The sequence below is a fragment of the Ambystoma mexicanum genome, chromosome 3q (genome assembly GCF_040938575.1).
Source record: "Ambystoma mexicanum isolate Mex_15411 chromosome 3q, UKY_AmexF1_1, whole genome shotgun sequence".
In the NCBI taxonomy this organism is placed as follows: domain Eukaryota; kingdom Metazoa; phylum Chordata; class Amphibia; order Caudata; family Ambystomatidae; genus Ambystoma; species Ambystoma mexicanum.
In genome coordinates, this window is record NC_090926.1 from 306,736,577 (window position 1) to 306,880,755 (window position 144,179).

The 144,179-nt window shown below is 46.8% G+C and overlaps 1 protein-coding gene across 1 annotated transcript; it reads right to left on the reverse strand.

The window, feature by feature from the left end:
* Positions 1–798: 798 nt before the first annotated feature.
* On the reverse strand, positions 799–104,281 carry WNT1 (Wnt family member 1). Its single transcript, XM_069653843.1, has 4 exons — positions 103,705–104,281; positions 46,239–46,492; positions 18,296–18,561; positions 799–2,704 (listed from the first exon to the last, which is right to left on the reverse strand). Exons 1-4 carry the CDS (start codon positions 103,803–103,805, stop codon positions 2,216–2,218), a joined length of 1,110 nt encoding a protein of 369 aa, XP_069509944.1. The 5' UTR covers positions 103,806–104,281; the 3' UTR covers positions 799–2,215.
* Between the last annotated feature and the right edge of the window lie 39,898 nt (positions 104,282–144,179).

A 144,179-nucleotide genomic window follows, 5' to 3' on the forward strand; every position in this document is an offset into this window, starting at 1 on the left:
AGGCCATGGAAAACTAATTTATTAAAAATATTCTGGGATTGCCTAAAAGTACTCCCATAATACAACTCCATGAAGAATTGGGCCTGAATTACATTGGTCGCGAAGTCGCGATCATACCATTTTTGTACTGGGTCTGTCTATGGAGTTCACATTTGCCCTAGAAATATAGAGATGCCCTCTTTGATGTTGTGAGTCAAGTTGGTGGTCGTAGCTTGCCATGGTGTTGCCATGTTAAATTATTATTGTCTAATTTAGGCTTTGAAAATTACTGGACCTCCCCAGATTCCATTAACAATCAGTCTAAAACATTAATTTTATCTGATATTCGGAATAGAGCAATTAAGGATATTATTGTCCAGAGTCTTAACTATCCGACTTCTATCTCCTATTGGGACTGCAAGCTATCAAAGGTTTATGAAACATATTTGGACTATGTTAAAGGGAAAGCTGTGCGTACACTTTAAAAAAAAGACTAAGATCCAGCATTCTGCCGGTAGCCAGTCGCATGTTTAAATGGGGCCTTACGCCGACAGATTCCTGCCCATATTGTATTGGCACCAGTGAAACTGAATTCCATTTCTTATTGCTCTGCCCTATCTGCCAAAAGCTGCAAATGTAATACTTAAATCCTAGGTTAAATGCAGCAAGTATTCACAACGATAACATAGCAGTAGCTGAGTGCAAAAGAACGGATAAAGTAGCATTTGTACATGCAGTGGCAACATATGTACATGCAGTGGCAACATATGTATTTCAGGCATGCATCATAAGAAATACATCGAATAATTAGGCCTTCTAATGAATTTAATTCTTTAATACATATGTTAACTACATTTTGTGACTGATTTTGTAACAATTTCCAGCAAATTATATCACTTTCTTTGATTAATGTGAACATTGTATGGCATAATTCTCTATGATGAAATGTCTTTCTATTTTGTTGTTTTAATAGAACAAATAAGGCATTATCAGCCAGAACTAACATTTCTTTTGCTATTGTGTATTCAATTGAACCCAATATAAGACTTGGATGTTTGCTTACTTTCATGGCTTATTGCTGAATAAAGTACAAAGAAAGGAAGGGACTACTTACAAAGCTCTGAACACATCTATTTCCATGTTAAAAAACAATCATAATAAATAGATTTTATTTACAAAACACCATAATTTCATCCATCCAGTGCATTTTATCTACATAAGAAGATACTAAAATAGGTTTTTTTATTTAAAAAAATATCCATAAACGCTGCCAAAATAAAGAAATTATTTGAAAATAAAATAAAAGCCAAATATATCGCAGTAATTTCAGAAGGGCATTCAGTTGAGGGAACCATGTTCACAACGGCTGCTAAAGTTGCTTTGGTGAATGTCGAAGTGATTTGTGGGGTGCTTCGCCCACTATCCTGGGAACAGAAGGATATTTAAGGAATGTTAGAAATGTACACTGTGGGGGGCTAGTGTGTATACCCATGGAGTGGTGGGTTCCCCTTGAAGAGTGTTTGAAGTTAAATATAGTAGAATTAGGGAACTACAACCATGATGGTTGGAGGGACATTGAGGATTCGAGGTGCACTTTGAGTAGGGTTAGGTGTACCTTTGGGGGCGAGGGGTTTACTTGAGGTGTGATTTGGCGCTGCATCTTAGAGAAGGCTGGAGATGCAAGGAAGAGAAGGGTTAAAACTATGGCTTGGACGCACTGTTGAAAATGTCAGAAAGTACTGCTTCTTTAAACTCCAAACAATAATGTAGTACTGATAATGTGAATCTGGCTCCACCATACTTATGATCAATGAGCTACGAGTGACATCACCAGGTCCTGTGTCATGCCCAGTCCTTTCTGGGCACTTACTTATTAATCAGGTCAACTGCCCTCCTTTTTGGCAGCACGTCTACTCGCCGTCTTGTTTCTTTGTGTAGTTTACCAATAAAAATGTAATATACAGTCACACATTGCATGATGAAACGTTGCATTCAATACAAGGGCGTCATGGTTGGAAGGGTCCAGCCCACATAGCCCTACATGTGCCCATTGTGGGAACTCTTGGCCACATAGTTGAATTCAGTTGGGCTCTTTGTGATTTGGGAATGGTAGTACAAAAGGAATGTACCCATCTTCAGGAAGCCAGGCCTGGGGCCTTACAAGTCATCAGGAGTCTCTGGAGAGCAACCTTTCCCTCCAGCTAGTGCGGGGGCAGTTTAACCCTGACCTCCAGCCTCATAAGCACTCGTGCAAAACCTGTGTATTGGTGCAGTTCAGGCAGCTCACATGACAGCACCAATGAAATGTGCAGTGACATCTTTCCGTGACCCTTTGAGTTTTTGTCCTGTAGCCCCGGCCACAGCAGAGTAGTTCGCAGCCATCCAAGCCGAGTGAGGAGCTGTTGCACACGCGCCCCGAGGTCCCACTTGTGCCAGTCTTGCCATTGTACGTGCAGAAGTTTGGGGACTTCTCAAAGTACACCAGGTCCTGGGGTGAGGGTGGCTTGTGCGTGGGGTTCTCGGGTTCAAGATGATGAGTCTGGACTCGGGACGCTCGATTGCTGCCTTTGTTGCCGTAGATTACCCTGGACGCCCCATCGAAACGATCTTTCAGGAAGTCGCCCACTGCACGGAAGGTGGGAAGTCGCATCCAGCATGTCCTTACTGCACATGACCCCGACATACCGTGACATTTGCACTCTTGCCTCATCTCGGAAAACACCGTCTGAAACAGAGAGCACAGAAATCATTAGAATTGTGAAAAGTGGTGTGGTGCTGGGGGCAATGGAAAGGGTTGCATGCGTAGAGATGTTCTAATCTCTTAATTCTAAACAGTGGCCCTCAGCAGTACACCTTCTCTGAAGGGTATAATCCCACTAGCACTGCTCCATTTGTGCTCAAGGCCTGTGACTGCAGCAAGGATTTTGTTGTCACCGAAAATGGCGATGCCACTGGCCTACATCATTCACAGTGCCCCCCTCCCAAACGCATCCCTTATTATCTTGCCTTGTGCTCGTTTCACCCCATTTTGTTTTAGCTATTTTAGCTATAGCCAGCATGAGCATCTCCCAGCAATACCCTCTTAGGCCTCGATTCTGCTCATAATGGCGGGGTTGAGGGCAGGCATACCAAAAAGCAGTACAGCCAAGATTTGCTTTACTTTGTGCGCGTGCGGCATATTTTGTTAATAGGCGAAACGTACCATTCTTTTTTTCGCAAGGGTTCTGGTATCCCGGATGTTATCCATAGCAACAACCTAAGCACCTTCATGACTCCGAGAAACACACTGCTGGGAATAGAGAAACTGTGTGCTTCATTTTGAAGTGCGTGGCACCAAAACGCATTTCATGACAGGCATTAAACGATACCTCAGAGGTTACACCAATGTACTTGTATGTCCGATAGCGGTGTGTGGAGAGTTTATACATTACAGGGATTGCTTTTGAAGTTGTGTATTGTTTTGTGAGTAAACCGCCAGTGTTTTGTGACTAGTTTAGCGGTATTCGTTGCTGTTACAGCTGCAGCACTTGCTGTTTGCTATGGGGACTGTTTGAACATTGTACTTTGTTTTATCTTGGGCACTGGTCTTTGCTAGAATGTGCGTCTGTGATTTGAGAGGTTGCTAGCAGAATGGTCGCCTGGTAAGCAGGTCATTTGTGTGGCTTCCGGGCTAGTCTAACTAGCCACCTATTCTGCCATTGATGAGACTATGACGCACTCCTCACTCTCTTACCGGATATCCTTTTTTAAAAAAATGTTTTACTGGATTGATTTGGTTTGTTTTGCACATTCCCCATCTCCTTCCCGCCCCATCCACATCTTTTCTGTTCCGTATTTTTGCATTGGATTGACTTGTTTTTCCCTGCAATGCAAGGCCGAGGGCCGCGTGCTCTGGCTGAAGCACAGTGGTGGTGCTCGGCTCTGCTTTTCGCCCCCCGCCCCCCTCATAGCCGGTTCAGAGGTGAGAGATACTTGGGACTCTTTGGGCTCTATCCATACATTGCATACTGCGGCCATTGCAGTTTGTAGGCAAAATAGTACGTAACGTAGGGCAATGGCACGTAGGGCAAACGACAACATGCCCCCACAGCCGTGTGGAGTTCACTTTCACACTGTAAACTCTTGTCGCTGCACTGGCACTACAGAACCTAGTTTATATTTTTCACCACTGTCTCCATCTCTCTGTTGGAGTTTGCTTCCTGCTTTCCTTCTTTCCTTTCTATTTCATCTGCCAACTATCACTCACTCAATATCACCTCAATATTGTTCTTCTAGAGCACCCTCAGACCCTCCTTTCTCTACATATTTCCTTCCCTTCAACTTTCTCTTATTAGCTGTCTACTTCCGGCTCTTTCCTGGGCTCCTACTATACTTTATTTCACATTTGCACATTCTGCAGCATCCCCTTGCTCTCTCTTAATTTGTTTTTCTTTATCCCACTCTCTTTTGTTTTTGTTCAATCCCCTGCTTTTATCACCCTCTCCTACTTTCTTTCATAGAACACATTCTTCACACCCTCTTATTATCTGTCTCTCTTTTTTCCTTTATTCCTTTTTCTTTCATTCTCGCATTTTCATGCACATTTTTTCTTTTTCCATGTTTTCTCCTTGTCTTCTGATATCTAGCCTCATCCTTTCTTTCATGCCCCTTTTTCCTTACTATCCTCCTTCTGCCCGTCTCCTCCCGGCCTTTCTAATTTTGCATTCTCTTTACTCTTATTTGTCTTTTGTTGCTATTACCTCCCCCATTTGGCTTTTTTGGGCCTCCTTACTCCACCCCCTCAACCCTGGCACGTCTCTTCTTGGTGGGAGGGCCTAATGGCCACACCTGGTGCCTTGAAAGTACATTTACACAATGTTTGTGATGTACATGAACAAAGGCTGTGCTATGCTTCCTCTGCATGTGGGGGGTGGGCGGGTGAGGAGGTATTGAAACAGGCAGGCCAGAGAAGGCTTCTGTCCTTTGCCACTGCTTGATTAAAATGTTAATTGGCTCAAACATGAGTCCAGGACTGATGCGCTCCTGCCTTTGCAGTGTCACTTCCCATTCTACCTCTCGGCTCTGCCTATGGCCTACACAGACAGGATCTGTCAGGGCAAGGACTTTGGACCCATCAGTAGCGTACCACTATGGGCAGCTTGCCCCCACAAAGGCTTCACAGTGGACAGATTCAGGACATTTTGGAGCAGTCCCGGAACGTTTCCCCTGCTACCACCTCTGTGAGAGACGTCGGGAGAGCCCTGTGGCTTGTGGAAAGTGTCTTGGCCACTTATCTCGCTGGTTTCCTGAGGGTCAAATGCTGCATACTTGTCTTTGTTTCCATTAATGCTGTGATAATGGACAGACGTTTAAATAATGTCTACAACATCCCCATCCCCAATTCTGGGCCTTTCTGAAGGGACCTGCTCACCTTCAGACCTGTCATGAGTGGGACAAAGCACAGATGATAAACACCATCCCACGATATTAACAACGACCATGCAATTACTTTTGTAAAACTTTTATTTTATAATCACCAGTGCCTTCCTTTGTGTCAATGTGTAGGCAATTGACACTGTGATGGTACGTTACAAACTAAAAGACCCCACAGGACTCCAGTTACCTAAGAAATATGTTTCTGCTTTCAAGACAGTTAAAGTAACACAATAAACCTCTCTTTTGAAGATTAATTTGCATCGATAATGTCCACTAGTTTAACATGCAAAAAAGGGTTTGCTTTTATCTGGATATTCAAAGCTGTTAACATTAGGTGACCCTATCACAAACATATATTTTAGTGTGTGTCTTAAAGTGCTGAAAGTACAGTGGTAAAACAGATTATGTTTCTATAATGATGTATATGTTGTCAGGTTGATTAACTGTGGTTTGTGTATTTTGCAAGTAAAACACTATACAACAGTATTATTGCATTTCTTCAAAGTGAAAACATACATAATTGAACTAAGTAAAGTTTTGAAAGTATGTGGCCAAGTGACTAAATTCCAAAGTGGGTTAAAATACTGAATTAAAAAAAATCGAATCATTTGGTTATATTGCACGTCATGCGGGAGTGCAGCCTCCCGCAAAACCAGGTTTCAAACTCATGCTACTCCGCATTGTTTGTTTGTTTTGTTATTTATAATGCGCGCCAGACCCGCATGTGTAGGGGCGCAGAAAGAAACAAGAATATTTTCAGCTTGGTTACAGTGCTTTACAGGTACATACAGTGGTTTTACAGGTAAGTACAGTAGGAATAAGGTCAGCAGGTTAAAAATAAAAATTTAAGATTTTTATGGTCAAAATACTGTCACCTTTGCTCTTCTGCACTGCAGGCTGGACAGGAAAATGCTTCTCCAAAAGAGGATGCTGTAACTTTAGTAGGTTTGGAAGGGGCCTACCTGTGTGTCACCAACCGTCCCCTCCCAGTTCCTGTTTTTAGATCTGGGCTTCTGCATGCATATCACTTTATTGGGCAAGAATGTTTCTCTCTTTTGCAGTCTCTACCCCTACAAGGGCTTATTTTCTGATTTGATTGGCTATTAAACACATTTCATCTAAAAGTGGCAAATTGGGAAATATTCTGTTCCACCGTCACTCGAAATTGGAGGCGAATTTCACCAACATCGTTTTGCTGGCAGTAATTTCGCCCCCCCCTAGCAGTAAGCACTTCTCCGTGGCCATCCTTCACAGAGCCGGGACTTGGCCATTCTGAATGTCAGCCACTTTCCTTGGATCAGGTGAAATACCATCTTCCTAAAATATGTTACCGGAAAACTCCAACTTTTTTTGTAAAAACACAGACTTTTCTTTGTGGCGTGTCAGTCCAAGCGACTGCACTCTTTCCAGCACTTTTTCAGTTTTCACATATACCAGAATGTCATCACTTATGTTGATGCCGCTCTGTATGTATGTCAGCCAGAGCCCCTCTAATAGCTTTCTGAAAGACCTCTGCTGCTGAGGACACACCAAAGCATAAATCTTATACCGATACATTGCCTTGTGTATTGTGAACATAGTTTTGTATCTGGACTCCGGGTGGAGAACTAGTTGATGGTACTAGTACAATTTTGAAAAGAATGCCAATTACCAACTTGAATTTTTTGCTTAAAATCTTGGATGAGGTGGCCACTAGCCAATTAAAGGCGCACCTGGAATTTTCATCTTTGTTTCATTGTAAACAATCCGGTTTTAGAGGCGATAATAGCACAGAAATGGCCCTGATTGACTTACAAACCAACATGCTTGAGACAGTGGACAAGGGGAAAACATGTTTACTGGTCCTCCTCAACTTATCTGCAGCTTTTGATCTGCTGGATCTGCTGGATCATGACTGCCTGATCTATACTCTTTCTGATCTGGCGAATTGCTCCCCCCAATCCACTGGTTCGATAACATCTTTTCTCACTGATTGAAAATGTTCAGTATGTTGGGAAAATGCCTCTTCTAAATGAACTCCCATTACCTGTGGTGTCTCACAGGGGTCCGACATCTCGCCCACACTTTTCAATCTATATGTCAGACCTCTTTGCAATCTGCTAGAGACCATTGGGATCTCTTTTACAAACTATGCAGATGACCCCCAACTGATTTTGGAAGTCAGTGGGGATCATAACATTGACTCAAGAAATCTGAACCCCATTCATGGGATTATTGAGCACTGGATGGCAGAGAACTGCCTTTGTTTAAATGGAGTAAACACAGAACTTCTGCTTCTCGGCAATCCCGCCACAAGATCCAAACTAGGGAAGAAGTACTCCTGCTTTAGGATCAAGGATTTCCCCATCCCAGTAGTGCATAAAGTTAAAACCCTGGTGTATTTGACTCATCCCTCAGTGTAGATAGACAGACCAATTATGCTTCCAAGAACTGCTATTATTATCTGAAGCTCCTGAGAAACCTTAGGCCTTTTATCTCAGAAGCTAACTGTTCTTCAATTGCTCGAGCTGTCATCCTCTCACGCCTTGATTACTGCAATGCCTTACTGGTGGGGGCCAGTAAAAAATACATGAAATAACTTCGGATCCTGCAGAATGACGCAGTACTTGTTATCAAAAACATACCTAGACGCGAGCACATTTCCTTCAGTAGACAAACACCAAATTGGCTTTTCATCTTCGACCAGATTCATTTCAAGACTGCCATCCTGGTACACAAATGCCTGTATGGGAAGGCACCAGTGTACCTGAAAGAGCGTATCTCATTGTACGCACTTAATTGCGCTCTTCGTTCCGCCAACCAAGGACTGATTAAGTCCTTCAAAAGGAAGAGGTCTTAGGAAGGGCCTTCCCGGTACTGGCAGCACAGGTCTGGAACGCACTGCCAAGTACCCTACGGCTGGACCAAAATGTTAGGACTTTCCGCACAGCCCAGAAAACTAGAATGTCCACTTAGCCCAAAAACTAGACTAGTTTCCTAGAATGCTCTCTTTTTCCCATAGCCTCTGGCCTTGAACCCAGGTCCATGTGGATGTTGTCCTGTTACACATGTATGTGTCCCTGTGTTTTTTTGCACCCTGATGCTTGCTGATTAACGGCGCAGAATAAACAAATAAATACAAAATAAATGCTGCCCCTTGCAGATCTGAGATGACGGCATCGATCGTTGCGCGATGTGTCTTTTGCATTTAATTGCCTTATTTGGTAGACGCATATCCATACACATTCTCACTAAATCAGGTTGTTTTGGTTTGTGTGTGACAACAATCAGGAATAGAAAAAAGTTGTGTGTTGTGAAACTCACATATCACACAGTTGTTAGGGTGAATGCAGGAACGCGATCTACTCCGCTGTCGGATGGCTGCTACCGGGCTACCTTCCAGTGGCCAAGCAGCATTTTGAAGACAACACAGGCTATTGCTACTGTCTGACGGTCTCTGATTAACGAGCCTTTCAGGGGACGGAGCAGCCATCCTACCCTGTGCCCCTACTACCTGGGCATGGACGTAAGATGTCTTACCGCTAAATTGATTAATCAGTCCTGAAGAAGATGTTTGGAATGACATTATCCCATCGAAACCAGTCGACCTTTCCAGTCATCGGCGGACCCATGACCTCTTTCAGATATCCCCAATAACAAGGGGTGATATCCTAAAAGAAATTTACCACTAACTGTTTTACTCACAACCTGTGAGTTTTTTAGAGAACACTATATTCAGTAGGCATCACTAACACCACACCTTGATGCCTGCCCCTTTTTAAGTCCCTTTAAAGTCTTTAAGTTTTTATCCAGACCTACTACTCCACATGAGATTTGACTAAATTGCCTATGGGTGAATAAAACATGGTATGAAATTCCCATGGTCATTTTAGCACTCATGTAAACTACCTTTAGCCGAGAACGACAGTAATCTAATACCTAGATCTGCCACTCCTAGACATATATGAGTAGTGGTCTTTTGCTCAGCTGCTCCCTTTAGACACAGCTTTTTCATTTTTCCTAAATAAAAACTAATGCAGGTTGGTGGTACCTATACATTTGGTTATTGGAGGGACAGTTTTTCTCCCACTCTATCCCTATTAGATAGGCGGTGCACCACACGCTGCCTAGGGATAGGTACCCTGTTGTATGGACAGGGTGTTCTTCCAGCAGGGCCAGATAGCTACACTCTGCATGTTGGTCCACCTTCCTGCATTCACCCTAACAACTGTGTGATATGTGAGTTTCACACCACACAACTTTTTTCTCTTTGAAATCGTTCTTAATGTGATATAATATTGTTGGCATAACGATTATGGAATGTAATAATTTCTATTTTGAGCTTTGAATTTAACAATCAGGAATACCCACGGGATAGGACCATCAACCCATTCAATTCAAACTCCACCAAATGTCAAACTCCACCAACTTTATGATTTCTTCTTCCTCATTTTCCCTAAGATGAAATGGAACCCTCCTATGCTTTAGGGCCACAGGCTGGGCAGTCTCATTGATGTGTACATGAATCGGATCAGCCTTCGTGCATCAAATACCTGTGAAAATCAAAGGAGGTGATGGCTGGAAGGTTTGGAGTTAATCCTAACCTCTGGTATTGCTCTGGTCAACCCTCCAGACCATGGTTCTTCACTGCCAAGCCACTACAAAAGGGGAAAGACCATGTGTAAATCAGGCTTGGTCCCATTCCAAAAGTGGCAGTCCAGTCTGAACAGCTTGGTCACATCTCTTCTGCATAAGACCACAAGCACCCCCAAACATGTTTCGGCCTTGTTGGATATGCCCAGACTTGGGCCCTGTGCCTACTGAGCCTATAAACCCAAGCTACTCCTCACTGATGAGGCCTAACTAGGCAAGAACATGTTTGGGGATGCTTGTGCTTGACACTTTCTACATAGAAGAGGCCACCAGAAAAGACTAACCGACATAAAGATCAACACTTTTGAGGTGCTGCTGTTTTTGCTGTTAGGGGGATTCAGGACTCTGTGCAAAGCAGTGTAGGAGTTGGGCCGGAACAGAGCCATGGTAAAGTTTGTTTTGCTGGAGTACCGCCCTGTCCCAACACTCAGGACCTAGCAAAGGAAACTCCCAAATGCCAAATGCCAAATCTCTTCCCAAGGTGAGTCTTATGCAGAAGCAGCACGCACTTCAGATGACTCGGCACACGAGACAGAATGCAGAAATAGCCAAAGCCTTGCATCTTGCTCAGAAACTCTCAAAATGTTATATGTGTCTTGCAATTTACAGAATTGTTTGAGTTAGGTTGAGTATTTCACGCCGCTCGGTCCCAAGCCCTTCTCCCAAGGAGAAGAGGGTTGCCAGAGTCCATTTTTTCAATTTCCAGCACTGATGCAAAGCGTTTCTCTAATTACCAAAGAAATCATCATATGGTAATTAGGGAAATGTCACTGGAGTGCACATTCTTTTGGCGCAATGGCAAGAGCTGCAAAAGGGGTTAAATGTTAAGAAATTCACATTTACAAAATGATGCGCACATGACACGTGCGTCAGCTCCCATAGCTTATTAACATGTGGCCGCTGATTAGTAAGTGCACTGGGGAGGGCTGTCCAGAGCTCCATGCCCATGTTGCAGAATAATCGGAAGCTTAACAGGGTCACAAGCTCGGGTTTGATTATTCGGATTGACCTTTGCATTGATGGCGGAACAATCAGAATTCATGCTGGCGCTGACGTGGCTGTGCCGATAGGGTCTGCATTTGAATTTGATATATCTTCTTTGAAGGCTCTCTTGCCTATGTCATCACACTGCCGGGGCTTATTGTTTTACTCTGGCCGTTCCCCGCACAGTTGAGTTTGCTTAGAACCACCAATGCAATCACCAGCTACCTTCCCACCCTCACTAATTGTCGCATAGCCCTTAAACTGCTGTTCCTTCCTTCACCATTGTTTGGATTTACATATCTGAGAGAAAGGTGGGCCTGTCTGGTTATAGGTGTTGACTCTTGTCGGGAAGCATGGGTGCATGCCACAAAGTTTTCCGAGGGCATTCTCAACAAGGTTTTAGACCCGCCCTCCAATGGAAAAGATCTTTTTCACACGTCCACAGATGAGCTCATAAAGAGGAAAGCAAGTACTGTGACTGCTAAGTCTTTGTCATTACTCACAAAACCTGCTGCTCATTATCACCCTTTACTCAGTGGTCTGCATTTCCATCCATCTCCTTTGTGGGTTTTTGTGGATTTCAAGATCATAAAAGCCTGGCTCCAGGTCGCTCCCCAAGCGTACAGTACAGAAAGCAACAAAGAACAGCTGGTAGAGACTTCTTTTCACATTCCTCCTTCTCCACTACCTCTAATGAGAGAACCACAAAGTGATGGTTAGGGCTGCTCCATTGGATCGCCAGTTGGAGGACTTATTCTCAACCACCTGGATTCATGGAGGGACCATCACCTCAGAGGCATGGTTCCTTTCAGTTGCCCTCAGAGGCTTCCGTCTTCCTCTCCCTCCTATTCTTCCTTGCCTTCCATCTCTTTCCCAGAACGGCTCCACAGCTCTTCTGACGGAAGTAGAGAAACCTCTCTCTATCAAAACAATAGAGGAAGTCCCACTGAGAGAGAAGGGCGAGGGATTTTGTTCTGGTCTTTTTACAGTGCCAAAACTCAACTAAACCGGTCTGCGCCAAAATGAGACCGCTGGATTCCAACCATCCGCAGGAAAACTTCAAGATGATCTCCCTGCTCAGATCCAATCTACTCTTCCGCAGGGAGATTGGCTCTGCGCAGTGGACCTGAAAGATGCACATCTCCACATGTATTTGTATTTCCATCAGAGAAGCCCATTATAAGTACTGAGTCCTCCCTCTTGAGTTTAGCTTGGCTTCACAAGTTTTTACCAAGATGATGTTGGCGGCCTACCTTGGACCTCAGGGAGTCCTTGTATATCCATACCTGGACGATTGGCTCCTGAGGTCCTACCGTCCGTGCCCAGCAGTTCTCTTTCACTTGCTTTTTCGGCTAGACCTTTCTGGGAACAGGGTGAAATCCTCAATGACAGTCTCTCAGGACCTGAACTTTATAGGATTCTTTTGGAAATGTGCTCCCTTTTTCTACAATGTACTCACATGACTGCCTGGTGGTTCCAGAGGCTGTTAGGGCTAATGGCATCCGGAGAAGTATGTGCCTCTAGAGGTGGATATAGTAATAGCTGGAGAGCAGATAAAAGCACTGGCAGATTCAGGTTCACCATACACGATTATATTGAATAGAACAATACTAGATGATTTGGCAGGGGAAGAGACATACCTTACTTGAGCACGGCATAAGACCCAAAGCATATGGAGGGGGGGAGGATTGACGTGATGGGTTTTTTGAGAGACACCATTGCTTATTGCACAGAAAGTATACATGCAAAGATTTATATTGCATCTAAAGGTGATTGTCTGCTTGGACAGAGGCATTAAGGGGGATTGGGATTGGAGTTACACTCCGGAAAGGAATATGTTAGAAATGTGGATGGGAACAGGTCTAATGAGTTTGCGCAGCAAATGGCGATCAAGTATAAAAGTGCATTTCGGAAAGGCATAGGTTATTGTCACAAGATAAGGTTGACGGCACAGGCATTACTGTGTACATAAAGTTTGATCATTGCCGTTGGGTGTAAGAGAGAAAGTGAAGTTGGAGTCACTGAGTTTGTGGGGATAATCGAGCCGATCGAGTGCAGTGAGTGGTTGTCCCCAATAATTGTTATGCAGTGGCCTGATGGTCACATAGGGTTGTGTTCATCTCAGATATCTGAACGGAGCATATGAGTGCATAGGTTCCCGTTACCAAAAGTAAACAAAATGCTAATGACTATGGCTGAAGCGGAGTGGTATAGCACATTGGAGCGCTCCTCTGAATACCACCAGGTGGACTTGCATCCATTGTCACGTGCATTGTCACATGCATTGACAGCTTTTATCACTCCGTTGGGAGCATATGAGTACATCAGCCTCATCTGTGTTTCATAGGATGATGGAGGATTTGTTGAGGGATGTTCCTGGTATCAAATGTTTCCAGGATGATATACTGGTGGGGGTGAGGAGTGAGGCTGAGCATGATCCAAAGGTAGACAAGGTTTTGTGGAGATTAGAGAGGGCAGGTTTGACAGTAAAAAGAGAAAAACGCCAGTTTCAAGTACATCGGGTATCTTATTTGGGACATGTGTTGACAAAGGAAGGATTGGAGACCTAGTCGGAAATGGTGGATGCTATTCTTAAGGTGAAAGCTCTGAAGAATAAAGATGAATTGTGATCGTTTCTGGGGTTGAGCGAATAATATGCAAAATGTGTTGAACATTTTGAAGCCAAGAGTGCCGTATTGCAAGACCTACTCAAGGCAAGGAAGGGATTTGTTAATTGCCACAGCTCAGTAATGTCCCATTACTGGTAGACCTGAAGGAGCTGTGCATTGTCAGAGAAAATTGGATGATTCATTGCTTAGACTGTGCACATCACCAGTCAGGAAAGTCAAGTATGGTGAGAGTTAAATGAATGTCTGACTATTCAGATAGAGGTGTACACTACAAGTCATCTCTGAAGCATACTGTGAGAGCTCTGAATGTGTCTCGGTACTGGCAAAATGGTTCTGGGCAGGACAGAGGCACATTTTAAAATTGCAGCCTTTTCCTAGTACTGTTATATCAGTGGATACTGTAATTACGCCTAGTAGTCCATTTGGATGACACAGTACTGCGATACTAGGGTGTACCCGAATTCAAGGTATTGGCATGAATGAACCCTTTCATGCTTTATTTCTGGGATGTAAGGGCATGCTTCATGTCAGGTAAGAGGTGCATTATGAGAGCGCTGTGGAAGTATTAGTACTTGGTAACCAAGCACCAAAATTAAGACAGTTGTGTATTTTAAGAGCACTCTGGATGTCTCAAGATTGTGATACTAGTAAACACTCCAGGTCAGGGAAGAGGTGCATTGCAGGACCTTTGTGATTGTCTTAACATTGGAAAACCAACGTCCGCCTGAAATCAGTCTAGACGTGCCTTTTCAGAGCTCACTGGATCATCTACCAGTACTGGCATACAAGTGCATACGCCAGGTCAGGAAAGAAGTAGTATTAAGAGCCCTGTGGCTGTTTCATTACGTGGGCCCAGTACATGGTCTACGCTTGGCTGGAGTTGCACTCTGAGAGCTCTGTTGTCTTAGTACTGGAATAACAGTGGCGAGCAGGTCAGTATAAAGGTCGATTGTGAGGGTTCAGTGGATGTCCCAGTACTAAGATTGAGATACACTGTAAGAATTCTAACTCCAAAAATACTAACTTACTGGCGTAAATATTATTAAAAAAGGACACTCAGTACATAGAAAATACATTTCTTTTTTCAAAATACTAAACGTGTGAAGTCATCGCACAGATTTATCTGCAAATGTACGTTGCTTCATTTTACCATACCAAACGTGCATACTGCCATTCCTATTGGCGGAGCTATGCAAAATAATGTCATTTTGGGGCAGTGGCGAGAAAGGGGCACTGGTAGCAAATGGGTAGGATACTCTCCCATATAGAGCTTAGGGTGCGGCATATATATTTCTAGCCGCTGATATTTGGAGATTTCTACAGTTCAAAGGGCTGTAGTCATCAATGTTTGACGTGCCCAGTGTGAGAATAATAATATGACATTTGTATTTAGTTCCTCACGTCGGATTCCTCCATTGTTCAAGTTCTGCAATAATAGGAACTGTTATTAACAGTGGAGGCTAGCGAATTTAAAAAGTGGTGGGTGCTTAAATTGCTGCGAGCTTTGTTTGCAAGGGAAAACCCACATCTTGTTTTTCAGGTGGTTCTGTTTTTTAATTATGGATGGTTAGTTATGGATAATTTTGTTATGAAGTGGCAAAACGCCATTTCGATGGTATTGTGTCCTCCGACGTATTCCGTATCTTGATAGATTACATCCCAGCTTGCTGGCCTCAGAAATTTTTTCAGTAGAACATCCCTTGTAGTTGCTTACGCTCCTTCAAGATCATTAACCAGTTCATGCACAGCTAATTTCAAGCTTCAAAACGGAACTGAGAAATGGGAAGCTGTGCAGGCGAGCCAGGTAAGGGGATAATGTGATCAGTGTAACTTAGTTTGAAAAGAATGCAAACGGCAGTGTGTAAAGTTGATTAAAGACGAAGAATTTGAATATTTAGGAATACCAAAATTAAAAGAAAAACAATAGTTCAACAGAGAAAGTACCAGTTAATCAAGAATGTGGGAGCCCCTCTACTGAGAACGAACATGGGTCAAGTACCATGTTTTGTGGAATTTCTTCCACTCAGGAGGGTCTACAACCTCTTTTTTTTTAGCTCACTGCACCCGTCACAGAGGAGAAATACCCCTTTGCTTATCAGTCTTTGTCCCACCCACAAGGGCAGTCCAGCACAGAAATGCCATGGCAATTCTCCTCTGAACAAGAGTACCTTCAGAAACTCCAGACACGTGTTTTGGCCTTGTTGGGCCTCCTTAGTCAGGTGAAGCTGAGCCTCTCTAAGGCACAGCAAGCAAGGGGTCTGTGTCTGAATTACCCTGGGTCACTTAGTGTGAAACAGCCATTAAAGTTATGTTAGGGTGGCCAAGACCCTGCTAGTCACCCATGTCTGAATGGAGTGTGTATGAGTGCAGCGGAGGTATGCTCTGAACTAAAGGGGGAGGATTGTGTTTATGGAGATAGAAAGCTATGTGCGAAGCTACAGTTAAAATATTTGTCATTAATATGTCCCTTGCATGAACCATCTCGGTTGGATCCCCATTTTCTTAACTTCGGGAAGGACTGCCTTTTCCTATATAGGCAATTCCATTGTCACTATCCCGCTCCAGCCCTTTGCTCATGTCACTGCATTCCATACTTTGATTGCAGGCTGCTCTGGCTGTGGCAGCTTCAATTTTGGTGGGCTCCCGTACAACACTTGTATGGGGATAGAGAGGGGATCCCCCATCAATTCTCGTCCCATATCCTTGTTGTCACACCACCACTCATTTACTGTCAACAACTGGGATGCCCAATCATATTTTTGAATGTATGGGAGTCCGAGGCCCCCCTCCACACCTATCTTGTCATAGTTTTTAATGCTATTTTCGGAGCTCCCTGTCCCCATATAATTTCTCTTTGTATGTTTTCTATGTTTTGAAACACCCTCTGCGGGATTTTTGCTGTATTTTTGTTTAGGACATAGAGTAGTGTTGGCAAGGCCATCATTTGCAAAAGCATTCTCTTCCTCGCATAGAGATCGGATGGCTTCCCTAGTGTTTGGCATCTTCCTGCAGGCGAGCTAGTATTAGGTACAAATTATTTCAGAAGAAACCAGCCCCACCAGTTACTACTATTGGTATGCGCAGATATCTAATGGCATTCCTAGCTATGGTGAGAGGACAGTTCTCTGGGATCACGTCCGATTCCACTTTTACCGGATAGAGCTTGGGTTTTTCCCAATTAATTTTGAGGCAGCTATGTTCCCTGAATCTCCCCACCGCCTCCACCACTCCCAGCCTGCATTATTTGGGGTCTCCTAGGTATACCAAGACATCATCAGCATATAATGATATACTTTCCTCTCCCCCACTCGGCCGTCTAAATCCTTTAATTTGTGGATCTTTCCTCACCATCTGCTCCAATGGTTCGTTTTCCAACAGGAATAAGAAGGGTGATACTGGGCACTCTTGTCTAGCCCCACTTTGTAATCGGAATAATCTTGATATGTGACTATTGATCTTTTCCCTTGCCATCAGGCTGGCATACAATCATTTTACCCATGCGAGGTATTTTGGGGTGAACTCCACCTTCTCCATTACTGCCCACAGATATTCCTAACAGACTGAGTCAAAGGCCTTCTCAGAGTCAAGGGCCATGAGGGCATGCAGACCTTTCAGAAAATGTGTGCGCTCCTGCCCAGTGAATTGTTCACTTTTCTAAGGTTCATTCTGGAGGACATTTGTAAAGTTAAATTAGACAAAGCAGTTCGTATAAAGTATGAGGCTCTCATTCAATCCCAGAATAGGGAACATTATCATACCTAGCTGCAAGTCCTGACAAGAGCCCAGTCACAGGGGAGAGAAGGAACCACTACCCCATGCAGGGAGAATATTCGTGTGGGAGCTTGGAGTACTGTAGCAGTGAGTGAAGGTGCAGGAGTAGTTTCAGGTGTAGGAGGACGAGGAAAGCAAGAGAGGTTGGAGAAGGTGAACAGCCAGGAGGAGAGAAGGAAGTGAAACAGATTGAAAATAGAAAAGTGGAAGGCAGAGAGGCTGGAAGGATAGGTAGCTAGATGAGAGGAGAAGACGCAGGAACGGAGAGAGGGAGACTGTGGAAATTCCTGTTTGTTGTCCGGTAGAAGTCGGGTGATGAGTGAAAATGTGGCAGAACATGGAAAAAGTCAGATGCCAGCCAACACAAAGCCTAGAGATGAGGTCCAGCAACATACATGCCCATGGGAATAAGTGAGTGGTGAGGAGGGGAGAAAGGCGGGTGGGGTGATCATACACACCAGCATTATTTGTCACAACAAGGCTGGGTCCTTAAGTGCCGGCTGCGGTACCCTGGGGGCTACCTCCTGTGGACAACGGATAGGCTCCTGCTTTCCTGCCAGGAGTGTGAGGCAGCCATGCACACGTCTTTTGTTTCGGGACCTCTTTGGTAACGTCTCAAGTATGCTAAAAAAAAAGTACCCTTCAGCTCTGAGGCTTTCCCACTATAATTCAACCTTCTCTTAAACTGGGCTGGTGGCAGCCTTTTTAAAAATCAAAATTGAAATAGTCGTGTTTATTTGACTTAGTGTACAGTTATTTCAATGTGTAATTGATTGCGTTTGTGTATGGAATTGTGTCGAGTATGCGTTGGAAAGTGTTGACAAACTGGGTGGGTTGCCTTCCCTCCTGCCTACATAAGGCTATATGCAGCTGCAGTAGCTCACCATTCTGCCTGCCTCGTTGTTGTGCCGATTCATCAGATATCTTAGGTCTCGGCCCCTCTCGCTGGAATCCACAAACTCACGGCCAAAGACCCTTCCAAAGTCAATGTTATCGCTGCAACCACCCCAGTGCCAGTCTGTTCCTCCTGGGCCCCTCCTTCTGTAGTCGCAGGTGCAGGATTCTATCGACCCCTCAGAACAGGATCTGGCTACGGAGTGTGTCACGCCAGCACTGGTGATTGCAAAGATGAAGGCAGTTTCCCGGCAGCCTGAAAGATTCCAAAGTGAAATGCATATAAAAGTTGGCTCTTGTGAATAAGACAAGAATACAATTTTCAACTTTTCCTACAACTGCAGTGCCCATAACTATTCGAATACTGAGTACCAAGATCCACTAAAACAGCACATGCATGTTTCTGAAGAAAGCTGGATGCCATGGAGCAGATGCCTAATACTTTACCAGTTTTTAAATAATGAGTCCTAAAGAAGCGCCAATGTGGAGTGCAAGAAAAGTTGATTCGGTGCAAGCATAGCACTTTAAAAGACTGCCCACACACATGACTACTCTTTCCATGTGTGTCCACCACATTCACCTTGCACACAGTCGACTCTAGGCTCTGTCACTTTTCTTTTTTTAATTGGTGCGTCAACCCCAGGTTTCTCTCTCTGGGGTCTTTCAGCTTACAATAACACCCAATGGACATAAATGCTCCACACTTCAAGAGTAGGCAGCAACACATCTCAAGCCATCACACAACCACTCACTGGCAAATTTCTGTAAAAATTACCCAAACGGATATACACTTAATCGCAGAAGCATTAACCATTTGCCCTTTTCTGAATAGCAGTGTGCTTTGATAACTCTACACCGACTGTACGGACTATCAAACTATCACAATCCCCATTCATACCCTTCCTTTCCTTTCTTAACTGTACCCATTTCAATATGCGTTTATCCTTTGTACCCATTTGTCCTTTTTCCCCTCTTCTGATGCCCTTTTTCTATTCTGGCACAGACCAAGATCTTGATGCCCTTGGCCGGGAGCACAATACCACACTCTCCAGACAAGCCTCTGTACTGTTAGAACTTCTGCATTATTAGACCACTATGATGGTGACTGGCAGAGTATTATAAAATTCCTAACACAACATCGCTGATACACTTCCTCTCTGTCCTGTAAAAGCCATCCCCACACAAGTAAACTATACCTCCTACATTTATTGACATATCTATAGACATTTGTGGAAGACTAAGTTTGAAGGTGTGTTTTTTTCTTGAGCTTTACATCGTACTTTTGATATAATTGCGTGACATTAAAGAGATAATCCCAAACATTAATCCAACACAGCACTTTGCCCATTTGTAGCATATAAATATTATTTTGCCCCCACGATTCAGTGTTCCAATGGTTTAAGAGCTCCAGTAGCCCCACCTCTGGCAGTCATCACATACTTTTCTTTATCTTTGTTCAGAGAAGGCTCCTGGACTTCGCCACTGCTTGTGACACAAACAAACATCATTTGGAAAACCTATTTTTTCAGGGATAACATTATCTGTATCATTGTCTGTTTATCGTTTATAACGTGTTCGTATTTCCCTGCAGTTCTAGCCTGCCCATTAAAACCTTCAAACTTAAAATGAAAAATATATAACATTTCAAGTGGACAGAGTACTGTTCTTCTGAAATATCCCACTTGAAGCAGTTGGCACCGGAAAACTTTCTCACATCCACCAGGTGGCGCCCGTCAGCTCCGACCTTGAACCCTTCATCTCATTGGCGCCATCACACGTAGAGACAAGTTCATTGGCATTTGTGTACAGAGCATTTGGTGCCTTTTTGCTACGTTCCTTTTTTCCACTGCAAGCAGATATGTCAGCAACAGATCCGCACTCCTCTTGACTTTTCTATCTCGGGAAAGATCATGATATAAACGAGGTCAGATCCTGTCAGACGATGACACCCAAAAGTGTCAAGGAACGGATAGCGAGGTTCTTCATGGCCCCGTGGAGGATGACTCAGGAAAATCAAAAGGCTTCACATTTAAGAAGACTGAGTTCCCTATTCTCTGATCAACATTTTAGGTCAGATTGTATAAAATGGAAACGAAGAAGGAGAAAAAGAATCACTACTAATGGATTGGCTCTTCCTCTTCCAGGACACGCTGATCGTCCTCGCCTAGGAAAACATAAGAGGTACCATTCCAGATACAAAGAGTCCGATTAAAAAGCCTGAGTTTCCCACATCCTCTCCCACCCAGGAGAATAGGAGACATTTAGAGCCTGAATCTTAAACATCTTTGAACAGACTCCAGAAAATGTAACAAAATCTCTTCCATCTGGAGACAAAGCCAAGAGCCAACGCTGCTCCCACGCGCATGTGAGCTTGGACCCCAGTGACAGTGAAAACGAAATAGGCAAAGTCCTCTAAAGTGTCAGTGTCTCTGATGCTATTAGCCTTGGAGCCGACACCAATGAAGCATATGAGGCTAATAGAGGAGCCTGTGTCAGATCCGTTAGAGCCCAACTGTTCTTTTTTCAAATCTTGTGAGAGGTTGGGTCAGTTTAGAGCATTGAGGGGAAGATGCAGGAGGAGGATCCACTGTCTGATATTCGTAGAGAATCTTGACCAGAGAAACGATTGTAGACCCAGTTAATTGACTCTCTTCTACAATTCCAAAAAGATGTGCAAGAAACAAGTTGCTTGCACACGTCCCCAGAATCCGAGATTGGGTTGGCCAACTATTTTAGCCCTGGGTTAAAAATGTGGATCTTTCAGGTCTGTGGTGGCTAGAGCCATAGGCACTGTGGGGCTCATTTTGGAGCCCCACCCCCCGAAGTGTAAATGGAGGGCAGGCAAGGGCAGGCATAACTTTCACACTGCAGGGGGTTTTCATTGTTTTTGAAAGCAAAGGGTGGGGGCAAAACGGGAGTTACATTGCCTGCTCCACTTTGTCTTACGCCTTCAAAAACATCTTGGTTTCACAACAGCATAAGATTTTCATGCTGGTGTGAAACCAATGATTTCCTATTGCACCAGCAAAAAGCAGGCGGTTTCCATAGGAAATCATTGTAACTGTACACACATGGCAGGCAGCGTTTACTTTAGTTGCAATGCAGAGTGCAAATATAGAAGTGAAAAGAGGCTTCCCTCTTCCCTTTACACGTCTCATTCGCAAATGACAAAAATTGGCCAGAGGGGAACTGCTTGCACGTAAACTGTCCCCTCCGGGCAGTTTATATTTGTATAAAAAATGAGCTCCTCTGAACTTAGTTTCTTCCTCAGAAGTGGTGGTAACACATGACTGACATTTTAATGCATAAACAACCAAAGGTACAAATTATAGCTTTGATTGGTGCTTTAGTGGGCACACACTAACCAGTATGGACAAACCGGCGTCCACTGCTATTGTGGACAAGGACATAGCTCAGAAACATAGGGCAGGGCCAGGGGAGCCTCCATTTTTAACCCTTCATCCATCAGCTGACATTCATGCATCAACTGCAGGCTCTAAATCAACAGCTTTCCTTCAGACCTCCTGAAACAGAGTTTAAAAAACTAGACGTGTGGGGTCATGAGATCTTTGCTTCAGGAAGTCTAGCACTTATAACAGTTAATGCAACGTGGCCTCTGGTGAGATATACGCATTCATTCTGGTAGCCAGCGGAATATGCCGGAGCTCACCTTCCTGATTTATGCAGTTAATCTGAGATGACAAGAACAAGGACAGGAACATTCTGGAGGTCGGACTTGGCACTACTGAATTTGTGGGGAGGTATTATTTAAAAAACAAAGTTTATTAGTACATTTGTTGGGAGTGCACAAAGCCCATGGGCATTTAGGCGCTAGTTACAGACAGGAGACGGTGCTAAGAGTCAGTGTCTGTTGAAGAGATAGGTTTTAAGTCTTTTCCTAAAAGTGGCAGCCATGCTCTTCACCCTAGGCGCCTCGTAGTGCGGATGGGGGAGGCCAGATAATTCCATGCAGGTCGATCGATTTGGGCACAGCTATGTTCCTCGGTAGACATTCATTGATGAGGTTAACTGATTTCACACAAGATGTTCAGTCTAAGATTCTTGATAGGCTGTTGACAGTTCTGATTTATTATTTGAGCCTGCAGACATTTAAGGAATTCTGTAAGGCTGCTAGGTTGTTGGGTCTAAAATTATCAACTTCTACTAATGCTTTTGGGCAGGGGATATTTAGCTCCTACTCCTGTCCACCAAAGGTGGACGTCATCAACAACTGAAAAAAAGGCCTTTCGTTAGACATTTGAGAGGTAGTGGTGTCCTGAAGCAAAACTACTTTAGCCTCATCACTTCAATTCTTCAGGCTGCCTGTGGGGTAGAGTTGCGGGGGTAAGGGGGGGGCAATCCATCAACCAGGTCTATTCACACTTGGCACTGGTGAAAATCTGAGAGAATGGCCCATTGTTTTTCTCCATCAGCACAGTTTTGGAGTGCTTTCTGTTTCTGCCCAAATTAAGCCTAGATGTAAATACTGTAAAGTGTTACTTGGTGGCTCTATTTATTTACAAGCGGATGCCTGAACATTGTGTTTTACCACTGTACCCATGGTCCTTCAATTCTTAAAAGGTTTCATGAATACGTTCATACACAAACCATTTGTGGTTCCGGTTTGGGATTTGAGCCTGGTCTTAACTTTTTTGTTGTCAGCTCCATTTCAGTCATTACACACATGCTCTTGCAAACTCCTTTCTTTGAAAGTTGCCTTCATATTCGTCTTGTCCAGTTCTCTGGAATTATTTCAGTTTGTAAAGAAAATGTAACTAAGGATAAAACCCTAATTTTCGGCTGAAAGTGGTAACAGACATCAACTTGTGCCCGAAAATTAATCTGACGGTAATGTTTCCACCTCCTCACCCTTCTAACGCTGAGGAGAGAGTACACAGACTAGACCACATGAGGACATTGATATTCTATCTGTCAAGAGCTAAAGCTGTCAGAATAGAGGACTAGTTATTTAGACATTAGTCTGAGAACCAAAAAAGCGAAGGCCATAACAAAAAGAACAGTCTCGCACTGAGTGATTATCTGCATCACTTTGTTCTGTGGTTTAGTTAATAAAGAAGTGTTTTAGGGTATTAGAGCTCACTCTACCAGGAATGTGGGAGCGATGTCCACTCTGCAAAGGGGCTTGCCATTTGGGGCCATCTGCCTAGCAGCAAATTGGGCTTTGCTGCATTCTTTTTGAAATCATTACTTTCTCGATTCAATTTTTAAGGGTGCTGCTTCAGTGGAAAAATCAGTAATTCCCAACTTGTTACTCTATGTATATAGTTCCATACCCACCTACTTATGTGAACCACAAAACAGTTTTGAGAATCTTTCGGAAGATGAGGAATATGTGGGAGGAATGTCCATTAGAAGAACAAATTGCGTATCTTTAGTAATGTTCTTTCTGATGGACACTTTAATCCATCCCACAGATTCTTCATCACCCTCCCTCTTACCCCAATAATGGAACTCTCCTTCATGGGTAAAGAGATATCATAATTGACGAGTGACCATGTTGTTCTTAGTCTCTGATGTTCCTTTGCCTTGCTGGTGAGGAAAAAGGCGGAACTGAGGAACATGGTGCAGACGGCTCCATATATACATGTCTATGATGTTGTTTGAGAAGGATAAAACAGTCGAGGTTGGAGCCAAATGGTGCTGCATGGTGGCTGTGAAAAAGGTTTCCCGTGCGGACTCCATCGAGTGGGATATTCCAGAAGATGAGGAATCTGTGGGAGGAATGAATGTGTCTACCTCAAAGAATATTAATGAAGATAAGTAATGTGTGCTTTTATCTTTAAGAAATACATGTAGAATACATTGATGTGAAACTGGGACTACACGCAGTAGGGCTAACAGAAAAGTAACAGAGCTTCCATAAACCCATGCTATACCGCAGCCACTGCAGTTATTATTTGTACTTACTGTGAGAGGATCCTAGAAAACCCTTAACAATTTGTTTTGGGTCGTTTCTCATTCTCTCCTAAATGGATTTTATTCAAGGTTTCTTTACTTTTGCTGCGGTTTTAAAAGCTTTTCCTCTGCTGCAGCTGTCGTGGGACTTAATTGTTCCTAGTTTACTTTAGCAGTGTACAAGTTGTGACCGAATCTTGTCAGAATACAGAACCCTGTGCCCAGCTATTCTCATGAGTCATAGTACCACTCTTCAAGAATTCCTCCACATTTTGTGGTAGTATAGGAACATCCAATGGGCACTCCGAGCACAGCATGACATGGATCAGATTCCTCACTAGTGGAGGTTTGGTGCAGGACCCGGAAAGAGATACACAGGCTAGGCTGATCCACTTTAAACTTGGCATTCTGGAATATTCTTGGCCTCGATCAGGAGGAGCTAAAAGGAGATAAAACATCTAATTGCCCTTCTTCTAAGAAGTGGATTTAACATTGGTATAACAACCTAAGTAGGATTGGACTCAAATCTGACACTCTAAGTGCCCCTCGTGTGTACCTTCTTCTTTTCCGTCTCATCCCCATTCCTCTGTGGTACCAAAATTGTGCTCCTGATCAATATGGAGATGTTCTACAATGTGAGGGGGGCTCAGCATTAAGAACGAAGAACAAGAAGTTTTAACTAGTTGAAAGTCTCATGGTGCTGGATCAGTCAAAGTCGAGACGCCACTCATCTTTTGAGGCATCACTCAGTATCAAGGACAATATTGTTTTGGGAAAGGTACTGACATTGTGCTCTTTGTCACTAAAAGAATATCTCTCTAAAAGAGACTGGGCCTCATTACACGGTAGGCGGTAGGGGATTACCGGCACAAGTAAGGGCAACGGTGCCGGTAATCCCCTACCGCCCTACTACGAGGTCCCTCAGCGGGTCCCGTCCTTAACGTGTGGTCAGGCCACACGTTGAGGAAGGGATGCTCTGAGGGACTTCAGAGCAAATAACGGTACCGCTAATAGCCGTACCGCTATTAGCTCTTTCCCCATTCCCATTGAGCCCTATGGGGGCTCGAATGGGAATGGGGAATGCAAATTGGCATAGGGATTTACCGGGTCCTCAAGGGTCTGAATGACCCGGTAAGTCCCCATACCGCCTACCCGGACCCAGACGGCGGTAGGGGGTAGCCATGGCGCTAATTGAGCCATTGTTACCTCCTAGCGTGTAATGAGGCCCATTGTCTCCTTGGAGTTCTCTCATGAGACAGTAATGCTTTTTTCTTTTTGATCAGGCATTTGCTCTTATAGAGTATAATGCTCGTTTTGTCAGCTCAGTTTATGCTGCTTGTCTAACATGGAGTGGAGCGACTAAGCTTTGGCCTGGTCCCTATTACATGATCATTTTTGCACCAGGGCAAAATGTAGCAACAGGACAGTGTCCATTTGTGCTGTTCGAATGTGGCGATTGGAGAATGGAGTAAACTATGGTTTCTCTGACCCTATTTCTCAAGCTTTTACACCAATATTGAGAAAACTAACTTTCACTTAGGCACCGAAGAAACACAAAATAAGTATTCTTCCATATTTTTTTTTTTTTTTTTTTAAACTTCTTTTTATTATAAGCGTGGCAGCAAAACACAGGCGAACAGCGCCAGGCGAAACATTGTAAAAGAACAGTATACATAGCGTAGATATACAGAAGTTACTACACATATTGAACAGTCGAAGAGCAAAATGCAGTGAGATCGTGAAGAAGGGTATCAGGGAACTATGACTGAGCTAAGGACCCAAGCTGGCTAGGGGAAACCGGAGAGGAAGGGGAGGTCTGAGTCTCGACTAGGTCAGAGATATAAGAGCGGAATCGGAGCCAAATATTTCTCGGTCTGGAACGTGTGGGTTGTAGGTGGGACCAGGTTTCTTCCGTGTCAGAGGCCCACGTGACCGCTTTCAACCATTGGGCATGTGTAGGAGGGAAGGGGCGAAGCCAACAGAGCAGGATAGAGCGCACCGCGAGGAGGAGGCAAAGACCAGCTAATTTCTTGGAGTCTCGGGGGAGGCCTGGGAGATCGTGAAAGAGGCATACCAGCGGGGAGAGAGCAATGGGGTGGTCTGTCACAGTAGACACAGTCGAGCAGACGGCCTCCCAGAACTGGGCCAGGCGAGGGCAGGACCAGATCATGTGGATATAGTCAGCCCCATCCCGACCGCATCTGGGGCAGCTGGTAGGATAGTCGGCCGACATACGATGTAGTCTGATCGGGGTATGGTGGAATCTGTGAAGAACTTTGAATTGAATAAGTTTGAACCGAGAATTGAAAGAGACCCGCTGCGTGCGGTCGCATAGATGGGTCCAACGATCCTCGGACATCTCCACACCAAGGTCCGCCTCCCAGGCGAGTTTCAGTTTGGTAAAGTCTGGGACCGATCTGGACTGCAGCATGGTGTATAGCCTAGAGATCTTGCCCCTCCTAGGGGTGGGAGAAGTGAGCTCCTCAATTGCGGGGTCATCAGGCGGTAATGCAGGGAATGTTTGGTAATGTCGTTTAAGGGTCTTTCGAAGGGATGCGTATTGGAGCCATACGCTCCGGTCCCTTCTCAGGGATAAGGGGAGGTCAGGCCACTCGACAAATATACCCTGGTCGAACACGTCGCGTAGCAGCTCGAAGCCCAAGTCCGCCCATCGGCGCACTGCTACCAATGGGACCCGCGGGACCCCGGGGAGAAAATTCCAAAGTGGAAGATTGCCATGGAAGGCATAGGCGGTCCCCAACAGACTCCACGTTTTTGCTAGTGCAACGGCTGTGCAGGCAACCGGGTTCTGCGAGTTCCGAGTCAAGGGGGCGGGTTGTAGCACCAGGGAGCGGATGTCTCGATCAGCTACTGCGAGCCTCTCAAGTCGGACATGCGGGGCTGGATCCGCGGTATCAAACCAATAGGAGGTATATTGGATTTGTGACGCCATCCAGTATTTAAGAAAGTTAGGGGCACCGAAGCCCCCGTAAGACATGGGGGTGGAGAGGGTCCCGATTTTAAGACGAACCGCACCCGAGTGCCAGAGAAAAGAGTTCACGGTGCAGTCCAATTCGCGGAAAAAGCCCGCCCCCGGCCATAAGGGAACATTAGCGAACCTATAGAGCAGCTGGGGTAATACCACCATCTTCAACAGGCCAATTCTGCCAGCCAGAGATATTGGGAGCTTGTCCCAGACCTGAGTCTTGGCTGTCAAGTGCGTAAGATATTTCTGGTAGTTTTCGTGGAATGTCCGCTCATATTGGCGAGTCACCACCGTCCCAAGGTAAATAAGTATGTCTTGAGCCCATGTGAAACCAAAGGTATCAGGGAGGTGAGAGGTGCATTCCGTCAGCGGAAAGAGGGTAGATTTCGAACAGTTCACTTTAAGGCCAGAGATCTGGCCGAAACGGCTAATGTCTGCAAGTACAGGGGGTAAGTTGGCCGAGGGAGAGCGCACAAATAGCAACGCGTCATCTGCATAGAGGGACACTATATCTGTGTATCCTGCGGAGCGGAGACCCTTGTCTGCATGGCGTTGGCGGAGCATGTCGGCAAACGGCTCGATTGCTATCGCAAAGACCAGGGGAGAGAAGGGACATCCCTGTCTCGTTCCCCTGGCGATCTTGAAAAGGGGAGAATAGCGGTCCCCCGTACTGACCCTGGCAACCGGTTCAGAGTAAAGCAGTCTGATCCAGGAGATAAAAGAGGGGCCGAATTTACAGCTCTCAAGGACTCGCCATAAATACTTCCATGAGACCGAGTCGAATGCCTTTTGCATGTCGAGGGCAACAGCCGCAGCGTGTGTGTCGGGGCTGATTCTATCAATAATGTTGAATAGCCGCCTCAAGTTCAGAGAAGTGGAGCGACCTGGGATAAAACCGGCCTGGTCTGGATGGACTATAGATGGCAGAAGGGGAGCCAGCCGGAGAGCCAGAGCCTTGGCAAATATTTTGACATCGCAGTTTATGAGAGACAATGGGCGATACGAGCCGCACTGTGAAGGGGGTTTGCCGGGCTTAAGTAGCACTGCGATCGTGGCTTCACGGAGAGAAGGAGGAAGCACCCCAGCCTCAACAGACTCCTCCCAGAGAGCCAGCAAATGAGGGAGCAGTTGTGACTTGAAGCGTTTATAGAACTCGACTGGGATACCGTCCGAGCCAGGTGTGCGGCCCGAGGATAGGGAGTCAATTGCGGTCGAGAGCTCCTCCCGTGTGAGTGGGGAGTCAAGGGAGCCCGCGGCCTCCGGGGACAGAGTAGATAGAGGGAGGGTATCGAGAAAGGAGTCAATCTCCGCCAACGAGACCTCATCGGCATTGGAATACAAGGATTTGTAGAAGGTGAAGAATTCCCTATTGATCTCTTGTGAAGAGACCGCCATGGAACCATCAGATCTCTCAACCCCGAGAATGTGCGGGGGCCCCGTCTCATGCCGGATCAACCTAGCTAGGAAGCGGCTGGGGCGTTCCCCCTCTCCGTACCTCCTAGCCACACCAGGGTTATCGAGGAACCTCTGCTCGCGGTCCGCAAGAAAACGGAAGTTATCCAGTTCCTCCCCAATATTAGCGAGGTTACCTGGAGTAGAGTGTAGTGAGCATGTGGCTTCCAGAGATGAAAGTCTAGATTCGCTGGCGGCGAGGTCCCTGCGGATTGACTTAAGGGCCCAGCTTTCCTTAGACAGCGCAATCCCTCTAGTGTAAGCCTTGAATGATTCCCATAAGGTGGCGTGGGACGTTACCGAGCCCGTATTGGTCTCGAAGTACTCCTCAATCGACAGTTCAAGTTCGGAGCAAAACTCTGGGTCCAGCAGGGAAAGGGGTTTCAATTTCCAGTGTCGAGAGCGGGCGGGATCGGGGCCCCAGTCTACTGTAATGGTGACAGGAGAGTGGTCAGAGAGGGTTCTCGGGAGGATCATTAGTTGTGTTACATTCTTGACTAGTATGTTAGAGATCACCCACCTATCAATACGAGAATAGGAGTCGTGAACCGAGGAGTAAAAGGAGTAGATGCGGGAGTCCGGGTAGAAGAACCTCCACGCGTCCACCATGGCCAGGCGGGGAAGGGAGGAAAGTGCCGCATAAGCCGCCCTGGAGAGGTGACGGGGCCTGGAGCCCGATCTATCCAGGGCTATATCGAAGATCGTGTTAAAGTCCCCTCCCCAGAGGATTGGAACAAGGGGGAAGCCATCGAGAAGGGAGGTGACCTGCACGTAAAATTCCGGGTCATCAAGGTTAGGGCCATAGATATTCAGGAGGATCACTTCCTTATGGTGCAGCATGGCGTGAAGAAGTACATATCTACCCTGGGGGTCAATTTTCGAGGAGATGAGGGAAAAGTGGAGGCTCCTGTGAATGAGGGTCATGACTCCTCGGCTCTGGGAAGAATAATCAGTGAAAAACCGGTGAGGACCCCAGGACTTGGCAAAGCGCATGCAGTGTATAGAACGAGCATGAGTCTCCTGAAGGAAGAGAATCTTGGATCGGTGGCGCTCGGCCTGCAGCTGGAGCTGTCTCATCTTCCTATAGTTCCCCAGACCTCGCACATTCCAGCTCATAAAGGTCAGGGCACTCTCAGTCACAGCATGGCGGTATTAGGAATAAAGCAGAATGTCGGGGACCGAGAGGTCAAATTAACAGTTCCACGGGAGCATATCCCAAATGCCTCAGCACAGTTCGCCTTCGCTGCCATCGCCACTTTTCCAATAACAAAAACCCAAACAACCCCAACATAGCCGACCCCCACCCACACCCCCCTCCCAATCAGAGGGATGACCAGCCCATCCCTTAGTAAACAAAACCAAAGCAGAGGCATCGTCGCCTGGGGGTCTGAAGGCCCGACTGGCCGTAACGCTCCGGGTTGCAGCAGAGCAAATAGTGCATGGGAAGCCCGTGACGGACGAGAAATGCAGATTAGACAAAGTTCTCGCCAAGGGAACAGCGGGCGAGCACCAAGGTCGAGCTGAACAAGCAGGTTGCGGGAAAAAGGATTGACATGGTCCCAGTTCCGGGGGGGCGAGAGGACCCATACGCCTCCCATCGGGGACCAAGGATCACCGCTGTGCCGAGATCAGGGGAAGGGGATCAGCCAGGGAAGTGTTCATCGATGAATTTGGAGGCCTCTTCCGGAATCGTGAAGAACAACACCTGATTGGAGTACTCTATACGAAGCTTGGCAGGATAAAGCATAGCATATTTTATGGAGTGGTCTCGCAACCTGCGTTTCACCGCCTGGAAGGTTTTGCGTTCCCGCTGGACCGCAGTCGAGAAGTCGGGATAGAGGTGGATCCTCGCGCCGCCCAGGAGTAGCTCACCCTTGAGTCTCGCAGCCCTGAGGAGGGCGTCGCGGTCGCGGTAGTTTAGTACGCGGGCTATGATGGGTCGAGGAGGGGCACCAGGTCTTGGTTTCGCCACCAGGGCGCGATGGGCCCGTTCAATTGCGAAGTGTGGAGAGAGCTCAGGCTCGTCAAGCAGCGACAGAAGTGTGCGTTGAACAAAGTCTTCCATTGGCTCATGGATTTCATCCTCAGGGACCCCGATGATGCGGAGGTTATTGCGCCTCGAGCGGGATTCCAAATCCTCGTTTTTCTTTTCCACCTCCGTGACTCGGCTGGAGAGAGCGACGACCTCGGCGCAAAGGGCCCCCAGCGCATCCTCCGCAGAGCCCACCCGTGTCTCGACCTCCAATACACGGCCGTCTGTCCTCTCAATGTGGGCCTTAATAGAGGATATGGTGCCGGTCATGTCGTCAAGTTTGGAGTGGAGAGCGGTGAACCCCTCACGCATAAGATCAATCATATTTCGGGAGTCCGGGGATGTGTCGAGGGGGGCATCGGAGGCCGACTCGGAGGCTTCCTCAGGTGGCCTCGCCGCAGCTCTCGCAAACATATTGATGGAGCTCTGTTTCCTTGCACCTCCCCTGGTCATCCTGGCTTATGGGTATATCAGGTAGAGAGAAGAGGGAGAGATGAGAGCTAGAAATTAGTGCCAAGGAGCGTCCTCCGGGATATAGGGGCCAATGCGTGTCCCGGGGTGATGTAGGCACAGAGCAGCAAGCGAGCACACCCCGAGTCCGGAGTAGAGGTTGTGGCCCCTCTAGGGCAGGAGAGTAGATGTCGCCGTGATAGGCCCAGGCGCGCACCGGTGAAGCGGCGCACAGTGGCCGGAGCGCGGTTCAGGGAGTCCAGTGGAGGCAGCTACAAGGTATGTTCGCCAGCGCCTCAGCCCCAGGGCGCGTGCAGCCCGGGGGGAGATGGAGCACAGTCCAGCGGGTCACAGTGGCTGGGTAGACGCAGCAGGAGTTAGCGGCGTAGAGAGAGACGCAGGGGGGCGGGAGGGGACAGCAGCGCCGGCACCAGGGAGGCACCCGCAGGGTATGGTAGGTGCGGGCGGACCCGCCAGAGTCACAGCAGTCAGGCGCAGTCCCCTCCCCGCGCTCCCCCTACCTCTAAGCCGCCACGAAGTTGAAGTGGCCCCTCGGGGCCCGGACCAATGGCACGGGGCTGGTCGGCTCCCGCGCCAGTCAGGAGAGGAGGCAGTCGGTCCAAGAGGTCGCGGCTGATCGGTCCACAGGATCGAGGAGAGGCCCGGCCGGCCACAGCAATCCGGCGCCCCTCGCCGGGCGGGTGCCCCTCCCCCAAGCGGCCCGCAGCGCCGCGGCCTCAGGTCGGAAGAGGGCCGACGCTGTCGGAGCCGCGGGTCGGGGAGGGCGGAAGGCTGCAGCCGCAGGGCAGGAAAGAGGGCGCAGCCCCGTCCACGGGGCACGCAGCGGCTCCAAACCGCGTCCGGTCGCGGTAGTAGTGCTCCCGAAGGATCGGGTGTAGGAGGCAGGTCCGCAGATGGCGTCGGGCAGAGAAGAGCAGGATCGAACGCTCTGCTGGCCCGGAGCACGGCGTTTAGGCGGCCATCTTGATTGCCGCGCAACAGCGCCCCCCCTTCCATATTTTAAATGTGAAAGATTGATCAAAGTTTGAGGAAACTTAATTTTTTGCATTTCATACTAGAAAAATGTTATGAAGAAATCTTTCTGTAATATGATTTGGAGCAGAACCCATTTGTCCCTTCCCTATTTCAGAAGAAGTCAATCTGGTGCAAACTGGATTTCCTGTTTCTCAAGAAACCATTAACAGAAATACACAAGCATTGGTAAGCTGCTGTGCTATAGAGAATCACTGTAGTTTTCTACTCACTGGCGTGTGAAGACCAATCTGAAAGTGATCCCGGGGATGACTTGGTTTTCCCCTCACACTTTCTGCATGGACTGGATGCAACAAATGAATGTTGCATCTCGGCACTGTCAACAAGTCTGTCAAACTCATGCTTTTGTCAGCAAAGTTACTGTGGTAGCCAGGGATTCCGAGTGCACGGGAAAAAGTCACTACACTTTAAATGGGTTTTTCTTTTCCGTCTACAGACACCCCCTTGGGAAAAACTGAAGTCAGTGCCCCTGGTGGTAGCCATGACACAATCCGTCGTGGTTGCCACTCTGAGTGAGATTCCAGCTAAATATCACCATTCGTGGATGTGTTCTTGCCATTGGAAGTAAAGACCCTACATCTTCACTGCCTCTGCGATTGACTGATTCCTTGATCGAACCCTGTTACCTAATAAGATTCCACACTGACAAATCTACTCCTTGCAAAGTTAAGTAGAAAACGTTCTGAAGACTCGTGTACGTATTCCTGCAGATGGAGTTCATTCAAACTTCTACCTCACCTGTCGGGGCCGCAATCTTTTTTGTAAAGAAGAAATCTGGAGAGCTCTGGCTTTGCATTGGGCAAGAACAGGTGTCTGTTCTCGCTGCTCATCCAATGCCTCATGTAAATTCAAGTTGCCTCCTAGTCCATAAGGGTGTATTTATAAAGAGTGTAGACTCTGAGACTAGTGGAACTCCACATTCAAGACCAAGTACGGCCTCTTCCAGTATAATGGCATGCCTTTAGACCACTGTAACCCCCCTGCTGTCTTTCTAAACGTTATCACCAATGCTTTTGATATTATATGCAGATTCTGTAGCTCTGATTTTGGATGAAATACTCATCTACTTTACAACAGACAAGGGGCCTCATTCCGAGTATGGCAGTGCAGTAAAAAAGTGGCGGTAACGGAATTACTGCCACTTTTCCTGCTCCATACTACGAATTTGGCCCTGGAGTGGTGGATTTACCACCAGCATTTTGCTGGAGGTAAATCCTCTCACGTTCTGCTGAAGAATCGGCAAAATCAGTGGAATTACAGCAGCGGTAATTCCACCAGCGGTAATTCCACCGCAATTCCCAATGGAGTCCTATGGACTCTAAATTAATGGGGACTAAGACTGCCACCACCACTTGTAATCTGGTGGTGAAATGCAACGGACCAAGTGGCAATACCAGTAATTCCGTTGGGTGTTACTCCGGCAGATTTACGACCACAATACTGCCCAACTCGTAAGGTTTAAGTCAAATTTGAAAAGGCCCAGTTCAACAAGGAGGAGGCGACATGCTGGGGCTATCTGCTCACCCCTACTGAGCTAAAGGTGGATCACAGGAAGCTGCATGCTGTCCTGGAATGGTCCACACCTACCAATCGCACAGAAAAACAGCAAATCTGGGGATTCTACAACTTTTATTAGAGCTTTCTTAAAGACTTCACTCAGCTGGCACAACTCTTCTGTCAACTGACCAAGAAATCTGTTTCCTTTGTTTGGACGGAGGGCAATCATCTGTCTTGATGCAACCTTACACTCACCACCCATTTGTACTAGAAGCAGATGGCTCCAGCGTGGACAGGGGTGTCATGCCTCCTCAAAGGAAAGGATCGGTTCTTATACTCTGTGGACTATAATTCAGAAGAATATCAAAGAAAAAGGGGGGTATTGGTGAGTGTCACAGCGCCAGCCCTACTAACTTTAAGGTTTATTTGTGTGAGTCAGTCTGTACTGTCTGCAACGGGTGGGGAAAAGACTGCACCACCCTATCAGTCAATTTGGAAATAACAATAAACAAGTGGATCCTCCTCAAAAATCGTGCGCTCACTAAAATTAATAGTCCAAAAAACACAATCAGGGTTGTAATTATCAATGTCAGTTTATGGAAAACCAGGGTTTTACCAGTCCAACCACATGTTGGATAAGCCAGCCTACAACTACCCTTTGGCACATGTGCCTATTGTTTAGCGTATCCTTAGACTCAACATTTCGAATACCAACATTACAGGTATTTACACCCAGGGGATATGCCCACCGGCACAATATATTTGGCAGATCATTTGTGATTTCTGACACAGATCGCTCTGTAGTACTATCTTACAGATAACTCTTAAGGACCACACACTGGATGGTACCACCATAAAGGATCAACACTTATTTTAAGTGAACGCAGCACTTCCTGAGCGCTGCAAGAACCATACAAGGTAACACCTGGAACTCACTAAAGTACTTAGAGATTGCATTCCAAGATACTTGTTAGAGAATAACGTATCCCTACTGCACTTATAGGATGGCACCTTCCCAGGACAAGGGCTCTCAGCTACGACGGCTCACAACTGAGACAGGGAAAAACAGTCTCCTCAGTATTTACCTTCCAGATCCCTCTGATCCCAATCATTTAACTTTAGATAGATAATCCCTCAGGCACACCAATTACCGCTGCCATTCACAAGTTGAGATGGGTGACACCCCTCTTGAACCCTCACAATAATTCAACCCATCACCTAAGATGGAGGAGACACTTGTCATCCCTTTACATGCATGTTTCTTACTTTTCACTTCGGGTGCCCCCATAATAGGGCAGCACTTAGAGTCAAGGTGCAGTGTCGACTGGAGGAGCATGAGGTGAACCATAATTTATGTCAATGTACAGTGCATATAATGATTAATGTCTCGTACTACCTGCTTACCTATCTCGTTCTTACTTTTTCCACTCTCTTGCCGACAGATTGAACTATACAATCTTATGTAAACTGTTTGAAAATGATTGATTGCAATGAGAATGTGAATTAATCTGGTACTAATGAGAATCCGATCTCAACTATGTAAATATATCCACAAAGTACAGACAACTGTGTATGCAGGATTGTGTATGCAGTAAGAGAACCGACTAGATTAGATGTAATGGGATACAAATCTGACATGTGTTGATAGAATGTTTAATGATTGTTAAATTATGCCGAGATACAATATTCAGCATAGAGGAAACCTAAGGATATGATGTATCATTCATAACGCGCCTGTACACAATTGTTTCTAGGCTCGACAAGTCATGGGAGGAAAGACAGAGGGATGACAAGACAAACGATTTTACTAGGCCTTGTGTCATTCAGATCGTGCATGTGCTATGACATAAAGTGCAGGGGGAAGGGATGGTGGAGAGTGCCAGGGAGAGGGAAGGGGGGGGGGAGTGCAATCAGGCAGCATTGCTCTGAGTAAGTGCAGCCAGGGCAGTGCAGATCTGGGTAAGTACAAGGAGGCAGGGGACTGTGGGTAACTGTTACATTCCCTAAGGGTGCTGTACGCCCAGAAGCAGTGCAGGGAAGACTGATCAAGGGGGAACCTGGTACCCAGTAGACTCTGAGGGTAGCCAAACAACCAGTCAGCGCAGGAGAGAGGTAGGTCAGCAGGGGAGAGAGAGAAAGCAGAGGAGAAAGGGAAGTTCTTCAGCTGTTCCAGAACTTCAGGTGCTGCGGCTCAAATGTGTGAGGGGCAGGGAGTCCATTCCAGAAAGAGGCCCCTGCAGAGGAGAGAGATCTACCCCTGCTCTCTGCCTGGAGAATCGTCTGACCCTCAGAGAGTTTGAGGTAGTTGTGCGAAGGGCTCAAGAAGGAAGGCATTTTGTAAGAGAAAGTTAGATGTAGAGTGTGCTCCGGCCCCTGAAAGCCTTGTGGACGATGCATAGGGTCTTGAACTTGATCCTTGCAGCCAACGGGAGCCAGTGCGCAGATTTCAGGGCTGGAGAGATACGGTCCCTGGGCTTTAGGCCAAGGACAGGTCTTGCAGTCCTGTTCTGGATTAGTTGCAGTGGGTGGAGAGTACATGATGGCTGATTGAGAAAGAGGCTGTTGCAGTAGTCCTGCCTAGAGAGAAGGGGAGGATGCCAACAATGGGCACATTAATGTCGGGCCCATTGTCAGCATCCTGGTCTGCTAGCGGGTCCCGCTAAGGACGTGTGGCCAGACCAGACCGCCTTAGCGGGACCCACTGCAGACCTCGTAATGTGGCAGCCTGGAATGAACGGTGCCGGTCCCTTACCAGCATCGTTTATTCCGTGGCCGCCACACTTGTAATGAGGCCCAGTGAGTTTCTGGGGAAAGTGAGAAATGGAAGAATACCTCCAAAGAGGTGGAGCTGGTAGTGGGCCTTCTTGGCAAGGTCTGTGATGTGAGGAGATAAGGAGAGAGTGGAGTCAAAGATGACACCAAGATTTTAGCCTCACAGGAAGGCAAAGGAAGGGGGCCCAAAGAGGGCAGCCAGAGTGAGAGAGGGAAAGCGGGTGCAGGGGTCCCAATGAGAAGGATCTCCAAGGTACTGACATGAAGGCAGATATCATTGGAGGTGCACCATTCCTGAATCGCGGCTAGACAGTAAGGAATTAGTGAGAGAGAAGAGGAGGCTGAGGGGAGCCTTAGAGAGAGCTGAGTGTCATCAGCATAACACTGAAAGTTAGAGAAGAAGGTAGAGATCAGGTGGGCCAAATGGGCCAAGTAGACATTGAAGAGGCAGGGTGAGAGGATAAAGCCCAGGGCAACACCATATGTGGAGAGAGAGGTGGTGGAGTGAAAGGACCCAAGATGGACCTGGGAGTCCGGTCCAGGAAGAAGGAGGTCAACCACTCCAGGGCCTGATCCATGATGCCCAGGTTCTCACTGAGTCATTTGATCAGGATGTCGTGATTGACCATGTCAAAGGCAGAGGAAAGGTCAAGGAGGATGAGGACAGAAGGAAGACTAGAGTCAAGATTGGTGAGCAGGTCTTCACAGGTGTTCAGGAGAGCAGTTTCCTTGCCTCTGGCTGCTCTGAAGCCAGACTGATGGTCATGGAGATAACCAACAGATTCAGTGTGTAATCTGTGAATTGGCCAGCTTTTCCAAAGGTTTGCCCAGGAAAGGAGTGGTAGAGATCGGGCGATAGTTTGCCGGACATGTACTATCGGCAGAAGGCTTTTTAAGAAGTGGGTGTACAGGGAAGTGCTTGAGGAGAGAGAGGAAGGATCCAGTGGTAAAAGAGTGATTGCAGAAATCAGCCGCGGCTGGAGCAAAGGTGTCAATGTGGTCCTTGATGGTTCTGGAGGAGCAGGGAAGCACCTCTTTGGACGACACTTTCAAACAATTGGCACGTGCGCCAAATCGTGGTTGTAGGCTGGCTGATCCAACATGTGGTTAGACTAGTAAGACCCTGGTTTTGAATAAACCGACATTGATAATTACAGCCCTTATTGTGTTTTTTGGACTATTAATGTTATTCAGTGCACCATTATTTTCCAAATTCCACTTGTTTATTGTTATTTCACAATTCAGAAGAACTCATCCCAGCAGAATGCAATCCCGCCATATATGATTGTGGAATTAAAGCTATCAAGGATGGATTCACAAAATGATATTGGGCCTCATTACGAGTTGGCCGGTATCCCGGCGTTAATTCCACTGGAATAGAGCTCAACTGAATTATTGGTACCGTCACTTGGACCGGCAAAATTACTGGCAGTTTACAAGTGCGGTGGAAGTGGAAGTTCCCCTTTTTTTTGTCCATTGGACTCCATGGTGCTTTTTTGGCAGAATAACGCAGCAATATTTCCGCAGATTCTGAAGAGTTTTCGGCAGTGAGTGGAAGGATTTACCTCCCACATTTTTCTGGAGGTAAATCCTCCACTCCGGGCCCAACCTTATAATTTGGCAAAGTGGTAAAGTTGGCGGTTACTAATTTACTGTCAATTTTACCACTTAATGCCATACTTGTAATTAGGCCGATTATCTTTTGGAAGGAACTTTGCACCTTGTGGAAGTACTTCACATCACAAAAAGCCAGCATTTCTTAGGAGGCCAGGCCCATTAGATGTTATTTTTTGCTTACATGAACTACACTTTGTCTTATTGTCCCAGCTTGACACAAGGGAAAGCCAGTGTTTTATCCCATAACAGTCTCACTTTCATGAATACGGTGGACCCACTACCTGTTCTACAGCCAGTTCCAGCTACTACCACGAGGCCCTGTTGGGATTTGAGAAACAACATACGGTATCGCGCCAGACCCCCAAAGTAAACAAGCTTGTGAAGCAGCACTCACAGTTGCAGCCAGCCCCTGAAGGAACTACATATTTGCAAGATCGACTGTATGTTCCTCTGCATGAGACATATCTCAAACTCCTTATGCGGATTCAAGATTCCAAGCTCTGTGGCCACCCTGCACAAACCAAGACGAAAGAGATTGTGCAAAAATTGTTCGGTTGGTTTTACAATTCAAAAGATATTGGAGCCTACTTTCAAGAATGCACAGTATGTGGACAATAACCCACCAGCCTCTTACAACCGTTGAAATGACCTGATAGGCCATTAGAGTTTGTGACCATGGACTTTATCACTGAATTGCCCCGTCACGTAAGCACACCTTTATCTGGGCAGTGGTAGTCATATGTTAAACAGGTGATAAAACATTATCCCCACTATTTCATATCTAATGCCCAACTGAAGTGGAGTCCTTCCACAAGCCGAATTTGAATACAATAATCCACATCACATTGCTGTTGGTACTTCTCCTTTCTACTGCCTGACTGGTTGCTAACCTTGCATGCTCCCCGTCCCACTGCCCAGAATCAGCCCTGAACCCACAGAACAAGTCTTAGCCAAGAATGTGGTCTTCATACACAATAATACAACAGAAGGCCAAATATTCCTGGACTGACTTCCAGAGTAACTGCCTGCAGCTTTGACTGTAGACTAGGCCTCTGTTTTAATTGGCTGATGCTCCTCCCTTCCTCTGCCTCCGTGGGGATGGGTCTCACAAGGACAGAGGTTATACAGGCCTCACAAATTCTTTAAAATCCCAATAGACCCGCAGGGCGTGTTCCTTAATGTATAACCTTGATAACCTTGACCTAGGAGAAATGCACTTGTCATATGGCGAAGGGTGACAAAATATTTACTAGTGCTTTCTGTAAAATGGTGGATGTCACCATGAGCCCACTATTTAGTGCAATGCTGCCACCCAAAGGCCTTCCATGCATAGTAAAACTTTCATTTCCATTTACGCAAACAACATTTTTTCGCAGTAAATGTCAAATAAAAGTTTCAAATCCCCATACTGGCAGGCAAGGTCCAGTACCATACTAATGGTACTCGGCCTTCAAAAATTACCACAGCAATTAGAGTGAGCTAGTAGGTTTTGCATGCACTGCTATAAGAGTTGGGGTAACCATCTTGGATTCCTCTGCAGTCCGTGACTTCCCCTGCTGCAAACTGAGTAATTCCTGGTTTCCACATTTATTTTCTGGGTACCCCTGTTCACAAATCCTCCCTCTGGGTTTTGGTGGGGCCTTGACTATGTAAATATTGGGTTTAGCAGCAGCCTGGTTGGCTCCTGCTTTCAGCAGGTCACACTGGATTTTCAGTTTCTTGACTAGCCCCTCTGGGGTTTGAAACCTCCCCCCCCCTGTAATTCTCTGTTTGCTAGAAAAAGCAATTAGAGCTAGGGAGTCCTCTTTTTTAGGGGGCTGTGTGGCTGAGGACCAAGTGTAAACATATATATAAAGAAATGCCACTGAGAACAGCTACCCGCCTACACACGTCGTGGGTGTGTCTAGTTGCAACAGGTGCTATCAACCATGTAAGTCAATCGATTAGAACATGAAAGATAGAGATAAACATATTTTAATTTATAAGTATAAAAACACTCAAAATATTTCATAAAAAAGACAAAAATGCATTTTGTTTACACGAAACATCACATAAAAAAATACACAATTTATGAAAGTCGATATTTTCTAACAAACCAACCCTAACAAGATTATTAAATTGAAACAATATTGTGAGGTTAGTAAGAATGTGAGTCAAGGACAAATCAATGATTAATTGAGGATATATGTAATAGCAACATGTCTACCTCACATTCTTACTAACCTCACAATATTGTTTCAATTTAATAATCTTGTTAGGGTTGGTTTGTTAGAAAATATCGACTAACTAATCGATTGACTTACATGATTGATAGCACCTGTTGCAACTAGACACACCCACGACGTGTGTAGGCGGGTAGCTGTTCTCAGTGGTATTTCTTTATATATATATATTCTCCCTTTGCTGCCACAAAGAATATGGTTTGCTGGTCCAGTCAGGGATTTCTTCAGGAAGCCAGGGAGATTATGGGCTTTGAAGTCCTCCCAATCAAGCAGCACAGTACATTCTTGGTGGACCTCGGCTGGGGACTTTTTCTCGTGTGCCCTCTTGGGTTTTGGGGACCAGGTTTTGAGTTCCCTATTGTGGTTTCCATAAAAAAAAAATCCCTTTCTGGATCCGGTCCAGGTTTTGACCTGGACTCAGTCAGGGATTTGTGGAGTTGTAATGGTCTTGCCCTGTCTTTCTCTCGTTCCATGTGATAATTTCCTCGCAAAAATGTCACCTGGCAAAAAAGTCACCAAAAATTGCTGTTTTTTGCAGGGACATTATCACATTGAACATGCAGGGGGCACCCCAGCCACCCCAAACCCCTTTTTTTTTCAAGGGGAGCGGAGGCCACCCCCTTGACCCCATTATATATGGGCACCATATATAATGTTGCCACAGCCTGTTCCCAGTGACATTGTTTGGCAACCATATACATAGGGATAATATTACCGGATACCCTTTCCCTTATTGGCCTGGCTAACTGACGATGGAGATCTCTCAGGTGGGGAGATTGGTATCCGGTTAGCCATATGATTGTCCTCTGCTGTGAGCAACAGGTGCCTCAGAAGTGACCCAGAGGATTTTAGGGTCACCAACTAGCCTCCCATGAACCCCAGCAGGGGACCTCGTCATAACAGGTTAGCAGGATACGCGATTCCATTAAAGTCTACACGTGATTCCATGGTTTAGTATGGTGGTTGTGGGGATACCTCCAATCCTCGGTCTTCTTCAGGGCATGTTTTAGTGCAACATGTCACTTCCACCTCTGGTGAAAATTCGAACTTTTTTTGTTGATCAGTGGTTGTGGTAGGGAATCCATATACTCTTACAATTCTAATCATTGTTTTTAGGCTATTACTACCCGCACTCACGCTAGGACTCCTTTTTATTTAGCTCCCCGGATGCACTTGTGTAAATAATGATTGCTATTTTATGTTGTTGAATTGCTGCGTTGTCACTTTGTATCATACATCAATTACGTTAACGCCCTCTGCTCTTAATCCGAGGGCTAAATAAAAACGACAACTTAAGTAAGCACGTACTACAACAGCCTGAAAAACAAGATTAGGGGCACACAAGTTTAGGGAAATACAACCATGACGCTGTGCTCGTAATCACCCTGTTTTCATCCTTAATGGTCTGTGCTCACTTTAGCACTCCTTTGTGTTTACCTTTCCAGCTTCCCTTGTGAGAACAGTTCTGTTCTTGACTGCGAGTTTGCACCAGAGAGACAAGGTGCTCAAGCAGACCTCAGTGACAAAAACACAAAAGTTAAATGAATATAATGTTAATATAAATGAAAGGGGCATCACATTCTGTAATTTGGCCCTTTCTAATTACAAGTTGTACTATTCATCAATAGACTCAGTTACAAAATTCAACGATTTTATTTTATGAAAAACCACCACTTGCTATTCGTAACTTAATACTTAATGTATGTTTTTGAATGCCACTTAGAGTCACACCGTTCATGTCAATAAGATTCGCGGTTGAAATCACACAACTACTAAGCATGTGATGTTATCACACATTTATATCAACGTCCTCTTTATCTGAACTGTGTCAAATGTAGGATACGCAAACAATCCTGACGTTTAGTCTTGCATCACATGGTATTCTGTATGTGTCGTCCTGTGCTTATAGCGGGTGGGAAAATAAAGCTACACATACAGTACCAGATCACAGAATGATGTGAGCTTAATAGCAAGAATGTGAACAATATCCCAGCCTTTATCCAGGACAAGTTGAGTAGGTTCGTTTCTGAATATATTTGAAAACATTAGTATAAATACGCATCACAATACATCAGTCGTTAATTTCCCAAAACTGTCAGTATATTTTGGTCTGAGACGTTAGAGGACCAAAACGCATTTGTATTTATTTGTTTATTTATTTATATTTTTGGTTTACAAAAACCTGTATACAACAATGAATGCAATAATAAACACACATATAAATCATTACAATTCATACAATGACAAACAATCTTACCACATTCCTTACACTTTCAAGAGATCTACACATAATACGATCTGTGCGATAGAAAGTAATACATTAAAATCTTGTCCTCCTATTTCTTATCTGGCTTCCCGAACGGCCACCTCTTTCCCCAATCATTATATTTGATCTTAATAAAGTGTGTCAGGGCCATAGTCACCAAACAATAATTGCAACCACAATTCCTCTGATGGTAGAAATGTATTTGAAGATACAAGTTGTAAGCCCATAACAAATTTACCAACATTTTTTTAAAGACAATAATCGAGTATAGGGACAACTTACAGAGCCCAAGACTCTATAGTTCCCTACTCCTTGCAAGGCCGACAGATTCACTGCTCCTTTAGAAGCCCTCTTCTGGGAGCCGAAGTTTCTAGTGTGCGCAGCTGATTCAGTCTGAAGCGCATGCATATAAATCGTAACTTGGGATCTGGCAACATCTTTTAAGGAGGCATCAAACGGTGGATACCTTCATATTGCCTAACCCAGTCAAAACCTCACATTTTTTTGTTTTATTCTACCTGGGTTTAATGCCAAAAGGACTTCATCGCATCTCGCCTCCCATAGTAGCGTATTATAGCATTCTCTTCTCTAAAAAAATGTAAAACAGCTGATGAACCTTTAACTAAAATCTCTTTTAAAATGCAATACATAGAATTTGCCAGAGGGTTTAGAATTTTATAAACTATCATCAGTTTCTTGGTTAATATAACAGAGCTTATTGATTGTAACCCTAACTCCTATCAAATGGCTTCTAATGGGGTACATTTCGGGAAGAGTCAGAAGACCTTTCAATTCGATCCCTTCGATAACATCCAGGTCTTTGTCCCTTGGGCTGGCCACTACTTCGACACCATATAATAGAGCTGCAAGGACCTTTTATAGAACCACAGTGCAGGCACCATTGTAACTTTACAGCATTTTTGTTTGATTTTCCTCAGCTGTGGCACCAATGAGGTAAGTTTACTAGGTAATTTCCCCGAGGTCTCAGCCCTACTAAAGGAGTTAGATATTGCAAACCCTGTATATGTTATACATTTGCAGGGGACTAGTTTCTGCTCTGCATTTTTATTGCCCAGTTTGAAAATGGATGCATTTGAAACTCAGGTACATTAACCTGCCTCTCCCATTTACCACTACCCTTATTTGAATAGGGCTGATCGTCCTTTACCGTGGTGCTCATTGAAAGGGTTTGCCTTAAGATTGACCCCATTCACCAACACGGAAAATATCGAAGTTAACACGCACTTGCATAGTACCAGTTGAACTCTGACCAGGCTAATGTGCAGACAATATTGTAGGTTGGCGCAAAAAGGAAGATGAAACCAGTTTACAAATGTGTTAATAGTGCAGGTTCAACCATAATCCCTGGAACGAGGATTCACCAGTATTGGTGTTATTTTCTGTCGCAGCCCAAACTGCGATCTGCCAGAAGATATTCTGTGAAGTGTTTGCTACATAAAAAGCCTCACTCAAGCAAGGCAAAACAGCGTTTGCTCCATGTGTAATGATAATGAATGGCGCATTAGACTACAGTGGTTGTCCAATCTCCAGTAATGATATTGGTTAGAATAGTGCACACCACAGGCGGAATGGTCTCGTAGCTTGCTTAATGCATCATCACTAGTGAGCTTTGAATCTCTTCAGAGAACAGTTAAATAATGATGTACTTCAATGTTTGGTGGGTTATGTGTCATGGACACTAAGGACTCTTTCAGTGCCATGTATTTTACTTTTCCCTCCCTCCCTCCCTCCCACAGCCTATGGGCTTTGTCCATGGGGTTTACGCCTACTACCGAGTTTTAGTGGAGTGGTGAAGGGCTAAGGGGCACACTGGTTTTGGGCTGGGGGATGCTTTCTTAGACCAGAGTGTTGTAACACATAGTTTTTTCTCTCTTCTCTCTCACCATACAGGGCACGTGGAAGCCTTCTGCTGCTCCCACTTGTGCCTAATGGGGGTAGGGTCGAGCTCTCCTAGAGATCACAAATGCTAGCAAGTCTGATGTTTTCCTCCTGCCCTCCCCAGATTCAACTCCGTTTTATTCATTGTAGCATCCCCAGAAGAATACAAGGCTTTGCAGGCCCACCCAGGACCCACATATGCAACCTGAAGCTTACACACCGATCACTTCACCAGGTGCATTACGACAATATACTCAAACGATCTATTCCGTTGTTTTACCTGATTTAGGATAGGTGAAAAATAAGGCTAGGTACATGAGAAATGTAATTACGGGGGGAGAAGCAGAGTAAAATCAAAAAGCGATGGCTGCAAGCCCTTGAATTCATAATAATCAAAATCATTTCACTGTGCAGCCTTCCATTGCATATTGTTTCCTTTGTCTAAGTTATAAGAGAAAGGACCAGCCATATGCAAATCAATCTTGAACTTTCCCTGAAATAGAAGCAGTTCGGTTAGAACCATGCATTCTCTGCTTGGCAACACAAGCAACCCCGGCCCTGGCCTGTTTTTGACTTGCTTTGCTCGGGCCTACCAAAGCTCTGGCTGGCCGGCCGTTAATGCCCATGTCCGCCTCCCATCCGGGGCATGAACGCTATATTATTGTCATCCTTCTCTTTCATTTGGACCCTGGCCATGGGCGTAACTTTCCCTGTTGACCTGCTCACTCGTCCCTGCGACCAGCATTTCCTCCTTTTAAGAATCTCATCCCCCCCTCACCCCGTGCCCGTATCAGCTCGCAGCCCGTTGTCGTTGTGCTTTCCACCTGTGTGCGGTATGTACTTCGGCACTATTTTATGGTCCTAAGTGAATTGACCCTTTTGAAAGGGTCGAATAGAAAAAATGATAGATTTAGAAAGAACGCTCGGTGATGGGACGGAGCAGTCTTTCTAGATCCTGCGGTCATACTTGTCAAATCCCTGCCGCACACGAGTGCGCACAGAGGCTGACAAGGAGAAGGACCCGGAACGCCGTTGCGGGAGTGGAAGGTAGGTGTATGCGTGTGTGTGGGTGAGTGTGCGTGTATGTAGGGAGTGTATATTGTAATGGGAAGTGGCGGTGGGTGGGTTAAAAGGGGCGCTCAGGGGAGTTAAACCACCGATTAAGTAAACGACGTGCGGGAGATGGTGGGGTTCGCCTTGTCAGGGGTGGGTGGGGCCGCAGAAAGTGATATTGCCGCATTTAAAAGATGAAACAAAAACGGCCGAAATAAATCGTTTTTTTTGTGTTCGGTTTTTAACATGCAGTATATCAAAAAGAACCTATTTTATTGCAGCTGGTATGCACTCCTGTCATTTAGGATGCCAGACTTCCAGCTGCGGCTTTAGGACCAAGAATGTACTGCTTTGTAAATCACTGGTCCACTTCTGTAATGGTGCCATCAGGATAACATAATTTTGGTGTGGAAGGTTGAATAGAGCCAGGCCAGCAGTCATGACTAATTGCAAATCTTTCATCCATCAATTTATGATTTCGCTATAAAGGGGAGTGTCATAAAAAAAAACAAGGCTTAGCTGTTGAGTCACCCACTGGCTTGCTTCTGTAGTGTCACTTCCTATGGCATTACCTGGGTCAAAGGTTGAGCCATCCGATTCTGCCCCTTTTCCTCTCTCGCTGAAGCCGTAAATACAAAAGTTGGTACCCAAGCATCAGAACCCCCACAAACAACCCCCCTTTCCTTTTTACTCGATTAGTATGTACTGACTGACCTACCTTTATTTACTATTTTGCCGAATATGTTGTGCCCAGCGGTGGTTGGGCAGTTCCATCGTCGGCTGCGGAACTGCCACTTGCACTCCTTCATGGCAGACTGAAGGCCGCTGTTGATGCTGTGCAGGATCCCTGGGTTTTGGCGGATCAGTTTACGCTGCTTGCGACTCAGTAGTTGAAGGCTGGGGTCCAGTACCAGCTGCACGTTCTTCGTGTCGGTGAGTAGGTTAGTGGAAGTGACCACGTTTACGACTCCCCTGCAGACACACAGATTGAGTGAACGTTAGTATACTTACATGAACGTATAAGCATGCATGCCCACCAGATGTTCTAACCCCAGCCGGAGAACTGCCCACCTCTAAAAGACCCATTGAGATAAAGGAGCGCATATCTATGAAATGACATTTAGCAAACCAACATATTTACAAATGTATATTTCTTTGCATTCCTTGATCAACACGGAAATCTTTTTGAAACGTTTTCAGAAGTTCATCCTATTGCGTGTCCCATAACGTAAGTGAAGGGAGGTGCTGTTGTTGCGACAGAATACCATCTGTGAGGGCGTTCTAGCCTGGGTGTTTTGATTTTTAATATAAAATGATAGTGATCTGGTAATCAGACCTCCCTTCCACAGCCCTCCATGCTAAAGGTATAGTGCATATATGTCACTCTACTGAGCACGTTTACTGACACCCCACAGCAGCTGCTATGTAGTTTGGCAACATGGCAGTTAAAATGTAACATGTGAATTCCTGCAAAAAGCCTTTCACTGCGGGCAGCCCTGATCCAAATTATATAATTGTGCGTTGCAAGGGCTTGGTTTCAGCCGAATAAATAACTTTATGCCATGTCTAGCTTGCACATGGTGACCTGTGCAAATCTACCTTCACACTGGGCAAAAATGATTAATGGCGTTTTATTGGTTCTATGGGCCTCATTACAAGTATGGCAGAAAGGCAACAACGGCGCCGGTATCGCTACCGGCACCATTACTACTATACCGCCGTAATGGGAATTCTGCTTGCGGGTGCCGTTGCAGCCACCAGGTCTGACCTGGTGGGCGTACCGGCACCCGCAAGCAGAACATGATGGTAGCACCAATACCATTCACGGTACCGGTGCTACCACCCTCCCCATTCCCATTGAGCCCTATGGGGCTCAAATGGGAATGGGAATGTACCGGCCCGGCACCCGTGAAAGGGCAATTACCGGGTCCGGCTGAGCCGGAATAGCCTGGTAATTGCCCATTCGCAGGTGTCAGACCCGGATTCAAGTTTGGAGGTAGCCTTGCCGGTAAAATCGGCAAGGCTGCCTCCAACCTCGTAATGAGGCCCTATGTCATATTTTTGTGTTTTTTGGCCGCCTACCAAAAAGGGCGATATTTTTTTTTTTCGCGCGATTTTCGGATGCCCGCAAAAAGCGAACATATGACACCCCTTGCCTCATCCCCACCCTCACTTGCGGGATGTCTGTGAAATCAGGGGCTTTCACCCCTGAACCGCCCTCCTCAGCTGCCCCTGTGTCTCTCTCCACCCAAGCATACCTATGGGGCTCAAATGGGAATGGGAATGTACCGGCCCGGCACCCGTGAAAGGGCAATTACCGGGTCCGGCTGAGCCGGAATAGCCTGGTAATTGCCCATTCGCAGGTGTCAGACCCGGATTCAAGTTTGGAGGTAGCCTTGCCGGTAAAATCGGCAAGGCTGCCTCCAACCTCGTAATGAGGCCCTATGTCATATTTTTGTGTTTTTTGGCCGCCTACCAAAAAGGGCGATATTTTTTTTTTTCGCGCGATTTTCGGATGCCCGCAAAAAGGTCCTGATGTGCCCGTCAGCCCCTGCACGCACTTGTGTGCGGCAGGGGCATGACAGTTCGATTTAGAAAGATCACTCTGTGCGTCACAGAGCAGCCTTTCTAAATCAATCTTTTTTTTGTTGATATTTTAAAAACTATTTTTTTTTTTATTTACTTGTATATAATCAAACAAGATTTTTACAAGAGCTCGAGAGAAGGAGAGTGAAAAGCATCACCAGGGGAACAAGGACTCAGCTTCCACCCATAAAGAGATGCTGCGACAAGTGGCAGTGGTCAGAGTAATTTTTTGGAATGCTAAGTTCAACAGTTTAGCTGACGCCGTATGCCATCTTGTCTTGTTTAGTTGCTATTTTTTGACTTAATACTGTTTCACTGTCACTTTGGTTTCTAGTAACACATCAGTCAGTTTCTGTTTCCCGCTATCCGGAACGGAGTTTCACCCAGCACAGACAATTTGGGCTCAGCCCAATCCAAGCCTTTGTTCATTCAGGGCAGAATTGTCACCTTCCAGGAGAGTAGAGGAGTTACATCCCAGAGAAGGGCCACAGCATCTTGTCATCCCTTAGACCACTCAAACATCCTGTACCTATCCCCCCCACTTCCTGCAGATAAAGTACTCTGGGATTGGCACGACAAAAGACCCATGTGCTGCCTGAACGCTAGACACAGGATCCTGATCACTGTTGGTGACATCCCCTGCAAGTGCTCTCTAGCAAACGTCTTGACTGTGAAGGGCAGCACAAGGACCCACCTTATGTCAGGAGACCCTGGACTGGGAGCCCCAGCAACCAAGAAGCAAAGGAACAGCCTTGCGCTCTCCCACCTACCTCGATCCACGCTTTGAGCCGACTAGACCGTTTTCCGAGTTATTGTGAGCTACTGCAGGACCCCCGGAGCTACCATTTGCTCTCTACACACTTAGAGCTGCTGTAAACCACTCAAGGATCCATCTCAAATGCGGACAACACCCAGTGGAAGCAATCATCTCACCCGTCTTGACCGCCGACTCAACCCAGTGGAAGCCATCGACTCAACTCATCTTGAATGCCGACTGGCTGGAAGAAATCTTTGGCGTGTCTCAATGCTGAGACCAGCTGGAAGCAATAGTCTCACCAGTCTCACATTCCAACTCCATCTATTAGGAAGCCCTTCTCGACTAATCTCAACACTGAGTCCAACTGCGGAAAAGCACCTAGAATCCGGTCTCTATGCTATTGATCTTCAAGCAGGAGCCCAAATAGTGTTTGTTGTGATTCTGTCCCTCTGCCCTGCCTTAAATGGCCCTTGCTGCTGAAAATATCGCCTGTCTCCCCTGTATTCAGCCTCAGAGTGTCTGTTTCATCTTAAATTCTGCATATTCTAATTCTTCTCTTACAGGGGTGAGTTATTAGTGTTTTAATTTTGTGTATATTTAGTTTACTTCAAGACTCCTATGTTTATAGAAACTTGATTGGACAGTTATTTTATTTTGGTACAATACAACAGTGGCATAGATGCTTCTGTGCTGGGCCACACCCCTCCTGAAGAGTATAGCTTCCCCTTGTCTCTTGTTACAGAAAGAGACAAAGAGGCAAAGGAGCAATAGTCATTTCATCACACTAGTATCCAGCGTTTGTGATCTAGCAAAACAGTGCCTGCAGGTTACTTTACTGTACTTTAATGCTTATAACCCGCCAGCATACATAAGAAACAGAAAACATACAGACAACAGACAGGAGCCAGAGGGGCCATCTAAGAGGGAAAACTAGTCCACTCCTTTATTAAAGAGATCAGTTTTGATTGCTTTTTTCTAAGTGAACCACACAAGGGATGGTCCTTAGTGTGAGCGGTAGGTCATTCCAAGCCTGCGCGGCCGAGTGATTGAAACTGACTCCCCCATATTTTTCAGGTTGTACCGCAGCAAAGCTAGCAGTTGAGAGTTTGCAATCTTAAGTCGTTCAGCTAGCTATTGAGGCACAACGCCATGTGTGTCAATGTGAGAACTTTATGGAGGATTCTATGCTTTACTGGTAGCCAGTGCAAGTCACTCCTGGCTGTACTCATATGTTGCTGTTTGCCCAGCCCCCCAGACGGCCCGCACAGCCCCATTCTGAATAGCCTGAAGCTTGTTTACATTACGGGAGGAGGTACCAGCCAGTAGACTATTGCAATAGTCAAGCATGGAGTTAATGAGGGCTGAAGCAACAATAGCTCTGATCTCCTCAGAGAGGTAGGGGTAGACTTGCCAGAGCAGGTTGTTAAGGTAGACACCAGATGAGCGAATATGGGAGGTGTGCTTATTGAATGATAGCTGTGAGCCCAAAAATACACCCAGGGTTTTAACATGGGGAGAGACTTTGATGGAACATCCAGCGATCATAACGTGGCTGTAACAAGAATTGAGTTTTCTTAACCTTGGGCCCAAACCGATAATCAACAATTATGTTTTGCTATCAGTTAGTGAAAATGTAAGAACGGTATGGGTGAGTAGTGACCTTGAGCCCCAAAGCAAGGTACCCAGTCCAGTGGGGGATGTAGTTGTGAATGTGGACAGGGACAGTGATAGCAGTTCCCGCCACCTGACTAAAAACTGTGCGCAAGAAACTTGGGCTAACTTACACATAGCAATTTTCGAATTTCTTGGTGAAAGAAAGCAAAAAAGGTACATGGATCACATGCTTGGGCTGCTTTGTGATTGAGGTTATCATTGATGTCTCAGTCTATGCTTATGATCACAGTGACCACTTCGGCATTGAGAACACCTTGGTCGACAGCTACGTCATCCAAACACTTTTCCGAAAAGAGACGCTCGTCCACGACTACAGTTCCATTATCGTCGATGACCCTGTCGACAAAACACAATCTGCCCAAATCTTTGTTGACTACGAAATCCGCTTTGACGACGGCCAACTCTGTCGACCAACTCGCCGACGACCACGACAACTACATCAACTAGCAAAACCATTGCTTCTGCCCCTTCGACCACTTTGTCGACAACCAAATCTTTGACGTCATTTCCATCCAGACCTACGCGATCACTAAGCACATCTACATCATCGGCGATGCCTTTAGCTAGCCCTTGATTTCCATGTTTCCAAAGGGAGTTGCTGTGGACAGGTATGTCCCTTCCGCATTATCATACCTCCCCAGACCAACTTATGCTCAGCTACTGTTTGTACTGACTCCTTATTCACCACCTGCAGTTCCCTGTCCATCCATGGTCCCTCCTGCACAGTTTCTGCAACAGGGTGCTGATTCCCACATGGAGGTTTTGGAGGTAGTGGTCTCAGAAAACAAGGAAAGAGAAGCTGTGCCTCCTATTGTTAGCATGCGGTCACCAGGTCCAGCAAGACAAGGCCTTCCTATACATCAAGGTCCCACTCAAGCTCCCCCAGTGGCACCTCAACCTTCTCCAAGGCCTCCTGTCCCAAAGGACTTACCTTCAGGGTCTCTTCGAGAGATGTGTCTATGTATATACTATCCATACTACAGACATTAGTTTCTGAGCTTCAACATCAACTTCCAGATACGCCATTGCCTCCACCAGTGCAACCCTGTGAGTTCCCCTAAGGTACTTCACTTTCCCCACTGGTCACCCTCACAGGTACTGACCCCAACACTGATGACTGTCCATCGGACAGTTCCCCAGGCACCCACTACACAGACGAGTTTGAAGATCTGGTGCCAGGTGAATGTGAGGCAGCAGACATAGCGCCAAGAGAATCGCCCCCATACGAGATTGTCTCCTTCCATGCCCTAATGACACAAGCTGCAAAGCTTTTTGACCTTCTACCAGAAGAACAGAAGGAGGGTTTCCTTTACCAGCGACATAAATCTTCCAGGAAGTCAATGGTGGCAGCTGGAAGATATCTGGGAGGATGGCCTCTTTGTCATGAAAAACCCATTCTCAGCGCCACCTAAGAAGGATTACTTTGAGAAAAAGTACAAGGTCCCAGACTGAGCACCCAAATGCCTACTCACACAACCCGCACTCAGTTGTTTCTGCAGCAGTCCGTAAACGTTCTGCCAATCACTCCTCTCCCTGTATGGTGCCTCCAGACAAAGAGGGAAAACAGTTGGACGATTTTGGAAAGATAGCCATCTCTACAGCTGCGACGAACATTAAAGTGGCTAACGCTCTTGCTATTCTCTCTCGCTACGACCATGAACTATGGTTCAAACTGGGAACGATACTAGATTTTCTCCCAGATGATAAGCGTAATGAGGCACTGACACTGCTGCATGAAGGGGAATCGACCATCTCTGTTGCCGTGGACATAGCAGAGACAAGATTTCGAAAGATGGATAATGGGGCAGTGTTATGCCACCAAGGATGGTTGAAAGCCACCAACTTTTGGCCGGAGGTATAGTCAAAGGTAGTGGATATGCCTTTTGACAGCACTGACCTCTTTGGAAAGAAGGTGGATGAGACTTTGCAAGCCATCAAGGCAGAGACGGAAACGGCACGTTCACTAGGGACTCTATAGCAACGCTGCCAGTCCTTTCGCTCAGGTAGTGAGTAGTAGTTGAGCTTTTCAAGGACTTCGAGGAACTACAGTGCCTCATATCATCCACAAATGTCTTGCACTAGCGCCACCCAGGAAGCTTTTAAAGGAAGATCCCAGCTGTATAGAGGAAACCAGCGATGATGCAGAGCTTCCTCCAGTGTAACGCCCACCGGGTTCCTAGGGGGGCGCTGATCTAGTCTGGATTACTGCGGCCTCTTCTAGCGTGATGCGCAGGACCCGGAACACCGATTGGACAGGACCTCCAAATCGTGCTTCCTTGGCCCGTAGGAATATCCTTCTGCAGATGAGAAAGGGGATTAACAGTCTGCTAAATGGTGTGCTAGCTCCCCCCTACCCCCCTCCGTTCCTCTCTATTCCTCCAAACCCGGTTTAAGCTCACCTTATGTTTTGGAAGGTTGAACTCTCCATCCTGCTTCTGGTGCAGGGGCGCGCGTTCGTCCAGTTACTTCACTGGTTTTCAGAATGGCGCTGGCAAAATCCACTTGACTTTCCTGAGCGATGCACCGTAAGTATGAAAGTTGAAAGTTCAAGTGAGGCCCCCTTTATGCTGTCTTTCTCACCTGTGATCTGTCCTTTATTTCAGGTGCAGAATGAAGGCGATGCGTCGAGGGGTTAACCTGCCGAGGTGAGTAGTAATGAGGGCGATCCCTCTAGATGTCCTTATCATTCCTCTGAAATGTCTCTAGTCCTTTCCCCATAGGGGCCGGGGTACGGTACCTGCCAACGGGGCGGCGCCGACCCGAAATGTGGAAGAAAAGCCGGTAAGTATTATGGCTGTTAATCAGGCTTTCCTTCTGTGTGTCCTTCTGCTCACCTTTTGTTTCTTCCTCTCTCCCCTAGGTGCAGAGATGTGGCGTCTGATGCTGACAGCCGCGATGGAGCCGGGAGATGTCTCGAGGACAGGACAGGTGAGTGAAGCGTGGCGCTGCAGCGAGCAACGCAATGCTTTTAAATTGAAGTCTTCCTTCAGGGATGCTGGCGAGAAGATTCCGGATGCAGGTAAGAAGCTTGAAATAATCCTTGGTTTTCACCTTTCTCTTCTCTTCCTTCCTTGCAGGTCTTCCAGGTTCAAGACGGCCGTGGCTGTAGTCCAGGAGCAGGAGCAGACACGGTGAGCGTTAAGCTGCAGGAAGCAGAACAACGCGAAGCATGAGCTGCTGTCTGGGCGTGGCTTAAATAGCCTTCAAAGAAGTCCCAGGTATGTATCCTTCCCCAACTAGGTATGTATCCTTCCCTGGCCACGCCTGAGTAAAAAAATAGTCCCTATGAAAAAATAGTCCCTTTCAGGTCTCAGGGAGGCCTGAAGCATGCAGCATGGTCTGCATCTGGTAAGTGCACAAAACACCTCCCTTTATGAGCCTGGCGCCTATGGCGCCAGGACTGATGTCCAACATGAGCCTGGCGCCAAAGGCGCCAGGCCTGAGTCCAAAGAGTCCCTATAAGGGGCCGCTGGGCTTTTACCCGAGGGCATGATGCCTGCTTCTGGGGGTGCTGGGCCTGGCCTGATGCTCCGGGGGTAGGCATCATGACATCCAGAAATCAAGTACGAAAACAGGCATGACCACGCAGCAACCCGACCCCCCTCTTCAACACACCAGTAAGGGGGCGGTTTACCAACTTTGTCACACAGTGGAACAACATCATCACTGGCAAATGGGTGCTGTCCATCAATCAGGAGGGACATACCCTTGAGTTAATGGGGAAATGTTCCTTACTTTATTACATTTATATTGTGCACCAATTGGCCGGAGGCATACGGGCGCAAGACAAACAGAACAGAATCGAACAGTAGACATATACCACATGAGTGACACACACCAGCACATCAGGCAAACATAATCAAGTGGTAAAAACGAGAATGTATCTAAAATGCAACGTTTTAAGCTTCTTTCTGGACATTTCATTAGATTTCATTGCCCTGAGATCCAGAGGTATCGTGTTCCAGGCTTTTGGTGCTGCTGCAAAGGCGGCCAATTTTTCTACCTGTGTAAGTTTACATCTGGACACCTTCAATAAGTTAAGATTGTTAGATCTAAGATCTCGTGTAAATGGTTTACTCTAACACTTTGGCCAGGTAAACCAGGCTTAGCAGTGTCACACATTTGTGAGTAATCATGATAAGCCTGTATTCAATCCTGGCCTTAATAGGGAGCCAATGTAAACCCTTCCTGGCATCTGATACTGTCTCTCCTTTTTTAGGCACGCAGTAATCCTAACTGCACTATTCTGTATCAATTACAGTCTTGCATAATCGCTCTTACAAATCCCCACCAGCAAACTGCTACAGTAATCTATTTTTGTGGCAATAATGGCCATCGCAACTGTCTCACAATTTGTTGTTGAAATATAAGGTCGTAGCTGTGCCAACAACTTAATGTAGTAGGCAGACGTAGAGATAAGGCTATTAACATGGGCCTGCATATTAAGTTTCTGGTCTAAATATATCCCAAGTGTTTTAACTTTCTTTTATGTGGAGATCATGCAGTCAGCAACCTGTAAATGCAGGTATTCTTCTCCAAGCTTTGTGATTTTCTTTTCTGCTCCTACAACCAGTGCTCCAGATAAGATATTGCAGTGGAAGTATTTTACTACCTATTTTTTAAAGTTGGAGTAAAATACTTTTTAGGGAGTAAAAAGTTAAGTGCCATTCCCAATGGGAGTATTTAATTAGCAAGTACAAATATGTTTCAACTGTAAAACAGTAATGTTTTTGTAATTAACACTTCTTTGCTTATTTATACACATGTTTACCATTTCGGATCAGGCATTAATAACAGTAGTTTCTTCCTCTGGCACTCTGTGTACTACTGGTCCAACCTTTTCCATGGAGCTGTGTGGACGTAAACCGGTGTACAGTCTTCTGTGTTTCTATTTCCTATTTTTGTTGGGGGTATTTTTACTCAGTATTTTAATTTTTGGGGAGTATTTGCCTATTTTTAGGGAGTAAAAGTGTCCAATACACCCCAAATCATCAGCTCGGTTTTTTCATTTTTGAGGGGTGGACCACTTTGCACCATCCAAGCTTGTATCAAGCCTGTATCACTTGATATATTTCATTCACCTTCTTGGTGTCGTCCTCATGAATGCCAGATAGAGGAATGACACATTGTGTGTCGTCTGCATAGTTTGTAAACCAGACGCCTTTCTCTTTCAGCAAGTCAAAGAGAGGTACTGTGAAAATATTATACAGCGAGGGGGAGGGGCACAGCCCTTATGGCAACCTGAACAGCAGCGGGCTTGGTGTGGCCTCTGCATCCTTGCTGCACTCCCTAATCTGTATTACTCAAGAATGACTCAATCCACAGTACAGACTTGCCAGAGAAAGTGGCCACTTCTTTCAACCTGGTGACCAATAGAGAATGGTCAACCAGGTTGAACGCCGCGGGTAGGTCGAGTAGCACAAGTAATGCAGCTTGCTCCTTATCAATTGCCTGCAACAGCCTGGATTTTAAATCCAACAAGGGTGTTTCTGTGCCATGCATTTGCCTAAAGCTAGACTGTCATTTATTTAACATATAGTGTGTTCGGGTGTTCTAAAATCGGGATGTACAAACACGATCTAAAATATTCACTAAAAAAGGTGTATTAGTAATAGGCCTGTAATTCGCTGTCAACAGAGGGCTTAGGCCTGTTTCTTTAGCAGAGGGGTAATCCAAACATTCTTAAGCTTATCTGGTACATCGCTATCCCTAAAAGATGCATTTACAAATTTAGACAGGATCCCCGATTTAGCCAGGGCACACGCTTTGATAGTAATAGCCTGACAGGCATCCCCTTTACATTTTGTCAGCTTAGGTTTGTCAATAATAACCGCCAACTCCACTTCCGACACTGGTCTAAAATTAAACTGGTGTTCCACATCTTTCTGGGCTTTGGTGGGCAGATGGGGCAGGGCAACTTCTTATTCTACCATCTTCCCTACCCTCCTCTTTCTCTGTTTGATCAAGTCAAGTTTCATCAGCATGGTCTCTTGTATAGATGGACACCAAATGACATCTTTTTTGGGGCCCTCGTGTTTAGTCGGACATGGATTTTCTAACTCTTTTAACAGCTTAAATAATTCTTTAGATTCATACGCACCTTAGAAATCCTGATATCAAACATTGTTTTTTTGGCAGAAATCACTGCCTATTTGTAGTCTTTGGAGGTAATGTTATATTCATCCTTCTCTGAAGTCTCCTTAGAAAGTTTCCAGGCATAAAAACATTTGTTTTTTTTTTGGCTTTAAACTTTTGGCGATCTGGTGAGAACCATGTATTCACTTTTTTATCTGATGCTAGCCTAGTTTTAAGGGTGCTATGGCAATGGTTGCTGTCAACAAAGTTTCCTGATAGGTTTTAGCCATTTCATCCGCTGATTCCATCCCGCTTACTTCGTCTACTAAAGGAGTGATACAGACTTGCAGGGCTTCTGGGGACAACTATCTAGTATTTCTAGAAGTTATTAGAGATTTAGTTATCATTTTGGTCCTTATCCTTTTCCCAGGTACCATAATAAACTGGATAAAAAAATGATCAGACCATGGGCAAGGGTAAATAGACAGATCATGGATTATAATATTGTGAGTGGCCATCCAATCAAGGGTATTCCCTCCTATTTGGGTGGCATCACTGATCAAGTGCATAAAGCATAGGTTAATAAGTGCAACTTCAAAACCCTTTGCCAAGCGATCCGTTTCACTTCCCAACCACAAATTAAAATGACACAATAGCATCAGCTCGGTAGTGGGTTTAAGCAGAGGTAGCAGCATATTACATACTTGTGACTTAAAATCCGGCATGGCACAGACATTCCTCCTGTCCCATGGATGGAGAAACACCAATCCTTGCTCCTCCAAGAGGTACAGTCCCTGATAAGGAAAAGGGCAAGTCGTACCACCACACCTCTGGGATTCCGGAGTGTACTGCAGATACTTTCTGATCAGGAAAAAGTCAGGAGGATGGAGATCCATACTAGAGCTCAGGAGACTCTAAAAATTCCTCAACTCTCAGAAGTTTTGTATGGTGATGCCCTTGACCAGATAAAAAAAAGGGGACTTCATCTTCTCTCTAGATCTAGAGTATGCTTTTTTCCATACTCCCATTCATCGGCAGCACAGGCGCTTACTCCGCTTCCAAATTCAAGGAAAACACTACCAATTCAAGGCCCTGCCCTTCGGATTAAAGTCGGTGCTAAGGCTGCCCACCTCCATCGTTCAGGCGTTCATGTGTACCAATATCTGGAGCACTGAGTGGTGCATGCTCCATCTCTACCACTGGTGACACAACACACAAAGGATACCATCCAGTGTCTACACTCTCTGGGGTTCTCAGTGAACTTTACAAATAACCAGCTCACAATTCACTGTTCTTGAGCTCACACCTCAACACTCTCCCATTTCTCTCCACGCCTCCGGAGGAGAGAGTTAAAAATGATACTGGGCAAGGTTAAGCAGCTGTCGGGACTACCGGTCGCATTAGTCCGCTCCCTCAAGCCATTCCTGGGACTGATATCTTCTTGCATCCCATTAATCCCTCACTGGAGGCTCCAGATGAGGCCTCTTGAAAGGTTCCTAGACACCCGTTGGCAACAAATATCAGGGTCCTGGGAAGACACACTTCGTCTCATACCATCCTTTTGCCAAGCTCTCCAGTGCTGAAATCATCATTGCAGCCTCACTGAAGGAGCCCCTTTTCGCCATCCAATGCATCAGGTCACAGTTACAACAGATGCATCCGTGGACGGTTGAGGAGCCCACACAGGGCAGTTCCACGCCAGGGGATTGTGCTTGCCAGAAGAAAAAGTCCTTCACATCAATGTCCTGGAGTTGAGGACAGTGTTCTGGGCCCTTTAGTCCATCAGACCCCAGCAGAAAAGACATGGTGGTCCGCGTTTTCACAGACAACAGCACCATCATGTTCTATAGAGGCAAAACAGGAGGGTGTCACTCTCCAATTCTGTCTGCAGAAGCGCAGACACTTTTGAAGTGGGCTCTGGCACACTGCATGTTTCTGATTTCCTTCCATCTACCAGAGGTCGACAATACGATTGGAGATTTGCTCAGCAGGGGGCTCAGGTTTGCCACAAGTGGGAATTTCACCAGAGCCAAGCTCTCTGTATTTTCGCAAAGTGGGGGCACACGAATATCGACATGTTCACTACAGCTACCAACAAAAAATCCAACAAGTTTGCGAGCACGTTCCCCAGAAGGGGAGCCTGGGGGACACATTCTCATTCTACTGGGAGGGACTCTTTCTTTACGCTCTCCTTCCAATCTTGAAGTTGGTTTTGGCACTCCTGAAGGCACAGGACACGCTGATGCTTCTTATAGATCAGTGATGACAAAGGTAACAGAATACCCGGGCTGGTGCAGGTCATCTGTTGAGTATGAACAGGATGGCTTGACTGATATTTTCTATAAGGGGCCACCTAAGGACCCACTCCTTCCTTTTCATACTTCAATCAAGAATAGGGTCTTGGAAAATTGTAAAAGACTGGATACTACTCTTTCAGTCCACATATATCCAGAATCTTTCGAAACATCCAAGTCCACAAAGCCTTGTTGTTCAAGCAGCCACTTCTGCTTCTAAGGGAGCAGCCTATGCACACTTCCTCGAGACAGGGAGGATAAAAGGCTCGATGCTATGAGTTCTGCTGGGAGTATGGCACTGAAAGCAGCCAATACAACCTGTGCACTAGCACAGTTCACCTACACTTTGTGGGAGGTGATTGCCATGGCATCTGAGCACATCCCAGAGGATGAAGAAAGGGATGGTTTTATGGGAATTATTCAGGATGGAAATTATGCTATGTGTCAATCCTTAAAGTCAGGTTTGGACAATGCGGACTGTATTAGCCACTCTATGGCTGCTTGTACAGTGCTTAGAAGATTCGCCTGGCTACGAAAATCAGGGTTTGCTTCCGACGGGCAACCCAGACTGTTGGATATGCCGTTTGAAGGTTCTTATTTGTTTGGAACGAAAGCAGACGAAAGCCTTGGGAAATTACAGTCATCTAGGGCAGCAGCAAAATCTCTGGGTCCGGCCATTAGGCAGCCCCAACAGAGTCGATCAACTCCGTCTTCTAACCACGGATGGAGAAACCGTTCATTTCGGTACTATTCCTCTGTTGGGAGAGCAAGAGGTCAGTTTGCGCAAAGGGGAGAGAGAAGGCAGCCATGAGGCGGCTGAGGCCGTACGGGCAGAGAGGTTGGCGTTGCTGGTGGAAAGTAGAAGCTGTCAGAAGCAACATTGTCCGTGCTGGCAACCCAATCGTAAGTTGGAGGATTATTGCTCGCTCCTAGAAACACTTGTGTACAGGCATTTTGTAAATGACTTATCATATAATTGCTCTCCTAGAAAAAAACTGCCAGTGAAAACCTATATCTGGGGCGCAGAGCACCTGTGCAGAGTCCTGCGGAGAGTCCAGTCTCTCTCCAGTCCTCATAAGTGAGAGCCTGAGCAGCAGCAAGCTGTTATTGCTCTCCTCATGAAAACTTCTGCTGAAATCCTGCACTGCGTCTTTAAAGAAACCTATATCTGGTGCCTGGGGACGCAGAGCGCCTGCACAGAGTCCTGCAGAGAGTCCAGTCTCTCTCCAGTCTTCCAACAGGAGTCTGATGGGAGTAGGCTTGATGGTGCGAAAGGCCCAGAAGGATAGTAGCATGAACAGACTGGTGCCCGGAACCCAAACCAGAGGAGGCGAGGGGTGTCGGAACCTCAGCAGTGGCAGTGGCAAACCGAAGCAATGGTCGGTGAGTACACAGAAGGAACCTTTCGCTCCAGGCGCTTGTGGAGTTCAGGACGAAACACAGCCCCCAACTCCGGGTAACACTTTATTATCAAAACCAACTACTGCTCCGAGGTCGAAGGAGTGGAGTCTGAATGAGGACCATTGTGACAGAGATTTCAGGGCAAACAAGGACAACCTAGTTGGGGGCGTTGGGGGTTTGAATTGTCCAGCGCTTATAAGAGAGAGCAGACCGGAGGTCATCCCAGGGGGAGTCGCCTTTTCCACAACGGCAGTTCCGTAACTTCCTTCAGTGAAAGTGTTTGTGTTTGGGGAATGAAACCTAGGAGTGTGGGAGGAGCCGGCGGGCGGTATCTCCCTTGGTGTGGGGATAAGCGTCCCAAGTATAAACAGTATTGTCACCTCAAATAAGCCATCGCTAAATCTGGTGGGGCGTGCTGACTTTACTCTCTTGGAGCCACAGACCTCAGGAGGAGGTGTACGTAAAAGCCTAAGTCCACGTTCAAACAGGCTGGGAAAACTCCAGGTGCCTTGAAACAGTGGTAAGGTCATACCCTGTAACAATGATTTGCAAAAAACTGTGGAAAAGCACACATCTAACACAAGCGGCCAATAACAAAATTAGAGAGATTTTGGAAGGGAGGAAGCTCTCCCCCTGGATCCCCTGCTAACTAAGGCAGTTGGGGAAGGGACTGCGAGGCCGAACATATTGAAGTATTAAAACGGAGTAAATAATGATGATTTGGCCAAACAAAACCGTGACTTGCACCATATTGAGCTATTGCCAGGAGCAAAGGACCTGACTGACATCGAGATACTGGAGGGTGCGAAAGAACGGAAGAAGAATTAAATGCTGCCAATTTAACAACAAATCAAAGTGCCCCAGATGCTGGGTTTGTGAAACGTTTTGGCGAAATTATGGATAAAAGTATTTGTTGGCATGCTACTGTTAACTCCAAAGAAATGTAATCCTTGGTTATCAAGAAGAGAATAAAGAGTTTTGCAGAGGCGAGTCCAAGCTCTTGCCCGCAAGCCATGTCAGAAATAGTGAAAACGAGCACCCCGACTCATGGGGACTTCATAGCAGCAAAACTATTGAGGACCAAACTGGGTCCTCTCTGCGGAATGAGATCATCAGGGTACCACACATGATTCAAACGGTGGACTCGGGAGGCTTAACCCCAATGAGTCTAAGAAGAAAGATCTCCAATCCACTGATAGTCGAAGAGACAAAAGATCCCGTATTAGAGGAGAGGGGAGGGGAGAAAGCATGTCTCCTTGAAATGAGTTTGAGGAAACACTGAGGGAATTGGGAAGAGACATGCCATCGACAAACCCAAGTAAAGCAGCAAATGATCGAGTGCCTCTCGATTCCTCGTCAACCTCATTCACATCAGCGACGTCTCGGGATAGCCCGCACCGGAGCCAAGACCGACAGACAACAAAACAGCAGGAACTGGGAGTCACCATAAAGATGAAGACTAGAGGAACACATCTAGCCCCAGACCTGTTTAGCCAAATAGCGGCAGTGTCCCTGGTGGTGGCTCCCCTTCTAAAGTTGTATGAATTTATCATTGACAATATGAAAGACCTGGCTACCCTTATGGCAATGCTGCATACAAAGATAATCTTCATAGAAGGCTATATCATGGACAAAAAGGAGACAATGGGGCGATTGCCAGAAGAGAAACAAACTGCAGTTTTGGTCTACCTCGAGAAAGGTATTTGCCACCAGTTAGGAACCAACTTGGAGAAAGAAAATGGACCTGACGGTAGAGTTCAGGCAATCACAAGGGCTACCCAAACTTAGGAAACCAGGATTGAACCCATAACTGGGGATACTGGTCAAAGCCTAAGCATACTGAAAGAAACACAGGTCGCAACCCCGGGTTCTCGAACCAGAAATTTGATAGAAGGGGAAGTACAGCCGGAACAGCCCGGAGGACGCCATAGTGGTTGATATAGATGAAGAGCTAAATCCAATAAGACCTACTCCATTTTTGGAATGAAGAAGAGAATGAAACGCCCAGAAAGTGGGTCCTCAAAGGCCATGACCAAAAAACAGACCACTATGCCGAAGGTGAAAACAACAGACTCAAGAAAATTCTTACAGAACATAAGGATGACTGGACATCACCCAAACAAGAGAAAAAGAAATAGGGCACAGGTGTGTGTAAGAAGAAACAAAAGGTGATCGGGTGTAACCGGCCAGAGGAAGTTAACGAGTCAGACATCTCAAATGCATCGCCAAAGAATATCAGTGAACTTTCACTAACAGAGTTGTCGGTATACTCAATGGACGCCGATATTGAAGAGCTCTATGAATTGGCAGAGAGGGTTAGTCCTCGGCCAATAGAGGAGGAAATATTGGAAGAGGAAATTGAACAAGATTGTGAAATAGTGCCCATCCCTGCGGTAAGTTCTTTTGGAAAGCTCAATCTAAACAGCAAGGATAACGAAGCACCATATCTCCAAAGTTTTACAGACTCTCGCAGATAAAAGGAAGGAAAATGATATAGAGGGGGAATACAGATGAAGGACATAAGAAAGCGATCCTGAGCCTTTCGAAGCAGTTTCAGCCTATGTCATCTTTGACTGAGAAAAAGAATCTTAGCCTGTATAGGGGCAATGCGCCTATAAACAATCTAAAGACGGTGACTGAGAGACCCCGGGAAGGATCTGCAGTAACGGGGCCTACATGTCAAGGGGAGAGGGATTACGCCTACAAGCAGGATTTTGTGGACCCTCGCTCAATAAAGACCGATGTCAAGATCGAAAGAAGGAAGGAAGAAGGACCAAGAAGAGATTATTCACACTGTTTGAGATTGGAAAGGCTAATGGACAACAAGATCACCCTTATCTTAAATAGGAGGACAGTGATTGACCTGTTCATTGTATCCCTAACTTGCGTCAAATACGATCCGATGATGTGGCTGTGAATGAATTTATAAGAGAGGACAGACTGGAGTTGGTGTACCTGCACCTACATTCGAAGATGGTAAAGCAAGCACTTCTGGACGCAACTGATAGCCTATTGAGGCTGCGATTTGATCTAACAGTGGTGGAAGAGGCCCCTAGGGAGGAATTGATAAGAAGACCTAAAGACTCATATGTTGCACGATCAAACGGCCAACTACGGGTGGTGATGGAAAACGGTGTGATTGGAGGCCTAGTCCGGGGAGGGGCCCCCACAATCGAAGGTGAATTCATTCACCAGGACTCAGTTGACACTCTGGCTCCACTGGGTCTGATTATGACGGTATCATGTGCGGGACCGTTGTCAAATGGGAGGAGAGTGGAATACCTGAAAGGAAACCAACCGTCATCATTAGTGGAAGAAACATGTGCATGGCTTCCAGACACCTTAATGGGGGGGAACATACAAGAGCTAGATGTGAATAATCTCAAAGGAACAGCTTGTCTTGTTAGCTGGAACACAAGAGGGTTCTACCATTTGTTTCGGGAGGGGTGACCGAATTGGGGAGACCCTGACCTCCTGTGTTTACAGGAGACATGGCTACAAGACAAACCGAGTATGGACGGATACTCCGTCCTCCTAAATCCTGCCTTAAGAGGTCGAAAGGTAAGGCTGTCCTCGGGCCTGCTGATAGCCGTAAGAAATGGTATTGCAGGGATGTGAAATCTACAGTAAATGTAAATCCTTGCATCCATTATTACAAATGGACAAAACATCTACTCTGGGGGGGGGACCCAAGAGAGCCAGCTTAACACTGATAAATGTATATTGGAACCCGGCCGTAATGGAGGACCCATAGTTCATTAAGACAGTTGCTGAAACTATCGACAAAGTCTATACCGAGGAAGGAACTAGCTCATTGATAATTTGTGGTGATTTGAATGCCTCAAGCCTCAACAATAAGGGAGATGTTAGACAAATGTGTTCAATTCCCACAAAGCCATCTGTGCAGCAGGGGCTGGCCTGGATTGAGCTTCTGGATTCAAGGGAAATCCATATCACAAATGGCCATTTTGATGGTGATAAACGTTGTCACCCAACCTGTGCATGTGGTACTCAGGAATCTCTGATTGATTATATTTTTGTTTCAAGAGATTTGGTGTGGGAGATAAAACATTTTGATGTGATAACTACAGAGGCTAGTGACCACAGCATTTAAAAACTAAACTGGATGGAATGTTTCTATAAACTGTACCCAGTGATGAAGGTGGGGGTTGAAGTGGTGAATGGTGGAACTCGGTTAAAAATGGCTAAAAGGAAAGTAGAATAGATGTTAGACTTGGTTTCGATGAGGATGCAGGAAAGTGAAATAGGAATACTGTCATCGACCCTGAACTGAACAGCACTCCTACTAGGTTTTATGTGTGCAAGACAAAATACAGGGGGTAAGACAAGACCCCATTTGCACACATATATCATAAAGATGTAGTACAGAAAAGGAAGGAACTATGGAAAATTCTCTGAAGGTTAAAACTCCAGCCCACTGCAGACTGTGATTCAGTAGTGAGGCTGGAGAAGAAAACGTATACAAACTGGGTTAGAACACACAAGGAAGCACTGCTGCAGAGAAATGCAGAGGAAATGCTGAGAGTAGTATGCAAAATAAATATACCTGTGAAAATTGGAACCTAATTAAGAACAGTGAAAGAGTCCAAACCTCCACACAGACGAAGAGCATACCAGCTGCTGAATGGGTTAAACATTTCAAAGCTTTATATGCCGACGAGTCGTCTGGGGATTGTGGCCTAGACCACCAGTAAAAAGACACTTGGATTATGAACTAGAGCAGAGACGACATAGTCAGGCTAATAAAGAAAGCAAGTAATTACCGGGCACCAGAGCTGGATGGCTTAACAAACTATATATTAAAACAAGAGCCAGGTCTATCGGCCACTTTTTTGGGGATTATGCTGAAGGAAATCGTCAGAATAAGGGAAATACTGTCTTCATGGAGAAGAGCAGTAGTGGTCCTGATCTATAAGAAGGGCAATGGGAGGATCCCAAAAAACGACCCACCTATCGCCCTTCGAGATGTAATCGAAAGCTATATGGATTGCTTTTGCTGTCTAGACTAAATGAATGGACAGCGAAGGTTGGGCAAGCGGACGGTTACCAAACAGGGTTCGTGAAAGGTCCAGGAACAAGTGTGAACATAATTCACCTGAATGTGCTAAAAGATAGGACCTTAAACAACAAATCACAAACATACTTGGCATTTCTCGACCTGACGCAGGCATTCGACAGTGTAAGCAGACCTCGGCTGTAGAAGAAACTGGAACTTTGGAACTGTCCAGCAGAGTTGATCGAACAAATGAAATTATTGCACGTCGACACGTCTTTAACAATGAGATTGAACACAGCAGCGTTGCAGACTTGGTGAAATCAACACCTTTCAAGGTTTAAAACAAGGATGCCCGCTAGCCCCCGCTCTATTCAACCTCTCGGACGTGGGACTGAAATTGTCTGACGCAAATATTCTTTTCACCCAAAGATTGGTGGAACCAAAACAGTGCGACTCCCATATGCGATGATGTTATCCAGTTGGACCAAATGCCAATTGGCATTCAATGCCAACTGGACAATTTGAGAGAGTACGTGGCTGAAAACGAACTGCCGATAAAACACGGACAAAACAAAGATCTTGATACTAGAGGGGGGAAAGAGAAAGAAAGACCCTCAATTCTGGAGGCTGGGAAAAACGAAAATAGAGCAAGTAGGCCGCATCAGATATTTGGGGGTAAATATAGATTGGAGTAAAACAGAGTCCTTTTCCAAAAACCATCTAGAAAAGACAGTTAAAATTATGGCAAACCAAGTAAGGTTCTTGGAGAGAAAGTACTGCCGATTTTCCCTGCTGCTGATTGTTGAATTCTATAGAGCAAAGGTGGTGCCCACCGTAACCTATAGGGCTGAATCTATGCTCTTGGTCCCGAGGAGCGTGTGGCCTAAGATTGAAGGGGCATTTAGGAAACAAGTCCTTTGAGTACCGATCACAATCCCAATCCAGGTTATTTGGAGGGAATAGGGGTTTGTATCAATGACGGCATCTGTCGATTGGAAATCACTCACATTGTTTAGGAAATGTGTTTTAGAGGCCCCGCTCCCAAGCTTCACAATGTTGCGAGATGAAATGGGTGGGGGGAAGGGCATATTAAAAAGGTGGGGTAATAGTTGTAGAGATTTGCTGGAAGAAATGTGTGTGTCTGAAGGAGCTAAGAAAACCCAGACAGAGTTAAACTAAAGTTCTGGGAAAGGGACTGGATCCTCACTTTAGAGGAAGCAAACAGATAGAAACAATTCTAACAGTTATCAAGTGAAGTTAAGGCATTTGGCTCTATGCCGAAATACCAGTTAGAATTCGCAAACAGCCACTATAGGATGCAATTCCTGAGGCTTAGGTTAAACCTATTCCCCACAAAGGGTCTTCTGTCGGTAAGACAGAAATGCAGACTAGGATGTGCAGTTTTTGCAATAAAGAGTAGATGGCCGAGAATGTGCACCACTTGCTGCTATTTTGCTCAGCTCTAACTTCCCTGAGGTCACAGTACTTCAGGCATTTTATAACAGAGTCGAGTAGTCTATCGGCAGAGGAGTGGTGGTAGATATTATTGAGGGGAGAAATACCTTGCTGGTTTTGACAGCGGTAACATTTTTAGAAAGTGTTTATCAGAGATATTTTTATAAAGGATCTATGAACTAGAGAAAGGGTTCTCTTTTTTAGTATTGGTATTAATGTGTTGTTTTCTTTTAAAGTGTTTTGGGGAGTGTATATGGATCAATTGGGAATGGTTGAATACAAAAGTTGGATGGAGTTATGTAAATTCAAAAGGTTTGTTATGAGCCAAAAATGCAATAAATAAAAAGAATTAAAAAAAATTAGGAGCTGCTAGAGCATCCGCTTCCTTGCCTTTCGCACCAACCAGTGCACCAAAACTGCTTTGAAGACTGAAAGCATTTGTCTGTGGTAGGGGGGCAGATTAACGCAGCATCTGTAGGAGTGGTGAAGCATTACAACAGATACTTGGGCTCTGCAAACTGTTGCTCATGGATTCTGCTTCCCCTTCCTGAATAAGCCACCAAACTTTCCCCCACAAGGCCAGTCCTTGAAAGTACCAGATCCGCTCCTCCTACTGGACTTTCAGACACTGTTGGAAAAGGGTGCAATCAAACAGGTAGCTGTAACGGAAAGCAATCAAAGCTGGTACTCTCCTTATTTTCAGATCCCGAAAAAGGACGGAGGGTTGCGACCCATCTTGGACTTGAGATGCTTGAACACGTTCCTCAAGAAGGACAAGTTCAAGATGGTCACTCTTTCACAGATCCTCCAGGCCCTTCAGCTCCAGGATTGGATGGTGTCATTGAATCTTCAGGATGCTTATTTTCATGTGCCGATTCGCCTCAAGCACAGGAAATACCTGAGATTCGCCATTGGCAATTCTCACTATCAGTTTTGGGTACTGCCTTTCGGGCTAACCACCGCCCAAGGGTCTTCACCAAGCTTATGGGGGTGGTGACAGTGAATCTACAGAGGGGGGATTCACATCTACCCCAATCTGGACGATTGGCTGATCAGAGCCCGATCTCCTGAGTAGGCTCTGGAACATCTAGACAGCACCTGCCGCTCTCTCCGCAGGCTGGGCTTCTCCCTCAACTTCAAGAAGTCCCACATGACACCTTCCCAAAAGCTGAAATTCATTGGAGCAGTCCTGGACTCTTCCTCAGGGAAAGCTTTGCCACCCGAGGTAAGGGCTATCCACATATTGCAGATGCTAAACAAATTTCAGAGTTCCCCAAATCTTCCTGCCTTCAATTTTCTGAGGTGGCTTGGTCTCGTGGTATTCTGCATTTTTCTGGTGCCAGAGGCCCACCTGAGAATGAGGTGCCTTTGGTGAGCTCTCAGGACTCAGTGTTCACAGTTCTCCGGCAGCATGACAGATCTGGTACGGATCCCGGGCAGGGTCGCACAGGATCTCCAGTGGTGGACCGTCAAGGAGAATGTGTTAAACGGAGAATCCATTGTGGCAGCCATTGCCGAAGTTTACAGTGGTTACAGACGCCTCCCTCTCAGGATGGGGGAGGTCACACTAACGGTTTGACGATCAGTGGACGCTGGTTCCTATCCGAGTCCAAACTGCATATCAACCTTTTTGAGCTGAGGGCAATCAGACTAGCGCTGATGGCCTTTCTGCTCTCTGTATGGGGAAAGAGTGTGCTGATAATGACAGAGTGGCCATGCAATACCTCAACAAGAGAGGGGTTGTAGGGTCACTACCACTGTGTAGAGAGGCGATGCAGCTCTGGTTTTGGGCACTGCAAGAAGGAATCTCTCTGTCGGCAGTTCATCTGGCCCGAGAGGAAAACACGGCGCGGATGCTCTGAGCAGGCAGAGCACTGTTTTCCATGAGTGGGAGTTAGCTCAGGAAGTCCTTCCAGAAATCTTTGCCCTTTGGGAACCCCTCAAGTGAATTTGTTTGCGTCCAGTGTCAACCAGAAGTGCGACCTGTTCTGCTCCAGGGAATTTCCTCAGAGAGGAGCTTTAGGGGGCGCGTTCATAGTGGACAGGGAATTTCCACTTTTGTATGCATTTCCACCGATCTCTGTCATTCCTCATGTTCTCAGGAGGTTGAGGACGTTTCGGAAATCCATGATCCTGGTTGCTCCAGACTGGGCTAGGAGGACGTGGTACCCAGAACTTCTGGAAATGTCCATCTGCCCTCCAATTCATCTTCCCCAAAGGGAGGATCTCCTCTCACAAGAAGAAGGTTGCATTCTTCATCCAGAGATCAGGACCCACAACCTCCATGCATGGTTTGTGAGAGGCTGAGGTACAACAAATTGGGACCTTCTGGAAGCCATCAAGGAGGTGATTCTTTTGGCCAGAAGGCCAGCAACTTAATCTCTATACTGCTGCCGCTGGAACATATTTTGCAGCTGGTGTAGAGATAAAGGGATTTACCCTTTTTCTTGTGACACACCATTGGTTTTGTCTTTTCTACTACACCTAACCCATCAGGGGCTACAGGTTGTTATGGCCAAAGGCTATCTGGCTGCGCTGTCCATTTTCAAGCGCTCTCCAAAACAAGGTTCCTACTTCAAGGTTCCAATTGTCTTGCAGTTTTTTTAAAAGGATTGACCAATATCTTCCTGCAGGTTCCATTCATTGTTCCCGTCTGGAATCTCAACCTGGTTTTAAGCTTCCTGATGGGTTCTCCTTTTGAACCATTACATTATTGTCCACTTTGGATGTTGTCTTTTAAAACAGTATTCTTGACAGCCAATACCTCTGCCCACAGAGTGAGCAAGCTTCAGGCCTTTTCTTATTACCCATCATTCACGGTCTCCATAAAGACAAGGTATTTTTGCGGGTTCGCTCTTCTTTTCTACCAAAAAGAGTGTCCAAATTTCATTCGGCGCAAATAAATTGTTTTACTGGCTTTCTACCCCCCTCCTCCTCATTCATCTAAGGAGGAGGAGAGGTTATACAGACTTGACCCTAGAAGAGCCTTGAGCTTTTATATTAACAGGGTTTCTAAGATAAGACTGGATGACCAGCTTTTTGTTGGTTACACGGGCAACAGAATGGGACAAGCGGTTACTAAGCAACGCTGTCCTGGTGGATTATACTGTGTATAGCTCTAGGTTACAACTCAGCGGGGAAAGAGGTTCCCGAAGGTCTAAGAGCCCACTCAACTAGAGATGTATCCACTTCTTCAGCCCTCCACAGAGGGGTACCGCTGCAGGACATCTGCAATTCTGCCACCTGGTTTTCTGTGCATACATTTGCAATGCATTACTGTTTAGATTCCATTTCGGGTCAGGAATCCAGACTTGGAAAGGCTGTTTTACACAGCGTAAATCAAAATTTAACTCTTCTTTCCCACCTCCTGTAAAGCACTGCAATGGGAGAATATCAAAGATGAGGAATACGTGGGAGGACACAATCCATACGAAAAGCAAATTACTTACCCTAGGTAATGTTCTTTCGACTGGATGCTCCTCCCACTTATTCCTCATCGCCCCTCCCATCCATCCCTTCTGTCAAGAAGGAGTTTCCGCAATTTACACTTTCCTCCCTATTAACGCTCAAGTATTTCTCATCTTTGAGACTGCTCTGCTGGTGAGAGGAAAAACCCAAACTGAGGCAAGGGGCGCAGTCTGTGCCTTATATACCAGCGTCAACGTCATACTAAAGGAGGACGGAGGCCCTCGAATGATACAAGGCCGATGATGCAGGGCGCCCTCTGCTGAGAAAGATTTCTGAGCTGCAACAGGATATCGAAGTATATCAAAGATGAGGAATATGTGGGAGAAACATCCAGTCGAACGAACATTACCAGGGGTAAGTAATTTGTTTGTCTCTTATAAGCAGGTGAAAGTTCAGATTTGTATAATAACGGATCAGGATTGCCCTTCCAGCATTGGGCGTGTCTCCTTTGTGTGTTTCACAGACAGCACTGTGTCCTGTTTCTAAAGCTGTTATTGCAATAATATCAATTGGGTAATCATTTGTTGTGTTTTTTCTCAAGAATGACCCACCCAATTTGTTGTCTGCTCATTTGTTGGTTAATGATTTGACTTGCTTGGCTGATCAAAATGTTCTCATGACAGCACCTGATATCCTATAGCAGTCTCTGTTCTTCAGCGGGGTCTTCAAGTGCTTCTTAAATACCAAGGATTTCTAAGAGGCCCAAAACCATTATTTCATCATTCTATCAGTCTTTGTGCAGTACTTCCCAAGAATAGGCATTAAGAGGCATTCTAGAGAATATAATAATGTTGACAGTAAACTCATTTCAATCACATATAGGGCCTCATTCCGAGATTGAAGGTAGTCATGGCGCTAATTGCGCCATGACTGCCTCCAATAATGGGTCCAGCACCGGTATGGTTCAATGGGGAATTACCGGTGTAGTCCGACCTTTGCGGGACCGGTAAATCCCCATTGAAAAAGCCATTCCCCATTCCCATTTGAGCCCCCACAGGGCTCAATGGGAATGGGGAAGGCGCTAATAACGGTACTGCAAATTGCGGTACAGTTATTTGCTCTGAATTCCCTTAACGGGTCCTGTCCATAACGCCTGGTCAGACCAGGCATTAAAGGAGGGGGACCCACTAAGGGAACTCGTAGTAGGGCCGTAAGGGATTACCGGCACTGGTCTCCTTACCGGTGCCCGGTATCCCTTACTGCCCCACTCGGAATGAGGCCCATAAACTGTGAAACAAGGGTTAGGTGTAGGTTAATAATGAACATGTTTCTCAGATTTCTTCTTAGTGTGATACCCCCCATTTCCAACGTGAGAGCATTTTTACAGAAATTGTTCTAAAACATCGCCCTCAGCAAAGAAGTTGTCGGCTAACAAGATAAGCTCAGACTTGCTCTTATTAATCATTGACAAGTAGTCTGTGATATACTTTAGGATGGTTTGTACTGATGTCTTTGGGTTAATGATCAGGAAAAGCATGCATTGGAGTTAAATAAGGTCTTAAACTGACGATTTCCATATCCTCACCCATTATATCTTTAAAGTGGTCAGCTAGTGTTCCGTTTGAAATATTATGCAAGGGAGAAGATAGCAGACAGCCTTATCTTTTTCCCCACCAATCTTGATGCTGTCCGAGTTCTGTCTTCTGCGCCAGAGTAATCATAATCTGGCTTCTGCCACATTCTAAACCTTCTGGTAAAGCCCATTGCGTGTGAGACCTCAAAGATGTATGACCATTCCAGATTGTCAAAGGGTTTTGGGAAATACAGGCCCAGTAGCACAGCTGGTTAAGCTCTTTGACTAGCTAGCTGAATCACAAAAAGGCTGTTAAGAACATATGTCTCTTGTGCCAATACTCATTTATAGACTCCACTTCGAAACCTGTTGTGTCTTTCAGACACCCTTCTTAATTTACAAAGCCATTTAACTAAACTAACCATCAAATGTACCCAGTTCCCTAACTCCCTGATGGCTCTAGTGAAGAAAAGAGCAGGTACCTGGGGAAATCACAAGCGTAAAAGACAGCAGAGGGTTAACAATTCTTCTTGGTCTGCTTTCTAGAAATCTGGAACTGATTGATGACCTTATTCCATATACCCTTTCATCACAGTCTTCTAGAAAGACATTATGCTCCCAATCTCGTCACTGTTGCTGGAGCCCTAGGGGCCTTTGCCTTCTGTCAACTAGGGCACAGTTGGTGTGCATCTCTGGCTTGGCGAATCACCCACAATCCTGCACAGTTTGTTCGCCCAGGATGAACATATTCAGATGATGCCTTACACCATTCAGCTAATAGCGATGTTGTGCTCACAACAAAAAATCCCAAATTCTACAATGTCGATGTGCTGCAAAAAACATCCCTCCTAGTAAAATAAATAAATTCAGACAGGGCCAGGTGTAAAGTTTGGCAGTATTTTCTCTCAAAAAATGGCAGTGTATCGAGCAGCCTTAAGGCATTTTCCTAGAAAGAGGTAAAATAGATGTGTCGTGAGAAGAAACCGAGTGATCAAAGATAAATCTGTTCATAGCTTCTAGCCAAGAGAAGGTAGGGTCTAGTCCTGCTAAGTTTCTTCCCGAAGTGATTTTCATGGGCTGGTACTGGGAACTTAAATTAAAGACACTCGGCGAATATATGATTTCGGTATTCATTAGAGGACAGCGTTTCCATGACAGTGGCGCAGCTGCCGATGCAGGGTACAATGACGACTTCAAGGTTATTTTAGACTCGGCCAAACGTGGGATGCCCACATAGATTCTGGGAATTCGCCTCCCCGCGTCTTTGACTGGGCCTCTCAGCATCATGAGAAGCCATGCGCTTTGCTGGCTGCGCTCCAGTCAGGCAGCCGTCGCCCGGCCTTGGCATACATCCTCTTTTCCTGTCTGCACTTGAGTAAGGTGAAGAGTAATGGTGCTTCAATTCGGTTGGGTAAGGCCGTAGCACCTCTGTTGCCCAGTGGAGGCGAGGCACCCCATATTCTGTGGCATGGTGACTTGTTTGCTCAACTACACAATGGTGCCACCAACATATGGATTTGCAGTGTTTGAATAATGCAACAAATCCATGCCTCTTTGGGTCTGCTTACCAAATCCCCTGAGACATACTTCTAAACCTGAGGCAGCTGCAAGACGGGTGAAATCAGGTGTTTTTTGGTGTGGGTGAATGCCCATTGAAATGTATGGAGGGGCATGGGGCTTGCCATGAGGTTAACTGAGTCAAGGACGAGAGACAGCCTCTAGATGTGGATGAATTGAGAGGTATGTCTGAATGGTCTCTTTCTGAAACATAAACATGTACTCTCTTTGATGGCGGGGCTGGACTGTAGCAGTGTGCAGAACCCTTTTATATATATGTTCTTTTTTATTGATGGCGTTTTGTAAAATGCCACATGTTGTTGAGGCCTTACCATTAAAAACATTTTTGAAAATGTGTTCTGGGGAATGCCAAGATCGGTTCATTTTTAGCTAATTTGGTGCCCAGTGCGAACTATTGGAATGTATCACCAGCCGCCCAGCACTAATGTCACTCCCAAACTATACCCATGTGTCACGTGACGCAGCCCCTACGCAACATCACAAAATCACAACAATATAAATTTAGCAGGTTTTATTACATGAAGTGCTTCGAAAACAGGTCAACGCATGTTTCAATTCCTCAGTTCTTTTGAAGGAAATCCATTCCTACATATACTTACATTTTATTAAATTATTCAAATGGCAGGATTTAAAAATATGTTGCAAAAATCAACAATGCCTTCTCTATATTACACTCCCTTCAGTGTTAGAAAACCAAAAATATAATTCCACATGTCTGTCTCGGATTTGTTTCTAAATATGGCTGATAGTGACATCTACTGGGTAAGAGCAGTATTGCCACTCATCTTTTCATTTACTTTCCATTTTTTTCCTCACTGAATGCCCTGTTTTGCTCACACTCCCTGTATTTTCTCCTTTATTTTCCTCCCTCATCTAGGTCCGCTTTCGCCGATTCTCCTGTTATGTTTTTTTGTGGTTTTGTTTTCATCTCACTGACTGTCCTGTCCTATATTGGACTGCTGTTCCGTTGCACTCTTCCTTCCTCCAGGTTCTCATTTACCAACTTCTTTGTCCTTGTTGTTTTTTGTTTTGTCCTCTTAGAAAATCGTTCACTTAGCAAACTGTTCTACTATTGTCTGAGCTCATGTCGTACTGGTCAGTTGTCTACTATTGTCCCGTCTGCTAGCACCCCTCCCAGTGTCCTTCTCTAGTATCTTGCCCCCCCCCATCCCTCCTCTTCATCTCTCCTCTCCCTACCTCCTCTATGGTGCTCTCTATTTCTCCTATCTTTTCTAACTGCTTCTCTGTCAACTATCCTGCTCTCCTCACTAAATCTGGTAGAAAGAAGTTTAAAAAGGACATCCTGGTCTCCAACCCAGCCCCCCCCCCCATCGCTGACACCTATACCAGTGCTTCCTACAGAAAAACACTCACTGACACCCTTTTTATCGTTCCCTCGCCAGACCTATGGACTCTTCATATGGTCTCTGTGCTTTCTCCTTTCTCTTCTTCTCCCATTAATGGTGGTACCCGGTGGGAGGCCCTCCTGGCCCCCTTCCACTCATCTCAGGTCATAAATAATGTTTACCTGAATGGCGCCATCTTGGTCCAAGGCCCTCAGGCCAACCTTCTCCTCTTTGAAAGACGCTTCCCACGCCTCAGCAATTTCCTTTCTTCTCCTGCTGTCCCCTCTCTTCCCTCCACGGCTTCCTTGCCCCCCCCTGCTATCTTCTCCGTGGCTATCTTGCCCTCTCCTCCTTCCTCCTCTGCCCCCCTCGGGTTTCTTCTACATCTCTGAAGGGCGTACCTCTGATTTGTACCCCTCCCCGGAAGTCTTTCAAGGACGGCAACCTTCTCCATATTGCCACTCTCAACTCTCCCTCAGCTGTCAAACACTCCTCTGACATCTGCCACCTCCTGGAAGAACTTGACCTCAATGTCCTCAGTCTGACCGAGACATGGTTCACGGCCAGCTCTGTCACAAGCTTTGACACTCTCCTCCCTGATGGCTACAAGATCCTCTCCGTGCCCAGATCCAACCGTACCGGAGGGGGTGTAGCCCTGACCTTCCCGGAGTGGGTTCCCGCCTCTGTCATTCCTACGCAGGCCTACTCCTCTCAAATGTCTCGTCTGCAGGCTCTCTCTCTCTACTGACCATTCCCTTATTGTGGCTACCATCTTTTGGCCACCTGGTCAAATCTCCTCCTTCCCCTCTGAGTGGGCGGACCTCTCCTCCTCCCTCCTGGCCTCGACCACTCAACTCCTCCTTCTTGGAGACTTTAACATCCACCTGGATGCTTCCTGTCCTTCCTCTGGACTCTTTTGCGACCTGTGCGACTCTCTCTCACTCTCTATCCTCCCCTCTGGCCGGCTCACTCTGCAGGGCACACTCTGGATTTTCTGATCTCTTCAGATCTTCTCCTTTCGATCACTCTCACCACTTCTCTCTCCTGGAGTGATCACTTTCTCCTTTCCTCCCACCTCACCCTCTCTACCCCTCAGGCCAAGCCAACTCCAGCACTGCCACCTACCTTCTCGGTTATCCGACCTATGAAGCGTGTGTCAGTAGAGGATTTCGCCGCCACCTTCTCGCCCCTCCACTCCCCATTTGACTGAGTTGCACCCTAAGACAGCACTTTCCATGCTGCACTCTGCTATATCTGATACTCTTGTTGTTCTTGCCCCTGTTGAGAGGATCTGCTTGAATTCAAAGCCAAGTGAAACTCCTGGTATGACTCAGACCGTGTCACCCTTAAACGCAAGTGCAGGGGGGCTGAGAGGAAATGGTGTGCTTCCGGTACATCCTCTGACAAACTGGCCTGCCGCCTGCCCCAAAGGGCTCTCTGTCCGCACCAAGAAGAGAGCCCACACCCAAGCCTGCGTCTCTGCGGCATCCAACAACTCGGCGGAACTCTTTAAAATCTGCAAGGAGCTGGCCAATCCTGCTGCAGTTTCTACCTCTCCTGTCCCCTCCCAGGGCCTCTGCATGGTCCAGGCTTCTCATTTCATCTCTAAACCTCAGGACATCCTGTTCTCCATCTCTTCCTCCCCCCTTTTTCCCTCCACTCTCTGCTCTTCCTCTGGCTTCTCTTTGGTCACCCTTCCTCCCTCCATCTCTGCCTTTCCCCTGTTCTCCCCAGATGAGGTTTCTAGACAGGTCTGATCTATGAAAGTCTTGTCAAAACAGGTTCTCCCATGTTCCTTCAAAACCATCAAGGACCACATTGACACCCTGGCTCCTGCTCTGGCTGACTTCTGCAACCACTCCTTCGCCACTGGAGTCTTCCTTCGCCCCTGAAGCACTCTCTTGTGCACCCTCTTCTTAAGAAACCCTCAGCCGACCCCTCCTGCCTGGCTAACATCGCCCTATCTCCATCACTCCTTTCCTGGGCAAACTCCTGGAAAAGCTGGTACTCGATCTCTCTTCTGCCTTTGACAATGTCAACCATGCCATCCTCCTCAACCATCTCCGTGATAACCTGGGTATCACCGATCAGGCCCTGGCTTGGCTGACCTCTTTCCTCTCCGACTGACCCTTGCAGGTCCAACTTGGGTACTTCCTCTCCTCTATCTCTCTCTCTCTACCTATGGTATTCCCCAGGGGTCTAACCTCTCTCCCTGGATGTTCAACCAATACCTGGCACTTCTTGCCCACCGCATTGCTGCTCACTGTCCCAACTTCCAGTGCTATGCGGATGACACTCAGCTGATTTTCAAGGTTCCCTTCTGCCACCTCTTCTCCATCTCTCATTTCTGACTTTCTGTCTGCTATCCAGGAGTGGTGTGCCTTCAACAATCTCTGCCTTAATGCCAGTAAGACTAAGATTCTCCTCATTGGCACACCTGCTCCCTCCTTTCCTGCCACTCTGGCTGGCCTCTCTTGGCCCTCTTTCTTCTCCCACCTGTGAGGCTAAACACCTCTGGGTCTTCTTCGACTCCACACTCTCCTTCTCTCCTCGCGTCTCTGATGTCTCTAAGAAGTCACACTACTAACTGCACCTCTCCAGATGTATTCTTCCTTTCTTCTCCTTTCCCCAGAGGCTCACTGTCTCCAGAGCTCTGGTTCTCTCTAGGTTGGGCTACTGCAATAGCCTCTTTCTAAATCTGCCTGCTTCTACTCTCCGCCCTCTGCAACTCACCCAAAACAGGACTGCGAGACTTGTCCTTGGCCTCAAGCCCACGGATCGTATCTCTCCAGGACTGAAATCTCTGCACTGGCTCCCAGTGGCTGCGAGGATTAAGTTCACAACCCTCTGCATTGTCCACAAGGCCTTCTCGGGCCTGTAGCCTCAATACCTTCAATTCTCTCTTCGTAAAATCTTCCTTCTCGAGCCCTTCACTCCTCCGCCTCCAACTCCCTCAAGGTCAGTTGCTTCTCCAAGCAAACATTTGGTGATAGATCTCTTTCCTCGGCTGGGGCCTCCCTCTGGAACAGCCTCTCTGTCTCTCTGAAACTTGAGGAGAACCATCTCCTGTTCTGGAAGCACCTCAAGACCTTCCTCTTTGCTTCTGCTTTCTCTCTTCCTCTCCCCTGCTGAACTCTTGGTTGAAATTGAAACTGCACTGTTCACCTGGCTACCCTCTGATCTCGGGCCCAGGTACCCTCCCCACCAGTTGCATTCCTGCACTGACTGCCCCCTTGGCAACCCTTGCACTCTGGTCTGTTTCTATATCCCTAGAGTCCCCTACCAGCACTTGGCACTTGATGTCTGCACTTACCCTTGCACCTGACACCAGCTGGCCTCACTTTTTTATTTATTTGTATTTGTTTTATTTGTTTTACTGTGTGGTCCCATGTACTGCACTGCCCCCTCTCCTTTCCCATCACATTTTTCCCCTCCCCCTCCCCAGCACTTGCGCAATCTTAATATCACCTGACCTAGTAAGATTGTTGTCTGTCTTCCCTTTGTTCCCACTCCCGTGCCTCATTGCGCCTAGAAACACTTGCGCATAGGCGCGTTATAAATGCCATATCATATCATACTTTAGTACACAGTAAATCAGGTTGGGGAAGTAAGCTCAGGAGCCACTGAAGAGATCCGGTTCAAGGGAAATATTTGGACACTGAACCCTGGCTAGCATGGGCCCACTTTACATCCCTGCTTGTACGTATGGATTAGAACAAAGGAAGGCTTATCTTTTTAACACTGGTGACGGGCACAGAGGTAGCAGGCCTGGTGGGGTGTTTACTGCCCGTGCCCCCAAAAGCTCTGCACCCTAGGCAGTTGCTATTTTTTTCCCACCCCAAGCAATGGTCCTCGCTAAGATTGAATCACCCTCTTTTGTTAAGAGGGATGGGGATAGACGTTATCCAGGGCAGAGTTGTCTTTGTTGCAACAGTAGTCTCAGTTAACTATTCCACAAACTAGCTTACAAAAGCCTACTTTACATTTACATCCATAGCCACGGTCCTTTTTACATTTCATACACTCTTTCCTGCCTCACAAACGGTGTACGATGCTGCCACAGAAATGTACAAACAAGTGCTGACAAAGGCAATAGGTCTCGCTTTATTTTTAGAATCGTTGCAGCATCATCTGACCCAAGGTAACATATGACCTATGCTCAGTAGAACCTCTCAACAATTTGAACAGGTTCAGCACTAATTCCCAAAGTTACTGAACTTGCACACGTGGCCTACAGCCGTGTGGCTTAATTGAGCAACACATGCTAGCGCCAGCTACACATTGTTTGCTAGATATGCAGATATGTAGAAGAGGGGATGGATGATGTCAACTGCAGTAATCTTTGACCTATCTTGTCAGTAAAACAATGCAACCAGGAAAGCAACACTGGACCCCGATGACCTCAGCAATTACCGCCCATCACCCATCTTCCCTTCCTGAGTAAGATCCTGGAAGGAAATACCCAGAAAACATACCTTCCTTGTCTACACTCCCAGACTCTGGAACCTCCGCCCTGTCAACACCAGACTCCCCCTTCCATACTACATTTTAGGAAGGAGCTCAATACCCTCTTCTTCAATGACTGCCTCCCCCATAACACCTATGTCCACACGCCCTCCACTCCCCAACAAACTTGAGACTAAGTGATCTGCCCCCCCCAATTTCCTCCCCAGTTGCTTGTAGATCCCTTTCTGCCAAATTGCCTGCCCTCCCCCACTGTTAGCTCCCCTCTCACTTGTATCTATGATTCCCTCACCGTGTCCTTCCCCTATGCTTTGTAAAGCGCATTGTTAGCTAGGTCTGCTACCCTAATAATAATAACATACACAGCACAGAAAACAGCAGTTTACACTTCACAGTCAAAACAATGTAGCTTTAGCACGAAAATTAAAACAATAGTGTAAGCATTCCCGCACACAAAGAACATACACCGTACCAGCAGAAGCAACAAAGCTTCCTGACCCTGAATGGGCAATCAAAATCCACCTCAACAACTCCTTCGAAAAGGAGGCATTCTGATGAAAAGAGCTCTAGGGGTGAGTCACCACCTTGGAAACACGTTAAGAAGCGCTTGTGGTCTAGGGTTAGACTGCATCACCCTTTGTCTTCGTACTCCCGGAAGAAGGCCAAGAAGAGGCATCACAGATTGAGCTCTTCGCCCTCGGACTCCTCACCCGATTGCAAGGTTGTTTATCCAGGTAAGTCAGCTTCTAAAGCCAAGTGGGAGGGTTTCCGCCTCTGTATATCAAAGGTATTTGAGATGGTGGCTTCTCCTGCCCCCTTCTAGAGAGCCGAGGAAGATCTCAGATCCTGTCGAGCCTCGTAAGGCTACAAAATCGCATGGTCCCGCAATTCACCTGCCGGAGCAGTCCCGCTCGGCTCATCAATCTTGGAGGGAATGGTCCTTTCGATATTACTCATCAATCGGAAGGACGAGTGGTCAGGCTACACAAAGGGGCCAGAGAAGATTCCATTTCTGTGGACGAGGTTGAGGTGGAAAAACCACTCAAACAGCTATGGCCTCCTTACCATCAGCTGCTGCCACAACAACACAAAATCCCGCTGAGGCCTTGGTCCACAGGACCATAGTGAGGGGCAGGCTGAGTCAGCATTTGGAAGCATGGTGGGGCTTTGCTTCCGATGCTTGGGCCTTGCGGACTGTAGCCCAAGGTTACTGCATCCCGTTCCTGGGGAGGCCTCCCGTTTGCTCACTAGGGAGCCACTTCCATTGCCATCCTGCTGGAGAAAGGTGCCATAGAGCTGGTGCCTGTGGCAGAGAGGAACCAGGGGAGGTACTCCCCTTATTTTTTTTATCCTAAAAAAGATGGAGGATTGAGACCCATCTTGGACTTGAGATACTTGAACAAGTTACTCAGGAAGGACAAGTTCAAGGACAAGTTCAAGATGGTCACACTTTCTCAAAACCTCCAGGCGCTCAGGATTGGACTTTCAGGATGCTTACTTTAATGTGCCTATCCATCACAAGCACAAGAAGTACATGAGGTTCACCATTGACAGTTCTCATTTTCAGTTTCGGGTTCTGACATTCTGGCTCACCTCCACCCCAAAGGCTTTCACCAAGTTAATGACAGTAGTGGCAGCAAGTCTCAGGAGGGAGGGGGGATTCACATCTACCCCTACCTGGACGATTGACTAATGAGGGCCCATTCCCCCGAACAGGTCCTGTAGCATCTCGGCATAACCTGTCACTCTCTCCACAAGCTGGGCTTCTCCCTCAATTTCAAGAAGTCCCACATGGTACCTTCTCCAAAGCTCCAATTCATTTGAGCGGTCCTGGATGCTTTCCTCAGGGAAAGCCTTGCCACCTGAATTGGGTACTTCTTTCTAGCCTTCTCAGCTTTCGGGGCATGGCACATTCATGCAGAATTTTCCCTTTGAATTCGACATTTCTCCTTTGTATATTTCCATTTTACAGTAATAGTTTATTTTATTGTGTCTCATGAATTTTTTGCTATTCATTAAATTGTTGAAAAATGTGGTTTACGTTTGTTGACTATTTCATGCTGTATCAAATAGTTTAATTAGGTACGCAAATTTGAGACCTGTTTTTGCCTTTTTTTTGTAGGTTGTTTTTTGATTCCACGTCATACAGGTCCCTGTTTGTTCTTGAGTTCTCCTTCAAGAAGAAGCCATCCGTTGCTGTAAACATTGGGAACTGTTCTATGCCAACCCTCAACTTTCTGAATCAGAATCCACAAAGAAGTTTTACTTAACATCTTTCACTGTACCGCTGGGTGCGGTTAAAATGCTTGTACACAAAGGGCTCTTGATTGGTGACTCCCACAGGCAACACCTGTGGTTACTGTGGCTTTGCCACTATATTCTTATTTGCAACATATGCACCTCCTCCAAGGGAGGAACTTCATGAGTCCCTTGCTCTGTAACAGAACCCCTTGGGGCTTGCCCTCACACACAGTATTCCATGTTTTGAGTGTGAGAGAATACTTATTTTCACAGGCTCCCATACCTGGAGGTAAGGTCTTCACAGACAAACCATTTACTAGCATACAGAGCAGATCCTCTGCTGAGAATAACACTAAAGTGATGACTCAAACTTTCCCAGAGAAGTTCAGGAGGTCAGGGCTCAGACTATGATCGTGTGTCAGTTCAACTTTGAACCAAAGGCAACCTGACATGACATTTTAGCCTTCTATACTGTATTATATTTGCGCAAAATTGAATTAAATTTAAAAATATGATTGGTGCAGTATATTCAGGCTAACAGCATATCTGTGTGTAAAATATCAACCAACATGTGATGCCAAATGTCTACTGTGGCTGGACTATACTGCATTCACAAAGGAATAACCTTCCAAAATGTATATCTATTTTTTGGAATCTCAAGTCATCATCAAAAATCTTTTATGTGTATTAAACATCTTTACGGAATGAATCATGTGTTTAATTATTTTTGCTAAGCAGAAGAAATTTGAAATCATATTTAAAAAACGTATCGACAGTTCAACATCAATTATTTCTCAATACATAAACATTAAAAAAATTCAAATATATTTCCAATTCTATCTTCAAATCTTCCATAGTGATTTAAAGAAAACAATTCACATGGACAACGATATTGGAGTGTAGATCTTATCTCACTAAATATGCTTAACATGTTTCAAGTTGTTTTCTGACTAGTTGGGTCCTTATGAACTGGATTCCTCACCAGATGTGTAAAGCTTAGTATTAAGTATGATTTTGCATTGAAGTACTTAAGAGCTGTGGTCTAAGTCCCTTGATTACTGTGATCATCGCTTCCACTGATGTTTTAAGCCAATCCTTAATTTTATGGTGATTTTGGCAATTAATTATTGTCTCAAAGGGACTTATCAGTAGTCTGAAAAAAGGTAGAAAGCTGGTCCACTCAGACTAGTTCACTGACCCGATATATATATATATATATATATATACACACACACACACACACACACGCACACACCCCACCCCACCCCCACCCCCCTAAACATGTCATGTACATTTTGGAAGGTTATTTCTTAGTGAGTGCATTATAGTTCATCCACAGATCTCAGAGGTTCTCATTCAGCCATTTCTTGGGTGAACCTGAAATGTCAATCGGCTCTCACACTGGTCCTGGCACCAACAAACTCTACATGTGCAAGCAAGAGTTACATATCACCTGGGATATCTTCAATGGCTCTGTTGCCTTGGTCCGCTTCTATCTTGCCTCTGAGTATCTGCTTGAGACAGAGTGCTCAGGTACCTGACGGCTCGGCAATGCATATATGCCTAGGCTCTTGGAGGCAGCAGTGCAAGGGTTTTGGTACTGTCTGGGTAAAGCAGAATCCATTGTTAAGCATAGTAGTGGCAGATGGAGATCGAATTTTGACAACCCTACTGACCAGGTTTTTTACTTTTCCGCGTCCACAAATCCAGTTGTTGGTTCTCCGGGGGATCTGGCATCAAGAGAAACCACTAAGAACTTGTTTGATGAGCCCCGGATCCCACAACTCAAATCATTTTATCTGCCCGTTTGCTTGTGGTCACATGGTCTAGCAGCAAACAAATACAGAACTGGCTATGCCTTTGCAAAACCAGTTTTCCCTTTCCTTGAGTGCCACTACCCCATGGAACATTTCTTGCAAGTGCCACTTAGGGTTTTCGGTACCTAACGTCTCAAGGGCTAGTTCTATAAAGTAATCTAAGAGTATGATCCAGGTAAGTCAACCCTGGAACCCATTGTCAATACCAGTTCTTACTTCTCCCACAACTTCTGCTGGGGCTGCGGCAGAGCCTCAGGAGCCACCTGGTTAACCTCCTTCCGCTTGTCCACCTGTTAAATTAACTAGTTGAAGAGCTACTTGTAAGACTCACAGAAATGGTTCCTCCCCCCCATTTAAGCGCAGAAAACTCTGCTAGTGCAGAAATGCCTTTGTATCCACCTTTACAACTGTTAAAGCCATCACCCACGAGGTCTGTTTACTCTTCCAATAACTGCAGAAGATGTTTCTCCATTGTACCAGTCTTGTGACAATTACGTTTTATTGATATTCAAAAACATTCAATATCTTTGCCTGTCTATGGGATCCTGGAACACGTCCCAACCGTAGAGAGAACTCTCCTTTTTAATAAAACATTAGCAAAATAAAATGTCAGCCTGGTTCACTGTTTGGTTTTCCAATTCTTCCTCAAAAAAGATAGCAGTAACTTTTATACGCCGTTCCGACATACGCAAAACAGCATAAAATAAAAAGAAATCTGCAAAACGATAGGCAAGAATCAATGAAACATGCAGAAAATTGCCCTGTCACTTCAAGGGAGCAAGCTGTTGCCAGCTCCCAGTATGCATTGCACTGACTGTTTTGGTTCTTCTTTGTGAAATGTACATAGTAAGTAATCTCCTTCTCTTTCCGATCCCAAGTCAATTTCTTTATTGAGTTTTCCAACAGTTGAATAGTTTATTACATTACCCTCCCCCAAATGCTCCCCCCACTCAGGGTGCCATTGTAACACAGTCTTGCCTCCCACACCGTCCATTCCTATCCAATCCTCTCAGCAGTTGACCACTGTCTCCTCAGTATCTTCCCGTGTCCTTGCATTGCTTATCTACAAAGTCATTCTCAGGATTTTCAGGTCCTGAGTGGACATCAGTTCGTTTAGTACCTGTCCCCAGTCCATTTCCACAGTGTCCTCCACCTGTGGGACCCTGTTTTTGTTCAGATAAGCTACCTCCACCATACCCCAGCTACGCACATGTTGTAGCCATTGCCTTTATGATGGGCCCGCTGGTGTTTTCCACACTATTGCTATATATCATTTGGCCAATATCAACAGAAATCTTGCAATTCTATTACTTGTCTTGCATTTCTTCTTCAAAAGTCCCCATAACCATACATTCTAAGGGATTGTGTCCTCCGACGTATTCCTTATCTTGATAATAGATTACTTCCAACTTGCTGGCCTCGGACATTTTTTTCAGTAGAGGGCGCTGCGCGTCGACGTCCCTCGAGTTAGTGTCCCTCGACAGCCTCCGTATTGGCGCCGACATCGTGTGTTTAAATAGACTTGCGCAGCGTCTGTTGTTCAGTTCTGTTTTTCCGCGCTTCGTGGGCCTCGGAATCGTGTTGACGAGTTCTTTATTCAAGTATATTCTTATTATTCCTCGAAGATATCTTCTTCATTTGATGGCTTCCTCTTCCGAACCGTCGACCCCACGGTCCGGCTTCAAAAAGTGTCGAGATTTTGGGAAGAAAATGACGTTGACGGATCCTCACAGGATCGGTTTGTGGTGCCTGGGATTGGAGCATCACTGTTCGGAATGCGAGGACTGTATGTCCATGACGGCGAAAGCCTTGAAGGAGCGTAAGGGGAAGCTAGAAAGAGGTAAGACTGTTAAAACTTCTACTTCTTTGAAAGTTTCCTCGGCAGAGTCGAGACATTCGTCTCCTCGCCGTCACAGGAAACATTCCCGCTCAAGGTCTCGAAGCAGTTCCCATCAGTCTTCGAGATTTAAACACTCGAAAAAGAGGCGTCGTAGATCTCCCCTCTTCTTCATCTTCTTCCACTTCCCCGGAAAGGGTGACCTGCCCCACGAAACTCAGCTCTCCAGCTAAGTGGGAGGAATTCTGCAAATAAATGCTTAGCGTCTTTGAGAAAGTGGCCTCGACCCCCTCGGAGACGGCTAAAGGTGATACCCTGGGTGAAAGACCCGAAAAATCAAAACGCCGCGAGTCGTTGCACCCAGCGAAAGAAACTGCCCGAGAGCGTTGTGAACCCTCGAGCAAAGGCAGTAAGACTGCGTCATCGACGCCGTTGTCGAAGGTTCCTTCGACTCATAAATCTGCGTCATCGACGCCTTTAGCGAAGGGCCCGTCGACACACAAATCGGTCGAATCGATGCCGTCTTCGACGCCGCTGTCGACACCGATAAAGGACAGACCTACTGCTTTTACTACATCTCTGTCAGTAGACGTACCGAGGGCTTCGACCATTACCTCGAGGATGTCGTCGATAACCTCGACGACTCCGAGTAGGATCCCGATCCTCTCGAGTTCTTCGAGGCCTCTTCATACTTTTTCGACGCCTTTTTCGGTTTCATCGAAGCCTTTGACTTCCGCGTCGACAACTTTGACGTTTTCTCAACCGGTGACTACAACTTTGGCCCCTTCTGCTTTCGAAATGGGTTTTAAACCATACCCAAGGTCAGATTATTTCAGAGCTTTGTCCTCTATATATGAGGAAGGGGAGGATTCTGACCATGAAAGACCCTTTGGGTTACAGAGGACCACTACACCTATACCAGAGGAATTTATCTCTGAAGAGAATAGGTTGAAGGACCTTCAAGACTCTTTGCATGAGGCAAGTGGTTTAGATACTTCTCCAGAAGTAGAATTCGCTAAACCAGACCCAGGGGAATATGCCGAGACCCCTTATAGGGTCTTAATGGCCAGAATAATAAGAGTTCTTTTCAACAGGATGATCGTACGGACATTTTACTTAAAGGCCCACAGGAAGATCCTGTGATTCCCTTTCATACTGCATTGCAGAGAAAAATATCTGTCAACTGGGAAACCCCTGAGGTTATCCCGGCAGTTAACATAAAACTATCTGCCAAATATAGGGTATCTGCTTCTGACCCTGAATATTTGAGCAAACATCCAACCCCAGAGAGTTTGGTTGTACAAGCAGCAACTTCATCGAACAGTAAATCTGCATGCCCTACTATTCCACAAGACAGGGATGATAAAAGGTTTGATGCTATGTCAAAAAAGGTCTTCTCGCCATGTAGCATGGCGCTTAAATCCTTTAATGCTGCTTGCACGCTCGCATAATTCAGCCATACACTTTGGGAGTCTGCTTTATCTGCGGCTGACTGTCTCCCGGAAGGAGAGGAAAGGGAAGCATTTCTGAACATCATTAAAGATGGTAAAGACGCAATGTGTGAGTCCCTTCAAACTGGGATTGATTCTGCTGACAGTATCAGCAGGGCCATGGCGGCAAGTACTACAATCTGCAGATTTGCGTGGTTGCGAATTCTGCTTTTGCTCCAGATGTACAGGCCAGACTTTTGAATATGCCCTTTGACAGCACTTCTTTGTTTGGTAAGAAGGCTGATGACAGTCTAGAGAAATTACAAACATCCAAGGCAGCAGTGAAATCTCTTGGAGCTGCAATCCGTCAAACTCTGCATCGCCCCTCAGGAACCTCTTGGAGAGGTAGGTCCTTTCGCTTTTATTCCACATTCGGAAAAGGCAGTGGACAGCCGGCTCAAAGGGGCCCAAAACGATTCACTCGCGGTGGACGGATTAAAAGTACAAAAGCCGCAGCAGGTGCCATCTTGCCCTCGGCATCTGCGTCAGCCGCCTCTAAACCACTCTGAGGTCTCTCTTCACAAGACACCAGTAGGGGGCAGGTTAACTCAACATCTGATGGAATAGCAGGCTATTATGTCAGATGCTTGGGTATTGGAGACAGTTGCCAAAGGTTAATGCCTGCCTTTTCTACGCACCCCTCAGAGTCATCCACCGGGGAACAACTCTTTGAAGTTTCCAGATCTGCTCCTTTCGCAGGATATTCTAGACCTGCTAGAGAAAGGTGCTATAGAACCGGTGCCTGTAGCATAGAGGAACAAGGGTTGGTATTCCCCCTATTTTCTAGTACCGAAGAAGGACGGAGGACTGAGACCCATCTTGGACTTACGAGAATTGAACAAATTCCTCAGGAAGGACAAGTTCAAGATGGTGACTCTCTCTCAGATCCTTCAGGCCCTCCAGCTTCAGGACTGGCTGGTATATCTAGACCTTCAGGATGCTTATTTCCATGTGCCAATCCATCTCAAACACAGGAAATACCTGAGGTTCGCAATTGGCAACTCTCACTATCAATTTCGAGTTCTGCCATTTGGGCTGACCTCCGCACGAGGGTCTTCACCAAGCTAATGCCGGTAGTGGCTGCAAGTCTAAGGAGGGAAGGGATCCACGTCTACCCCTACCTAGACGATTGGTTGATCAGAGCAGTATCTTCGGAACAAGCTCAAATCCAACTCGACTATGTCTGCCACTTCCTTCACAAACTGGGCTTCTCCCTCAATTTAAAGAAGTCACAGATGATACCATCACAGAGACTCCAGTTTATCGGAGCGGTCCTGGAAACTTCCCTGGGGAAAGCCTCGCCACCAGATGTGAGGGCTCAAGATATTCTGCAGATGGTCACCAAGTTTCAAAATGCCCAACATCTCCCAGCCTTCGACTTTTTGAGGTTGCTAGGCCTCATGGCATCCTGCATCTTCCTTGTGCCAGAGGCTCGCCTGAGAATGAGATTTCTCCAGTGGGCACTAAGAACCCAGTGGTCGCAATTCTCAGGAAGAATGACAGATGTCCTTCAGGTCCAGGACAAAGTGGCTCGAGACCTTCAGTGGTGGGCCTGTCGGGAGAACATTTTGAAAGGAGAACTGTTTTGGCAACCATGGCCGGACATAACAGTAGTCACGGATGCCTCACTCACGGGGTGGGGAGCCCATGCCAACGACTTGACCATCAGTGGTCGTTGGTCTCCATCGGAGTCCAGACTACATATCAACCCGTTGGAGCTGAGAGCTATCAGACTTGCGCTGAAGGCTTTTCTGCCATCTGTACAAGGGAAAAATGTCCTAATAATGACGGACAACACAGTGGCCATGTACTACCTCAACAAAAGAGGAGGCGTGGGATCACTGCCACTGTGCAGAGAGGCGATGCAGCTCTGGTTTTGGGCAATTCAAGAAGGAATCTATCGGCAGTTCACTTAGCCGGAGAGAAGAACTTGACAGCGGACGCTCTGAGCAGGCAGAGCACAGTCTCACACAAGTGGGAGATAGCTCAAGAAGTCCTTCAAGAGATCTTCACCCTTTGGGGAACCCCTCAAGTGGATCTGTTTGCCAACAGTATCAACAGGAAGTGCGATCAGTTTTGTTCAAGGGAATTTCCCCCGAGAGGAGCTCTAGGTGACGCGTTCGTAGTGGACTGGGAGTTTCCACTACTGTACGCGTTTCCTCCAGTCCCTGTCATTCCTCAGATGATCAGGAGGTTGAGAAGATTCCGGAAGACTATGATCCTAATTGCCCCAGACTGGGCCAGGAGAACGTGGTACCCGGACCTTCTGGACATGTCCATCTGCCCTCCGATTCGTCTCCCACACAGGGAGGATATTCTCTCGTAGAAGGGAGGTCAGGTTCTCCATCCAGACATCAGAACCCTCAACCTTCACGCTTGGTTTCTGAAAGGTTGAGATACAAGGATTGGGACCTTCCAGATGACATCATGGAGGTGTTGCTTTCGGCTAGAAGGCCAGCAACAAAGACTTTATACCGCTGCCGTTGGTACAAGTTTTGCAGCTGGTGTAGAGAAAAGAATATCGAACCCTTTTCATGTGGTACACCAATGGTGTTATCTTTTTTGCTCCATTTGGTGAATTCAGGTCTTCAAGTTGGTACGATCAAGGGCTATCTCGCAGCGCTGTCGATCTTCAAGCGCACTGCGGAGGAGCCATCATATTTCAAATTACCCCTTGTAATCCAATTTCTGAAGGGGTTGACTAATGTCTATCCCCCAAAGCCGTTCCAAGTTCCCTTGTGGGACTTAAATCTAGTCTTAAATTTCCTGATGGGTACTCCCTTTGAACCACTCCATTCTTGTTCATTAAGATTTCTCACCCTTAAAACAGTCTTACTAGTGGCTTTGACATCTGCCAGAAGAGTGAGCGAATTACAAGCTCTATCTTGCAAACCTCCTCATACATTTTTTCACAAAGACAAAGTTGTCCTACAAGTGAAGCCTAATTTCTTCCCAAAGGTAGTCTCTGAATTCCACATCACCCAGAAGATAACCTTCCCTTCATTCTATGCTCCTCTGCATCCTGGTAAAGAGGAAGAGAGGCTACATAGGCTGGATCCAAGGTGAGCCTTGAGTTTTTATATCAGCAGACTTGCTAGCATTAGGCAAGCAGACCAACTGTTTATAGGTTATGCAGTACACAAATTAGGATTGCCAATCACAAAACAAACCATTTCCAGATGGATTATTTTAGCCATTCTAGAATGCTACAAATTGGCAGGGAACGAGCCCCCTCAACGCATTAGGGCTCATTCAACCAGCGGTATCAAAGCCTCTTCGGCCCTCCAAAGAGGGGTACCGATTCGAGACATGCGCGGCTGCCACTTGGTCGTCCGCACATACCTTTACAAAATTCTACAATCTGGATTCCTCCTCTAGCCAGGAGACAAGATTTGGCAAAGCTGTGTTACATTCTGTTCATTCTTGAAGGAAAATATTTCATTTTTACTCACACCTCTGTTTACACACCACTGCTATGTGAGTCTATCAAGATAATATTCCTTATCGCCCCTCCCATCCATCCCTGCAGTAAAACTTCCCTTGTATTTGCAGTTTACGCTCCTTCAAGGTCAATAACAAATTCATGCACAGCTACTCTTAAGCTTCAAAACGGAACTGAGCAACGGACGCTGCGCAAGTCCATTTATACACACAATGACGTTGGCGCCGATACAGAGGTTGTTGAGGGACACTAACTCGAGGGACGTCGACGCGCAGCACCCTCTACTGAAAAAAAATTCCGAGGCCAGCAAGCTGGAAGTAATCTATTATCAAGATAAGGAATACGTCGGAGGAACATCCCATCGAAAGAACGTTACAAGGTAAGAAGTAACTTGTTCTTTGCATTCATATCTGCTTCTCTCACAGTGTTCAGTCGCTCCATCACTTTCCTCCAATATTCAGAAATGACTGGGCATTCCCAATTCATGTGCCAGAATCTGGCCTGGACCCCGCCACACCTCGGGCAAGTATGGGGCACAGATTGGTTTATTGCATGCATCCTTTCGGGCGTTAGGTACGCGCTGTGCAGGTAATATTAATTGGATCCGTTGAAATCGCACCTTCCTTGAGGCCTTTCTGACTTGCTCCCACATTTGCACCCACCTCTCCTCAGAGATAGGTTCTCCCGCATCCCTTTCCCATTTGTCTTTGAGCACCAGATCCTTATCCCGTCTTTCTGTCTGTAGACACCCATATACCTGTGACACCTTCCCCCCACCTTCCCCGAGGTCCAGCAATGTTTGCATTAGTGGGTGTAAGTCCGGTTCTTCCGGTATGCCATTCCATAGTGCCGCCAGGCATCTGACCACTTTTGCGTACGTGAGAAAATGTCTGCTCGCTACCTGGTACGTGTGCTTCCATTCCTCAAATGTTAGCAATTTACACCCCTCAAATAGATCCCCCAACGTGGCACAATGCTGTTCCCTCATTGTCCCCAGTCATATGCTTCTCAATGCTGTCTGTATGGTGGGGTCAAACCCAATGGGTAAATCCCTGCTGTACAGTCCTTTGACCTGCATCTTAATTAACAATTTTCCCCATATTGCTCGTACCACCCTGAACATATTAGTGTCCCCTTTACCTCCTGTCTGTCCCCCAAACAGTTCTATACCCTGCCTTTCCTGCTGTGTTCCAAGCAGTCCTATCGCCTCTCCTCCTGGAGCTGAGTGCCAGTGAGCCACTGCCTGCAGTTCTGTCACCATAAAATAGAGTTCAAAGTCTAGCATGTTAAGCACCCCCTTCCTGCCGCCTGCGCCACAACGTGTGTAATGCCACCTGGGTATGCCACGTATTCCATAGCAGTTCCCCCAATGTCCTCTCCAACATTTTACAGAAAATTCTCTTGATGACGTACAGGATATTTGTGAAGAAGTACAGGAGCCTCGGGAGGACCATCATTTTACACAGTGCCACTTTCCCGATTAGTGAGAGGGGTAACTTCCTCCAAAACTGTAACCTGTGTTGCATTGTTGAACTGTATGCTCATTCCAACCAAAGCCATCTCAAGAGGTAAGCCTAGATTGTGTTGGGAAGGAAATTAACCTCTCCCACTCCCTATGCGCTTTCGGGTCAGTTGAATCCCGTAGATACGCTTGCGATGTACCGAGGGGAGACCTGCTAACACCCTGCGCAAACGGAATATTACAAATTCATGGATGTAGTGCACACATATAAGGAAGCACCATTTTAGTAGTTCTGGTAGGAACATTCAGCCCTGCATGCCTGTACAGTAAATACAGATCCAACAAAAAACCTGAACAGGCCCAAGCGCTGATGTTAGAGAGACCCACGCTGCTAGCTCCCATAGAAACTTCCCTTTGTTCCATAACTGTTGCGAATAAGTGTTATCCCAAGAAGGAATTCACTCTGCAAGGCTGCGAGACAGTACCAGGAACCGTGCAATGCACATTTGTCACAGCCAGGCTAATAAAGCAGACTGCCAACCCCCACCCAGCCCACCATGAGTTATGCCACCCACAAATGCCCCAGTCTGAGACTCCTGAATTCCACGATAGTAGGTGACCCCAGATCACCAACCATAAACCCAGTGGTCATAAAAGATCTAAAATAACCCGACCATGCCATCTTATTTCATAATGACACATTTTGTAATGTGAGGAACAGGGAGTAATAAATTATAGTCCAAGGCGAGGAGGGAAACCTTGGGTGCGGATGGTGCGATAGGGAATGAGAGAAGAATGTGTGGGTCAGCAGGATCTTAAACGTCCCCCTGTGCCAGTTGCAGAGCTTCCCAGGTGCATGACATAAAGATAGAATAGCATTGCCTTACAGGAATGTGACCCTCCTCCCCTGGAGAGGTGAGCCCAGCTGACCCCACGTGATGGAAGACGGACCGGCAGGGCTGGGACCAATAACAGCCTGGCATCCCCCAAGGAGCAGGCCGCCCATGTGTAGGGTCTCACCAACCAGCCACATGGGTTTTTTACTGTATATGTGACATCATGAGTGACGATGTGTTTCGTTATAACCGTCTGCTTGTACTATTTTTCGGCAGAATGTTCTGGAGCAATAGAGTTCTTTGCTGACCTACCTATTTATGGTGTGATTAAAACTTGTTATCCTTGCAAGAATCTCTTGGCCTTTTTTCCCTAGCGGCATGAGCGTTTAGGGGCGTCCCTTCATTTGCGTGATCACAGCAACCCATATGTGAACGAAGACAGCCAAGGTGCCATTCCTTTCTTATAGCTAGTCTGTGGGTCTTTTGGGGATTGAGTGTGTTGTGGTACCCTCTATGCGTTGCTCTTGTTAGTAGGTGTCCTCAAATGAACACAATTGGAAGACTGACTTGACAGGTACCTCAGCCTAGACCCATGTGGTCTCAACAGCCCAGGGTTAAGGCAAATGAGATATTGGAAAAGTAGAAAATAATTTGCACATACAGTCTAAATTCATCTATTTCTTTTCAGCAATCTCATGCTAACATCACACTTGCATGTTACCATGATTTGCCAGGCATAGTAGTATTACAAATTGGTCTTTTTGGAACACAGAAGATTGTTTCCACTGCCTGCATAATGTCCATGATATACCCAAGGAGATCTTAAACTCCTCGTGTGACCATGTCGACACAACTGCTGTCATACTCCAGCCATGGCTTAATTTCCCATTGATACTAGCAATGTTTAAGCCCGATACAGATGAAGTTCCGAATCAAAAGCAGGATGGATCTTTCTCAGCCAAGTCACTAACAGTGATTTCCTCCAAACTTACGGCTAGGGCTCCTGCAGTTATTACTTCACCTTTCTACAGAGTCAAGGTAAGACAGACAGGGTTGAACAGTGATCACATATTAATGTTTTTGAATGTCCAGGCCCTGCATTCTTGTGTTTCCATCTTTCTGAGGTGGCAGCAGTATGACAGGCTGTGGAAAGTGTGGCTATTCGTATTTGTAAGGAGGGAAGGAGTTATGGCATTTGTAATGCGCTCTCATACAGAATTAACTGTTTAAAAGGCACCAGCAATCTTAAACTAGCTGGTTCAAGTCTCACAACCTCTGACAGGTGGTAGGATTTTTTTTGTCCGCCATATTGAAAGTCTCCGATAAATGTAACAGCCATCTTCTCTTTAGTGACCAGAATATTGGTCCTTACATGGAGAAGTGTTTAATCTATATGACAAAATGGCCCAAGGCACGCCTGGAAAATGTTCAGTAGGTGGTAGGGATACAGGTGGGCTTGGAGTTGCCTAACATCCTCCCTTTCTAGCATATTAGCCAATGGAGGACCAATGGTTATCTGATGGATGTGGGACAAGTAGGCACCATTGTGGGAAGGCATTTTCAGGAAAGGGGCCCAATAATGCCTCCTTTGATGGGAGCAGGAACCAGTATTCTAAGAGTGATTCATTGGGGATATCTGACATGCACAAAGTCATGGGCTTCGCACATGCCTGTATACACCAAGTGAGAATCATTGGCACAATAGACATCATGGACTTGATCCTTTGCAGGGAAGTTTATTATTGGCTCTTGGAATAAGCCACATGGGGGTGCTGACAAAGGATGCGTGGATGAAAAGGTCAGCTGATGGGGCATTGGGTTTAGCATTCGCTACAATTACCTCTTATATTTGTGATTGTTTTGCAGAAGCAGTCAACAAGGCCCTGCCAGTGGTCTGCATCTGGGACCAGCTTCACCTGATAGCTAAAAGAGACATTAACTGAATGGTAGAGAAATGTTGTCCAGGTCGGTTTTTGGGCTGAGGGATTGTTGAATGCCTGTGAGTTTTGATGGCATATCAGATGGTTCTATGATTAACTTTGACAATAGCTCTATATATTTTGTGGCTAGGTTAGTTCTAGTGCGTCTACCCTTTGTGCTTGACTTATCTGTGGTGCATTTTGAATCCAGACCTCTAAAGAGAGCCATAGTGTGCGATGGTTGTAGAATATGCAGTATTTCCAAGAGCAATCGCCTTGATTGAACTGATAGAGATCAGTCAATTAAGATAGTGTAGGCAGCCATCAGACCAGTGAAATGCCAGTGAGGAACAATAAGCCACTTGTCGGTCGGAGGAGACCTTCTTTACTGTCTCTTTTTTAATCCAGCCAAGTGAAGGTGGATATCTAACTGATGAGATAAGGGTGAAAAACCAAAAGAAAGCAGCAACTGGTCCAACCACGCAGGTGGAATCAATAAGAGATTTTGTTAAGGTCTGTTTCTTAGTGAATTTGAGAGCTAGCATGTGACTACTTACATGAGTACAGCAATTGGCTATGAGGGAGATGGGCAAATTTACCATTTGTTCAAAAAATGTAGCTGTGAGAGTGTTTTATCTGTCCATCGATTAAAATCACCTGCTATAACGGTGTAGGAAAACAATGGTGTTTCTTGGCTATCGTGTTGGTTTTCCGACATGATTTTTTTCAAAGTAATTTTTGCTGACAAAATGACTATGAAAAAACGGGGGTAGGTATGGGTTTAAAAGGGGGGGGGAGGGGTTTAGGGCAGGAGTAATAGCATAGGGAAAGAGGGTGGTTGGGGGATCCCCAACCTTTTATTTAAAACATGTATGAGTTTTTTCCTAGTCATTTTGTCGGAACAAATTACTTTGAAAAAAATCATGTCGGCAAAGGGACATACAACCGTTTCTTGAGATGAAAGGGCACCAGTAGCAGATGAAGGCCCTCTGTCCCTGAGCCTCAGAGCTGAAAGGAAAGGCTATGCCACAATAGGTATGAGCCAACGAGACTTTAATGCTGACTGAGAATTGGGAGTCGTGGATCAAAGCAACCCCTCCTCCAAGTGTAGAGGCCTTATACAGTTTTAGAAATGTGTAGAAATGTCTAAATCATTGATGACATAAGTGGGGGCAATTGATAGACATGTCTTGGTTAGAACTAACATGTATCAATCTCCTGAGTGATGGCTGGACAGTGTTTGGTAGCCAAACGACATTTGATAAAAGCACCTACAGGCTGATCCACCCCTTGAAAGGCAGTTTGGAGCTCGTTGCAATCCCCAATTCTTTTAAATGAAAACAAGCTGGAGCGTTCAAACTGTCAGGGCCACTCAGGTCATGCAATCAGCTGATTTCCAGGCATGTTAAACTGAATCCGAGTGATTTGCTCGCGGCTGAAATTACCGCGGGCAAATCGTTCGCATGAGAAAGGTGCAACTACCAAGAGTTTGCACCTTTCTCATGCGAACACACTTACATGCTACGGGGGTGCAGGGGTGTCCCCCGCAACTCCCCGCTCACTATACTTTACAGTATACTATACCTTTTTTTTTGCGGGTGTGTTGCAGGGATGTCCCCAGCAAAACCCCGCTCACTATACCACACCTCCGCAACCCCTACAGTCTTTTTTTTTCATACTTACCTATAATGCTACCACCAAAGGTTCGAACTTTTGGTGTTCGAACCTTTGGTCGTAGCATTTTTAGGACTTTTTGACCATGCAAACTTTTGCATGCGGTCAAAACGTCCTAGAACTGTTTTTAACTCTCTGCCCCAATACAAATAAAATGAATGGTCAATGGCTATGACATGGGAGATGTTGAAAAACATCTGGTAGGGAGTCCTTGCACGATTTTGGTGCAAATGGTCATCCTCATCCCATTAACCTTTGTATGCACATCTGACATGAGCAGGGGTGAGGGAAGGACCACTCACGTATGCTACTGTGATCTCCCACTCTCTCCCCCCCCCATGTTTGATGCATGTCCTGTGGGTGTAGGAGCGTGCAAGTCAAGGTGGTGCCCAGGGAATGCTGGGGAACAGATCTCACAAGGGGATGATGTTTACCTGGAACTTCAAGGCTCTGCTTGGATTCTTATGTACCCCTCCCAGCACCAAGTCCTAGTGCTACTTGATTATTGAAAGGCGTTTGTACTGGAGAGTAATTTGAAAGCATATATTGAAACATATTACGATACATAGAGCACATGTTTATTTATGTTCAGGGGCCCAACGTGTGCTCTGCGAGTTTCTTAAATTAACAATTCACATATTCCCATCAGTTTCCCAATTCCCTTACGTTTATCTAACATTAACTACATGGGCCTGCGTGAAATTACCGAGTTGAAAAGTCCGACCACCAAAAGTCCTGTTTTTTTTTCCCCATCATTTTTTCACATATATATATATATATATATATATATATGTGGGGGGAGACCCCCCACAGCCCTCCCACCTTACACCTATACATTTTTATTAACTTTACCCCCCACCCACATATACATATGCGAATAAATGGGGGTCAGACTTTTGGTGGTAGGACTTTGCTACTTAGGTAATTTCGTCCTAACCCGATGTTTTAAACAATTTATCCTAGAGAAAGAGGAGAGCATGTTCTCCATACATGAGAGCAACACCTGGCCACCTCAGATCAGGTATCAGAGCTGAAGTAAACTCCATTCAAGCCGCCAGTGCTGCAGGCCTCTTAAACAGACATTTCGTTTGAGACTCCAACCATATGACTGTTAACAGAGACCTCTAGTGCTGCCAGGGACTTCAACCGTAAGAACTGCACAAGCAGCTTCTGTGTCCAGCTACAAGCCTAGGGTTCCAGCTACAGGACTCTTGCCATTGACCTCTACACCAGGAATGAGGTTTCGGCCAAGCACTTGTACCGAATACACTAGCCAGGACTCGAACTGTCCGAAACTAAAACTACAGGACCCACACAAGAGCCCCCCAGCCAACATAAATGGCTGAGACCAAATTACATGACCTACGCTGGAAGTCTCCAGCCAGAATTGAGGCAAACCCATTGACTCCAACCACAGCACCTACACATCTGGTCTTCAGCAAGGATCTAGCTCTGGTACTTCAACTATGCCGGTCTGATAGCACAGCGAGTAGTGCGCTCAGCCTTTCATCCTTCCGAGGTCGATAAATGAGCACCACACACCGTGGGTAATAATAAGCAGTGCTCAGATACCTGAAGGTTCGTAACGCTATATAAATGCTAAATTATTATTAAATTATTATTATTACAGGGCATATACTATATTTTTGCCAAGATCAAGGGCTGGCCGGGACTGCTAACACAAAACTATACCGAAGGTCACCTTGTCTGGCTCCAGGGTTGTCATCCACAACAGCAGGCCCCACCCTCAAATATTTCAAACCCCTCCAAAGCAACTGAAAACCACAGGTCAAGCTGGACCCATGCTTTTTAGACCCTCCATTACTAATGACTGTAGAGAACTATGAGATGAAACGTCCCAATCTGTCACTTTGGAATTATGCACCTGTGTCTTTAACAGGTTTCCCTGCCTGGATCACTGAGGTTTTCCAGATGAGGCCTAGTCATATAACTCATCAGCGACAAGCCTACTGATGTGTTCTCCAAAGGACACTACGTTCCTGTGGGTTAGGTTAAATTGTGTCCCCTGTGTACCCTGTACCACCTACCCTAGCCTCCTCAGTTCCACTCACATACATGTCTTTGAGAGCTTCACCGATTAGTGGTGTTTTTTCCCTAATTTCTTGCGTAGCACTTGTACTGCTAACAGGTGTTGGGCTTTGCGCTCTGCTGGTGACCTCCCTGTACGAACCAGTACATTTCAACTGGGCATTTTTCTTATTTTTAGAAATATAATTTGAAATGGGTATAGCCATTGCTGGCCATAGCTCTGTCTACAATCTGAACTAAAAGGTTCTGACTGGATGTCTGAGCTTCAAGGCTGAATCCACAACTGAGAGTGTGTCTGGGAATAAGTCCAGGAAGTTTGTGGTGGCCTTACTGGGATGCCACCAAAAGGCTTGTTTGGGGCATGGGTTTCCCCTCTGCATCAATTCCTCATAAATTTGGAGGGCCTGCTACGTTGCTTTCTTGATGAATATTTGGACTTGGAAGAGGATGCTGACCTGAAGAATGGACTAAGGGGGGAAAAGCAACTTTTATCTGCAACTCTTTAAGACATACCTGATGCTGTGGTTCCATCCGGGCCCTGCGAGAACAGTCCCTCCAGTTTACCAGGGTTAGGCCAAGACAGGCATGGATTGCCTTTGCCTCAGAAAGGACCCGCATTTAAGTAAAACTTGAGCCTTGTTCAGAAACCTTGATTGGCCAGGTCACTGCACTTACCCCACGACGGAAGAGGCGAGAGCACACGCACGGGGATCCCATCTAACAAACAGTCATGAGGCCTGCTCCTGGTCTCTCCTGCAACACAACCTCATGTAACACCTGGGCCACCTCTGCTGTCTGACTCTGCAGGAGTGTCCCCATCTCTAGAAACATGAGATGCCACTTTCGTGGAACCCACACTCCTCTGAGAGTATCACATTGAATGTATAACTGCAGGGGTGGCCAGCGCTGAAGCAATCGCCAGTGTCGCGTTGCCACTGTACCGAAAAAGACTGATTTACGATCCGGTACGGATGAACACTTACCTACCATTACAGTGGTTGAACCGCATACATTGCCAAATCTAAAATGGAAATGTATGTGGCTACAACCGTAATGATGGATTCCACAGAATGTAAGCCCTGGACAGCCAGATAACTCTCTAAAGCTGGTTTAGGGATATCCACCAATGATGGTAGTTTGTGGTGTATAAACGAACAAGCTTACACAACCGTACACAACCAACCAATGGATGCTGTATGAAATGAAGACAGCCATGTTATGAAATGTCATGCAAATAATTGTATTAATAAAGCGAATTCGTTTGTTGTCGCCCTTTCATTTAGAAAGGGACTCTGGGCCTCCTGCTTCACCAGCAAAATACGTGGGAAACGGTTAGGTAGCTTGGCACCCAAGAGAGCGCGGATACCAACACCACGACCAGCCTCTGTCTAATGTATCTTAAATAAGTCAAAAGCCACCGCTGGCAAGATTGGCATAAGTCTGCATTGCCCATAACCAGGCTGAAGCCATGAGGCATCAGGGGTGGGCACTTCACTTAAAGGCTGCAGCCTAGGGGCCGAAACACGTCTGAGGTGTTAGAGATGTATTCATGAGCAATACCAATCAGAAATACATTTTAAAATGCATTGTTTCTGAAAACTGAATATTGAATACACTTGATTTGCATTTTTTTACTTCACTGGATGGCCTAGACGAGCCTATTGTGGTCAAGGAATTATATGTTTTCTTTTGAAAAACTGATTTTAAGTGAAGTGTGGCCAGCTGTGTATACTCCACACAAAGCAGGAGGGAGCATACCCAACCCCGGATTAGGGGCGTGGGAGTTGGGGAAGACTGAAGCATGGAAATAAAGGATCGGCATCCGCCAGGAACTTACTTTTGATTGTCATTGCGGGCCTTGTACCAAAGCTAAGGGACTCCTAGTTTGGCTTCCATTTGGAGACAGCATGCATTGGCGACTAATTTTCCTACAGCAAATCAATGGGAATTTGTTGACACCGTGATCAGATAGGTGTTGGCAAGATGTCTCGATTTTAATATTGAAAATTAGGAGAATGATTACATTTTAATGTTACCAGTCTGCAACATTATCATTCTGGAAAATGTTACACGTTTTCTGAGCAGCATTGCAGCCCGAAAGATTTTCAAATTGATCTTATTTGCACAAAGGTGTCAGATAGCGCAGAGAGTAGAATTCTTTCAGAAACATAGTTGGGCTATTTCAAATGCATCTTTAAAATGGCAAATTCTTTAGAAAACAATGAAATAATTGTTCAGATTCATCTAAAAAAGCACATACGGTATGGACCTATGGATTTAAGATAGCGTTCTCCTTTTAAAGACACTCCTTAACAGCCTCCGAGCTACTGGCATCAGACAGGGACAAGCTAGGGTACCAGGAAGGTGAGCTTTTAACTACGTGCCCCCTCAAAAGCAATGAAGTCTGCCATGAAGCAGGATAACAGTAACGTCTGTAACTGTACACATACCCTATCGAGTTCAGAAACAGCACGGATGCTGCTGTCGAAAAAGAAATGAGTGTAGTGATGGGGTGTGAACTACACATAATGATTTCCTGGGCAAGACCAATGTAGTAATTGGTGTTCATATTTTAGGCTTTGTGTTTCATAAAATCATCAATGGCAGTACTGTAATTGTAATGTTTTAGAGGGCAGGCTATGTCAGACGCCCATGATGGCTTAACCCGTGCTGGCATTGGGCTGGATCTTCCTGAATCTGGTATTCTGCAAAACATTTCTTCCCGGATCTCAGATTCAGGGAATTCCATGTACATCTTTTTTGTCTCTTGCTGTGCTGGGATTTGAACTGTGGGTGTTAGGATCAGGGGTGAGAAACATTACCACAAGGACAATTGAAGCTTTGATGGGGACTCACGTAAAATACGTATTAGGAGTGCTCTTTACTGGACATTTAAGTACAGGTGTTCATAATTAATCTTCAGAGAGCCAGATATATTTTGAGGGGGATGTCCCCCCTCCCCTGGATGTACTACTTCCTCCACATCTCACTGCCTCTGCCCTGGTGCCCTGTGGGATCCCCAGTAAAATATTCAATTTCCAGCACTGCATTTGGCACGTTATTTTCCTAACTGTTACTGCATCCCATGTTCGTCACATGTTATGTTATGGTTATTGGGATTTGTATGTATTAAGTTTATATAGCGCTTTACCACACACCTCGATTTCCCTGCTCTGCAGGCACTCTATCACATCTATACCTCTTTGCCTCACCTATCATTAACCCATTTGTATATTGAGCTGGTGGCAGATCTCTCTCCTCGGCTGGGTCCCTCCTCTGGGACTTCCTCTCCATCTTGAGCAGGATCTCTAAGAATTCCGGAAGCTAATTCCAGAAGCTCCGCAAGACTTTCCTCTTTACCTCCTCCCCCCTCTCACTCCCGTGCCAATAGCCCACAGTTGCAGAGATTGGTGGCCTGGGACCTTATGTGTCCTTCTGGGTCCCCGGCCTTTCCGCCCAATTGCCCCCAGCCTTCCGCCCCCATCCCAGCACTTACCTTCATGCACCCACTGTTTTCTCATGGGCCTGCACTTATGATTGGCAGGTGATCACTCTGTACCAAGTGATCTCTGCCAGGCACTTACTGTTGCACACGACCGACTCCTTGACACTTGCCTCTGGGGAACTTCTTGCACTTACCCCCTTCCCTGCCCCTCCCCTCTCTCCCTGCACGTGCACGTTCTGAATGTTCACGAGGCCTAGTAGGACCGCCCCTTTCCTGTTCATCTGTTTATTCCCTCCCCTTTGCCCCCTGGGCGCTTTGAAACGCTATTTCTTGATGTATAAGCGCCTTACAAAAGCCCAACGAACTAATAAATAAATGCAGTTAGCATGTTCATAGCTATGTTACGTTATAAGACATTTGCACTGTGCCCTTCACAGCCATAGTGGCCTTGCAGCACCTAAAACGTGTCCGAGAACAGAGTGCCTTGCGACCCCGCGTAGGTGTCACCCGACCTTGAGCTGAAGGTCAGGTGGATCGGGAAACAGGGCATGCGAGTTGTGGAATAAAGCCAATAAGAAAGAGGGAGAGAAGAAAGACTCGTTGGAAGAGGTTGGTGGGGTGTGGTTGTGCTTTTTTGGGTGCCGGTGTGATAATGGAAGGCTGTTATCAGTAATACGTGGTGTGTGCAGCTACATGCATCGTGGCGGCACATTCTAGGCCATTTCAGGCGGGGTACCGCGTGCATCCAGTGGGTGGTGAGCGGTGCAGTTGTATTCAAGGGCTGCTGCTCTAGTTCGTGGCCCTGGCTAAACTCTTGCTTTGGTGCAGCCTCAGACTGCAGTTGAGTAAAGCACTGAGCTATGCGGCGCATAGACACGTGCTTCATACAAGGGAACACTACAGTGCAACTTTTCCAAGGTGTGGGCGCGAATGTATTTGCTATTATGAAGAGGTGAGGCTTACGGGGAATTATTTTAGCATATGGTTTGGTTCTAGTGAATGCCATTTGGCAATTCAAAGAGGTAAGGTGCGTGTCACTTTTTTGTAGTATAAATTCTGCATGTGACTGAAATTCTGCTTTTAAGAAATGGGAGCACCTGAAATATTAACTGGCGACAGTTTCGCTCTTGCCTGTGAAAATGAAGCATCGTTTGTATTGCAGAAATCAGCAGATATAATCATAACGTATTTTATTATCTGCCTTGCTATCGCTGTTGCTTCTTTGCAGCACCGTAAATAGCCACTGATGCTCATATTGTCAACCTCGACAGGCCGAAAATCTGGGCTCGTCACACTATCTTTCAACCTCCCGGTTTCACACAGATCTCAGCAGCAAGTGCATTAACCGACCGAGTTATCGCGCCAGACCTAGGGAATGAGATCGTGGGTAGTGTTTTAACAGAAATAGTTGGCTTAAACCTATAATTGGACCTCGTCCGTTTCTTTCAATTCCAAAGAGATACATAGAGCGAAAGAAGGGCTGCACTCTGAATTGCGAAGGTCACTGTTGCCCGGGTTTGCAACATTCTTCGCAATACGTGAATACGTGACTTTTTGGTTCCATCTGTAATGTCGTCCCCGTTACTTCCCCGTTGCTAGCGCAGCACCGACAAATGCAATTAATGACACATAAACTGTGTAATGTGTGTGTGTGTGTGTGTGTGGGGGGGGGGGGGGGTGGAGGGGAGGGCGATGAATGGATCGACAGCCCCGAACTGTTATCTCTGCTGACCAAACGAGGGCGGCCCTGGGGTCCGCGAACTGATATCCGAAAATAAGGCGTGCTTAAATCGTCCTGCTGCAATCCCACCTTACGCATGAAGTAGCCACACGAAACTTAGTAGTTCCAGGTTCTCGAGGGGAAAGAGGGCAGGATGGGGCAGTTGGGGGCGGATATATGCATCATCTCCTTTACTGAGAAATGTGTTTACTGTGATGGATGACGCCCTCCTGCCCCCCATGAAGCCCCTCTGTGATCTATAACCTTCTTTTAATGGGACCTGTCGCTGGCTATAGCGACCCCTTAGCGGGAAGATACGCACGTTTCCTTTTTAGCTTCACGTGGAAGTGTGTGGAGGAGCCCTGGCACCGGAGCCTCGCGCTTCCGCGACCCCCCTCCTCTGCGGTGGAAGGAGATGCCGCCCACCCCTTACAGTTGATTGATGTGTTCCCGGTTGATGTATGTTTGCCTGAGCATGCCATAAATGTTAATAGCTTACTTGCCATCATCTCCCGCTGTGCTCCGCTGGTAGTCACACCTTACTTTCGCAACCCTCCCATTTCATGGATTCCTGGTTAATTTAAGTTTGCGTCAACAAGCAATAAATGTTAATAGCTCACTTACCACCATCTCCCGCTGTTATTCACTGCTAGGGTGTTGGATAGGGAGGAAAACGCCAGAATCCAGAGAGTTTTCAGGCCCACAATGAAGGTCATTGGTCTCATGTCTCCAGGCTGGTGGGCTCCAACAGGAGAAGCAGGAGAGCTCTTCAAGAAGCGACTTTTACCCTGCCATCTTCTTTTCCCTCAAAGACCCCAAGAGAGTCCCCGCCGCACAAAGAAGACGGACGAATAGGCGTCGCACCACAACCCACAATCTTGAACAAAGTCTGCAATTCAAACACAATCCATGTCCTGGGCGCAGACTCGGTGTAGAAGGACGGAGTTTCGAGCCCTGGAAGTTCCTTGGTAGCATTCAGAAGCTATGCCATTGATGCAGGCTCTCGATGCAGACCCAGAAGGGCTGAGGGTTTAAAGAGATGCTCTCACTGGAGACATCTAATGGTACTGGGCACTGCAGCATCACCCAGGGATCTCCCTTGCATCCCAGACTTCCCCTGCCTCTTATAGACCCTGCCTGGAGCATCTCTGTCCAGAGCACAGTCACCAACCCTTCATCCCAAGACAGTCAAGGGGTGGGGGTCTACTGATCCCTTTGAATGGCTGGATGTGTGTGGGAGCGCTCTGTGTCCATCAAAGTGAAAGGGAGGGGCGGGGGCACCGAGAGGGGAGGTGGAGAGACAGGAGACATGAGAGGTGGAGAGGCTGGCACAATGAGACAGTCTGGAGGTGCCGATAGACAGGAAGATTGATGCACTCACAGTGCACTCCGAGGACTTCCCAGCGCTACACACTTGTGCATTACTCATGCTCCTGAATTTGCACAGCGCCCAAAGCACGCCCCCGAACCCGGACTACTGTGTGCCCCACTGCCTGCCTTCTCATGCCACATCCCACTCTTTCCAGCGGTAATAGCTGCTATCTCAGGGATGTACCGGCTGAGCGGGCAGAAGGGACCGGACCCATCGAACCGGGGGCGCAGTCGGAGCTTAGAGCGGAGCGGAGCGGCCCAGCCCAGCTATCTGAATGAGATCCCCTGGGAGGTTCAGGTGCGTTCCTGGCCAGGGGCTCTTCTGAGGGGCAAGGGCTCGGCTTCCTGTCAGAGACTGGCGCAGGCTCGGAGCTCAGCCGTTAGTGTCTGCATCTCCGAGCCCCTGCCTGCCTGCCCGCCTGCCTGCCTGCCTGCCCGCCCGCCTGCCACGGAATCTCCTCCCAGGGATTCTCCGCTCACCGCAGGGAGATTGGAAACGTCTCTGAGGCTTCTGCTGTGGCTTTCGCCCCCTTCTAATGTGCATATATTTATATCTTTGGGATTCTTTTCCTCCTCAGACGGCACTGTCTGCAGACCTCATGCTGCAAGAGAGATTTGCCTGCCAGTATTTTTCATGCCCTGGGTGCGCGTGCCCTCCCCACCCATGATGGGTTTGGGGAGATCAAGTGGGATATGCAGCAGGCACTAAAAACAGATGCAGCTGGACAGCGACTGGCTCTGTCACGGGGGCGCTGGCAGGGCACCCCTCGTGCCACCTCTCGGTCCTTTGATGTGCCCGAGGCAGTGGAGGGGGAGAAGGGGGGATGCAGGAATGAGCCGTGGAAATGAGAGAGAAAAGCTTCCTGTGGGATGGCAGGGATGCTTTGCGGATGGCATCACCCTCCAGACTGGGACCATGCCTTAGGGGGACTTCACAGGGACTGGAAACAGATGGAATTGTGGAGCAAATTCCTGGCGTGCGCCGCGTGCCGATTTAGAGAAAGAATATGGGGAAACTAGAGGGCACAGGAGAGAACCAGGTGAGGGAAGTGACGGAGAGCCCCGGAGGTACAGTCATCCTTCAGGCGAACTGAGACCACAGCCACGAGTGGGGCTGGAGCCGAGGAGGCAACAACGCGAGCGAAGATCAGTAACGCACAGGAGATCATAAGGCTGGGGCTGAGCAAGGGTGCACAGAAGGCCACCCCATAAAGGGCACTCAATGAGTAAACACTATGTAAGGGTATCTGGTAAAGTCTTCATCTCCCAGGTTAATGTCGCATGACGGCAAAAGAACTATGACCAAGACTACTAGTGCTAGACAGCAATCAACACTCAATAAATGATGTCTCTTTTCCCATTTGTTTTCATAACAAATATGTCTTTTAAATGTATTTACTTAAAACCATTTCCGCAAATATATCTACATTTATTACATATGCTTCATTAGACACCAAAAATGATCTTGCTGAATGCATGCACATTCCAGAAATAATACACGTTTGTTCCCCACTGTACAACTCACCATCATTTTCACTCAAACCCTCAATCACACTTCCAGGGATACTAACATCATAAATCCACCATTTGTAAACACTCAAAACGAAACTAATCAATGTATATTTAGAATGGATTGTGTACTCCCATTTATTCCTTATCTTTGATAAATCCACTTCCAGCTTGCTGGTCTCGGAATTTTTCTTCCCAGTAGAGGGTGCTGCGTGTCGACGTCCCTCCAAGGCCTCCATATCGGCGCCGACATCACTATAGGTATAAATAGTCTTGCGCAGCGTCCGTTGCTCAGTTCCTTATTTCCACGCTTCGTAACCCTCAGAGACGCAACGCTCGGTTCCTCAGTGAATCTTTCCTAAACTTCGATTTTCTTGAAGAAATCTTTGAATCTACGATGGCATCTTCGTCCGCCGCTTCATCGATGCCACGATCCGGTTTAAAAAAATGCCGGGATTGTGTAAAAAGGAAGTCGTTAAACGATCCTCGCAGCATCTGCCTGTGGTGCCTGGGCCCAGAGCTCCCTTTTTCGGAGTGTGAGGAATGTATGTCCAGGACGGCGAAAGCCTTGAGAGAGTGTAGGGGGAAGCTGGAAAAAGGTAAGACCGTTAAAAATCCTCTATCCCTTCGAAATTGTCCTCGGCGGAGTCGAGACATTCGTCTCCTCGTCATCGGAGAAATCATTCTTGCTCGAGATCTCGTAGTGGTTCTCACCACTCATCCAGATCGAGACATACCAAGAAGAGGTGCTATAGATCACCTTCCTCTTCATCTTCCAATTCACCAGAAAGGGTCACCTGCCCCACAAAATGCAGATCTCCTGCTAAGTGGGAGGAATTTCACAAAAAAATGCTAAGGGTCTTCGAGAATGCGGTCTTGTAACCCTCGGAGATGCCTGGAGGTGATACCCCGGGTGAAAGACCCGAAAAAGAGAAACGCCGTGAGTCGCCGACCGCGGCTAATAAAAACTCTCGAGAGCATCATGATAAGGGAATTTAAGAAGACCCAATAGTTCCTTTTCATGCAGCATTACAGAGAAAGATTACTGCAAATTGGGAAACACCAGAGGTTACCCCTGCAGCAAACAAAAAGCTCTCTGCGAAGTACAGAACATCGGCCTCAGATCCTCTGTACTTAATAAGCATCTGACCCCAGAGAGCTTGATAGTACAGGCTGCTACTTCGTCAGGAAGGCAATCGGCGTACCCCACAATACCACAAGATAGGGACGACAAGAAATTTTACGCCATGGCCAAAAAGGTCTTCTCGGCATGCAGCATGGCACTTAAGTCAGTTAACGCCACTTGCACGGTAGTCAGATTCAGCCACACCCTTTGGGAGTGCGCTTCATCGGCGGCTGACCGTCTACCAGAAGGGGAGGAACGAGACGCATTCTTGAATATTATTAAGGACAGGAAGGATGCAAGTTGTGAGTCTCTCCAAACAGGTCTTGACTCTGCTGACAGCATCAGCAGAGCCATGGCGGCAAGTACCACAATCCGCAGATTTGCGTGGTTGCAGAAATATGGTTTTGCTCCTGATGTACAAGCCAGACTTCTAAATATGCCCTTTGACAGCACTTCTCTATTTGGCAAGAAAGCTGATGACAGTTTGGAGGAATTGCAGACCTCCAAAGCGGCAGCCAAATCCCTTGGGGCTGCAATTCGTCAAACTCCAAACGGCCCCACAGGTACGTCCTGGAGGGGAAAGCTCTTTCGTTTTTACTCCGCATTCGAAAAAGGCAGAGGGCAGCCAGCTCAAAGGGGCTAAAGAAGATTTACCCGTGGTGGACGGGTCAAAGGTACCAAGTCTGCACCAGCAGGTGCTGCCTTACCCTCAGCATATGCGTCAGCCGCTCCAAAACCCCTCTGAGGTCTCTCCACACAAAATACCAGTAGGAGGCAGGTTAACTCAACATCTGACAGAATGGCAGGCTATTACATCAGATGCTTGGCCATTGGAGACAATTGCCCAAGGTTACTGCCTGCCTTTCCTACACACCCCTCGGAGTCATCCACCGGGGAGCAACTCTAGGAAGTTTCCAGACCCGCTCCTTATGCAGGAGATTTTAGACCTGCTAGAGAAAGGTGCCATAGAACCAGTACCTGTAGCAGAGAGGAACAAGGGTTGGTACTCCCCATACTTCCTAATACCGAAAAAGGACAGAGGATTGAGACCCATTTTGGACTTATGACAATTGAACAAATTCCTCAGAAAGGACAAGGTCAAGATGGTAACCTTTTCTCAGATCCTTCAGGCCCTCCAGTTTCAGGATTGGTTGGTATCTCTGGACCTTCAGGATGCTTACTTTCATGTGCCAATCCATCTCAAGCACAGAAAGTACAATTTCGGGTTCTACCATTTGGGCTGACCTCCGCCCCAAGGGTCTTCACCAAGTTAATGGCGGTCGTGGCAGCAAGTCTAAGGAGGGAAGGGATTCATGTCTACCCCTACCTGGACGACTAGTTGATCAGAGCAGTGTCCCCAGAACAAGCTCAGATCCATCTAGATTATGTTCGCCACTTCCACCACAAGCTGGGCTTCTCCCTCAACTTAAAGAAGCCACATATGATACCATCACACAGACTCCAGTTCATTGGAGCAGTCCTGGACACATCTCTGGGAAAGGTGAGAGCTCAAGATATTCTACAGATGGTGACCAGATTTCAAAATGCCCAGCATCTAGCAGCCTTCGATTTTTTGAGGTTGCTCGGCCTCATGGCAACCTGCATTTTTCTAGTACCAGCGGCTCGCCTGAGAATGAGATCTCTTCAGTGGGCACTAAGGACCCAGTGGTCGCAATTCTTAGGAATGATGTTCGATCTCCTTCAAATCCCGAACAGAGTAGCACGAGACCTCCAGTGGTGGGCATGTCGGGAGAACATCTTGAAAGGAGAACCATTTTGGCAACCATGGCCGGAGATAACAGTAGTCACGGACACCTCACTCACAGGGTGGGGAGCCCATACCAGTGACCTATCCATCAGCAGTCGTTGGTCTCCATCAGAGTCCAGACTACACATCAACCTATTAGAGCCGAGTGCAATTAGGCTAGCACTGAAAGATTTTTTGCCATCAGTACAGGGAAAAAATGTTCTGATAATGACGGACAACACAGCGGCCATGCACTACCTCAGCAAAAGAGGAGGCGTAGGGTCACTGCCGCTGTGCAGAGAGGCAATGTACCTCTGGTTCTGGGCAATTCAAGAAGCAATCTCTCTATCAGGAGTTCACCTAGCCGGAGAGAAGAACACAGCAGCAGACGCTCTGAGCAGGCAGACCACAGTCTCCCACGAGTGGGAACTAGCTCAGGAAGTCCTTCAAGAGATCTTCACCCTTTGGGGAACCCCTCAGGTAGATCTGTTCACAGCGAGTGTCAACAGGAAATGCGAACGATACTGCTCAAGGGAATTTCCCCCGAGAGGAGCTCTAGGAGATGTGTTTGGGGTGGACTGGTAGTTTACACTTCTTTACGGGTTTCGTCCAGTCCCTGTCATTCCTCACGTGATAAAGAGGCTCAGGAGATTCCAGAAACCAATGATTCTAATTGCCCCGATTGGGCCAGGAGAACGTGGTACCCTGATCTTATAGACATGTACATCTGTCCTCCGATTCGTCTTCCACAAAGAGAGGATCTTCTCTCACAAGAGGATGGTCAGGTTCTCCATCCGGATATCAGGACTCTCAACCTTCACGTTTGGTTTCTGAAAGGTTGAGATACAAAGATTGGGACCTCCCGGATGATGTAATGGAGGTGTTGCTTTCGGCCAGAAGGCCAGCAACTAAATGTTTATACCGATGCCGTTGGAACAAATTCTGCAGCTGTTGTAGAGATAAGGATATTGACCCTTTTTCATGTAGTACACCGATGGTGTTATCTTTCCTGCTATATTTGGCAAATTCAGGACTTCAAGTTGGCTCAATCAAGGGTTACCTCGCCGCGCTATCCATCTTTAAACGCACGGCTCAGGAACCTTCATATTTCAAATTGCCTCTAGTCATTTCGTTTCAGAAAGGGTTGACTAATGTTTTCCCCAACCCTTTTTCAGGTTCCCCTGTGGGATTTAAATCTAGTCTTAAAATTTCTAATGAGCACTCCGTTTGAACCTCTTCAATCCTGTCCATTAAGGTTTCTCACTCTAAAAACAGTTTTCCTAGTGGCCTTAACGTCTGCCAGAAGAGTGAGCGAACTACAAGCTTTATCTTGCAAACCTCCACATACTTTATTTCACAAAGAATTTCCTCCCAAAGATTGTCTCAGAATTCCATATCACACAAAAAATAACCTTGCTTTCATTTTACCCTCCTCCTCTCCCAGGGAAAGAGGAAGAGAGATTGCACAGGCTGGATCCAAGGTGTGCCTTGCGTTTTCACATCAACAGACTTGCAAGGATTAGGCAAGCAGACCAGTTGTTTGTGGGGTATGCAGGGCATAAACTATGTTTACCCATCACAAAACAGGCCCTACTCAAGATGGAGAATTGTAACTATCATAGAGTGCTATAAATTTGCAGGAAAATACCCTCAACACCTCAGGGCTCTTTCAACCAGGTGTATCTTTGCGTCGTCAGCTCTCCAAAGAGGAATTCCACTTAATGACATCTGTGCGGCTGCCACACTGTCATCTGCACATACTTTCACCAAATTCTACAGTCTAGATTCCTCCACTAGCCAGGAGAGTACATCTGGGAAAGCTGTTTTGCACTCTGTGCATTCTTAAAAAGTCACAAAATGTTACTCCCACCTCCTGTACACATTACTGCTTTGGGAGTCTATCAAAGATAAGGAATATGTGGGAGGAACATCCAGTCAAGAGAACGTTAAAGTTCTTAAGTAACTTGTTCATCTCTTTGACTGTCGACTTGTGTTTTAGCCGGTTCTTGTTAGCTATTTGTTTAAGCTTATTACTGCTCCAGTCTTCTTCAGGACAGGAATGGAAACTGACGTACCACGCCAACTCTAATTTTCTCTTCACAGGTGTCTAACTTAGTTGCACATGCTGCTTATGCTTCTTCTCTGCCAGGCCTTCCTTTTGCCTAGTTTTTCTCTATGTACTCTTATCCTCTGACTGATTAACCGGTGTGGGCCTCTTCCAGTGGGCATGCGGCTAAAAGCCTGTCGGTTATTCTAACCTGGGTCTTCAGGGAACCCCGTTGCCTTTGGTTTTAATTTGTTTCTCAATGTCAGAAGTTCACTCTCTTCACCACCGTTCTATCGAGATAGCGGGTTGACCAGGATGATGCTCATTTCAGTCATAGTACGCGTCAATACCAGATGCATTGAACGCAGCACAAATTAATGTATGCTGTAGCTGGTAGATCTTAATACTAGTAATGGTTCGAGAGGAGTAGCCGAAAACGGCGGTGAAGAGAGGGAACTTCTCACATTGAGAAACAAATTCAAGGTCTTTCGAGGCCCATGTGATCTAGACAAGGCATCAGATCCCCAGATCTGGAAAAGAATCAATGGGGGCATTTTCCATTTGAGTAATGTAAGAGAGGGAGTCCTCAGTACGGATGTCTCCGCTAGAAAAATCAAGTGTGGGCACACACACAGACAAAATCAGTATGGTTATGTGTGAGAAAACTGTGGCGAATACATAAATGAATAATACCTAAATTAATTACAGATGAACAATGTTCACAAATGGAAGAGCTAGACACCTAGAATAGGGGTGTCAGTGTGTTGGGAGGAAATCCATTCACGGGTACAGGGGTATGCATGTATCCACAATAGGACAGCTCACAGGGCGACTTGATGTGTTCAGTACTATATTTGACACCAGACCCCCAAGGTAGAACCAAGGGTCGATATGACAATAGGAGGTAAATCGTTTTCTTTTTTAGTAGACAATGGGGCTACTCGTTCATGTATACAAGAGGGAAAATATCCAATGTCGATCAATGTGCTGCACCCGACCTCCACCCGCATCTTAGTCCCTTGTGCTGCTGAACTCGAAGTACCTACAGCTGAGAGCGCTATCTTTGCCAATCTGTGGCTGATTGCCACCCTAATCTGCATGTTGTGCGTGCACCGTACCAGTTTGCTTGTTCCTAAAATGGACAGCGCATTTCCTACATCCAGCCCAGATCGAGGCTGTTGATCCGTTGCTTAGCAACAGACATGCTTATTGTCCAATACATTCCACCGGTAGGTGGAAGCCAGCCCATTGAGTAAGGCCCTTGAAGGAGGCCCTGTCTGCTCTAATCGAGTCACTTGCCCCCATTTTTGCCTGTGAGATGGCTGGAGCCTTCTTCCCTTCACCAACGCCTGTAGGATCAGCTAGCTGAGGATCACTGTCTCCCATGAGCCCCGGCAACATCCGTTGATCGACGTGCTACACCGACCTCCACCCGCATCTTAATTCCTCGTGCTGCTGAACTCGAAGTACCTACAGCTGAGAGCACGATCTGTACCAATCTCTGGCTGATTGCCACCCTAATCCACACGTTGTTCGTGCACCGTGCCAGCTTGCCTGTTCCTAAAATGGACAGCGCATTTCCTACATCCAGCCCAGATCGAGGCTGTTGATCCGTGGCTTAGCGACAGGAGTGCTTATTGTCCAATAGATTCCACCAGTAGGCGGAAGCCGGCTCATTGAGTAAGGCCCTTGAAGAAGACCCTTTCTGCGCTCTGCCCGAGCGACGCCATGCCGCAGTGACCCCCTCAGGGTGACACGTGCTGCCAACCTTCACCCGCCGAATTTTGGTAATAACGCTGAAGGTAAGCCGTATCTGCTCAATGTTACTTATCTGCTGCCTCACTGTTCGGGCTTACTACCCTACCGCTCAGCAATACAAACGTATTGCTATTATACATGGCATAACAGAATACTACATCCCTACGAGACTCATCACACTTCACGATCTGCCATTTCTTTGGCCACCCAATTGTGTTATGCTGTCTCGTACCTGCCGTTTGCTCTTTAAGCCAGTCTTGCGGGCTTAGTAACTTGTTATAAAGTGATATATAGTACAACCTGTTCAACTCACCCCATCGAGCCACGTCTACCTTGCTTGTATAGCCACGCCTACTATTGTATAGATGCTCTAATTACCTACTCACCAGCCACCCATGGATAACCGGTTAAACCCTATCCGCTGTTTGATTTTCCTAACCTCTTAGGCCCACGTAACCTTTGCATGCAAATTACCACTTCCTCCACCACTTCTCATATTTCTAGGATGTAATAAATGCATGTAATAGTTGTCAATCCAGCCAACACTGCAAGTGTATACTGTGCTTAATGCATCCTCTTAATACTGGTAGAATGTACCTCTGCCAATATTCTGACATATTGTTGGGATGACTTGAATGGCCAAATCGGCAGCCTGTCTCTTTGTTTCTGTAAAGACCGTATTATTTGGTTATGTACTGCTTAGAGAGGCCAACCTGTCATGTTGACCCTACAGTAGACTTTTGTTTGCTCAGATTGCATCTGGTCAGTACATAGGGAAAACCTTAGTGTGTGTCTGCACCTAGTTCCATAACCTTTCGTGACACTACAAAGCTCCAACGCCTACTATTGACCTCAAACCTTACCTACTGTCAGAACGGTCTCTTCACTGATGCACTTTACCGGCAAACCAAGCCATGTATGCCGCCACCACTCTCTTTCTAGGCCTATTGGCGTCACTCTGTGGCAGCAACATACCAGCTTTAGTTGCAGATGCCATTAACATAAAGGCTGAGCTACACACCTGTGTGTCGTGGGACGTAATCACGCCTATTATTATGCTCCCTAGTACGATGATCAAACCTAGGCCCCATTCTAATTGGGTTCATCCAACGAAATTCCTTCCAGCTCTTGAGCCATTTATGGACAACCCAATATCTCCTCCTCAGTCAATAACCATAAGACCTACTAAATTCTTGCAACAACTAAATCTTGGAGTCAATAATCTGAATTAGGTGAAGACATCGACTATCAACGTCTTGTACCTTAACTCCTAACCAATGGATTCAGTGTTTTGTCACTAGACCAACTCCCAACCAACCCTGTCCTACTTATGTAAGGAACCACAGGCTTGGATCTAGACTGAATAACACCCTACCCGAACACCAATGACAATGTTAATTTAAAAAATGGCTTCAAGAAGAATTAGAAACTTAAATCTAACCGAACTAACAACAACTTGACCGGTCAGAACCTTCCGTTCCAGGCCTCTAACTATCTAGAAAAGTATCCACCTATCAAAGTTTCTCTTATCAATGCGAGATCCATGGTAGCCCATGCGGTAGACATCGCTGACTTGATCACCACTAAACAACTAGACTTTCTAGCAATAACAGAGACGGGGCTCCGTGCAGCTGCAGGACCTTCCCTCTTACTTGCTATTCCAGACACTATACTATCTTGAGGTTAGATAGAGAAACATTTAGAGGCGGAGGCATTGCATTCATCGCTAAATCTAGTCTGGGACTTAGTATGTCAAGACATCCTCCATTCACTTCAGGTGAACTCTTAACAGTTGAACTGCCACTCTCACCTTCGTGCACTATAACTATGCCACTGCTATATATACCACTTGGCCCCATTGGCTCGTTTGAGGAAGATATTACATCTCTACTCTCAAATAATACTAAACCTATATCCCAAATTATAGTACTTGGAGACTTCAATCTTGGTCTCAATGACCCAAATGATCAGCATGCCCAGGCACTCGCTGACGCAATAGCGGAACTAGGCTTCACTCAAAGAGTCAATATGCTTACACACTCTAAAGGTAGAACCTTAGACTGGGTGGCTGACCTTAATTGTGAGATCTCGATAAGGTCCATTGAACCTTATACTTGTACAGATCATCACCTACTAGCTTTCACTATCCAACACAGCCTTGCAACCTTTTGGCGCCTCCTCTTCTCACCAGAAATAAACATAATATAACAGTGGATAACTTACTTCCTCTTCTCCATCCCATCATGAATCCTTTGCCTGCTAGCTTAGACCCGGCAGCCTTAGTAGACTTATACAACTCTACCATCACTCAAGTCATAGATTCTATTGCACCCTTAAAAATGTGCAAAGGTAAACCGAGAGCTCACCTTAACTCATAGTTTACCCCAAATCTCAAAGCCCTTCTGGCTGAAAAAAGGAAAGCTGAAACACTCTGGAAAAATCACGATACAGCTCTAAATAAAGATAATGGGCCTCATAATGAGTCAGCCGGTCCGGAAAGAACGGTGGTGGTAAAACCGCCACCACCGTTCTTTCCGGACCGGTTGATTCCGAGTCCTGCAGGCAGGAGGTGTCACTCCCGCCAGGTCTGACCTGGTAGGTTTAACACCACCCACCTGCAGGCGGAAATGGAAACACCGGCTCCGTCATAGACGGAACCAGTGTTTCCAATATCCCCATCCCCATGAAGTCCTATGGGACTCCATGGGAATGGGGACTTGCACAATTCTGCCTCCGGAATTCCTAGGTCACCGGGGTCGTAATGCCCCGGTAATTCCAGGAATCACAGAGGCGGAATGGTAATACGAGTCCGGCGATAGTCTGCCAGTTTTTCCGGCTCGGTTACCGCCAGACTCGTAATGAGGCCCAATGTCTTGAAAATTTCAGCCAACTATAAAATAGAGATTATCCAAACTAAGCGTGAGACATACAATGATAGGATTAGCAAAGTGAGATCCAGTACAAGAGAACTTTTTGTTATCCTAAGAGAACTGGAATCCCCTATTCCACCAAATGACATGTGTATCAAGGATAGTCTGGTGCACAAATATTCAAAATGCTTTGTTCAACAAAATGTCTCTTCTACAAGATAAAATAGGAGCAAAAAATGAAACCTTCTGAATCCTTGTATTCTACAGAACTCCCAGTCAGACCTGACTAAACCACCTCAAATTTGCCCAAGTCGCTATCCAGGAAGTAGAGGACATTATAGCGTTCATTAAACCTTCTCAATTTCAGGGAGACATCTGCCCGGCTACAATAATTAAAGAAGCAGCTAGGGATCTAGCCCCTTGCATCACCACACTAATCAACTCTTCATTTAAAACCGGCACCGTCCCTACCAACCTTAAGGACGGGTGGGTCCTCCCTCTCGTAAAGAAACCTACACTAGACCCAAATATCCTGACTTATTACAGACCGATAACAACAGTGTCTCTTTTCTGTTAAAAATTATTGACAAGGAAGCTAACCTTCAGATACAGACTTGCCTAGAGACCAATAGTCTTCTAGGGCTCCGGCAGTCTGGCTTCAGACCTAAACATGGTACAGAAACGGCCTTGATCAATCTGAAAAACCAAAAAGATGAGCTAAAGGACAAAGGGAAACCGGCTCTCGCCCCCTTTGATTTGGTGGATCACAAAGTGCTTTGCAAACAGTTGTCTACAGCCACCCACTTTTCCCAAGAAGCAACTGCCTGGATTCAATCATTCTTGGATAATAGATCTACGAGAGTTTTCTCACCTTCAGCATCAGTGGAACCACTTCCTATAACATGTGGAGTACGTCAAGGCTCATGTGTATCACCCACAATGTACAATATTTTCACTAAGCCGCTGTTCAATGACTTAGATAATCAGGGTGTCATCTACACTAACTATGCAGTTGACACCCAGATTCTTATACCGATGTCTGGTGATTATACCAACGACGTGGCATTGGTGAACAAAATCTACCTCATCATTCAGACATGGATGGCTTCTCATTGCTTTTGTCTGAGTGATGAAAAAACAGAGCTCCTGCTTTTGTGAGCACCAGCTAGACCAAACAAACTAAATAATCAGTTTCAATCATTTAACATTGACGGGATAGACATTAAAGTTGCGAAGGAAGTAAAATCTTTAGGCTTCTATCTGGACTCTGCCTTGAATTTACAGAGGCAAGTTAATGCCACAACTTTGGCGACAGCATACACTTGCAAATTAATCCACGCTTGCAAACTTTTCTTGTCCACAGCTAGCTGTATTACCCTAGTTAGAACGTTGATTCTCTCGAAACTAGAATATTGCAACGCACTCTATTTGGGCTCAAGTAAACACAATATTAATAAACTTCAAATACTACAGAATAATGCTTTAAAAACTGCATTAAGTATTCCACAAAGACAACATGGGCCGATTCATGGAACAAATGTGCGCCGAAAAAAGTGGCGCAAGCTGGCGCAAGCAGGCGCTAGTGTGAAAAATGAAGCGCACGCGTGCGATTCATGGAAGTCCCTGCATGTGTTTTACCCGAAATGTGCGCCAAACCCGTGCGTGGCGCACACGGGCGCACACGTCATTGCAACATCCCGAACGCCATGCGTGACACGCACAGGGAAAGCGCACAACGTCCGCGCACACACCAAAAAGGGGGCGGGAAATGGGATGTAACACACGGAATGGGGAACAACGCGTGAAAAAGAAGGCGTAACTGGGTAAGTACTGCAGGGAACTACATGGAACGCCCACACGCACGCGAACAACCCGTATTCATGGATTGGAATACGGGAAACCCGCGCACGGCAAAAGACGCGCATAGGCATCACCGTGTCCGCCACACGAAGGCAGGCGGAAGTGTCCCCGCGCACAGTATAAAAGTGCGTGCAAACAACAAACACGTATATACAGCTACGATGGATGCCCCATTTGTCGCAGCACTGATCGTGGGACACCACAGGAGGAGGAGAATAGCCAGGGCCCGCATTTTTTCACCGCGGACAAGCCTTTCTGGGATGCCTGACTACCAGGTCTACGGCAGGTATAGGTTTCCACCTCGTATCATCCTAGACCTTGTCAGGGAGTGGGAAGATGACCTTACATCCCCCACTCTCTGCTCCCAAGCATTGAGCCCCTTGGAGAAGGGGCTCAATGTCCTGCATTTTTTGGCCACTGGGTAATTTCAGCGGACCACTGCCATAGTGGGAGGGGAGTCTCACAGGCCACGCAGTCACGCTGCCTACACCAGGTCTTGGCAATCATGACAGCGCGCCCCTCAGTCCGCAGGCACATATACACGCCCAGAACACCCGCAGAAAGGCAGGCCGTTGTCCAGGACTTTTACAGGGTGGCTCACTTCCCCAAAGTGCTCGGTGCCATAGATTGCACCCATGTGGCCCTACGTCCACCTAGGGCCACTGAGCACATCTACCGAAACCGCAAGCACTGGCATTCGATCAACGTGCAGGTGGTATGCGATGCAAAGGGAATCATCACCTCTGTCTATGCAAACTACCCTGGCTCCACCCATGACAGTTTCATATACAGAATGTCCCCCCTGAGCCGGGCCCTAGAAGCTGGGCAGCATGGTGACACATGGCTCCTAGGTGAGTACAAATGCCCGTGCACATGCATGCATGCCACACACACACAAATACACAAACCACAATAATCACAACCATTATCACCTCTCCAGGGGACAGTGCCTACCCTCTGAGCAACCACATGATGACACCAATCCGGAACCCCACCACACCACCCCAGGTAAGATACAACGCGGCCCATATTGCAACCAGGGCCATAGTGGTGCACACATTTGGAGTGCTCAAGTCACACTTCCGCTCCCTTTACCGCTCTGGCGGGCAGCTACTCTATGCACCCCCAGTAGTGTGCAGGATCATTGTGGCAGCATGTGTCCTGCACAATGTTGCAATACGGCAGGGCGTACCGGTGGACATGGTGGTGCCCCCACATCCCCAACCACAGGCACAGGCGCTGCCCATGGGAGGGGATAGGGCACGTGGCGAGGCAGCCCGGACCCAGTTTATGGCCACATTTTTCACCTAAACTCCCACCCCTGCGGAGTGCACACAGGCCTGGCACATACCAGGTGACAATCGATGATGACAAAGAGGCAGTCAACTGTCACAACCTTACCATCCTGAGAATGTTGCCATGGAAGTGCCACATTGTGTGCATTCCTAGCTACTTAAACATAGCAATCCTGTGTGGCCAAAAGGCACACATGCAAGGTGTGAATCACACAGACCTGCAAAACAGGCCATGACCATCACTGGTATGTCACCCAAACCACAACATGACATGGCAAGCAATAGCAAAACACCAACACAGTACCAATAAGGTACACATTGACATGTGAAAAATGTAAAGTGGCATCAGACGATGATGCCGGACATGGAATCAGATGAAATGACTGACCAACAACCTCCCACCCAAAATAAGTCATACCCAAATGCATTCCAACAGTTGTAGTTGTAACATAACAATGAATGCCTGTTTACATGCGCATTGCAAAATAAACACTGCAGATTCTGTGTGCTGTGTCCATCTCCTGCAACACACTGCTCAGCACACAGCACAGTGACCAGCCATTGTGTGTGACGCACACCCTGAGCATCACATCAAAACGACAAACTGCATCAAAAAGCAAATTACGCATGTACACGATCCACAAATGGTCATAGATCATGTGCTGCAGGGACACAGTGGGCCCCAGAAGGCATACTGAGTGTACATGTGGACATGGAAGGGTGGTTGTACATGTTGTGGATCATAGTGCGAGTGTGTGTGTCAGTAGGGACATCCACTCAATACATGCATGCGCAATCAAGTGACCATCAGTGTTCTTTACACATCACATGTGAACATTGACCATGTGTACACCCCAGCATGTCAAACCACAACTATACCCTCACACCTGAAAGGTAAACACAACACATGAACAGGCATTGATCAGCAGAATACATCATGTACATAGGATACCACAATTACAATGTCAGGGTGCCCATCACACTGTAGGGCAAGGCAACTGTCAACAACAAAATACCCCCCTCCCTCACAAATCACCATGACCCACTGAACAACTGCACCCAGGTTATGTAGCCTTCATCCTTGAAGTTCACCTGGCCACAGGATCACACTTCCCCTTTGTCACCATTTTCCACCTTGTGTGTAAAAAGTGTCCAGCACCCTCAGAGGCCACCTTGACTTGCAAAAACACCAAATCAAAGAGAACTCAAAGCAGGCCAACACAGAAGCCAAGCAAAAAGCCTGCAGGCAGCAAAACAAACCAGAAGAGCCTCCAGTAGATGACTTGAAGTAGCAGTACATCACAAAGCCCAAGTACTACCACAGTGATGTAACAACCAAGGTAGCACAGTAAAACAATGTCACAACAGGATGTGTACCATGTGTGGTACAGAACATAGAATGATGCACCACAAACTGATGTGTACTGTCACAGCTCACGTGTACACGCGCAGGAGTGGCATGAACCAACCACCCCCACCGTGGTCTGGGTGCCTGCAAGGTCAAACTCACACAGGCCTCTGAGACCCTGGTGGGGAAAGAGCATCAGGGATATGCAGTCGGTACAGGCATTGGTATACTGGATAACCGGAATGAGGGGCAGGAGAGGGGAGTAGGATTGACATTGGAAAGTAGGGAATGCACAAAACTGTACTACTCGCATTAACACATACACAATTAGACCAAACTTGTTTATCATGCACATAGTACCAAATTACTCTAATGGAAGTCAAAGAGAAACTTATCTGTGGGGTGAGTGCTGGCCTCCTGCCTGCGCACTCTCTGGTCCGGTAACAGGAGCAGTTCAATGCTGCAAAGAGAGCCACAGTTACTAATCTGTGCATGCCCATAACACACAAACACCACCATATATGCCCCAAAGTAACAAACTACTCTACAAACAAACAATCTGGTGTGGTGCTTCATACCCATACGTAACATTCCCCCGTGATGGTTCATACACAGTCAATGCAGTAAGTCAGGCGCCGGTGGGTGCGTGGCAAAAGGAAGACCAATGTGTCATGATTCACACAACATGCAATGCTCCCTGGGTAAGCAGCCAGACGCATATAGCAAGGTACAACTTCAGAACAAGTCGTGTTCTACCATAACCGAAATAAAGTAGGTAGTGCATGTGTCAAAATCTACATGGAAAAGAAATGCACTGCACACAAGTCTGTCCCTCGCTGTCTGTCCCTGTGAGCTGCTTCTTTCCATGTCTTGGAACGCTACATGGCTAATACAACTGCCTCAATGGACCATGGTCGATCGGAGGGTATGTGCCACTGCCCCTGCAGGTGCCCCAGACAACTTTCCCATCAACTAGCCATTAGTCCACCAACGCATCTCAGCTGTATTATGCACTTCAACACCAACATTTGTCCAAGCTCACCGTCAGTGCTGCTACTAAGCATGTATGTGCAACTGGCCTGGTGGAAGGTTGGCTGCGGTGTGGCCCCCCCTGTGTTGCTCACCTTGCCTGGAGTCCCTTGAAACACGTCAGCTTTTTTTGGATGTATGAGCGCAATCCCTGTGCCACTGCTTGTGCACACATGCGCATGTCGGCACCACCAAACGTGTCCATCTTCCAGTCGTCCAGTGGGCCGTGTCTGCTGGCAAAGATGGTCTGGAGGCTCATCCCCCTGCAGAAAGGGCATGAAACATGATTAATGCTTTAAAATCACCTGTGTGTGTCTCTTCAGGCATTTCATGACTGGACCATGTCATAGACATATATCAGAAATCACACCATCAGTGCGTCTTTCACAGGCAAAGTGTGGTACTATCTACAGCATGAATTGCAACAAGCACATTTACAGTAAAGACAAGAAACATACTACCCAATGTATAGCAAATAATGTACACATGAATCATGAAACCACCCATCTAGCAAAAGAAGAACAGTGGTCGATAACACCCCTATTATCCCCACTAGGGGTGTTAACACAAGTAGGACAGCAGCAGACATGCCACAGATATGACAGTCCAAAGCCCTTGTGTAATAGGCTGTTACACCAAACCATCCTTGCGAGCCCACGGATAAGGGAAGCAGGAGTGGCATATGTGAGTTAGGACCCCAAGCTGCAAACACATACACAAGACAAGCTTGAAGGGCCCAGCTGGAACAGACAGTGAATGCTTTCAAAAGCCACAAAGCACCACACCGTCACATGAAAGCACAATAGACAAGCAATTTTAAACTATATTAACTAGTTACACTAACTATGAAAAACCTACATTACCTAATTAAACTAACTATCAAATAGAAACTTAACTAACTAAACTAAAAGACAAATTAAAAAATGGCCACATACGACCCGGGGGGGGGGGGCACCCAGGAGGGGGTAGGTACAGGGTGCTGCTCAACACCCACATGCGATGATGTTGAGGAAAAAAAACCTCCATGGGCTCAACGCCTGCACAGCCCGACCTATGTGGGAGATACATTGTCGTCCGAGTCTAGCTCTTCCTGGAAAGGAGGACGTGACACAGGAGCCTGACCATGCCTAGCCGCAGCTTGCCCCTCGTCGGCAGCAAGTCTGCCGGACGGGTGAGCCTGGTTCTGTGTGGCAATCACACGTAGGTCTGCATGCAGAACCACCCGTGATACACTTGCTTCCTCTTGCAAGGTAGCACGTATAACACAGAGTTCCTCCTGCAACGCCTGGCTGGACAACTGATGCACCTCCCGGCAAACCTCTCCTCTGACCGCTCCCTCTGGGACATCAGAAGGACACCCAGAGTGGATCTGAGGGAAGCATACTCCTCCCTCAGGGCCTCCATGTGTGCCTCTGCGAGAGCAGAAATTGCTTCACGCAGAGGCAACATTTCAGCCTGGTGTACCCTGTCTGAGGCCGCCGCCTGGCAGGGGGGGAGCACGGATTGGGCCACACGCTCCATGCTCACAGCGATGTTCTCCATTGCTGCCCCCTGGCGTTCAGAATTGGCAGTCATGTCTTGCTCCCACTCAGTATACTGCAGTTGCGCGCGGCGACCACGTTGCTGGGCTTGACTCCTGCGGGACCCAAGGACCGGGTGTCCTGGTTGTGTTGGCACCGCCCGCGGCTGCACGACTACATGCCCCCGTCGACGTGATGTCCCAGGCACATCAGTGACTGGTGTGGAGGGTGACCCTGTGTCCCGATCCACCACAGGCAGAGGTTCCAACACTGTCTGACCCCTCAGTGCAGGTGTCGCGGAAAGAGGAGTGCCCACATCAGAATCACTCACCCCTGACATATGGACCTGATGCACATCCAACTCGACATGGACGTCAGAGTGGTCATCAGGGCTGGACTCATTGCCAGCCAGTGACAAGATGAACTGTAGCACATGTGGGTTTTCGTGGCCTACCACCCCACGACCCCCACTTGTGCTGGGTTGCTGTAGTGATAACAACCCTGTGCCTGGCATGACAACACCATCCTCTGGCTCCATTGCGTCATCATCTGAAAAGTAGAGAGAAAAAAGGTCACTACACATGTTAGAAGCACACAACACACACACACACAGACATCACACAGACACCAAACACATCAAGCAGACATGTCACACACAAAAGAGAACCTGCCATGCATGCTGGGTCAACTTGACATTGCTTCTGTGATTAGGCATGTAGAATGGGGTCATATTGCTCAGAAGTGGGTCGATGCAGTGCAGCAAATTTGTACGTTACTCACTATCTACATGTACAAGTACTTCATGATGTGTATCTGAAAATGTGAAGGCAGTGCAAGGTCAACTTCAGGCATCACGTGCAATGTGCATTCAATGGGTAGCATGGCTACAAGCAAACCACCCCTCCCCCCCAGTGCAAATGCAGGGATGCCTTGCATGGTATCAAAAGGATGACCATAGACCTGTGTATTGACAGACAGTGTTGACCAGCATCAACTACATCATGTGAGTCAAGTGACAACACAGCAAATGATGATGGGACAATAAGCAGGACACATGATGCAACCTCCGGAGTACACCCACGTGTGAAGAAGACACTACACCAGTTGAACAGAGTCATTGGCCATTAAACAGGCTGAGGCCTGTGACCCACACAGACTGTCACACCCTAAACATGTGTGTGACGCAGGACTGAGCAAGAGTAGCCATGCGAATGCTGATGAAATGCCATGCAATGTAGGTCACCCTAGACTCGTACTACAATGATCATCCAGTCAAGGACACACAGGGGCATGCGTGAAATACACATGGAGCATGAATGGGCACTCATGTCCCTGCGGGGAATCTGACCTCTGCACAGTCCAAGTGAGACACCCTGCATCAAGTACAAAGGATGTACCACACAGCATATGTCTGGCAGATTGGCCGATGGAAGTTAGCATGTACACAGGACGCAGGAACAGGCAAGTACTCAACGGCAAAATTGAAGCAGACCAGTGCAAAGGTAGAATTGGGGTGCAGAGGGGGGTGGAGGGACAAGGGAGCATGCCTACATGGAGTAACCGCATGCATGCAGAGGACACATGCATGTCAGTCATGCTATGACATAGTCCCTGGGCTGAGAGGAAGGTCACCCCAGGCTACATGCAGAAGGGCCAGTGAGCTGGAACATGGACCGGAGGGGCATCCTGGTGACCATCATGTGAGGAGGGTGCAATAGTGGTGATGCGGACAGTCCCCGTCCGCTCCACATGTCCACCATCCAGCAGAGCAGCCATGCATCAGTGAAGCATTGCATTACTTGCACATCAGAACCATTTACACGTGACATGTAGTGGCAGTCATGCACAACACATCACACAAGTAAAACACACATGTCCTCAACAAACACGCAGCAACACTCACTGGACTGGGCATCAAAGTCCGGCATATCTCCCACTCCTTCGACCGATTCATGTGGTATGTACTCCGCAACGAGTGACTCATGCGCAGTGAGGTCTTCCTCCTCAGGTGCAGGCCGACCGCCAGTCACCAGAGTCAAGTTGTAATTTGAGGCAGGCTTAGCGCAGCGTTTGAGGTCATACCAATGCTTTTTGCACTCTTGCGCCGTGCGCACCTCATGGCCAAATGCACTCACATGTTCCGCAACTTGCTTCCAGTGGCTATCACGGTGGGCAGACGTAGTCTGACAATTAGGCCCCACTAGCATGTCACGCTGTGGTCCTGCACGTAGTCCACGAGGTAGTCCAGTTTCTGGTTCCAGAAAGGCTTCTTCCTCGACATGCAGGAGGTCGTGGCTGTGGACCCTGGCTCGCAAATGCCGCCCTGATCAGTATGGCCAGTAGCACTGGTGGATTGAGCCAAGGGAGTGGCAGGTGGAGGGACGACCAAAGGCCTGACTTGCGTCAGTGGCAGCTGGGTGCCCTTTAATGGACCCTGCGCAGCAACATCCGCTGTGGCAGGGTCATTGGCCGCGACTGTCCTGGTTGGCAGACTCACAACCGGGGTGTTGTTGGCTGCATCTGCCCCTGCACTTGCCAACACCTGGCTGTTCGGGGCAGCAGATGACATTAATGCCCCAGGGGCACGTGTCTCGGTCAGGGCAGCCCTGCGTGCACCTACGGTTTCCCTCCTCCCCTGTTGGAAATCTCCCAAGGACTCTTCAAGTGCAACGGAGCCTGCGCTGGCAGACCCTGAGCCTGGGTGGTGGTGTCCACGGCTGCACCTGCAGCTACCACTACCCTTGGGCCCCTGGCAGTCGATGAAACGGACTTTCGGGTCACACGGGTGCCAGTGACAGATGCAGAAGCTGCATCTCCCGGAACCACAGGGGGTGGTGGCATGACTGCACCGACACATGGCACAACATCGTGCTCAAGTGGTGCACCCCTGCCTCTTCCCCCTCTGCGGCCACCCTGGAGTCCCCCTACTTCCTGTTCACCCCAGCCACGTCCCTGACCACGCCCGCCACGAGGACGCCGCCCAGCTGAGGCGCCCCCCACCTCTGGTGGCCTCCCAACCATGGCACAGATGGAGTAGTGCCGGCACAGATGGAGGAGTGCCAATGGGAGGTGTACACCACAATTGTCCTGGGCAATTGGGGTTAAGGGGGTGTGATGCAAGATGTTAACAGCCCCCCTGCACCTGCAAGGCTGTATGTGACCCCGGTGATGTAGTGACGGGTAACGCAGCGCTCAGGAACCCCAAAACTGCAATACAACCGTGCACGCAACCCTGCAGCATACGTGCGTGGAATCAACCTCCCGCAGTACGCGGTGGCACCCAGTTACACGAAAAACACGTATGCGTGGGACACGCAGGCTACTATGACCTCGAAAATGGGTGCGATACACAGGGGCACCCGCAGTGGGAAAAATAGCGTGCGCGACTCACCATCAGACTAGCGTGATGATGAAAAACACGCATAGCCAATACCCCCGCCAAAAGAAGAGATAAGTCCTTGATCCGCTGTGTAGTTGTGATGGCGCGCGAAACAACACGAAGTAGCAACACACGTCGGTCTCCACGAAAGGCACGTACAGCGAACTGCTGGCCCTGCTCACCTTTAACCCGTGCTGAGGGAAACGCCTGCGTGCGTCGCGTCACTTACGCGCGTAGGCCCTTTCCTCGGATTACACGCATTCACACCCGGACATGCAGTTTTTTCACGTGCTGAACCACTATGCCCACGTCATGAGGGAAACGCCTGTGCACGTAACGTCACAGATGCACTTACGCGCTAAGGGCCTTTCCTCGAATTACACGCTTACGTGCACTTTTTTCACGTGCCAAATCACTCCGTATCAAGCTGGCGACGCAACAACACACGAAAGACCACGCTCCTGCCCAGAAGGCCATATTCCTGCCCCCCAGAGCCCTGAGCACTGCCATCTGCTGCTGACTACCTACCTGCTGCCCACATGCCCTATTTGGTGCCTGCACGTCAGCCAGGGGTGCAGTTGCTGTGACCACCCCTGCTGGAACTGAAGACTCCCGACTGGGATACCATCGCTCCACAGCCCAGCCCCAGGATCAAGTTGCCCACCCAAACCTACCTCTGGGGTTGCCATGTTTGCACCATCTGGCACCACTGGCAACCCCCAGCCAGAGAGGCAGAGGGCCACCAGCTTCAGTACCAGTGAAGTTGGTGTCCTGGTGGAGCATGTCCTGGGGCAGTATGATGCCCTCTTTGGAAGTTTACGCGCCAACAATGAAGGACGGAAGAGGATCTGGATGGACATCGTGACTGCCATCAACGCGGAGGGGGTGGCAGTCCGCAACATTCAACACGTCCGGAAGCGCTGGGAGGACTTCAGGTCCAGGACCCTCGACAAGGCCCGGCGCTTCTTGAAGCCAGCGGATGCCAAGGGGTGCCGGGGCCACCTGTCTGACCACCAAATGAGGGTCCTGGAACGCATACGCTCAGCACTCCAGGTCCAGGTCCTCGAGAGGCAGACCCGTCTGGAGTCGAGCGGTAAGTGTACATGCCTACTGATTGGACGCTGTGCGTGTTGTGTTGTGCCATGAGTGTGCAGGTTCAACATATGTCTTTGTAGGGCCATGTATGGATGCGTATGTACAGGGACGTGAACCAGCCACATGTGATTCCTCTCATGTGTGAGACACATCGATGGTGTATGTGTTGGCAAGCATGCTGGCCAAATGCTTGTGTGGGTGCGCACATGTGAAAATTATGTGTATGTCCTGTGGCATGTTTGTGGTGTCACACATGGATGGGGGTTCCTGCTGCATGTATCTGCATTGTGTACATGTGTGTGTATGTGACAAGTGGGCAATTGTGATGCAACATGGATGCATGTGACACTGACATGTAGGAGGCTGATTGCCAGATGTGACATGGTTGGTGACATTATCACTGCAGTGGTGGAGATGTACAGATGCATGTCAGTCTGGTGGCATATGTGCATGTATTGTGCACTCCCTGTGTTTCATGTGACGTCAGGCTCACCTTCGGCTGCTCGTGCTGTTGTTTGTGTATGGACGGTGCTGCCTGGTGCAATATTCCTGTTGATTTGCTCATGTGTGTGAGTTGAAATGACATGTGTGTTGGGGAGTGTGATGCCATGTCTGTAGTTTTACACTGCCACTCATGTGCCACTGTCATGTGTGTATCAGTCCATTGTACAGTGCCCTGATGCCTGTGTTCTATCTCTCCCTGTCTGCAGCGTCAACTGGTGAAGAGGGCGGAGAGGGTGCTGTGGAGCAAAGCGGCAGGGATCACACCACCAGCCGGAGACGCAAGGGCCGGCTCCCCTCACAGGTTGTCATCTCGTCGGGGAGTGAGGAGTCTGGTGCCGCGTCCCAGGCCGCAACTGCTGAGGGTATGTCCAAGAGGCGGAGGTGGACTCCTCGGCAGCAGAAGGGGCAGCTGAGACCCCACAGGGTCCGATGGAGGAAGATGGCATGGAGTCATCTAGGTTGGTGGGGGGTTTGGTGGAGGAGGGAGGAGGTGGTCATGGAAGGGACACACATGGGGTCTGGAGGTGGGGATTCCACTGGTGCTAGTGGTGCAGTGCAGGGGCAGGGACAGGAGGTAGCACAGGGCGCCGCGGAGGTGCCTGTGTTTAATCCTGTCCCCGATCCTGTGACTGCATCATCCTACACCAGCAGGGATGCCTACGTCCAGACTCGTTTTCAGGGAGGGGATGAGTGCACAACAACTGGCCTTCCTCTCCCTGCGGAGGTGGCAATCCAGGACCGGGCTGAGCCTGTCCTGTCTGGGATGGCGTTGCGTCAACGGGGCATGCAAGGTGACCTGCAGTGTTTTCGTGAAGACACTGCACGTCATCTCGGATGCCTCGTTGACTGCGTTGCCCTACTGGGACGGGTCACCAGGGCTGGATTCCTCCGTATGCTGGACCTTGTTCTGACCCCCTCCTCACCTGGACCCCCTATGCGCCAGTCGTCCTCCATGCCATCTTCCCACCCATTTATCACATGGGTACCCTGTGGAGCTGCCTCTGACCCTGCGGCCAGGCTGGTGGAGGACACATACCTGTCACAGTCGGGAGTCGGACGTCCAGCAGGGGTGGCCACCTCAACAACTGCACCCCAGCCGGTGGAGGACGTGCAGGCAGCAAGAGCCAGGGCACAGGCCCAGGCACAGCAGCAGCAACAAGGTGGGAGCCATGATGGCTCGGGGCCTTCAACATCCGAGGGGCAGGCATCGGCCAGAGGGCAGGAGGATCCAGGATTGGAAGTGTCTTCCGTGTGGCAGCGGTTGGGCCAGGCCATAGGTGCGGAGCGGCGGCGGGCGGAAGAGGCACGGCTCACAATGGTCAGGGCGGAGAACTCCATGCGGAGGGCACTGAGGCGGGCCAAGTGCCTCGAGGCCATTCGCAGGGAGTTGGAGTTCAACATGGCATCGTCCCTGCGAACCCTTGGGGCCATGGAAGAGGACCGCCTCCAGGACATCGAGCAGGAGTTCGATGATGCCCTGGGCCGGGGAAATCGGAAAGTGAGCCGTCAGACTAGCCCGCCGCCATTGTATATAGTTTGTAGTTTTAGGTTTCCTTTATCTTTTTCATTCATTTGGGGCACTTGGACTATGCCCCACCTTTTTGCATATAGTTCTTTATTAGGTAGTTTTTTTTCTAGGTTTCATTTCATTCGTTGGGCTCATGGACCCTGGATTACTTCTTTGTACATAGTTGAACAGTGGATTTATCTATTCTTATTTTTCTCACCATGGAGCAATGGATTTTGCTGTTTCTGTTTAGTTTGCATTTGCTTTGGTGGCCGGAGACTTTGGACACATTTTCATTTCGATTTATTTGGATTCAGACTTCATGTTTTTCTTTTTGTGTTTTGGACATGCCGCATTTCATCTTTTTTTAAAACATTTTGTTGTTATGTTTTCATTTGATTACATTCTTTTTGTGTTCAATACATTTTGGTTTATTACTTTGATGTGTGGTATTCTCTCATTGGTTTCATGCATGTCACGGTGTGGGTTTTCACAATCACCAGCACCCATTGTGTGTGTGTGTGACAGACATGTGTTGATGTACATTCTTGCCAGTTGGGTATCATGTAATGGGCATTTCAATGTGGGGTGGATGGGATACTTGGTTGGGTCTTTGCACAGGGGTGGCGTGCGGTGGGATTTGGGAGGCCATGAGGCCCATGATTGTGGATCATGATGACGTGTTGGGGGGGACATGAGTCGGGGCCTGCTGGCAGGTGCCCCTCACTGCTGGGTGGGTGGGGGTACTGGGGGACATGAGTCAGGGCCTGCTGGCAGGTGCCCCTCACTGCTGGGGGGTGGGGGTGCTGGGGGACATGAGTTGGGGCCTGCTGGCAGGTGCCCGTCAATGCTGGGGTGTGGGGGTGCTGGGGGACATGAGTTGGTGATCACTAATGCAAGGTGACATGTGGGATGGCTGGGGGGCATGCCCATGGTGGATGGGCTGCCTGCGGGACATGACCAGGGGTGCATGGTAGTCCCCTGTGGTGTGGGCTGCCTGCAGGGGCCGTGGAGGGGGTAGAGGGCACACCTGGGAGGACCCACACTGCCAATTCACGTGTGGGACTCCCCGCGCACCCCACTGGATACACGTACCCCGCTCTGACAGTGAAATTGCGTGTGATTCTCCCCGCGAACCCCAGTAATACACGTATCCCACTCGCACAGGGCCAATCGCGTGTGGAACTCCCAGCGAACACCAGTAATACACGTACCCCGCTCGCACAGGGCCAATCGCGTGTGATTCTCCCCGTGAACCCCAGTAATACACGTACACCGCTCGCACAGGGCCAATCGCGCGTGATTCTCTACGCGAACCCCAGTAATACATGTACCCCGCTCGCACAGGGCCAATCGCGTGTGATTCTCCACTCGAACCCCAGTAATACACATACCTCGCTCGTACAGGGCCAATCGCGTGCGATTCTCCACGCCAACCACAGTAATAAACATACCTCGCTCGCACAGGGCCAATCGCGTGTGATTCTCCCCACGCAGGGGTGTACGTGTATTCAGAGGGGTGCGCGGGGAGTTTTACAGGCATTTTCGTGGTTGGGGGCCTGTATGCTGGTCCACTGGCCTGTGCGCCATGGACGGGATTTGTGCGCTGTGCATGGCGCACGGGGAGGGGTTGGGGGCGTAACTGGCGCTGCTGCTGGTTGCTGCGCCACTCTGCGCCACGGCTGGTAATAGATGTTAAAATCCATGAATACGCTGTGCGTGGAAATGGATTTTGGCGCACGCGGCTGGTGCAGACTGTCGCACGCGCACACTGTGTGCCAGCCACATGCGCCACTTGTGCACTGAATTCTATGAATTACCCCCCATATTTCGGAGGCCAGACGTAACAGTAAGTGGCTTTCAGTTAAAGATTGGATACAGTTCAAAGCTTTAACCCTTACCTACAAATGCCTAACTAACGCAGCCCTTAAATACCTTACGGACATATTTGTTAAAAATACATTGGTACGCCCTACCAGGACCTTGCACTTGTTCTATCTGAAAGTCCCCAGATTTAAGCTTAAGAAAGTAGGAGGAAGTAGCTTTCCTGTCATGGCAGCTCAGCTGTGGAACTCCCTGCCCCCCCACCCTAAGAGCTGACCCTTCCTTCTCCAGCGTTAGAAACAAATCCAAAAGCTGTCTCCTTAACCGGGATTCATAACTCTCATCAGACTGTCTGTATTATCCTTACTCCATATACTATACTATCTGTATAACTTTGTAATTTGTGATGTACCTGTGTATAATTATGTTAAATCTTTGTTGTAAATTATTTTCATGCAACTATTTCATCTTGCACTGTTTCCTTTGACCTGTAACATGTATTCTAAGCAACTTGTAACGTGCCCAGATACCTTTGGGTTTGGAGTACTATATAAATAAATAAACAAACAATGTCAGGAATTGCCATCAATGCTCAAGGGTTCTCTGGAGCTACGAGTCGAGTTCCTTTTACCAATGAATTACCAGTCTATATGGGAGAGTGCGATATGTCTGTTCCATTATTGTACTCGCGACAGACACCAGTTAACCTTTTGGAAAGAGATTTGATGACAAAACTTAACATGACAATTTCTTGTACTGATGAGGGGATAGTGTGTTCCAATCCTGGAATACATTACATGAATGTGGGTGAATTTATGATGGCATTCACTGGGCAAATGGCTCTGTGAGGCATACCAATAGAGCCAGAGGCTTTTCTTTATGGGGTGAGCATTCTATTGGCAGGACTACCTGGCTTAGTCGGAAGCACTATGAGAATACCTGATATATTTTTGTTTAGACCACAGATACCCATGGGCGAAGAGGGGGGACAGACCATCCCTATATAATTAGATGCAGCCATATTATGAGGGGAAATGCCAATGCTCGAAGGAACAGATGATGAGGGCAGGCCATGGAGAACAGTGATAGCTCTCGAAGAAGGGTACAGACTGACTGACATAACTGATGATGACATGTTTAGAGATGACCCGACAGACAGTGAAATAGTGTTCTTTATGAGCATTACATATTGGATAAAAATAGAGAAAAGGGAAATCCCACAGTGAATGGTGATAATGCAGCAGCATCCAGCATTTTTTGATGAAGACTTGGAGAAGAGGCCAAGCGTTTTATGGACTACAGGCCCTTATGACGTAGGACTGTTAAAGGGGATAGGGGAAGTCAAAATAAAGGTGAAACCTGGAGCAATTTTATCTCAAGCAAGACAGTGCCCCATGTCTCGAGAGGCGGATGAGGGTATTTTCAAGACTATCTCAGCACTGATAGAACAAGGTATTCCGGTACCGTCAGAATCATCGTGTAACACTGCGGTGTACCCTGTGAAAAAATCAAAGGGAGGGTTGTGGAGATTCATACAGGACATGAGACAGAGTAACCAGATTGTAGAGGCAGAGTTTCCTTTAGTTCTTAACTCAGTGACAATATTATGCAGTATTCCAGTAGAAGCACAATATTTCATGGTGATTGATTTGAAAAATGAGTTTCTCAATCCCGTTGTACAAGGACTCACAAGACCTGACTTCATTTACGTTTCACCAGACTCATCTAAAACACACTCGTTTGTCCCAAGGGTACTGTGAGTCCCCATCGATCTTTGATAGGGTCCTGCAAATGGACCTAGGCAATATTGATTTGAAGAGTGCTGTGATACAGTACGTAGATGATATTTTATTTTGTAGCACCACAGAAGATGAGTTCAGACAGGACTTGATTCAACTGATAACTATTCTAGCAGACAAGTGATACAAGGTGGACAAGGAAAAATTGAATTATTCTCAAGAGGAGGTGTTGTACATAGGACAGTTGATCCCACACGAAGGAAAGAAGGTGACACCTAAGAGAGCTGAGGCGATTATGAAAACTGCAAACCGTACACAGTAAAGCAGATGCAACAGTTTTTGGGGCTATGTAATTACGTTAGAGCCTGGGTGTTTGACTACAGTTCATACACAAGACCCCTTTTGCAGGCTTTCAATAAAGCACAGGTAGACAAAGTCACAATAGAATGGACTGAGGAGATGGAGGAAGGGTTTGAAGAAAGCAATTTGTACAGCTCCTGTTTTAGGAATTCCCAATTATGCAGAGTTTTTCTTATTTTTGCACATGAATGGCAGTCATGACAGCAGTGCTTACACAGAGGACTACATTGGGGTACAAACCTCTAGTGTATTACAGTGGGATTATAGACCCAGTTATGAAGGGACACTTTCCTTGCGAAAAGTCATGGGCAGCCGCCACGTTCGCAATTGAGAAGTCTACAAGTATTGTAATGGGTTGTTAAATGACTTTTTATGTGTAGCATGCTTTATTTACCATTTTAGAGAAACCCAAAGGTACATTGACATCCCAGAGAGCTTCTGCTTATGAAGTGATAATTTTCAAACCCATTGATTAAAATTGTCAGATGTAAAATAGTGAATCCTATATATAAGAAGAGAGATAGATAATCCTAATTCAAAACAACTCTCATAATTGGTGATAGGTCCCTATTGTCTCTCACTGTCTGTCCTGAAAAAATGGACACAGTAGTAAAATGATATGGAAAATAATAAAAATTTATTTTATCAATATCAAATTATTAAAACCTCAATTACACCAGTAATAACACAAAGCATCACGTAAATAAATACAAATTCACAAAAACAATCAAGAATAAAAACAATAGCAGTACAACAGACACAGTTTAACAACCATGTTGATTAAAACACAAATCAAACTCCCAACATGTTTCTGTTCATCGCACCACGCTGGCAGAACATTCATCAGGGGATGTCCTTTTGTGTATTCTTTTGTTTTTTTACAACACTGTGCTGTGGGTGACTCGTGAGAAACAACTGTACAATTAAACATTTCTAAAAAGAAAGACAAAAAGAAAATACTGAATCACCAATCTGACAATGCTAATAATGCATTCAAAAACAACTTAACCCGTATCAACACAGTGTCAAGGTGTTGCTTTATATGCATAAGCAGCAAACCCAATTTCAATCTAAATGAAGTACCTGTAAATTATACTTCTTCCGCCCCCTGAGGTTTCCACGAACTCCAAATTAATCAGAATGTATTCACTTATACTTGTTCCCAGGTAGCAGGTAAGATCATCTGCCACTAAAAAGACATCAGAGTGGGGTACCAATTAAACTCATATTTGGTCCCCAGATCATGATACACATATATCTTAGATGTAACATTACACCTAAATCAACACCAACTTCTTACCTTTTGACCAGTAGCAGACCACATGCCCTTTGTTTTGTCTAATTCGATAGCTAGACAGTATTCCTTCCAATAACTGGCCTGTGACCTCTCTGCAAATCAGATGTAGTACATTTACCAAACACGTCTATGTTAATCAATGAACATTGCTCACACGTGTTCCACTAGCTGCAACACCCATATTACCTAGGGTCGAGTGGAGATCAAAAATATGTCAAGCCTCCGGTGTATAAAAGGTATATTCATGCACACCACTTCTTCAAAGGAAAGTACAAATTACATGAACCAATCTGTAATTAAGAAAGAAAACCATTCAATACTCATGCAAACTTACTCAGTGTGCATACTGGTCAACGAGTGCCTACTTGTGCACAACTACACACACACACCTCATTACAAAGCTAAGGCTTAATACAGCTTCCAACCTCGAAACGTAGTCACACGTGTTACCCTTGAGGATAGGCTTGAAACACTGACTCAAAACATCTAGGATCTACTACAACCACCGGAAGGCAACTCTCTCCTAGGAACCGACTAACAACCCAACAGTCCTACAATGGATGCTCTCGAGTCAACATGCTTCAGTGGTCATCTTCCCTAACTCTACTTAGCAGAACTTGACACAAATTACACTCTTACCTGGGTTATAATGAACCGCGGCGTACTGACAAACAATTCTGCCGTAACACTCGGTTTGGCTCAATACGCGGCTATACTTTACCTACTTAAGACACTTAAAAGGGACAACACTTGGACCCACTAAACGTGGCTGCCATATTGGAATACTAGACTAGTACTCGGCACAGATCTTATCACTGGATGTAGGTCTATGTGGAATATAAATTCACATCATATGGCCAACACTAATTATATGTGTTCATGGAGTTTTGTGACATCAATGGCGTCAAACTGCCAGAAACAGAAACTGATTGGCAGGCAAAAGTCCTGTTTAACTAGACACTAAAAAGGGACTAAACATGCCAAATAGCCTAGAGTGCCCATAGAACCTGCTATATTGGAACTCACAAGACTGAAATTACTCCCTGCCATACACTGATCAATATAAAGGGTGTATCTTTTCCTTTGCAGCTGGGGAGCAGGTGTAAGTGGATTTAGGTCACCTGGCCTAAGCCCCGCCCACCTGGTGCCTTCCTGGTTGCTGCTCCTTTTCACCAATTAGCAAGCCCCGCCCACCTGGTGACTTTCTGCTTGCCGCTCTTTTCCCTACTTAAGGATCCCTCCGGCCTCTTTTCCTTTGCAGCTGGGGAGCAGCTGTATGTGGATCTAGGTCACCTGGCCTAAGCCCCGCCCACCTTCTTAGCCCTGCCTCTTCCTTCCTGCTCTTAACTCTTAGATGAAGGGCGTCTATCGCCCGGGCGTCCAAAGTGAAGGGCAGTCAAAGAAAAGGGCTATTGCTGTTTGGACCTGTTCAGACCAGGAGGATCCAGGGTCCGACCCCCTGGTAAGCATGCACCAACATGTGTTTACACCCTCTGTCCCAACAGGCCATCCCCACTCTCTCTGGTGCCCCCGTGTTGTTCCCTTGTGCACCCCCCCCCTTCCTGCACACAGGAGTCTGTCCTGATACATTCTGGTTTCACCATCACCATCTTGTGGCCAATGCTGGATTTTACTTTTATGGACTTCATTGATTCATGGTGCGTCACCCTTTCTCAACTCTCATGCTGGACTTCCTTTGCATCTTGTACTCATGGTGGCCCTGAATCATGCTGTTCCATCTTCATCGTGTATCCTGGCTTGCAACATTATGTGTTACTACTGACTTTTGCAATTGTATTCGCTCTCCTCTCTTGCTTCTCCACGCTTTTGACTGCTTACTCTCTGTTCTCTCCTCCCCTCCCCTCTCCCTTTTCCCCATCTCCTCCTCTCCTCCCCTTAATTTCTTCTATGCACTTACTCTATCAGAATTGTCCCTGGACCTACTATGATAGCAACCTTGTCTGTCACTCCCCTATCCCCTTACTGTTGCCCCCCCTCCCTCCAACACTATCTGAAATGTCGTCAGGCCGAGTACGATTGTTAATTTCACATCCTTACTGTTCATGGCCTGTAAGAATGTCATTGTATTTTCTCTTGTTCTCTTCCTTGCCTTGAAGTGCTTTGAAACATTGTGTATAGGCGCTATATAAATAAACTATCATAACCAAAGTTTTTCCAAAAAGTACCAAATACTCACTGCGTCACCAGCATCAAGGTTTTGAAATATACACTGATATGCCATGTTGTATGGCACCGATAACATTTCACTACGTGATGATCTACATGCAAAAGTTCACAAAATTATTTGTATTTGTATTTGTTTTATTTGTAACGCGCACCATCAGGCCCGGAGGCATCAGGGCGCAACCTGAGCAAAGGTTACATAATGAGCATTTATATATATACATTAGGCACAAGGTGAGTGTACATGCACCAGGCGCAACTTAAACAAAGTTACATAGTGATCATATATTTTTTAGGCACATGTGAATGTACCTGCATAATAGACAACAAGTATAACACTATACATAATTTACAAAGCAGATGTTACAGGAGGCATAGGGGGAAAAGTGTACAGCAGGTGAGGTGGGTCAGTGCAAGTAGGGCAGTGATGAACGAAGTTTCAACACTGATTGAAGAGCCAGGATTTTGTTTTGGTTTTGAATGCGTTAAAAAGACACCTCGGATCTAATGGTGATCGGGAGGCTAGCTGCGACCAATCCTCGTGGGAGGTGAGTTTTGATAACAATGATTATTGTCTGTATGCTTCTATAAAGTCTTTCCCAATGATTATTGTCAGCATCCTTAATAAAGTCTTTCTTTTCCCCAATAGGTGTTGAAGATGGCTCCGCTGAGTCGCGTTGCTGACAGTGTACCCACGCGGTGTCAGAAAAGAACAGAGCAGACACCAATAGAAGGTAAGTAGGGTTTCTAAATGAAACGCAAGGCTTAGGAGTTGCACAGCCAAGCGTTAAATGTTTATGCGGTTTCTAACCTTGTGCTATCTTTATTTCTTGCAGTGATGGCCTGGCGCAGGAAAGTGGAGAACGGCTATCCGGGAAGCTGTCCGCGGCTGCGAGACGGAAGAACCGCGAGGATGCCTGACGAGAAGAAGACTTCTGCGTGGATGAAGACTCCGACAGGTGAGGAAGAGGCGCCCTAACAGAAGATGGATTCAAAGACAGGTAAGGTGCACGCTGGAGTTACTGGCGTGAAGCTCGTAGTACTTCAAGCAGTGGTATGGCTAGCTTCAGGTAAGGTGCGCGCTGCGGATGCCAGATTGAGGTTGGATGCGCTCCGGGCGATGGTATAGCTGGATCCAGGTAAGGTGCGCGTTGAAGATGTACAGCTGGAATCAGGTAGGTGCGCGCCAAAGATGTGAAACTGGAATCAGGTAGGTGCACGCCGAAGATGTGAAGCTGGAATCAGAAGATGCAGAGCTGGAGACAGGTAAGAGCTTCAGACGGCAGTAAGTGTTACGCTGCATACAGCAGATTAACGCGAAGCCTCACATGCGGGTGGGGCCGGCTTAAATAGTCTGGCCCTAGCCACACCCCTTTAGCTCTGCCTTGTGGCCCCACCTCACCACTCCCATAGATGATGCGCCAGGACAGGGTCCATTTGGACCCTTTGGAAGGAGGAAATAAGGGCCCTTGGTTAGTGGCTGTTAGACAGAAACCTGTGCAGTTCCCTCTGGGACCACTGCAAAAGATTTAAGACTACAGGTGTTTGGCGGTAAACCCAATTGGTAGCAGTCTGCACCACCCAGATTTACCTGGTAGCTGTGGCTGAGCAGTTAGACTTCTCTCAAGAAGAGTTAGGCAGTATACAGAGCATACACAATAGGTCAAGAGAGCACAGTAGGACAAGCAAACACTGACCAGAGCTTGGTGTGAAAAGAGATATAATTATTTATTTAAAACACATCTAGTAAACACACTGGCACTAATATCAAGCAGTTCAAAAACACGGTCACTAAAAGACATACACTCCCTTGAACGGTTATTAGACAAGTCTTAAGTAAAGCAACACTTATTTTCAGACAGCGGTGAGCGCTTAACGAAGATGGCACTCTAATAACTTGGTTAAAAAGGGAGAGAAAGGCAAAGCATAGAAAGAACAGGTCCCAACACTTCAAAACGAACACAGTAAGAGAAGAAGGCAGGTTAAATCCGTGAAGTTAAAGTTCAGAAAGTTGGACCCGTTTTAAGAGGATCCGCGAGAAATGTGTCCAAGGTCACACGGTTGAAAGTGCACCGAAGTCTCGACAAAGGTTCAGAAAAGTGTTGGACAACAGAAAGGGACCAGTTAGATGGTCAGGCGGCCAGCCCAGTCCAGAAGGTTAAGGAGTTACTGTCACCTTGCAACAATCTATAGAAAGGGAGGCCTGGCGGACACGGTACCTTAAAATGTTGAGAACGCTCCAGCAGGGGCACTTTTTCCTGGCAGTGGGTGCAAGTCTGTGCTTCATCCGGGGGAAGAGAGGATCTCGTCGGGGAGGAAAGCTGAAGGTCGTTGCACTGCCAGGGAAGAAACCAGCCGCGGAGTTCTCAATTAAAAGGAGCGGTCCTTTTATTCACGGTGCAAGGGTAAGTGGCTATCCGGTTGCCGGGGTGCTTGGCACGGGCAATTCGACCACTTGGATGTCTTGGAAGTGAAAAAGAAGGTAAACTGGTTGTTCCCACCAGTCAAGGGAAGAAGACTCTCCAGCAGGGAGATCTCCTCTGTCGTTGGGAAGTGGTGAGTCGGTTCAGCAGGGCTCCACCCGTGGTGCCGTCGTAGAGGTCAGCTCAGCTTCTCCTTCGCATTTTCAGGTCCTGTGGCGACTTCTGAAGTTCCAGTCCCAAAAGCCCTGCTTTTATGCAAGAAACCCCCATTCATTCAGCCTAGCTGTCAATCAAACATGCTAAGTGGTGAGCGGGGCGGCTCACCACTTGGGCCAATTACGCAAGAGTGTGACTTGGGTTGGCAAGACAACTTAGTCCAAGGTGCCTAAACCCCCTCCAACACCTCCTGTGGTACCCAGACAGAGTGGCACCACTTTGGAGGGCTTCTGTGTAGAAGCCCGCCAAAAGTGGAACAAAGGGCTCGACCTTTGGTTTGGAGTTACAGAGGCGAACACAAACGCCATTTTAAAACCGAGTTTTGGCACAAAGACGCTACCGGTGAATTAATATTAAATAAATAAACCAGTGGTATCTTTAACATTGCACCAAAAAGTGGTGCGAGTAAAATACATGGGAAAATCCCATAGAGAATATTCTTAGGGAATATAACAAGTAGTATCCACTGCCACCAGCCAAAACTCGACGAGGGGGGATGGGGCAGTGCCCCCTCGCACAACAGACCCAGGGGCAATCGAATTGCCCCTACCAGTACGTCCAAAATATGATGGTTTGTACCGGTTCTGTTAGTAATTTAGGACTAGTAAAGCCAATGGTGACTTTACATGCACTGGGAGACAGTAGTCAGTCCCAGGGTATGGAGTCTATGGTGGGGGTCACCTAGGACACCCCTGTGTTACTACACCGAGGGTGCTGTGGAACACACATAGAAAAAACACATGAGACCCTATGGAGTAAAAGACCCCATAGCCCATAAAACACATAGATCAACAAAGGAATACCCCAAATCATGTCCAAGAGTGTGAGGAAAAGAGTCTAACTCTTGGCAGGAGAAAAAACAAACTCCAGAAATCCAGCAAAGCTGCTGAGGGACTCACTAGGGTAGGAAATACAGCCTAAGCAGAGAATTCTCCCTAACACTCGCCCCCCCCCCCCCAGACTAAGGGACAGGAGGATTTAATCCACTCCTGGATGAATCTCATACCTCTAGTCGATGACATACAGCCTAGAGAGACCATCAGCATTTTGGTGGTGACACCCTGACCTGTGCTCAATGGTGAAATCAAACCCTTGCAGGCAGATTGACCATCTCAATAGTTTTGGGTTTTCCCCCTTCATTTGCATTAACAATCTCAAGGGTTGGTGGTCAGTCTGAATAACAAAAGTAGAACCATACAAGTATGGCCTAAACTTCTTCAGAGCCCACACAATAGCAAAACAATTGCGTTCAATGGTTGCCCACCTTGTTTCAGGATCCTTCAGTTTTCTACTGATGAAGCAAATGGGGTGCTCCCTACCTTTCCCATCCAGTTGACTGAGGACTGCACCTATTCCTACATTTGAAGCATCTGTCTGCACAATGAAAGTTTGGTGGTAGTCAGGAGCTCTGAGTACTGGGGCTTGGCAAAGAGCCTTTTTCAGGTTTTCAAAGGCCTGATTGCACTCCTCATTCCATCTAACCTTTTTTGGGAATTTTGGAGAGGAGATGACATTCAGTGGAGAAGCTATGGTCCCATAGTTCTCTATGAAATACCTGTTGTACCCAGTGAGACCTAAGAAGGCTCTCACCTGGGTCTGAGTAGTAGGTGTTGTCCAATTTTGCACAGCTTCAATCTTACTGAGCAAAGGCCTTATTTCTCCACCTCCTACCTCATGTCCAAGGTAGACCACTTTACTCTGTCCAATCTGGTATTTACTTGCCTTTATGGTCAGATTGGCCTGTCCAAGAGCCTGCAAAACATATCTCAAGTGGTCCACATGTTCTTCCCAGGAATTGCTGAACACTGCTACATCATCCAGGTATGCCATGCAGAAGTCCTCCATCCCATTCAGAACCTGGTTTACCATCCTTTGAAATGTAGCAGGTGCATTTTTCAATCCAAAAGGCATAACCTTAAACTGGTATAAGCCAACTGGGGTAGAAAATGCAGTTTTCTCCTTGGCATGGTCTGTCGGGGCTATTTGCCAATAGCCTGACGTCAAGTCAAATGTGCTGAGGAACTTGGCTGAACCAAGTCTATCCACCAACTCATCTGTTCTTGGCAAAGGGTGGGCATCAGTCTTGGTGACTGCATTAAGAGCTCTATAATCCACACATAATCTAAGTTCTTTAGATCCTGTCTTTGGCACTAACACAACTGGGCTAGACCATGGACTAGTAGAGGGCTCTATTACCCCGAGATCAAGCATCTTGCTGACCTCACCTTTGATGTGGGTTCTTAGATTTTCTGACATCCTGTATCCTCTGCTTTTGACTGGCAGACAGTCACCAGTGAGTATATCATGCTGTCCCCAAGGGGTCAAGCCTGGTGAAAGTGAGAACAGAGAGGCAAAATGATTTAACATGGATTTGCACTCTTCTTGTTGCTCAGGTGTCAGATTTGAAGAGAGATTTACTCCTTCAATCTTTTCGTCTAAAGGTAAGCCTCTGAGGAGATCAGGAAGAGCTTCACTCTCTTCTTCTTCCTCCGATGATGCTAGAAGCGAAGCTCCTACATCAGGTCTGGAGACATACGCTTTTAGTCTGTTGGTGTGGAAGACTGTTGGAGCCTCCTTGGGGTTGCCCAAGTCCACCAAATAGTGGACCTCTCCAAGTTTACCCACAGCTTTGAAGGGTCCCATCCATTTGTCTTGCAAGGCCCTCTGCCTTGTTGGAATCATAACGAGAACTAGCTGGTCTTGAGTAAACTCAACCATGTTAGCCTTTTGATCATACCGGTGCTTGACCAAAACTTGTCCAGCTTTCAAGTTATCACTTGCTTCTGCCATCATGTGCGACATTCTCCTCCGGAGACCTATCACATAGTCAGTCACTCTGACTGGCTTGGGGGGAAGGAGCACTCTCCAACCCCTCCTTGATCAGGACTAAGGGGCCTCTGACCGGATGACCATAAAGAAGCTCAAAGGGAGAATAACCTACTCCCTCCTGAGGGACTTCTCTATAAGCAAAGAGAAGGCATGGCAGTAGAAGGTCCCACTTTCGTTTAAAGGGGTCCTCTAAAGCACCTATCATGCTCTTCATGGTTCTGTTGAACCTTTCAACCAACCCATTTTTCTGAGGGTGGTATGCTGTTGAGAACTTGTAAGTAACTCCACAGGTTTTCCACATGGCTTTCATGTAGTGGGACATAAAGTTTGACCCCTTGTCAGAGATTACTTCCTTAGGAAACCCAACCCTGGTAAAAATACCAAGGAGGGCCTTAGCCACAGCCGGAGCTGTAACAGTCCTCATAGGAATTGCCTCAGGGTACCTAGTAGCATGGTCTACTACAACAAGTATAAACCTGTTGCCTGAGGAGGTTGGAGGATCAAGGGGACCAACAATGTCAATCCCTACTCTCTCAAATGGGACTCCCACAACTGGGAGAGGCACTAAAGGTGCCACATTCTTGGAGCCAACCTTACCAGAAGTCTGGCAGGTGTGGCAGGTCCTGCAGTACTTATCTACTTCAGCCCCCATCTTTGGCCAATAAAAGTAGAGTGAGAGCCTTTCCTTAGTCTTCTTGAAACTCAAGTGACCAGCCAAAGGAATCTCGTGGGCTAACTGCAAGAACTGTGGTGTGTTCTCTTGGGGTACTACAAGTTGTTTGTTATCCCCAGGTGCAGACTCTGTTGGTTCACTGTAGAAGAGGCCATCTTCCCAGTGCAACCTATATTTCCCAGGCTCTTGCCCTTCAGCCTGAGCCTCTGCCTGGTGGCGAAGACCTTCCAGAGTTGGACATTCTTTCTGTCCCTTACTGAAGTCTGCCCTGTTGGGTCCACCTTCTGTCAGTAAAGACTGCAGCTCAGGATGGTCAACGGGATCCAGATCTCAAATGAGTTCCTGGCCTTCCACTAGCTCTTCCTCAGAGTCTAGTCCAACCACACAGGGTTGTACCACCCTCTCAGCCTCAGCTGGAGGGGGAGTTACTGGTGTAATATTGGACAACCTAGGGGAAGTCCTTGTTGGCTGCACTGGAGTGCTGGCTGTTGGGTTCTTTTTAGAAGGTTTAGGTTTCCCTTTTTCTTCTGGTTTCTTAGATGCAGTAGCTGACACCTCCAGTGGAGCAGGAGTGATCTCTTTCTTCATCATCTCCTTGGGAGTACCTCTCATGGTTCTCTCCCTTGCAGGTCTGGTGAGCTCCTGTAACCTTTTACTAGGGGGTCTGGGGGTATGTGACACTATTTCCAAGAGTTTTCAAGTCATTACCCAACAGAACTCTTCCTGGCACCCCACTTTGTATGCTGACAGGTATCTTCACAGTCATGTCATTACACTGTATGAGAACTGGTAATTGGGAAGCATCTGCACAGGCCCTCCAGCTAACTTGGTGAGGCGTTTGGGTGCCTTAGCAACATCCTCAGCCTGAAAAAACAATTTGTCCACCACAGTTATGCTGGCCCCAGTGTCCCTAATGGCAGGAGTCCCCTGACCATTCACCTGGACACTGTCCTTATAATACTCTTTAGTATTTTCTGGGATAGAATTATAGATATCTAAATTCTGTTGTTCCCACAAACCCAGAGACACTAAGGAAACACTGGCTAAGACTCCAATGGGTTCATCAGCCAGTAGTAGAAAGTTTCCACTTGCCATTTGTACTTCCTCCTCTGGAGCGAAGGCTAAGGAGACAAGCTGGACCCCCGAAGGTTTATCCTTACATCTAGGATCTCCTTTCACATGGTCAGTAGAGCCACAAACAAAGCATTTACCAAATGCTTTCTGGAATGGTGGCTTGTTCTGGCCTCCCTCTGGTTTGGCACCAGAAGGTACACTAGCCTGATTTGGTTTTCCTTGTGGCTTACCCTAATGGTTCTGTTTGGGGCCCTCTTTGGGATTGGAATTATTAGAACTCTTTGGAGTCCTTTTTAGGCTGTTTTCCCTCCTCCTTCTTCTGAGTAGCCCCAGAATCCTTGTGCGTGGCCCTGTTGGCAACCCACAAGTCAGCAGCCTTAGCTAACTTCCTGGAATCTAATTCCTTTGAATCAGCCAAGTGCTGTCTGAGCTCAGGAGAGCAGGCATCATAAATTGACTCCAACATTACAAGATTCTTCATTGCTTCATAAGTGTTAACCCTGTAACCCATAATC

Bases quoted from the DNA above. Each gene is read 5' to 3' on its own strand.
- WNT1 (XM_069653843.1), bottom strand. From the start codon at position 103,805: ATGAGACCAATGACCTTCATTGTGGGCCTGAAAACTCTCTGGATTCTG. The intron at 46,493-103,704 runs GTAAGTGAGCTA...GTGTGTCTGCAG, and splicing joins AATAACAGCGGGAGATGGTG to GGGAGTCGTAAACGTGGTCA. The intron at 2,705-18,295 runs GTGAGCTACTGC...TCTCTGTTTCAG, and splicing joins ACAACGAGGCAGGCAGAATG to ACGGTGTTTTCCGAGATGAG.